This window comes from Sorex fumeus, unplaced genomic scaffold, assembly GCF_029834395.1.
Source record: "Sorex fumeus unplaced genomic scaffold, SorFum_2.1 ptg000128l, whole genome shotgun sequence".
Taxonomy (NCBI): domain Eukaryota; kingdom Metazoa; phylum Chordata; class Mammalia; order Eulipotyphla; family Soricidae; genus Sorex; species Sorex fumeus.
In genome coordinates this window covers 35,738,272-35,882,450 of record NW_026606185.1, presented here as the reverse complement: position 1 = coordinate 35,882,450, position 144,179 = coordinate 35,738,272, and the positions used below count along the sequence as shown (strand labels likewise).

Sequence of the window (144,179 nt, the reverse complement as noted above, 5' to 3'; positions counted from 1 at the left end):
CAGGTACCAGGTTGTTAGGAATTTGTTTTCTTTTCTCCCATTTTATGACTATGCTTATTTTTTGAATATTCCTTAAGTAATATATTTTAAACTTTAATGTTAAATTACATCTCCATTTATATGATACTAATAAATTAAAATTAATATTACTTTCAATTATTTCAAAAATGCTATATTACTGTGCTTTAAAAATTATTTTCTCCCCTATACTTAATAATAACACAAAGCATCTTGGCCTCTTGAGTGTGACTCAGTTGCTATCTTGATTCATGTTTTTTATTAAAATGATAACAGATAAATTTGACCTAAGCTCTCCCCACACACAGATTTTCCCACAGATTCATTAGTACAATGACAATTCATGTTTATGTTTATCTATTAAGTAACATTTATTTACCAAGTACAGTTTCTGAGAAGGTGGGGTCCCAAACAGAGTTCAGGAGGCTCAGGGGCCCCATCTGTCAACCAACAGATGGTTCAAAGCAAGGGTCTGAGGATGAAACGCTGCTTGGGCCCTGTGGTGCCAGGGATTACCAGGGCAACCGCAGTAATGTTAGAGTAGGGTCATGCTCAGGAGCTTCACCAGGGGATGCTAGGAGACCATGTAGTAGAAGGTATCCAAGGAAGGCCTTAAACACTGCACTATCTCTTTGACACACCCAATTCCCAGCTGCCCAAATATAGTCTCTAATGCTAGTGAAATAGATGGAGATATAAAGAAAAGACTAAAGTATGGTCCTGCAACAGTGTCTGTTCACTACACTTTTTCCTGCAATTAATTTGCATTAACCCTAATAGTAAATTTGAATCAGTTGCATAATCAAGTGAAACTTCATATGTCAGTACTTTGAATACTTAAAGAAAAAAAGGCTAAATAATATTAGGTGTTGCTATTATTATTAGTAGTACTATTTTCTCATCCTATTGAGAACTATTTTCTCATCCTATTGAGTACTATTTTAGCACAAATTGAGTCATGTTATTGCCTGAGCAGTTATATGTAGGTTGAAGATAAATGAGATAAAAGTAATGTAATTAAATGTTCAATAGCCAACATGTAGGAGTCTAGATTTTTCTTGTGTAAAAACAGGGAATATTTGCCTTTAAGCATTCATGGTGAATTTATTAGAAGATCTTGTTACAGAGAGATAGTACAGCAGGTAAGGTCCCTGCCTTGCACACAGCTGACCTGGGTTCAGTCCCCAGCACTACATATGATGCCCTGAGCACATCCAGGAGTGATCCCTGGGCACACAGTCAGGATATAGTCCTGAGCACTAATGGGTACGGCTCCCCAAAAATGGGTGAAAAAAAAACAGTTGGCTAGACTCATTCTGACTTGAGCAGGCATCAGAATCACTTTCAAATCTTGTGAAGACAGATTGCTGAGCACCACCTACAATGCTTTGGAATCAGTAGATCTAGAATTGAGTCTAAGTCTGCACTTTGATAAGCCACTGGGTGAGACAGAAACCTCCGGTCCAAAGACTACATTCTCTGAAAGTTCTTGTTTGAACATAATCAAGGTCAGGCAAGATACTAGGATGTGAGTTTTGATAATGAGTTATTTGTGCATATAAATATGTAGCCATCTAATAACATATCTGTAAAAATGACCATATTAAAGAAGGTAAATGCATTTATAGCAGAGAGAGAAAAGAAAGAAGTCAGTAACCTCTAACAAATGACCTCAATAAGTGGGCCAATTGTCAGCAAAGGAAATAAAACAATCTTACTTTGCTTCCTGTATGTTTGCATCACCACAATAAGGATTGAAATTGCGGTCCCTATATGACTTGATATGATCAGGGATGAAAATAAAAATATAATGGAAGAGCAAAAAACAATTTTTCCTTCCTAAAGGTAACATGAATTCTTGAAGTAAACTTCAAATGGCTTTAAATACTGCATTTCATCCATATGTAACAGTCTTAGCCAGAGGTTAACCTCATGAAGCATGGAAGGCACCACTAAGTGATCAATTGCTTTAATGGACAATCTAGATTTTTACGTGCACATCTGTACTTGTGGCTGCCATCCTCCCTAGAATCCCTGTTCAACGAATTGCTTCAAACTTATTTTCTTCTATTGGCACCAGCCAGAAGCACACACACCTTTCTGAAATTCTAAACAAAATCAGGAATACCTCTCCTCACCCCCAGATCCCTATGTCCACATAAACTTAACCAAAAGTCACTAATACTTAAGCACTATTGTCACAATAGCACAGCAGGTAGGGTGTTTGCCTTGCAAGCGGCCAACATGGCGGACCTGAGTTCAATACCTCCGCTCCTCTCGGAGAGCCCGGCAAGCTATGGAGAGTATCTTGCCCTCACAGCAAAGCCTGGCAAGCTACCCATGACATATTCGATATGCCAAACACAGTAACAGTTGTCACAATGGAGACATTACTGGACCCACTCGAGCAAATTGATGAACAATGGGAGGACAGTGACAGTGACTGTCACCCTCATAATCTAATAATAATGTGGGTAAATTGGGGTTATCCGCAGTAAGAGGATTTCACTTCAAATTCACTCGATAATCCTACATCAGGTCTGTATCATTTAGTAATCTCAATCTCAGTATGTATATTATAGTTACTTCCCTCCCAACAATAAGGGAGGTATTAAACTCAGGTGTTATTCTGTCACATAAAAGAGATTTCATCAGAGGCAATTCAAGACCAATGTGGTATTTTCATAATCCTGAAAGAGTCAGTTCCCATTAGGCAATTTGAACTAACAATTCCAGGTACTAGCCATGTCCTCATGTCTAAGACATATTGTTCAGAATCCAGCTGATATAGACTCACCCCACACAGCAGATTAGAAAGAAAAGGGGGAGGTCTCATCCTTTAAGTGACATATTTGATAGATCCCAAATAAGCATCCTTCCTGCATATAACTATCAGAAGACTAAAAAATGTAAAGGCCCTCCCATTGATCATCGATTTGCTCGAGTGGGCCCGGTAACGTTTCCATTGGAGACTTTGTTGTTATTGTGTTTGGCATATCGAATACGTCATGGGGAGCTTGCCAGGCTCTGCCGTGCGGGCGAGATACTCTCGGTAGCTTGCTGGGCTCTCTGAGAGGGGTAGAGGAATCGAACTCGGGTCGGCCATGTTGGCTGCGTGCAAGGCAAACGCCCTACTGCTGTGCTATCGCTTCAGCCCACAATCAGAAGACTAGAAGATAATAATCAAGAGAACTTAATAAAATTTAAGAAAATAAATTGAAATTAAATAAAATTCAAGGTTTCATTGATTAAGAGATAGACAGTTATGCATGTTTGGGTTAGGTAATAATATCTAAATCAGGTCCAAGAAGGTTAAAATTCTTTTTTCCACTATAGAAAATGAGGAAAGGGTAAAACAATGAGACATAAGAACTCTTTTGTTTGTTTGTTTGTTTGTTTGTTTTTTGCTGTTAGGGTCAAACCCAGCATTGCTCGGGGCTTACTCCTGGTTCATGAACTCAGGAATTACTCCTGGTGGTGCTTGGGGAACCATATGGGGTGCTGGGAATTGAACTCAGGTCGGCCGCATGCAAGGCAAACGCCCTACCCACTGTGTATCACTTTAACTCTGAGACATAAGAACTCTTTAGTGTGCTAGTTGATGTTCTGAACATTCTAAGTTCATACTCTATGTCTTTTGAATGTACTATGGACCACATTTTGAAAAATGTACAAACAAACAAACTGTCCTCCCGTTGTTCATCAATTTGCCCGAGTGGGCCCAGTAACATGTCCATTTTGAGACTTGTTGTTACTGTGTTTGGCATATTGAATACGTCACGGGTAGCTTGCCAGGCTTTGCTGTGCAGGCAAGATACTCTCGGTAGCTTGCCCCGGGGTTTCCAAGAGGGGCAAAGGAATCGAATCCAACTCGGCAGGGCTGGCTGCAAGCAAGGCAAACACCCTACCACTGTGCTAAGGCTCCAGCCTGAAAAATGTACAAAATATTGTTATCCACCTTTCTTCTGCTGCTTCAAATGTGTTCCATTCTTTTTTACTTTATTCTTTATAATTAAATTTTCCAAGTGTACTGGACATACTCTTAAATGTCTTTACCTTCCACATAGCAGTATTGGAAGGATAATGGCATATGGGTTTTAGTAACGCAATAAGCTCTTCCTTGAAGGCAGTCATAAAGATCTTCCCCGAAAGGAGTTAACCTGTATTCCAGAGTGGAGCAGTAAGGCCTTGCCTTTCGGTGACTCTGATGGTGGGGAGCAGCTAGATCAGGCACTGCCGTCAATCTAACCATGAGTGATTAATAGCCAAGCAAAATCTCTGAAGTTTGATTCCCCTGTCCCTGCTCTGCTTCCTCTTTAACACTCAGGTAAATGTCAAAAATGGACCTAGGGATTATAGCTGACAAGGGGTAAATGCCTTCACGTTGTCCTCCAAAGGTTAAGGTTTTGTAGACCCAGTTGGAAGCCCCAATCTCCAATAACCATTAATCCACTCTACACTGGTAGGAGAGAGCATATTTATGACTGCAGTCACTAAAGGGTGAAATAAAGATTAGTTTTTAGTTAGGAACGCAAAGCTTTTGAGATCAATACAAACTCACTGCTGAAATCAATCTAAAGTTTGGAATTTTAAGTAAAGATTTACTGGGTTTCCTTGTACAGTTCATTTTCCAAAGGGAAAATAAGCTCAGAAATGTAACATGGTAATCAAATTGAGTAAATATTACTTAGTTTGTAAACTGACCTTGGTTATGTGCCTATCAAATAAGTGTGTAAAGCAATAAAAATGCCCATAATGTGGATTATAAATTTGTCAATAAACAGGTAAAACCAAAATACACATATAGATTTATATGCTAAAATTACTAGCAGCTACATTTGCCTATTTCAAAATATAAATAATCAATAGACATTAATAATAAAGTTATTCATGCATTTCCCTATTGCTATGCATATTAAGTGTTTCAATTATTTCTACTTAGTTTGATAGATAAAGGTATAGTCATATTTTATGATAGCCTTCAAAGGGATATAGAATTGTTCTTGAAAACAGAAGCTAGGATTTGGATGAAAAAGCAAGTGGACTGGAAATACATAGCTTGTTATACTTCTCTGGTGTTCATGTTTGATGCATGTATACAATTTATTAGGCAATTTCCTGAGATTTGACAAAGCAATTGTCTGAAAAACCATAGCTTTAATGATTTTTCTGTTTTATATAAAAAGATTGTTGGTATTTTAGGAAAGTGATTTTAATAGATCAGTGTCTATAAGTGTTATTATCTGTAGGTTGTGAAGACCTAGGAATATTTCAGGAGGAGTGTTATTTCATGGAGTAAATTCATTCTCTTCAGCAGAGTAAGAGAAAGCTTACACGAAAGCTTATGGAAAGCTTATAACTTCAGAAATTATTTAGGCTGCACTTGGGTCTTTATAGGAATCATCTATCTTTTCAATTGAATATATGAGTGAAGACAAACATTCTCAAATATGAAGAGGGTACTAGAAGACATCCTTAGTTAATTTCTGCCTAGACCGTTGTGATAACAAGCTGATATTATTTGTGCTTGTTAGAGAGTAAATTGATCAACTATACTCTAATTTGCAACTCAGATTCATTTGTCTCTATTTGTTGCCTGGATGCCAGAGATGGGCTCCAAAAACCTGTTTGCCTAAAGCACATTCCTTTATTCACTGTGGTGCAGAGCTGTGTAAGCATTGGGATGCTGAGGGATGATGCTGTCTTTGTTGAAATGTTGAAATGTTTAAAGGATAGATCAAAATTATTTTTACTTGCTTAATTTTGGCATCTGCCACCTGGTGCTGCACTCTTGGGAAATTTACAAAGCCACTGAGCAAACATCTATATATTTTCTTAAATAGTAGAATCCACATGGTTGGAAAAGACCAGTCATATTTCTTAGTCCACTAACACTACTAAGTCCATACAAATTGTGAAAAAAAAATAGATCATGCCCTCTAAAGAGGGGCAAAGTAATACTCAAGTTTCAATTCTTAAGTTATTACACATATAATAATTCTATATATTATATATTAATCTATTTATATCTGCATATATATGTGTGTATTGTATAGATATGTCTATTGTATGTACAGTTACATATGTGGGTTTACATATAAACATGTTGCATGTATAGATTCATACCAAATTACCATTTCTACTTCACAAAAAAGGAGTTGATTACTCAGATTTCTCAGTTGGTTTGATCTACAATACCTTATTTTCCAAAATAACTAGGCAGATTTAAAATCACTTCAATAAAATTTATTTTTATTAGAGGATTCATTTAACACAGATACAGTTCAGATTCCAACATGTGGACACTGGAGCAAAGTGTCATAGGAAGAGAAAGTTGCTTAATTGATCTCAGGAACCTATCTTATTTTAGGAAAGTCAGATAGGTAGTTTTGATACCTAAAGAACTTCTTGGTTTAGGATAGTAGATACAAGGGCCAGGAAGATTGCCTCATAGCTGGCAGCCTGCCTCATGAGCAGAGGGGGGATGGCAAATGGAAAAGAGAAAGGATCACTAAGAAAATGATGGCTGGAGGAATCAGTCGAGATGGGAGGTGTGCCGAAAGTAGATAATGGACGAACATGATGACCTCTCAGTGTCTGCATTGCAAACCATAATGCCCAAAAGTGGAGAGAAAGTATGGGGAATATTGTCTGCCATGGAGGAGGGGAGAGGATGGGAGGGGGGTTATACTAGGGAGATTGGTGGTGGGGAATGTGCACTGGTGGAGGGATGGGTGTTTGATCATTGTGTGATTGTAACCCAAACATGAAAGCTTGTAACTTTCTCATGGTGATTCAATAAAATTTAAAAAAAAGGACTTCTTGGTTTCTGAAGATTTCAGAATTAAGCTGACAATGCCTGATTCTGAATTAAATAATCAAATGTTCATACAGGACCAATTCTTCTGTTATACAACCTCAAAGCATTTTTAAAAAGTAACACTGGACACCAAAATCATCTTGCACAAATCATTAGATATTTTATTTGATGAATTTTGAATGCATGGTGTAATCCATATATTACATATACATAAATATAATTAGTATAAATAGAACAAATAATTCCAAGTCTTTCATCTCCCATGATGACAAGTTAATTGCCTAACTGACTCCAGGTAGCAAGTTGAGCCCTTGGGACTCCCAGGATTCTTTTAGTCCAGAAAGGAAGGGGTTATGCAAACAGAAGGAAGCTCTCAGAGACTAAAATCATCATTTCACAAGAGAAGATTCATGAAATACAAATGATCTAAAAGGACATCTTTATTCAGTTTCTCATCTTTGTTCCTCAGAGAAATCTATATACTTCCATAACTGCTTATTATAGATTTGACAAGATTTTCAAATAAGTGGGTCACATATACAGGTAAAAATGCATATTCTGTACTACTTAAATTTATTACATTTCCCCCATCACTTACCTTTGTTATTGTTAATGTGATGTATGCCTTGAGCACCCTTGGTTAAGGTGCTTGCTGGGAATTGCACTCTTGCTTATAGTGTTTCCACACAGTTGGTTGCAGTGCTCAAATACTTTAGTTTGACCTGCTCATCAAGGGTTAAACACTTTAGCTATGGTGCTCACAGATACTTGGTTGTAGTTTGGGGAAGGTCACCTTTCATTGTGGTGGTCAGGATTGAAATAAAGACCACAACTTTGCCAGGAAGGCAAGCACTTTACTGCAGAGCCATTCTGAGATCCTCAAATAACAAATTTTAAAAACTATCAGTATCACAAACATTGCAAAATCCATGAAAACAAATTTTAACTAATTAGCTGCCTAATACCTCTGAAATTCTGGCACCTTTGTAATACTCATTTTCCCTAAAATACTGGCTTTATAGTGTTTAGTTACACAAAGTTTTTTTAATAGAAGTTTTAGAGAGAAAAGCTTTTCAGTCATCCTATCTAGTCTTTTTTTCTAACATGATTGGCAAAAAAAAAATACTTGCTTTAAAATTTACTTTCAACTTCAAAACTAGTATATATTTAGTAACATGATATATTTTGGAAACACTGTATGTTTCTTTAAAAGACAAGCTGTGAGATTTCAAGTTTTCTCATGCAAGAAGCCATATTAAATACCACCATAATCTTCAAGAATGGTGCACATTTGTATTACAATCCAATTATACTCTTTTTTGTCTTGATGCTGAATGGGCCCAGGACAGAATACTACTGGCCATGATTCCTTCATTGAGAAGACTAGCAACAGTCCCATTCTCCGTAGAAATAGTTATAAACTCATAAATACATCCTATAACGCCCTATTCGCTCAATCCACACTAAATTCCCCATTAATCCCATTAATTCCACAACCTGCTCAATCCACATTAAGTCCCCATTAGACTCTCTAATGCCACCTGACAGCAGGGAAAACTAATGTGGAAATGGAGAAAAAGGTTGACTGCGATTAAAATGACTTATTTTTGAAATTTTTACACATTGCTAGGACCCCTCCAGAGCCTTTAGAAGTGGACCATGCATCCGAGAGACTTTCCCAGTGTAAAGATTTCTCTAATCATTGAATTGGGAAGTAATGCATCTATGGATACTCAGAGCTAAGTCAAGTGCCCAAAACTGCTTACTTCAGAAGGATTTTTCCAAGGCCTGCCCTACTTTATGAACTGAGAATCCCTATCCTATGTATTACTTCAGGGAAAGTATGATTAAGAATTTAGTATTTAAAGCAAAGAACAATGTTAGCAACTTTATAATTTCCTTCCATGCTCCCTGGAAAATTATACTAAAAGCAAAGTTAACATGAGCAAAGATTTTCTCCTCATTTACCTAGGGATTGCTTATTTAGGATCAAATTATACTGAATTTGATATCAAATGATATTGAATCTTTTTCATATACAACTCACTCTCCCACAGCATTGACCTATAAATGAACCCCATTTTACCTATAAGAAAACAGAATAAATGAATAAATGGGGATAAATGAACCCCATTTTACCTATAAGAAAACAGAATCTCAGGGAAATGCATCTATTTTTAATGTAGAAGTAGTGCTATTTATTCACTCATTGGTTATGCTGACTCAAGTGGGCATGAACGGCACGTTACTTTTTTTTCTAATTTTTTGTTGAATATTTGTGAGATAGACCATTACAAACTGTTTATGATTTGGTTTCAGTCTTTCAATGATCCAAAACATCCCTCCATCAGCACACATTTCCCACCACCAATGTCCCCCATTTTCCAACCATCATCACCAAGCACCCCATCCCCACCCAGCCTGCCTTTTCTTCTTTCTCTCTCTCTCTCTCTCTCTCTCTCTCTCTCTTTCTCTCTCTCTCTTTCTCTCTTTCTCTCTCTCTCCTAGAAAAAATTTTTCTTATCTCATATAGTAAGTAAATTGTCATTGAAATTTTGATGCAAGTATACATTTTGCTTAGTCTATATTCTTAACTGCCATGCTAGATTACCTACAATTGCACATATAAATATACCTTATATATGTAAGACAACATGAATAACAGCCTTTTCTTCCATTATTCTATTGGTTCACACATTATTTTCAAGTACATTAGCTTTCTTGATTGTTGTACATATCTTAAAATATAAATGTTGTAGTAATTATGCCATATTTTGTAGAGGGGATTGGTAGGTTTTGAGCTATGCCTGACAGTGCTTGGGGGCCACTCCCAGCTCTATGTCAGGGAACCATGCAAGGGCGGGGATCAATTTTGTTGGGTCTCCCACCTGCAAAGAACACACTAAGCTCTTACTTATCTCTACAACTCGATTTTTATTTTTTTACTGAGAAGTATTTGGCAGACAACATAGTTACTTATTTCTCATGTATAATATGATTGCCTGTTTGTATAATTATCCCATTTACTGCACTGTAGCACTGTCCTCCTGTTGTTCATCAATTTGCTCGAGCAGACCCAGTAACATCTCCATTGTGAGACTTGTTGTTACTGTGTTTGGCATATTGAATATGCTACGGGGAGCTTGGCAGGCTTTGCTGTGTGGGCAAGATACTCTCGGTAACTTGCCAGGCTCTCTGAGAGGGGCGGTGGAATCGAACCTGGCTTGGCCAGGTGAGCCGCGTGCAAGACAAACGCCCTATTGCTGTGCTATCTCTCCAGCCCATCCTATTTACAAAAAAGATAAATAAAATTGTAAGATAGCAGAATATTTATGCTATAAGAAATAATGGAGATGGATCCTCAGGTCTGCTTGGGCCAAGAAAAACTAGGGATGCCAGGGCAACACCAAGCAGAGCTTGGCTGACCATGCAGGGCTGAGGATCAAACTTAGGTCTCTGCATGCATGACATGTTCTCCAGCCCTTTAAGTTATATTACTGGCCTCAAAATAATGAGCTCCTCAACAGAGGTGTTTTCTGGAGAGGAGATTTTTTATTTATTTTGAAATACCAATGATTGAATCCAGTGTCTGACATATGTAAGGCAAGTGCTCTACATCTTCAGACCTCAAATACCATAATTATTCTTCCTACTCCTCTTAGGCATTGAACTACCAGTTACAGGAACTTCTAGTGGCCATTAGTATCAATGGCCTAAAAGAAGCAAGATCAAGTTAGGCCAGTATATTTTTTCTTTTTCCTGTGTGTATGTGTGTGTGTGTGTTTGCCAGTGGGAGGGCCACACTCAGCTGTGCTTAGGGCTCACTCCTAGCTGTGTGTTCAGGAATCACTCCTGATGTGCTCAGGGGACCATATAGGGTATCCAAGATTGAACCCAGGTCAATTATATGGAAGTCAAGCATCCTGCTTGCTCTACTGTCTCTATACTCACAAGATACTGTTTCTTACAGTCTACGCCCAATAAACTTGTATTTGAGGTCTTTCTCTAAGGTCACAGGGCCCTGATATCTCTCTTCTATTGAAAAGATATTTTGAATAGTTGAATTGAAAAGGCACTAAACCTTAATTGCAAAACGTTTATTTTCTGAATGTTACTCTAAAGATCTTTAAGATATGACCTTATTAAATAGTAAATCTGAAAGTTATTGCTAAAAGTTGCAGTTCAGGGTCTGGATAAATAGTACAGTGAGAAAGGCACTTGCTTTGCGTGCAGCCAACCAAGGTTTGATCCCCAGCATCCCATATGGTCCCAGAGTATCTCCAGGAGTGATTCCTAAGTGCAGATGTAGGAATAACCCCTGAGCATTGCCAACTGTGTCCCCCCCCCAAAAAAAATCAAACTAACCAATAAATAAACATTCGATTTGTCTCTCCTTTAGAGCACTTTTTTACATCTCAGGAAAGCTCAGTGCAATCTGTAGTGTCAGGACTCCAAAGTAAGTATATTTGTTTGTTATTCTGTCTCCTCATGCTTTTTCTATGTAATATTAAAGTTAAGTTCAGTTGGAAATGGATCAGAGTCAAAAACATCATTATGAAGTTTAATATATATATTGATAGTTACATATAGAAACGTATATAGATATGTATCCTTAAGGAACTATTATACACATACATATATCCTTGCTTGATTGGCTGAGAGAGTGTAAACAAAGGACCCAAATTGAAGTGATTATACCTAATTTTTTTCATGACCAATATCAAGATCAAATAGAAGGAAACAGGATTCTTAGAGAAATGGTTGATTTCAAAACTGGGATGTGAAATACATAAGAAGACAATATAGTTTCTTGCCATGCCAGAAAGGAAATAAGGAGAGAAAAGTATTGATGAGAGTATGGGATACCAGAATATAAGAAATATAAGAATAAATGAAAAAGTTTGAGTTAGAAAAACAGTAACAACTTGAGAAGCAAAATAAAATCATATTGGACTATAACCAAAATTACTTAATGAATTTCCTGTGTTCATACTGATACAGAAAAACAATCAAGTAGACAAATAAACATAAGAAAATAAGCAAATATATACAGCAGATGGATTCCAGATACTTTATGCAGACATGCTATCTCAAGGAGCTGGAATGTAGCTCATCATGCCTTGTGGGCTCTGCATGGTAATCACTTACCAAGAAGTACATTATGGAAACAAACAAAATATAAAGACTTCCAATACTGTGGAGAAATCTGAAAAAGATACCCCCAACTAGGTGATCTTATCAGTAATAAGTCATGTTGCATGTAACCTTCGATACTGTGTAATGGAAATATGACACTCCCAAGCCCCTCAACACAGCTTAATCATGAGAAAAGCATTAGATAACTCCCCCCTGAGGAGTGTTCTACATGTTGCCAAGTAGTATTCCTAAACCTAATGAGATCATTAAAAACAGGAAAATTGTGAGATTCCATACAGCAAAACAAAGTTCAAGGAAATATGGTGCCTAAATCTAATGTGTTTTCTTGGGAAGAATCCTGGGACAGAAAACAAGACATTAAGTAAAAACTTAGATCTAGTTCCAAAGATGGGGCTCAGAAGTGGAGGGCATGTTTCTCATTCATGAATCCATGGATTTAGTCTACGGCACTATAAAACAAAAACAGTCAAGGAATTATTAATAAACCATGAAGTTTAGTTAATACAAATTCATCACTATTGTTCATTTGCTGAAAAAATTATTATACTATTTAATAAATTTGTATTTGAAAATCTGGGTACTGGGCATGTGGGAAATCTTCATACTATCCTCCCAAATTTATGAAATAAAAATTAATTGAAAACTTAAGAGTTCATTCTAAAAGCATATCTTCATCTTGTAAACAATACTAAATGAAGCATTGTGTTAACAAGAGTTTCAAAAGAAAAAAACGTGACAGCTGCCTATGTTGAGAATACCAAATCTGAAAATTACACATAAAATTTCACCTTTGAGATTAAATATTATATACATTAATTAAAATTATTATACTTGATATTTCCCCCAAATATCTATAGCATATATTCATTAAGTTAGCAAATAATTATTTACATGCAACATTCAGCTGACAAATTTTACCTAGTACTAAGATTCTATAGAAATTTCATGTCTATAGTGTATATTTTCAAGCTTGAAGGCCATTACAACTTGAAGAGTTTTTTTATTAAAGATGAGAATCCTATAGATGTTATAAGTAAGAATATGGCCAAAATTTTCTTTTGGCACATTTGGTTCTTTGGTTACTGTTAGAAAGCCAAGGAAATTAGTTTGTATATAACAAAAAATGCACAAAATATTCCTGAAGATGAAGTTAAGTCCTCACAGAGCACCTACATTTAACCTTATCTTGACTCATATTTCTCTGTTTTTAAATTCAAAGATATAAAAACAAAATGAAAAGATTCTAGTTCATAACTGTCTGACATATGGTTCATAATAGCAGTAGCTGAATATCACTACAGGGTTTTAAGAAAAATATACTATTTAGGTATATTGTGCCTTGAAAAAATTTTAAATGCTAAAGAAAATTTTTAATAATTTGTGACATCCTATTGAATATCAAAATTCATCCACACTGTCAAGCAACACTTCAACAGTATAAAACATTCAGTCATAAAATTTGAACATTTTGAACAATTCACTGGTATACTAGGAAATGTATTATAAAGCAAATGTAATAGAAATAGAACATGAGTTCTGGGGTTCAGTTGAGGAATAAAGGGTATGTAAGGAAAGAAATAAAACAGAGAAAAATACTAAGATCCCTCTAAAAGTGGGAAATTACTGAAAATTGCCATAATATCATGGAAGCTAAGAATAGAAATAGGTACTTCTAAGTATAAACAGGTTTCTGTGTAGCAAACTAGACTTCACATAGATGGTATATCATTGTAATGATAAAATGACATTGATGATTAACTATATAGGCATGTGACTAACAAACTTGGATCATTTCTCCTTATTAACTATAAAAAAATTGCAATGGAATGGTGACTATTCCAAAACAGCAATTTGTATCTTTGTAAGAATTAACAAGAGAAAGAAAAATATTTTTTGCAACAAAAAAAAGTTGAGGGTGGAGAAGGTGATTAGGATAATTTGCAAATTTAGACGATAACTCTTGATGATAAAGATGCATTCTCTTCTTATAGGGAGTTTTGTGCTTTTCTTTAATGAACATTCAGAATATGGCATTTTAAAGTAAACAAATATTTTTCAGTGCACTCTAGTTCTGAAAAGTTTTGATGCAGACAAAATAATTTATTCATGGATATACACAATTTATGTCAATGTACTAAAAATATTTCCAATTTTAATCTGTTATTTATATGCCATTACTTTCACAAAGATTATTGGCAAAATACCTCTGGAAAGTTTTCTTGAGAAGAACTTTCTCTCCCCTATTGTCTAAACTTTTGGCTTATTCCACAAGTAACTAGGAAAGTTTCCAATCGTTCTTTGGGGAACAGTCACACTAGTTACTTTTCTTTCTGCTACTCTATAGAGAAGTTTAATGAAGAAAATGTGTTTCTTTCTCCAAATGTGAGAAAATTGAGAGTCAGAAAAGAAAAGAGTTTTGTTCAGAGTATTGTCAGACAGAGCTGAATGAATTACAGCATCCCCATTTATTTCATCAATGAAAACCTTTGCCCTGAAAGTCCATTGCCTCCTCCCCCAAAAGCTACTTTTCAAGATTAGAACTATATTCTGCAACCTGGGGTTCAGAATATTAAATGTCCATACTTGTTTTTTAGAATATCAATTACCTAAGAGTCTTAGACATAAATACTAAGATAATAAATACTCTTTAAATGAAAGTTTTAAAATTATAATTATTAAAAACTAAAGGCTACTATGGGTCCAGAGAGATATTACGGTGGTTAGGGCACTTCCCTTGCTTGTGGTCGACCAGAGTTCTATCTCCAGCATACTATATGATCCCCCAAGTCCCACGAGGAGTGATCCCTGAGTGTAGAGTCACGAATAAGCCCTGGTCACCACTGGGTGTGGCCCATAAAAACATACCAATCCCCATCACCATCCCAAAATAAACTATAGACTACCAAACTGAAACACAAAGTTCTAAAGAGCAAAGTTCAAATAGTAACACTTCTGTTTGAGTAGCAAGTTGCTTCCCAGAAGAGCATCATGGATTACTGCAAACATGAGCAAAGTGAATCTCTGTATTTCTTCCTACGTGGAATTGTTGGTTGGTAAGCATAAGTTACAATGTGCAATAAAGAAAAAAATGAAAGGAAAACTTACTGATACTCTAACTTCTTATGCTTTAAGAAAAAATTCAAGAGTCTCAGTATGTGTCTGGTACTATTCTAAGCACTTTTATAAATATTTGCAAATATTTAAGAGGCATAAAACCTTAAGAGATAAATGCTATAATTATTCCCATTCGTAGAGCAGTAATCTGGACAGAGATCAAATAATTGCAAAGTGGAAGATTCAGATGGTGTCACTCTAGAATCCTTGTTTCCAACCCTAACTTAGGACTAGATTTTTCTATTTTGTAGTGTAATTAATCACTTGATCACTTGACTTTCCATTACTCATCGATTTGCTCAAGCAGGTGCCAGTAACGTCTCCATTCATCCCTGTTGCGTGATAGTGTGGCCCAATGGTGTCTGTTCGTTCTAGGAACATGAAGAGCCTCAAACTGATCGTTCAGGGTCTTGACGAAGAAGTGTGACCATCTGGCAGGTGGGCGGCCACGCGATCTTTTGACATTCCATGGAATCCAGTAGGTAACGGCTCTAGTCCAGCGTCTCCAAATCTCATTACATGTCCAGCCCATCTGATTTTCGACTCCTTGGCAAACGAGACAGCATCCCTGATTCTTGAGTGTTGACAGAGGTCAGAGTTCTGGATTCTCTTTCTCATTTGAGTGAAACATGATACTCCAAGAGTAGCTCTTTCAATTTCTCTTTGGGAGACCTGAATAGCATTATCATCCTGTTTTCACAGGGCCCAGGTCTCTGAGGCATATGTTAATGCAGGAAGAACAGTGGAATCAAAGAGATGTGCCTGGAGCCAGAGGTTCTTCGTCCTCTTAACTATTTCTTCCACGCTCTTGAAGGGGTTCCAAGCCGCTCTCTTCTTCCTGCGCAACTCAGGTGCCAGGTCATTTGTCATGTTGACTTCTCAACCTAGGTACACATAACTGTTGCATCTGGAGATGGTCGTTCTGTTGAAAGCGAATGGAACGTCAGGAACGAGACTGTTTCTCATAAACATTGTCTTCGTGAGTTTCAGCTGTAGTCCGACCTTTCCACAATCACGGTCGAAGTTGGCCAGCATTTGTGCTGCTTGGCTAATGTTTGGTGTTATTAGAACAATGTCATCAGCAAAGCAGAGGTGGTATAGTTGCCAACTGTCTAGCATCACTCCCATTCCTTTCCATTCCAGTCATCACATGACGTTCTCGAGGGTGGCACTGAAGAGTTTCAGTGAAATGGTATCACCTTGCCGAACCCCTCTCTTGACATGGATGATCACTTCTTTGTAGAACAGTGAGATCCTGGTAGTGAATCCACAATACAGCTCACGGAGGATCCTGATGTATTGAGTTTGAATGCCCTGATTGGCTAGGGCTTCGATGACCTCTTCAGTCTCAACAGAATCAAAGGCCCTCTTTAGATCAATGAACGTTAGACAGAGCGGCATCTTGAACTTCTGAGAAAGCTCAATGAACTTGGTTATCGTGTGGATATGATCTATGGTGCTGAATTCTTGCAAAACCCGGCTTGCTCACATGGTTGTCCTTCATCTAGTGTTCTGCCAATCCTATTCAGGATGACTTGAGTGAACAGCTTGTAGATGACAGAAAACAGGCAGATCGGGCGATAGTTGCCAATGTTGTGGATGTTTCACTTCTTGTACAGTAGTACAGTCCTGCTGGTTTTCCATTGGGATGGAACCTTGCATTCAGACAGGTAGTGTGTGAAGAGCAGAGCCAGTGTATTGATGAGTACTGATGGCAGATTCTTTAGGTGTTTGGGTCTGACCTTGTCTGGGCCAGGTGCTGTTCATTTCTTTACCGACAAAATGGTGTGTCAGATTTTAGAAGGGAGAACATTGGGAACAACATATCCATCCTGCAGAATTTGGTATATGGGCAGGTGGACGTGACTATCAAATAGATCTGTAATTAATATTACAGTTAAAGTAACAGCTCTCTTCAAATTTTTAGAGCATTTTGCTGAGTGATGGCTGCCATAAGGGAAGGGTTTGAGGGAAGCACTCACTAAAGTCCTGTTAGGCTCTCATATCTATATGCTGTGAACAATAAATTGTTTTTTCCCAATTTTTTAAATATTTATCAATTTTTTACAGTAGATCAGTGTAATCAAGAGACTAAATGACAACATGTTAGACAAATACTCAACATAGCTTCTGTAAAACACCCCCATCCTCTTTCACTGCTATCCTGAAAAGTTTGAAAATGAGCTTTAGTATATCAACATTTGTACTAATAACCACTTTGTTCAATGTATGCACCATGAAAGATTTTACCAGATAGTTAATAATATAACTGAGATGTTAAAATTAACTTCAATGGGAAACTGTACAAGGCAATGAATAATAAATATGAAAGTCTCATTGCAGATAATGAATACTATATAAAAAGTTAGGACTCGAGGCTGGAGTGATAGCACAGGTGTAGGATATTTGCCTTGCACGCAGCCGACCCGGGTTCAATTCCCAGCATCCCATATGGTCCCCTGAGCACCGCCAGGAGTAATGCCTGAGTGCAGAGTAAACCCTGTGAATCACCAGGTGTGACCCAAAAAGCAAAAAAAAAAAAAAAGTTAGGACTCTTTCTTCTGTTCTTGTAGTTCATTGGCACAAGACTTGTTAAATTTATACTTTTGCCAGAAATATATCTGTAATTCTAGATATATAAAGTAGTTATATATCAAATATTTACTGATTAGGAGTCATACATTTATCTTAAAATAAAAAGTTTACAAATGTCCTCTGGCAATTACAAGTCCCTTTGAGGGATTATGATGCATAGTTCAAGAAGCTAAGCATTAATTTATTCTTATAAGAGCAATTATCACATTGCACTTACTCATTTGTTGTGTGTAATTTACTTGTGTGTCTCCTACACTAGAAGTTCAGCCCCCTAAAAACCAGAATCATGGATCCTGTCTTGCCTCTTCAAAATTTACCACATTTCCTGGCATCCATTAAACAGTATAATTTTGATTACTGAATGAATGAATGACTTGTTTTAACAGGAGACCGACATTCCTGATGTGATAGTTTAGTAGAATAGTTCATTTCATGTTGTAGGTTGTGTTGGTGTGAATCTAAGGTCTTTTGAAAAAACTATAGAACCCTGAAAATTTTACTTGATGAATCTGCATATGTTTTTGGTCAATGGTAGAATTTTTATTAGTTTATATGATAGTATCTTTATTAGCTATTTTTACAATGAAACAAATTGCCCCCAAATTTAATGGCTTGAAAGAGCAGTTTTTTATTAGCTTAGGGTTCTATAAGTAGATAATTTGAACTATGGTGGTTCTACTATCTTGACTGGGTTCACTGATACTTCTGAGTTCAGACACTACTAGGTCATCTGGAAAAAGACTAGTTCATATGGTACCTCAACTGCCATCAAGCTAACATGGATTTTTCACGTGGAAGCTGGCAGGGTTCCATAAGGCAAGGTCAGCACATACCAACCTCTTGAGGCCAAGACTTAAAATTGGCACAATTTTTAAATGACAAAGTCTTCTTCTGACACAGTCAATTGATCAGAGCAACTCAATCAGTCCAGCTCACTTTTAAAAGGTGGGAAGAGACTGCACTTTTGATGGGAAAGCGTGGCAAACCATATTATAATGGGGTATTTATATCAGGAAGTTTGGAGAGTAGAAACCAGATTTAAAATCTACCACATTCACCATAGAAGTATCAAAAGTATTGTGAAAAGAAAACATTTAAGGAATTTAGACATGTCCATCACAGAAGTATGAAACTCAATAAACTTTACCTATTATTAATTCTGTTCACAGTTTCCAAGAGAAAATTCACAGTGGAAAAAAGATCTGAGTTTAGGGGCCAGAGAGATAGTACAGGTGTTAAGGTGCTGGCCTTGGATGCTGATCAAACATCCTTGAATGTTGATCAAACATATGATGCTGATCATATGGTCCCCGAGCACTGACAGGACTAATTCTTGAGCACAGAACAAGGAGTAATCCCTGAATGCCACTGAGAGTAACCCAACAGAATTTTAAAAAAATGAGTTTTATCAGAAATAGAGTTTATTTTTGGCATGTAGACTCTAATGAGGATATGACCTGGGCATGTCTGCTATATTGTGAAAGTGGAATATATTTAAGGAAACAGCTAATAACAGTGTTCCCCAAAAAGAGTTAGATGCTGAAATACTGGCCAAGTTGTGGGATTGGTCCTTGGGCAATGATAAACCATGAACTTTTGACCAAATACTAGCCAGCAGCACTATGTCTTGTCTCTTATTGTTATTTAAAATTCTTTGCTCTTTAGTAAATTTCATAATGCTCTTAGTTTTGTGATATCTCCGGTCCAAGATCTAAAAATAAAACACTAAAAACCTAAAAGCTAGGCCTGAATTTCACCCCCCTGGCTTTGAGGAAGCGATGAAGGAGGTCGTTCTTTACTCAGTTATACCCTGTCTGTGAAATGAACTGATTTCTCCTTTTTCAAATTAATTTTTTTTATTGAATCACAGTGAGATACACAGTTACAAAGTTGTTCAAGATTAAGTTTCAGTCATAAAACACCCCAACATCTGTCCCTTCACCAGTGTATATTTCCCACCACCAGTAAACATTTCTCTTTCTAGCCATCCATTTTACCCTGGACCAATCTTTAAAGGTCAGGCCATAGGAAATGGTATTTACCTACACAAAGAGACATAAGGGAAGCCAGGCTCTGATGTTTACATAATTCGGTAGTAGCTCATAAATCTTAAGCAGAAAAGTCAAGAATAAAGAAAGTTAAGTTTCAGTGTGGCTGTCCCTGCCTGTTAGGCAGCCAAACACTGCTCTGGAGATGATGTTGAGGTCATCCAGTGCAGGGCCATGGCTTTAAGCAGACAGAGCCACTGAACTGCCTGGATCCTTGTTACCCTGGAGGCTGACCAGACGGAGCAGAGCTAATGGCAGCTCTAGTAGACTGCTCAGTAGTAGCAGTTTCAGAATCTTTCCTCTGTACATAGTTTAAATGCAGGTTCACTGATGAATAATTTTGATAATTCTGCCAAAGTATGAAGACTGCTTGAATGAGGTGGCTACATGATCGTAATTTTTTATAAGACAATTCCAGCCCCTCTTATGCCATGTGAAATTCATCCTGCTGAGTGCTCTTGACTAGTCACGTCCTTCCTGCCATTTTAAAAACAATAGTGGCAGAGATGCAAGCTGCTGATAGTGCTCAGCAGGACAGATCAAATACACAGATGCAATTTCTGTACGTTGAACAGTGAAGTAGGATAAAATTCAGATACTTGCAATCGCTTAGTAGCTAGCATCTGATTGCTGCAAATTGAATCTTTCATAACAGGATTTATTGTAAATAGTGTCATGTCGTTTGTGAGTTCTGCAATAATTTCAGTCTAAACCAAAGTAAGATATTGGAGGTATGAGATTTACATGATACATATGCCAGTTAATGCATAGATCATGGAAGGATTTTATTAATGTTTTGATTGCTTGAAAAATAATCAGATTGTCATTTCTTCTCTTAAATGTTAAATATTTTCAAGCAATGAAACTTTAAAACCTAAGGGAAAATAGACTTGATTTTTGAAATCAGACTTTTTATATGATTTGGAAACAAATAAAGTCCTAATAATCATACAGGGTATCATCAAAATACCCTGTAAGTTAAAAAAAATCAGAATATTTTGATATCTGCAAAAATACTTTTTTTTTAAAAAAAGTGGGAGGATAGCAATAAGTTAAGAGATAATACTCAATCCACCTTTGGTTATAGTTCCAAGTACTTCATTGGAAACCTACAAAAGATATATGTCAAATATTACTGTACAAACTGCACTTTGCATGTATAAGACTTTGGTTAACATTCTACATACTTAGTAGTTTGATTTCTATTGAAAATGAACTCAACAAAGCCACTATTTTTAGTCATACAATCTTCCAATTTAAGATTTAAAACAAAGAAGAAAAAAAAGAAAAAGTAACCAAAGCAAATAGCAAGGTCAGGTGATTTGGACTATCTCCAATTCTTTTTTTTTTTTTTGCTTCTCTAAACAATCCCCCTCCCTCAAATCCCTGTTCTATTATTTTACCATATATTGGGGATTTGAAAAAAAAACTCTGAATCTGAGAACATAGCAGCTCAGCAATATCTACATAAAGAAGTCTTACTCATAATTTAGGATGTTGATGGGAAGGTCCTTTGTGAGAGATAACTACTTAGGTTTGCTCCTTCTTCATTTATTTCAGAGTGAATACCTCATGCGCATGTTAAAGTGTATCATTCTAAATGGGGAATCCCCTATTTCTCAACCAAGAATTTACAGTTCCCACCCCTTTAGCAGGTGTCTTTCCATCTCTCACAAATCAAAGTGAAAGGCAAAAATCCTTTCAATGATGTTCTGTTGTTTATTGTAATAAGTTTTCTAATCAGAGCACATAAAATTAGAATGAATCGTTCATTTATCATTCATTCATCCTACAGTTCATAGCAAACAAAACTCAGTTTGACTCATGTCCAGCTTTCTTTCCTGTTCTTTTTATTCAAGGACATACCTTTCTTTTTCTGCTTCTTTTTTTTTTCTTGGATACCTCCAGCCCCCATTGACAACCAAAATGCAGGGCTATAAATGTAAGGGAGCAATACATCATGAGATAAGCCTAGAGAACATGTCCTCTACCAAAATGCACATGAATCTTGGGTACAGCTAAAATTCCAGAATCATGCTGGAGTTCATTTTGCATGCTAAGCAGGGTCAAAAATGTGAACCCGATGTGGTCTTCCTCATATATTAGATGAGCTCCAAAGTTTAAAGGTTACATTTGTGAAATTGCAGCTGGATTTCTTAGTCTCTTGATTCCAGCTCCTAGTGGGGGGAGGGGGGAAGATTCCTTCCTAATTGAAACACAAATCCGACAATATTATAATCTTCAAATAAAAGAAATGTGGCTCCTGAATGCTTATCTATTGAAGAGCTGACAGAGAAGTTCAGAGAGGATTGTTTAACCAGACAAAATGATAGAGGAAATATGTTTTCCCACAAGATCATAAAGCTTGAAGAGTTGGGGGGGGGGGGAAGAATGTACAGCCAAAAGCTGTTCTCTATGCTATCAGGTTCTATTTCCCTTGTCCCTGATGTGCATGCTTAGCCTCTCACCTCTTGGGCAAGGCCTTGCCTCTTCCAAGTCCGCCTCAAACCCCAAACACCAGGACACTCTAAAGTGGCATCTTGTCATACTTTGAGATCAAACGGTTTCAGCATCTCCGAGTGTGAGGTGGGGAGAGAGGGTGAAGGGGAAAAGCAGCATACCAATGAAATCTGGAAACAACAGCATATATACAGGCACAAAAAAAAAGTTTGCATATTGCACAGCGCGCTTGAAGATCATAAATCTATGCATGAGAAAGATGTAGTGGAAATTTTGGGGGGGATTAGAGTTTATTTTTGTCATCTCTGTGAGACAGCTACTCATTCATCCAGATCACAGCTAAGAAAAAAGCTGGTCACAGAAATTAGCAGTTTCAGCTCAGCAGCGAAGTCGCCAGCCTGTGAAGGCAGAGAGAAATTGACTAATTAGCAATGCGCACTAAAACTTGACGGTTCTTTATAGAGAGAGAGAAGAGAGAGGGAGAGAGAGGGAGAGGGAGGGAGGGGGGCTCGCTTTTTCCCCTTCTTTCTTCCAAAGATGTTTGAAATCGCAGTCATTTACGCTCGACAATTTTTACAATAGCCTTGAGCCATAATTTTGCGAGTCTCTCCAGCATCCATCCCCCTGTATGGTCTCTCTCTACTGGCCAAGCACGACCGTTTCTCTCCCCAACCGTGGATTTCCTATTACTCTCGTTACGACTCACTGAGCCCCAGGCCCAAGGATAATGATGTGTTGTTTCTTGGTAGCATAATTTGTCACACGTACATTTTTTCTTCTTCTTCTCTTGCAGAAAGCTCTGCTCCCTCTCTCTCTCTCTCCCTCTCTCTCTCTCTCCCTCTTTCTCTCTTTTCTCCCTCTCCTACATTTTCTTGCTGTTGCTAATTCATGGTGATCAAATGATGTACGACAAAATAAATTGTAAAGAGTGACTGCCTGGAGTTGGGAACCAGAAGGTGTTTTCCCCCCTCCCAAGGAGAGAGCAAACCTTTAAAAAGGAAGGACAATTGATTTTTTGGGGGGAGCTTAAGTGAGCCTTGACTTTGCAGCTGGTTGAAAGCAGGTAAGTTTCTGGCCTTGTGTCTGCCTGTGTGTATTTTGTTCTGTCTTTGGGGTTGCGGGGGGGAGGCACTGGGAGGGAGTCTGGGGGTGTGTTGTGGGGGGGGTAGTTGTGTGGCAAACGCTCATAAAGAATAAAACTCCTATGGCAAGAAATAAGATAGTGGGGGGAGGCAAAGGAGAACAGGAAGGAAGGGGAACAGGAAAAGATGGGGGGGGCGGACAACGAAGCGTGAGAGAGAGAGAGAGAGAGAGAGAGAGAGAGAGAGAGAGAGAGAGAGAGAGAGAGAGAGAGGAGGTATGACCGGGTCCACTTAAAGGGAGCGACTCCGGGAGATGTTTAAGGAAAGCCAGAGGCTGGGGGGCGGGGTGGGGGGTTGCTGCCGACGGAGGGAGCTCGCGGGAGGGTAGGGTCCGCCTGGAACGGGATGGTAAAGTGAGTGGAGAGGAGCCCAGTCGGGTGTCCGTGGGAAGCCGGCGATCCAGGACCGGCGCCAGGCAGGGCAGAGTGAGCCGCAGTGGAAGGGGCAGGTCCGGCGGGAGCTCTCGGAGCCGGGCGGCGGCGGCGGCTGCTCCGGGCCGACGGGCGCGCGGGCGGGAAGTGGGTGCGGGGTCCCCTTCCGCACCGCCCTGGAAGGTGCAATTACAGGTTAAGGACCTGGCCATCGATTTGCGCCTCACCTCCCCCTAACCGGCCCTCCCCGGCCGAGATGCTGGCGGTTCAGACTTTTTTTTTTTTTACAGAAGTAGTTCCAGGGCTAGGGGAAGTGTGGGGGGCTGGGGGTGTGCCCGAGTGGGGGGCTGCAGGGGACCAGGCGGAGGGGCTCGGAAGGCAGCTGCAGCCGAGGGCTGTGATGCTGGGTGGGATGCAGAGACCCCAGCCCGAACTGCTTCCCCACCCCCACCCCCCTTGCACAACCCCCCCCCCTCCCTCCCCCCCCCCCCCCCACACACACCTGCCGGTTAACTTGAACTTCTCAGAGTTCCTGGAGTTAAAGGCACCGTGCTCGGGGCCCGGGAGGGAGAACCGTCCACCAATCCCCTCTGGGGCCTCCGGGCCCCGGCTATGAATGCACCCCAGTAGCCCCACTTCCTCCCTCCTCATATGCTAAGGTGCCACCCGGCGACGTGGGGCAGGGAGGGGGGGGCTAAAAAACGTCGGAACTTCTGCGCTTCGAAAATGCTGGGGGCGGGGGCGAGAGAACCGGGGGTGGGGGGCTGGAGGGATTCACCAGCCAGCTCTAAAGGCGTCTCTGGAAAATTAGCAAAACTGATGACGGGGAAGCCAACAGTTTGCGGAGCAGGGAAGCAGGCAGGGCCGGGGTGAGGGAAATGAGCTAGAATTGATAAGGACAGCTCCCGCCTCTGCCGAGCCCGCCGAGCTGGTCCTCACCGCGCTCCGCTGCACTTTCCCGGCAGAAGAAAGGGCTTGCTCGGCGCCCTCACACACTGGCCCAGGAGTTTCTCGGGGCAGCACGGATAATCGGAGGGGTTCCCAGGGCTGGAAGGGCGAAGATTCGCCACCCCCACGCCCCGCCCGCACGCTTGCTGGACCCCCTCTCCAGTCCCCCCCCAAACTGGACCGACAGCAAAATAAAAAAGAAAAAAAAAGCAAAGCTGCAGGCTGAAGTTGACCTGGAACCTTCCGAATTCGGTCTCGTCAACGCTCTCGGGGCGCCCCCTCGGCTCCCCACTCCCCGGCCTTTCCCTTCATCCCGCCCGGCATGGACACAAGCCCACGAGGTGTCTCGGCCTCAGCCGCCACTTTGCCGTCGCTGCTGCCACCGCGGGCGTTGCCAAAAGCCGAGAGCCCGGGTGGTTTTTAGCAAAGTGAGGGGTGAAGTGTGCGGGAGGTGGCGAGGAGTGGCAGGGAGCAGAACGGGTGCCGGGACCCCCAGACAGGCCCCTTCTGGTGGCGCTCACGGATCCAGCACCTTCAGACCTTCCTCTGGGGTCGGGGGTCCCCCAGCGCGCCGGGAAGGAGTCACGCTGAGCACTGATTGTCGTTCTTCGCCCTCCCCACCCCTCACACCCTTCCCCACCCCGACCACACCCCACCCCCTCCACTACCCTTCTCCCCTCCCTCCCATCCCCCACCCGTCTGCCAGGTCGGAGGAGGGTTTAAAGCCAGGTGCGCCGAGTCAGCTCGCCATGTCCAGATCCGGGGACAGGACCTCCACCTTCGACCCCAGCCACAGCGACAACCTGCTGCACGGCCTCAACCTGCTGTGGAGGAAGCAGCTGTTTTGCGACGTGACCCTGACGGCCCAGGGCCAACAGTTCCACTGCCACAAGGCCGTGCTGGCCTCCTGCTCGCAGTACTTCCGATCGCTCTTCTCCAGCCACCCCCCTCTCGGGGGAGGGGGCGGCGGCCAGGACGGCCTGGGGGCTCCCAAGGACCAGCAGCAGCAGCCGCCGCCGCAGCAGCAAGCGCCGCAGCAGCCGCCGCCGCAGGAGGAGCCCGGGACGCCTTCCTCCTCCCCCGACGACAAGCTGCTGACCAGTCCCCGGGCCATCAACAACCTGGTGCTGCAGGGCTGCTCATCCATTGGGTTGCGCCTGGTGCTCGAATACCTCTACACGGCCAACGTGACCCTGTCCCTGGACACCGTGGAGGAGGTGCTGTCGGTCAGCAAGATCTTGCACATCCCCCAGGTCACCAAGCTCTGCGTGCAGTTCCTCAACGACCAGATCTCGGTGCAGAACTACAAGCAGGTGTGCAAGATCGCCGCGCTGCACGGCCTGGAGGAAACCAAGAAGCTGGCCAACAAGTACCTAGTGGAGGATGTGCTGCTGCTTAACTTCGAGGAGATGCGCGCCCTGCTGGACTCGCTGCCGCCCCCCGTGGAGTCGGAGCTGGCGCTCTTCCAGATGTCCGTGCTGTGGCTGGAGCACGACCGCGAGACCCGCATGCAGTACGCGCCCGACCTCATGAAGCGCCTCCGCTTCGCGCTCATCCCGGCCCCGGAGCTGGTGGAGCGGGTCCAGTCAGTGGATTTCATGCGCACCGACCCGGTCTGCCAGAAGCTGCTCCTGGACGCCATGAACTACCACCTGATGCCCTTCAGGCAGCACTGCAGGCAGAGCCTGGCCAGCAGGTAGGAGACAACAAAGAGGTGGGAGGGGGGTGGAGGGGAGCCCGAAAGGCCGGAGTGAGGGGAGGGGGCAGACGGGAGGGGGAGGGCGACGTGGGCTGGGCGGCGGGCGCTGGCAAAGTGGGAACCAACGCAAACAAACAGATCGGACGGCGTGGGGAAAGTTGGTTTCCGAGTCCCCGGAAGGTCACTGGGGAACTGACCTAAGAGCATCCCTGGGCGCCTGAAAGCCACATTCTCCTTCTCCCCAGGGCGCTCACTGTGGGACTTGGGGTCTGAAATTGACAGGCGGGTGGGGTCGCAGGCCGGGACAGCGGGGCAATCCTCCTCTCTCGAGTGTCCTCCCTCCAAATCTCAACAGGAGCTGACCACAGGAGAAAGGAATTCTACCAGAAATTCCCCCTCTCCCACCTCTGCGTCTCTGCCCTGGCTAGATGACGCGCTCAGGCTTTCATTCTTTCAGTTGTTTTTGTTGTTGCGGTTGTTGTTGTTGTTGTTGTTGTTGTTGTTGTTGGTTCTTTCTTTCCTCTTTCTTTTTCCACCCTCCCCCACCCCGTCTTCACCCCGGACTGGTTTCTACTCTCTTTGGAAGTGAGAGCTCTGAAATGCATTATTTTTTAAGGTCGCTTTAGGAAATGTTGGCATCCTGTGCCCATGCAAAACTTTCTATCCTGTGGAAAGTCTTTCCTTTTACTTTTAGAGGGAAGCCCAGCAAGAGGTTTCAGGGTGTCAAAGAGAATCATGTCTAGTAGTCCGCAGCCCAGAGGAGAGCTTGGTTGCAAACTGAGAGGAGAGTCTACTAGCTTTAGCTAAGTCTGGATGAGGGCTTCCAAGTCAGATGAAGTTGGAGGAGTTGTTGCAATCTGGACTCTCTCTCTCTCTCTCTCTCTCTCTCTCTCTCTCTCTCTCTCTCTCTCTCTCTCTCTCTCTCTCTCTCTCTCTCTGGTGGAAGGCATTTCATGTTAAAGGAGCAAGAGAAATGATGGTGGGCTGGGTTTTGGATTTTTTTCTTCAAAATACCGCTGAGATTGTTTAAAAAGTACTATAGGAATTGACATTCATGTTTCATTGGCTCCAATTTAGAAACCCTTTTTAATGAGTCTAGCAGAGGGTTTCTTTCTCTTTGTAGAAAAGGAAACAATATGCTAGTTGTTTCTCATAAAAATCATGATTCCAGAAGTCAGGCTACCTCAGCCTAAACCAGTAGAGTGTTCCATTTGGAAGTACATGGTTTAAAAATCCATCGTGTCATTTTTCCATTTCGAAGGATGTCTAAAGTTCCACTCCATGCGGCCTCATGGGATTAAGTGCTTATATCATCATTGTGATATTTCTGCCAGACCGAAGTAGCTAAAGTTTCAAGAAATGGACAACAGTTGCTCAGGTATCACTGTTGATGTTCAGGAGAGGCCCACAAAAGGTGTAGAATATAATGAGCTTAGAATCTTTTTTTTTCCCTACAAGATATGTGAAAGAAGAGTCAATGGAGAGTTGTGTCAGAAGATGGTGTTCAAGGGATGGGAGAGATAGTTCAAAGGGCTAGAGCATTTACCTCGCATGCTCATCACCCCAAGTTTGATCCCTGGTATTCATGACTCTGGGAGCACAACAGGATCTAGCTGTACATGACCCCAGGTACTGTCAGAGTGGTCCCTGTGGCCCCCAGTACCTCTAGGACCAAGCAGCATTGCACTGCAGGGTTGAGCATTGAACTACCTGGCCAAGATCTTAGGGGGCTCTGGGGCCCCAGAACACTGCTTGGAAACTCCTGCCTCATCCCCAAAATGCCATAGATCACATTGTCCTTGGGTAGTAAACAGAAGTCCAACAAGGATATGGAATATAATTTATTTAGTAAATATCTTTCATTGATCTAAAAATCAAACTGATCAACTTAGTGTAATGGGCGTTACCACATCAATGGACACTGATGATTAATATTCTGCAATTTTAACTTTATCACTTTTAAGTGACCATAAAACATTGAATTTAGTATATCATACATATTTAAGAATTCAGACACCGTAGTTCTAGACACACACGTTTTCAGATTTTAATGTATGGCTAATCTAGGCTAATAAAATTGAGTTTATTTTTTTGAGAATGAATGTTACACATCTGATTCAGTATAAGCACTTTCTGAAACCCTCAGTGCACTTTTATCTTAAAAATATGTCCCAGTCTTCAGTGTTGGCAGAGTCAATTTTCAAAATGCAAAATTTATTTCCTACTTTTGCCTGGATTCAGTCCACCAACTGAGGCCTGCTGGCTCTGTCCTGGTGGTCGGCTGATACCAGGCTGCCTACCTCGTGATGACACCTTCCAGCTTCACTGGGCCATGTCATTTGAAGGCTATGTAGCAGTGTCTGACCACTGAATGCTTACAAGTGTCATGGATGCTGTAAGAATCTGATACTTCTATAGGGGAGAAAACCATATTTCTTTTAAAATGCAGAAGAAACAGAACTGATTAATTAATTAATAATGCAATTAAACTAATTATTGTAAGCCTATTGTGGATCTCACAGTGATATATTTTGCTCCATTATCACTAACTAGCATTTTAATTTTTAAGAACCAATGACATCATTCTAATTTGGAGTCACCAAAATAATGCAAGATTAACCATCAAGGTCTTCATTCCAGTGTAGACAAATGTGCTGTAAGTTGCAACCAATTGTATCATATTGATCCATTAGTTATTGTGTCAGCATATAAAAGATGTTCTCATGATCTTGCACATGGTTAAATGAAGGGATAAATATGTTAGACAAGTGTTTTGTGATTATATTACTTTTATTGAAGACATCTGCAAGAAAGATTGTGATTTTTTTAATCTTCTATCTACTTGTGGTTTTCAAAGTCTGAATATGAAAGAGTTCCTCAAATTTAGAGAACTTGGAAATAAAATTGGTTACACTGTTGAAACAAGCACAAAATCTGAACAAATATAATAACTTTAAGGAGAATTTTCCTATGTAGGAAGTTATCTTTAGAAAGCAGAGCTATTAATAGAATAACAAATGTAATATTTTAGACATTTTTAAAGACCATTACATAATTTTGCATTTTATTAAATCTAGAAAATAAAGCAACCCAAGCATAAAGATTTTTATAGATTCAAATTTTTGCTCTAGTTGCTAAGTTTTTCTGAGTATGCCATTTGGTTCAGATTTATATTTTATTTAGTGAATCAAGCATTAAACTGAATAAATAAGATTTAACTTGTATTTGAATATGTACATTATTAATTTAAGATAATTGGGTTCAAATTGACACATTTTAAAAAACTCAAAATTCTATTTCATACATCAAGAAGTAAAAAAAATAAGTTGTTTGAAAAGATTTTGGAAAAGTCATTATTAAAACATTAAAATTATATTTATTGATAGGAACTTACAAGCAGCACTAGTAAAATAAGAAGTATCAGGAGACTTATTGCCCTATACTGAAGTTAGAGATTATATATTTTTAGAAGTTAGATGGCTACCCCATAAAGATTTTACTTTCTATAAAAAAATTCTATTTAAAGATTTACACATATTAATGTAAAATCTATTTAAGCATTAGGCATACTAATTATCTATTTGCTAAAGTGACTTGCAATGATTTAAAAGCCATTAGATTTACCAATATATAATTTTGATTCTTGACTTTGGTGTTTAGAAAGTATTTCTAAATGCAAGATATTTCTGATTAGTTCTCTCCTGAAGAACTCAATAATAACCTTAGAAAAGCAAACTAATCTTATAACCGTGCATTTTCAAAATTGTTACTTTACTCTATATCAATTTGATATACTCAGATTAGAAGTTGTTGGTAGTTAGATTTTGTATCAGAAATTATTCAACCATTCAGAATGCAATTTGTTTATTATCTAAAACAAGACCATTGATTACAAAATTATGTCACAGGTATGGGGGCCTAAAAGTTATATGCTACAATCAAACGGCAATTAGAATTGATGTTAGCACATTATGTTTATTTAGAAGATTTACAAATAAAGGAAGACAATACTCAAATTTTAACTCATGCATGCATTTTCCCCATAGTTATGTACACATTCAGGTACACTTATTACCTTAGCTGCTTTTTTAAATATCTTTTATTAACTTTAAAATGTTATTTAATTTATAACAGATGCCTATGCCAGGTGATGTTCCAACATTTTACAGGTACTAATTTATTTATTTATTGCTCATGACAATTCTAAGGAATAGGTATATCATTAACTCATTTTAAAGGTGGGAAAAATAATGCACAGAGAAGTTAAGCATTTTGCCCTCAGTCACAGAGCTCATACATGGAGAAGCCAAAGTATGAACATAGGTTTTCAACCTGTTTTCTCACTCAGGCTGTTATCCTTAACATATGTTTCTCTATGCTTGGATACTATATGATTGGCATTAGTATTTTATATAGGCCTAAGATTCTCTTTGAAAAGAAACACAATTATGTTAGTGTATATGACTTGGGAAGAGAAGAGGTAGTATTCTTATCCAAGAGTCAGCCTTTTATGAGTGTGTGTGTCTGTGTGTGTTTGTATATGTCTGTCTGTGTACTCACAAAATATATTTTGACTTTAGAATTACACATTCTCTGTTGGAACTATTCCACTCTTCACTACAGTACAGAAGCAACCAGGGAAACAATATATAAGTGAATGGCAAATTTGTGTTACAATAAAACTTCATTTGTAGGCACTGAAAATCCATGTAACTTTCATATGTCAGATAATGCTATTCTTCTTTTGATTTTCCGCCCATTTAAAAATATAAAAATTAGGCTTAGTTTGTGGGATGTACAGAAATAAAACGTGGACTGGAATTTTTCTAAATCAATTTGTCAAACCCATTTTAGATAGTTGGGATGTGTCAATGAATAAAATGAACACAAATTTTTCCCTTATGCTAGTAAAAAGAAACACAGTAATCTTTCTCCTTCTACTTAGAACTAATTCAAGTCTAAAAATTCTACCATATCAAGTTATGGTTTCAACATTCTAAAATAGGACTTAAAAGTAGGCATCCCAGAAAATATAAAATTATTAATTAAAACAGTGAATAAGTTACAATTTTTTTCAACCACACAAAATACAGAACCAATTCACATAGATTGGTAATTTTTCAAATCTTAGATATCATTTGTGTGTTATAGATGTTATAGACATTTTCGGGAGAGAAGTTGAGCACATTTAGCATACTTTCTGAAATTAACACAGCTAACAATCTGATCTGGGCCCATAAATAAACACAAAGTGAACAGTTATTTTTATAAATGCCGTCCTCTATCTTTAGGTGATTTAAAGGACACATGTTGTCAGGACTCTGAGTAAATTCACTGTAAATGTCTCTAAACCTCCATGTCTTCTCCAAATTGAATAATTTCCGGAGGAGCACTCATGCTGTTGTATGGTTGGCGGATGTGTCTTCCTCCACTACCAGAGAGTCACTGACTCCTGAATATTTGTAATCAAAGCATGTAATTCAGTCCCTGATTTTGCTCCCAAAAGGTGATTTCAATATGAATTGGTATTGGTTTTAAATATTGAAGTGGACACTTAGGACTTAGACACCAGGGTCTATTTAGTTTGAATTGACAAAGTCAATGGAAATTTTTAAATGGGAATAAATTAAAAACTGATACACATGACCATTCCTTGCCAATAATAATAGTGGTTACTATCACTATTTGAAGACATCCCGTGAGTTTGACAAGTAAATCCCTGAATATAGCAGGGTGTGGCCCTAAAATGAAACAAAAGCAAACTCTAATCTATACCTTTTGTATCTCTCTTTTAGCACACTACAGAACTAATTAAAAATCCCTACTTTCTAATGCATCTTCAAACCACCCAGTCAATGAAGAAGAGTGAGAGGAATGCATTAGAATGACAAAATCAGTTACTACTGGTCTACCAGCTTCAGTTATTAATACATAGATTAAGGGGATAAATTCGGAAGTTGGTGAGATATGGCAATAGATACTGATTCATTTAAAATAAAATGAGCCAATTATTTTTTAAATAAATAAGTAAAAATGAAAACTTTTGTTTTAATTATGAAAGAGAGTTATGAAAACAATGCAAAAACCACAAGGCTTCAATTTGTACCAAGAGCATTTTTCCCCTCCTAGATTTCTATGCATTAAAGCCTGGAATGGTATCAGCTTTGTTTCCGAGGGGATGGTAGAGAGTTATTCATTTTTATGAAACCTACAGGTGATAAATACAACAGGTTGAAGCCAGAATTATAAGAATGCTTGTGTATTTTATAGCACAAAATATGATGATTCTAATTGGAAATTTATTCTGTTTACATTTTGTTTCAAGAAAATCCTTTTAATAATTGTTATGCTAAAAACGTTTATGCCTTCTGTCATTCATTTAGAATTGCAGAGAATATATTCATTGCCATGTCCTTTCTATTGAATTTAAAGTAATTCATGATTCTTGAATTACTAATGATGATTTCTTTTTAAGCACTTTTATGATATGGTCAGAAAAATATGTTAACCAAGGGAAGGATTCTCAGTTGCAGAACAGACAATGAATATGCTCATTTTAATGTGATATTAGAAAGGTGTTCACATCAATCAATAATTTTAATTTAAAAAATAGGATTAGGAGTATTTGCAACATTAGAAACAAACCAAACAGTAATGAGAAAGCCTACAATCGTGAGATAATAAAAGTGAAAATTTCTGATGGAAAGAGGAAAATAATTAAAGCAGGAAACTCAGAAAAGAAAAACAAAACAGGGACCAGATAGATACTGTAGGGGTTAAGGTCTTGCATATAGGAAATTATAGTTCGATCCCCAGAACTTTATAGTCCATTGAGCAATTCCAGGAGTGATCCCTGAACACAAACCAAGAGTAAGACTTGAGTACCTCCGAGTATACAGCACCCTCTTTTTAAAAAGGCAGTTAAAAAATACAAAGAATTTGGGAAATTAAAGAAATTTTTAAAATATGAACTATTTGAGGGATAAAAAGAAAACTAAACTGGGAAAAGATGAATAGCAGCAGAAGATAGATAAAAAAATTTCTAAAGCTTACAGAGTAGATGTTTATAGCTGTTGGACAAATAACTGCAAATTTAGAAACATTTAAATCATTTCATATCCAACTTATATTAATTATAGTTATAGAGTTCCATTTAAAAAAAGATGAAATACATTCCTCAAAAGCAAATAAGTGCTTCCACAAGAGAAAAAGTTCAATCATGCTACTTTCTCTCTATAATTCAAAGAGTTCCATTTATAAAGGAAAAAATCCATTATTCAAAAGTTAAAAAAAAAAGGTTCCACAAGAGAAAAGTTTCAATCATGCTACTTTCACTCTGTAATTCAACTCAGTTCCATAATTATGAGTTTTTAATGAGTTCATCAAGATGTTTTATAAAACAATACTTTGTTCTTGTGGTAGGTGAGGCAGTAGAATCATGAGAGTTCAAAGGGACAAGCTGTTATACCAGTAGAAGGAAATAAACATATAAATTTACATTTATAGTATTCAGAATAATTGGAGATTTCAGCAGACCTAAGAAGCAAGGAGAGCTTTACAACTTTGAACAGCTTTTCTAAGATTATTCCACATCACAGATGGAACTTTTGGTGATGTAGAACTACATATATCCCCATATATAATGCATTACCCTTTCCTAGGTAATGAGATACAGAGAAAAACAAGACAGACATTTCTGACTTACGTAGTTTACAGTTCAAGGAAAAAGAAGTGATAATACATGCCATGTACATTAGTCATGATTCCAAAGACCATTTACAGAGTGCTATAACTTGTCATAGTGAATGCCGAAGTCTACAGAAGTCTAAGATGAACCTTGAACCACATAGTAACGGGTGTAATGGGAGAGGTAAGATAGACAACTGGAAAAGGCACAAGCTTAGGGATGAGTATGTGCATGAACACTACAGCAGAAAAGAGTTTGGTGCCTTCCAGGATTTGAAAGGATTGCATATGAAGGGTTGTCCAAATCACAGAGAAAGATCCCATCCATTGAGGGTTAGCCAGTGCAGAGATGAAATTCCAGAGTGGAAAAATCTACATGCTTTTCACTTGAATTGAGAAAATGAAACACTATAGTAGAATTATTATTATCTTTGCAATCATAATTCTGTGTTGACCCCAGCTCCACATTAGCTGAACCCCGTATCAATAAAATAGTATAGATAGCTCTACCTCTCAGAATTTTGCTAAGTATCATAATGAAATGAAAATACTATGTAAAAAGAAATTTCTATGTTAAATTAACTTTTTAATCTTTTAAGGAAAATTCCCTAATGTATTTTGTTGCCTATCAAGAAAACTCTTTTTGCTTTTCTTTCTTTTAAAGAAAGCCCTTGATTCACTTAAAAATGCAGGTTTAATCAGGATTTTTAAGGCCAGAAGAAAGATATTGAAGGACTTGAAGGTTAATACAAGGGCACCAAAGGACAGTAGAAAAATTAGAATTTCTGATTGCTTTTAGCAATTTACACTTAATTCTTCAAAATAATGAATGACCTTGTTAGGTATAAAGTTCTTTCCTTCCTTCTTTTATGGAGGAAGTCCTTATAGAGGAAGGCATCGTTTCTCTTCTCCCAGAGCCTTGTGCGTAAGTCTGACTTTCTGCTCTTTCTGAGCTTGTGAGCAGGGTGGCAAATTGTACCTGAGCAGAGACTGAACTTTCTCAGAGCTCAGCTGGGCCACCGTATGGAGACGGGTTCACTGGAGGCTGCAGACAAGTGAACTGAAGAATGACAGTCGGTTTTACTTCTGTGCCTTATGTGCCTTCAGGTGCCTCAAAAGACAGGCGAGGCCAGTGAAATAGAGAGGAGGGAGAAAAAAAGAAAGTGCCAGTAGTAAAGGAAAGGGACCTTGGGAATGTAGAGGCATTGATGAAACACGTTCACAGATGTGGGTGTGTGTATGTGTATGTATCGACAAAGGAAATGTTGGCTGTCAGCTTTAAGTTTTCTGTACAGTGACTCTTGAGATGTGTTTTTATCAGGTAAAGGTTTATTTTGTGTGTAGAAATCAAGGAAGTTAGCTGTTCAATCAGGCTCTAATTAAAGATTTATTGGGTTCAGAGAGTCCTTCTTTTAAAAAAAAACCTTCCCCAAAGAGTCATATTTTTAAGTGCTGTTTAGAGCAAAGCATGATACCATTGTCTGGTCCTGATTTTTGGCACTCTTCAAAATCATTGATGAGAGCATCAAGAGCAAAAGGAAAGGATTAGAAGGGGGAATGTAAGATCTGTGAGTGAAAGAAGCTGGTGGAGAAACTTCAGTGTTCTCAAATGCAACATAGATCTTTAGCACTCTTTATCTCATAGGCATAGGGGTTCATTGATACTCTGAGGGATTCCAGCCAATATCAGTATATCATAGGACCACAAGTGTGTACATCCTAGCACAGACCAATATTGTGGATTGGTTACCATGGCAACTGTACCACTTTTGCCAAAGGCAATTTGTGTTATCCCCCTATCTTAAGGTTTTTACTAGTGCTCACTCCAAACGGAGATATTGTAGCTAGGGACGGCAATGTAAAGTTTAGAGAATATATATGTGCTTATATGTTTTTGTATGTGCATATGTATATCAATAAGTCATGCACTATTATAACAAATTTTATAGAAATACATCTATTATCTAATTCTCCCTTCAGTTCACTTATTCAAAACTGAAACTCCTAATTCAATATTATATGTTTAATATGATGCTGGATTTTTTTTTTGTTATTCTGTTTGGGGATTTCTCTGGTACTACTCAGAGTTTACTCCTGAGGTACTTAGAGAACCACATGTAGAACCAGGAACCTGACGGAGATGAACTCTGTTCAAGGCAAGCACCAAAACCCCTGTTCTGCCTCTGCTCCCTGAAGCTGGATGCTTACAACCGGAGACCAAAGTACTGTTTTGATGTTGATAATGTTTTTGCTAAGTGACCATTTTGTCCACCTTTGAACGAACTATTTTATACCAAATTCAGGCTCTTCTATCTGCTTGATGTATCCATATAACAAGCACTGTATCACTGTAGCACTGTAGCACTGTCCTCCCATTGTTCATCGATTTGCTTGAGTGGGCCCAGTAACATCTCCATTGTGAGACTTGTTGTTACTGTGTTTGGCATATTGAATACATCACGGGTAGATTGCCAGGCGAGATACTCTCGGTAGCTTGCTGGTCTCTCTGAGAGGAGTGGAGGAATCGAACCCGGCTTGGCCAGGCTGCCTGTGCACAAGGCAAATGCCTTACTGCTGTGTTATCGCTCCAGACCCCATATAACAAGAAAAGGTAAAGGTAAAGGCCCTCCCGTTGATCGTCGATTTGCTCGAGCGGGCCCAGTAACGTCTCCATTGGAGACTTTGTGGTTACTGTGTTTGGCATATCGAATACTCTCGGTAGCTTGCCGGGCTCTCCGAGAGGGGAGGAGGAATCGAACTCGGGTCGGCCATGTTGGCCGCTTGTAAGGCGAACGCCCTACCCGCTGTGCTATCGCTCCAGCCCGTAACAAGAAAAGTTTTTAAAAAGAGAAAGAGAGAGCATGGATCTAAGTTGAATAGCTTTACTGAGATATAATTTACATACCATGCAGTTGACCCAGTTAAAACATTTAATACAGTAATTTTCAGTATTTTATTGAAGAGCTGGGCAGCCACAGTTGATCTTAGAACATCTTTATAGGCTTTTTCCAAATATCACCTGCCCATTATCAAAAAACTGCCTCTCTCCCCTACCCTTCCTCAGGCCAAAATACATTTTCTGTTTCCATAGTGTGCTAATTTGGGACATCTCATAGAAACAGAATCCATGATACATAGAGTGATTTTAGGCTAGCTTTTCCCATGTAGCATAATGTTTCCAAAATTCATCCACGGTGTAGCATGTAAGAGTATTTTGTTCTTTTTTTAATTGAAACAATATTAGTTTAGTTTGGGACTACATGTTCACACCTCTTTAAATGTATGATATACCACACCCATCATCAAAAAACCAACAACCTTTCACCACATTCCACTGCACCCCTCCGCACTTTACTCCCTCAATCACCACACCCTTGATTTTAGCACAGTTCGGTAGTCAGTCTATACTATCAATCTATAGTCTCCTTTACTATTGGTAGCACTGTAGCACTGTAGCACTGTCCTCCCTTTGTTCATCAGTTTGCTCGAGTGGGCACAGTAACGTCTCCATTGTGAGTCTTGTTGTTACTGTTTTTGGAATATCGAATACTCCACATGGAACTTGCCAGGTTCTGTTGTGCGGGCGGGATACTCTCGGTAGCTTGCCGGGCTCTCTGAGAGGGATGGAGGAATCGAACCCAGGTCGGCCGCATGCAAGGCAAACACCCTACCCGCTGTGCTATCAGTCCAAAGGTTTATTTTGTTGTGTTTTGTTTTGTCTGACTATTCCTTTTATGGCCGAATAATATTCCACTAAATAAATTTGTCACTTTCTTTTCTGCCAAATCATGCATTTTTATTATTATAAATAGTGCTATTAGGAAAAATGCACAATCTTTTTGGTAAGGACATACATTTTCATTTCCTTTGGCATATACCTGGTAATGAAATTACGGAATATTTGAGGCAAGGGGGGCAGTTGGGCCACACCTGGCCATTCTCAGATGTTACTCCTGGTTCTAAACTACCAAGTCTTAAGTTAAATCAGTTAACAGAAAACAAAAGTTTATTTAATCTTTTGAGGAGCTCCTCAGATATTTCCCAAAGCAGCTTCACTATTTTGTATTCTCAACCAGCAGGGTATAAAGCTTAAGTTTTTTCATATCTTCTCAAAAATGTAATAACTGTCTTTTTAACTTATAGCCATTATAGCATGTGTGCAATGCTATTACATTGTGGTTTATGTTTTCCTAGTGAATGGTAATGAATGATGTAAAGAGTCACTTTTTTATGTGCATGTTGGTCACTTGTAAACTTATTTTGAGAAAAGTCTAGCCAAGTCCCTTGATCCTTTGTTTCAGTTGGGTTATTTATCAGTTGACTACCTCCTGCAATTTCTATCAAAAATGGAAAAGTGCACACAGATGTACTGTAGAAAATTCTCCAGATACTTTTCCACCAAACATATATTTGTTTATTTTGTAAAATGTTTGTGTTTGGTATTGCATAGAAAAATTTCAGAGATTGACCGGTGTCTATTTTCCTCATTATGTGATAATATTGACTTAAGTCTTATATTTCTCAAGCATAATCTGGGCTTGCTTTGGCAAATATGTTACTATTCAATGAAAAAACAATATTCATTATTCAAGTTATTTAGACTGTACCGATAGCACAGCGGTAGGGTGTTTGCCTTACAAGCGGCCAACATGGCCGACCCGAGTTCGATTCTTCCACCCCTCTCGGAGAGCCTGGCAAGCTACCCGGGACGTATTCAATATGCCAAACACAGTAACAACAAGTCTCACGTTGGAGTCGTTACTGGGCCCGCTCGAGCAAATCGATGAAGAACGGGAGGACCGTGACCATAACAAGTTATTTACTTTCATTTCCTTAAAAGTATCATAGAAGAGCCAGAGAAATAGAACACTGTGTAAGTGGTTGGCTCAGCTTTGCTCTCCAGCACCCCATATTTCCCCCCACGCACCTCCAGGAGTGAATCTTGAGCACAGAGACAGAATAAGTCCTGAGTACCATTGGGTATGGCCCAAAACTGAACAAAACTTTCAAACTATGTTTATACAATATGTAATGAAATGAAAAGGAAAACTTCAACTAAACAGTGATAACTCATAGAATCATTGTAGAAAAAGAGGAAATAAATACAAAAACTGAAACAAATGCTCTCAATCGAGAGAGTATAGAAAGAAGCCATACTTTATGGCATTCAGAAGGATATAGTACAACCCAGTATTTTCAGTCAGGACTGAGTTTCAGGTGAAGGCTTCACTACACATTATCACCAAGGCAGTTTTACTCACATGTAATGAGAGATGGATCACGAGAAGGACTTTTCCAGTTTTCCTCTTCCTTTACTATAGTCTTCTTGAAAGTTTTCCTTGGGAGCCAAACTCTCAGCTGCTCACAGTAAGAAATAACTTCTTTCTCTTCTTAGTAAATTACCAGTAATCCTAAATTAGTTATTCTTTCTTTGAATGTGTGGACACAGAATAACATTAAGCAAGTCATTTCCTGAGTTTGGTATTTATGGTTCTGGATGGAACAGTTTCTACCTGGATTAAGATTTTTTACCAAATTAAATTCTTGCTTTCTGTTAAAGGTTTACATCTATTACATAACAAAAACTAGAAGTAACCACTATAGATCTGAGCAAAGTCCTAGGAATTTTAACAAGTATTTTTTATCTGAATATGTGATAAAAAACGGTCTTATCAGAAGTACCTGGTGATTTTAAAATTCTTAGAGTTCATTACCAACAGATTCCACAAAAGAATATAATGTCTTCAAGTTAGTCGTGTGTGTGTGTGTGTGTGTGTGTGTGTGTGTGTTTAGGAGGGAGATATTTGGACAGAGTGATAGTACAGAACACTACCCTTACATGTGGCCAACTCTGATTTGATCAGCAGCATCTCATACGGTCCTCTGAGCCCCACCAGGAGTAATTCCAAAGTGCAGAGTCAGGAGCAACTCCTGAGCATCGCTGAGTATGGCCACAAAACAAAACAAAAAGAAAGTAAACAGAAGTCTTAGTCATACAAAGTATCTAAATCTAGATGGTCACTTTAGAGAGCTCACAAATTTCTGCTGTTACTCAGAGGTTCTTATACTGAAATTTTGAACAGAGAGAAAATAAAGCAAACTCAAAGAATTAAACATCTTTCATATATGAAATAATGCTCTTCTATGTATTCATGAAGTTTTTCCAGAGTTAAGGAACAGCAAACTAAATCAGTAACTAGTCTATGCCAGAAATTCACTCCGAGAAAGGGGTACTGACCCCTACATAGAACGGACCTCACAAGTCTTTCCTCCCAAGTCAAAAACTGAGAGCTCAAGTTCTGGAAAAACAGTAGTTTTCTTTTTTTTTTCTTTTTTTTTTTTTAAAGTTGTAGATTTACAATTTTTTGTGCTTTGGTTTCAATTATACAATGATCAGATACCCATCCCTCCACCAGTGCCCATTTTCCACCACCATGGATAATATCCCTCCCACCCCCATCCCCCCATCCCCCCTGTCTCTGTGGCAGGGCAATCCCCTGTGTTCTCTCTCTCCTTTTGGGTGTTGTAGTCTGCAAAAGAGGCATTGAGTGGCAAACATGTTCAGTCCATAGTCCACTTTCGACATGCATCTCCCCTCCTGGGAGGATCCTCCAAACATCCTTTATTTGGTGCTCCCTTCTCTATCTGAACTGCCCTTTCCTCTAGGATACCCGGCTGGCCTCTAAGTTATGGAGTAATCCTCCTGGTGCTGATCTCAGCTATTCTTGGGTATTAATCTCATACTTTGTTACTTTATATCCCCCAGATGAATGCAATCTTTCTATGTCTAGCCCTCTCTTTCTGACTCATTTCGCTTAGCATGATACTTTCCATATTGTACCACTTGTATGTAAATTTCATGACTTCATCTTTTCTAACAGCTACATAGTACTCCATTGTGTAGATGTACCAAAGTTTCTTTAACCAGTCATCTGTTCTTGGGCATTCAGGTTTCTTCCAGTTTCTGGCTATTGTAAAGAGTGCTGCAATGAACAAACAAGTGCAGATGTCACTTCGACTATACATTTTTGCCTCTCTGGGATATATTCCCAGGAGTGGTATTGCTGGGTCAAATGGGAGCTCAATTTCTAATTTTTTGAGAATCGTCCATACTGTTGTCCAGAAGGGCTGAACCAGTGGACATTCCCACCAACAGTGAAGGAGTGTCCCTTTCTCGCCACATCCACGCCAGCATCGGTTGCTTTTGTTCTTTTGAATGTGGGCCAGTCTCTGAGGTGTGAGATGGTATCTCATTGTCTTTTTGATTTGCATCTCCCTGATGATTAATGATGTAGAGCATTTTCTCATGTGCTTTTTTGCCATTCGGATTTCTTCTTTGAGAAAGTTTCTGTTCATTTCATTGCCCCATTTTTGGATGGGGTTGGATGTTTTCTTCTTGTGGAGTTTAACCAGTATTTTGTATATCCTGGATATCAACCCCTTGTCAGATGTGTATTCGGCGAATATCCTTTCCCATTCTGTAGACTGTCTTTGTATTTTGGTCACTGTTTCTTTGGAGGTGCAGAAGCTTCTTAGTTTAAGATAGTCCCATTTAACTATCTCTGTTTTCACTTGCTCGGCCAGTGGCGTGGCATCTTTGAAGATACCATTAGCTTCAATGTCATGGAGGGTTTTGCCAACTTTATCTTCAATGTACCTTATGGTTTCTGGTCTGATGTTGAGGTCTTTAATCCATTTTGATCTTACTTTTGTACATGGTGTTAGGCAGAGTTCTGAGCCTATTTTTTTGCATGTAGCCGTCCAGTGATGCCAACACAATTTATTAAAGAGGCTTTCCTTACTCCACTTCACATTACTTGCACCTTTATCAAAGATTTGATGAGCATATGATTGAGGGGAGATGTCAGTGTATTCAACCCTATTCCATTGGTCTGCAGTTCTGCCTTTGTTCCAGTACCATGCTGTTTTAATTATTACTGCTTTGTAGTAGAGTTTGAAGTTAGGGAGGTTGATTCCTCCCATTTTCTTTTTCCCAAGAATTGCTTTAGCTATTCGTGGGGGCTTATTGTTCCATATAAATTTCAGGAGTGTTTGCTCCATTTCTTTGAAGAATGTCATGAGTATCCTTATAGGGATTGCATTGAGTTTATACAATGTTTTCGGTAGTATTGCCATTTTGACAATGTTAAGTCTCCCGACCCATGAGCAGGGGATATCTTTCCATTTCCTCATGTCCTCTTTTATTTCCTGAAGTAGCATTTTGTAGTTTTCTTTGTACAGGTCCTTTACTTCCTTAGTTAAGCTGATTCCTAGGTACTTGATTTTCTGGGGCACAATTGTGAACGGGATTGAAAAACAGTAGTTTTCTTGACCAATAAAGAGTAATCTCACTTTACAAAGATTTTTCTAGAAAATGCCTTACATTATTTTTGCTTTTTGGGGGGTCGCACCCAGCAATGCCCAGGGGTTACCCCTGGCTCATTCACTCAGGAATTACTCCTGGCAGCACTCCGGGGACCATATGGGATGCTGGGAATCGAACCCAGGTCGGCCGTGTGCAAGGCAAACACCTCACCCATTGTGCTATCGCTCCAGCCCCGCCTTACTTTTTTTTTTAATAGCAAAGAACTGTAACATTTCAGAGCATCGAGAATATTCAATCGAAGCCAGGAAGATTGTACATGGGCCCGATCAGTCCCCAACACTACATCTGGACTTTGGAGCACCGCTAGGTGTAAGCCCTAAGTCCCATAGGAGGTAACCCAAGCCCCTCTTTCCTCCCAAACATTTAAAATTTCTGAAAGCATGAAGAAGTTTCATGTTTGTGGCTGTATAGATTTTAGAACCTTCCAGAAATGTTTATGTAAAGCATCTGTCTCTGCTAGTTTTGTCTTTACTTGTTTTGTTTGGGTTTGTGGCCACACCCAGTGGTGCTTTGAGGTCACTTCTGGCTTTATGTTCGAGGACTGCGTTGGAAGATCTGCCATGCCAGGGATGAAACCGAAGCGTCCTGCCTTCAAAGCATGTGTTCCGAGCCTATTGAGCCATCTCTCTGGCTTTCTATCTGTGTTCTTTTTGTAGGAAGGAAGGAGGTGGACAATTTAGGCCACACCTGAGAGCACGCAGGGCCTGCTTCTGGCCTGTGCTTAGGGGTCACTCTGGCTATATTTGGGATAGTTGGAGGCAAGAGACATACATAGCACCAGGGATTGAAACATGATCTGCTGCTGTCCACATGCTGGTCCCTTAACCCCTATACTCTCACCAGTTCATGCTCTGTCTGTTCTTATCCATACCAGTGGTCTTTCATGCATTGAAAAATTGTTATCATTTACAAATGTGCTGCACATGAAGCCAGAGAATATGGCATTTGCCTTGCATGTGGCCAACTTAGGTTCGCTTCTCAGCAGCACATATAGACCCTCAAGCCCACACCAGGAGTGATCCCTGAGCACAGAATCAGGAGTAAGCTCTGAACACTGAACACCTCCAGGTATGCCCTCCTCCAAAAAAAAAAAAAGAAAGAAAAAGTGCTGCAAATATGTAGAGAAGCTGAATAGTCAACAGAGATGTAGATAAGGAACCCGTGCCCCCTTATTCCAGATTTCCTATACAGAGGATAGTTGGAAAGTTGCAAAACATGGCTTTTGTGTGGTGAAATTAGGAAGATTCTTTCCCAAGACGGCCACACCAGGTGAATCGCAGATGGTCCCCTTTTCAGTGTCAGGTCTCAAAACTGAGTATGAGACTCTGATTTCCAGGAATCCTGCATTCCTGTTGGCAGGTCTCGTCAACCTCTGTTAAGGAGGGCTCTGTTCATCTGTAAGGGCTGTCCTCATAATGAAGCATAAACGTGGCAGCTTCACTGCAAAAATTCATTTTCCTCATATTTTAGATAGGAAATTCACGATCACTGTGTGGTCAGCGTTGGCTTTCCGTGAGGTTCTCTCTTCCTGACTGCTGGTGCTAACCCCATGTCCTCACACGATCTGTCTTCTGTATACTTAGGCAGAGGAAAAAACAGAATCTGGTATCTTGTCTTCTTCCTATAAGGAAACTAGTTTTTATAAGATTAGAGTTCCAGCCTTATGACCTCATTTAACCTAATTTACCTCTTTAAAAACCCTTTCTCCAACTACACTTATATTGGGAGTTAGGACTTCAACCAGAATTTTGGGTGTGGGAGAGAAATAATTCAGTTTGTGATGAGGGCTAAAATTAAGACAAAAGGATTTCTTTTTAATTCTATAATTTAGGCAATATGGTTACAGTGGTGTTTAAGTTTATAGTATTGTGCACAGTAACTGCACCCTACCACCTGCAAAGTTCATACCTTTCCACAATTGTCCTCATGTCGGGACTTAGAAAACAAATTAGGAAACTAAGTGAAATGATATATCTCAATTAGGTTCATAAGACAAAGTTATGTAGTCATTTGCACAATTAGTCAAGTCACCAATATATTAATAGCCCTTGCAGTAATGTAAAGTGAGGAGAGGGGGAAAATGAAGGCCCTCCCTTGTGTACCCCTAAATCAGTAGTTCTCTTAAGAATCAACCAAGAAAACTTTTTTTAAAAAAGTGAAACATAACTCCGTTTTGCTCTATCCCAGAGATTGTAGATGAATCTATCTGGAGTGCGGAGCCAGAGACTGCCTATTTAACAATATCCCAGATACTTTGACCACCAGCAATTCTTCACACCTTGAAAAATCGAAACAAAGCAAACAATTGTTCTTCATTTCCCATTTGCTACTTATCTATATTCGATGGGAAGAAATATGGACAGGAATTTAATAAACATGCATTTGTGAACTAGTATTGCAAAATTAAAAGAAATCTGATTTGTTGACATATGGAAAAGAGATAACACATTATAGGGAAAGTTATTAGATTTACTAGATTCTACGGGATTTACTACCTGATATTAAAATGTTGCTACTACTATCACAAAAGAAATTTCAGAATAATTCAAGTCATCCAGTATAGTGTCCAGAATTCAGCTTCAGAGAATTTTGTAAACTTTTGTAGAATAATTTGTGTCTGCCAAAGACCTGATAATTGATAATCATTATAGATTAGCTGAGGGAGGGGGGGCGGCGACTCTCCAGAGCTTCCTCAAATGCCCTTTTCAAGGGGCCTGGGGGAAGGACATTGGAGGGTCCTAGACCCTGCAGAGCTCTCATTCTAGGGTTTACTTTAGCATATAGCCCCACCAGGGTTGGTGAAGCAGCAAAGAACAGAAAGAACTGGCTCCCTATGGAGAGGGAGAGGAAAGGAGGAGGAGGATAAGAGATTCCTATTTCACCCACAGCAGCAGGGTGTCCCTAAGCTGGATCCCACAAGCCACACCTCATTGTCTCCACAGCACACACACACCCCAGGCCTGCCTCAGTCCCTTGCTGCCTATCTACCCCAAAATAAGAATAACCTTCTTTCTTTATCAACCTCGGGATGATTTCATAGAATTATTCCTCCCCTAAAAAAGAAATCCTCAGCCCTTTCAGAAGCTGTCAGCTGAAAAACCTCTTTCCTTCAAAATGGACACCAACTCGTTATGAATATTCCAGAAGCCTGGAGTAATGTATTCGGTTACTAACTAACTTTTCTCTGTCGCCCTGCATGGCCACTCCCGCAGTGACTCTCCAGCTGGAAACAGTCTGCTTGGCAGGAGGCTGTCTCCAGTTCCTCAGAACCAGCTTCCTTGTTTCCCCGGGAGAAATCTCTCCCTAGAGTCACAGTGATGAATAATACCAGGCTCTGGATCGTGCCATGAGATCTGGTCATCCTTCCCCTCAACACCATCCTGAATGACTGAACTTCTTTTCCTGCAACACAGTTTTGTTAAAATAGTCATTTTCCACTAAGATGTCTTAGACTCTCAGACACAGTCCTTTCAATGGCATGAGTTATATCCTGAACTTAAGTTTTCAACATCATTCTGTCATCTTTTGTCTTGCCGCACTTTTCCCGTGCAGCAGGTACCAAAGTTCCCCCAGGTCAGAAATCACTTTTGTCTCTTCAAAAAGCTGGCCAGATGGGAGGAAAGAGAGAAAAGTGTCGGTAATGAGATTGGCTCTCAGAAGGCAGCATAGTCTAATAATTGGGCTGTATTAGGAGTTTAACTGCAGGCATTGCTTATGAGTCCACCACTAGCATGAAAGCGATTCTTTGTCTTTCGTCACTAGGCTATACGGAGTTTGAAAAGCTCCTGTGTGATAGGCTCTCTGGAACTATCTCTCTCTTGAACAAGAAGTACCTTGCTCAAGCAAACCTTCAACTCTCTTACTAGCTTGTTAGGTAGTAAACTGAGCTAGGGTACCTGAGACCCTGTGTCCCACACAGGCAGGAGGATTAGTCTAAGAGTTAATACTTGCAATGCAACTTCCTCACAGGGCTGCCAGAGGATTAATGTGATGCTATTTCCATTGCAAGTTATGCTCTTCAGAAGAAAGGCACTAAATACTAGGTATTAGAAGTAGGGATTATATAGGTAATCACGCAAAGATACTCAACTAAATGAAGCTTTAATCTGGGAGGTGTGGGAATGGGAGTGAGGGAAATGCAGTGAGTACAAAGTTGGTTGGATGCTATTGTCCCTGATAAAGAAAAGGTCCAAGAACAGAGTGTGCGGTGTGGTATCAATAAAAAGACCCACCTATTCTAGCCTTTGAGCATATTGTCTAAACTGTGGGGAGACCTACATGAATTCATATGAATACCTTAGTTTCCTTTTGTACTTTCTCTTCCATTACTAGAGGAATGTGGTAAAAGCATAATAAGTTACTCAATGCCAGTGCTGGGGGGACATGGTAAGAACCTGAAACTAACATGTGAACAAAAAGAAATGTGGAAGGAAGGCCCTGGAATGCTATAGGGCCAGAGTGATTAAGTGCAAGAAAAATGGTCAATTATTATCACAACATATAAAACTACTATCAATAATAACGGAGTCAACTTTCTCAAATTCAAACACAGAGGGAGAGGCATAATTGAAATGTAACTAGGTTTTTAGAGGGTCAGATGTTTAAGTCTTGTGTTTTTTCCATTTAGTATATCCACAACTATGTCTCATCTTCCACTGGTAAAGTATGGAACATCTTTCAGATGGTTTCCATGAAACCATTTTAGACTTGCTTTTATGATTCAATGAGGTATTTCTGCTTTTGGTATTTATTATGAATAAAGCAAATTAATCCATAAAGCCCCATGACTCATAAATATTATGCTTAAAATAATTGTTTTTAATAATTATTTTAAATTAGAATCACACAGAAAAATTGTTTCTTTATATTAAAAAATGGCAACGTTGAGCCACTGTAAATAATAAAATTAGAATTTCAGAGAAGTACTCTGAGCCTAAATGCTTTGTAAACACTCTCCAAGATAAGACATGGGAGAAATAATGCAGGGGCTGTCTATAGCCATATCATCCCTGAACTCACGCCATCTCATCAGAAACAGTACTGGGATTAAGGTGTAATCTGTGCATTCTGCTGATCCTGTTTAGATCCCTACATACAGTCTCCCAGCATCACCAGGAATGGTCCCTGAACGTAGAATCTGGAGTAAGCCTGAGCACCATTGGGTGTACCGCTTCAAACTGCCCAGAGAAAAAAGACTCTCCCAGGGAAACTAAGGACAATAATTCCCACAACCAAGTGTGGGAATACCACAATCAAGTGTATGTTGCAATAACAAGAAAGGGAGGGGGAAGAAAAACTTGTAGATTATTTTAAAGTGCAGCCAGCTCTGGAAACTGATTTAGACTGGGATTACATGTTTTTTAAGTAAGTGTTGAAAATATTAAGTAGCACTGTCCTCCTGTTGTTCATTGATTTGCTCGAGCGGGCCCAGTAACAGTGTGAGACTTGTTGTTACTGTTTTTGGCATATCAAATGCATCACGGGTAGCTTGCCAGGCCGTGCAGGCGAGATACTCTTGGTAGCTTGCAGGGGACCACGGTAAATATCTTGAAGGCCCTGTGTTGTGCTAATAACTGAAGTTTGGTGAAGATTGCACTCTGTCATGGGTGACTCCCATTCCTTGGGATAGCACTGACCCTACAGAACAAATAGAAAAGCATTAATATCCTATAACTGTGATGAATGTGGTGGTGTTACAAGACTAATTATTTGAGCGTGCTCAAGTAGAGATAAAACATTGTGGGTTTTGGGACAGAGTACAGGAAAGGGAGCCTTTTTAGATTTGAGTTACTCAGAAACTCTTCTTATGGGTATGTGCCCTCTGACACTGCCACCCTGTGGTCTAGAAACGTGGCCTTTCCTACTTCCCTGCTGACCTTTGACACCATCCACCACTTCCACACCCACCAACTAGAACAGAAAACAGAAAAGGAGGGGGGGAAGAATGGTAAAGAACTTATGGGAGCTGGAGCTATAGCACGGTGCTTAGGGCACTTGCCTTGCATGCGGCCGACCCGAGTTCAATTCCCATCATCCCATATGCTCTCCCAAGCACCACTGGGAGTAATACCTGAGTGCAGAGCCACAAGCAACCCCTGTCCTTTGCTGGGTGTGACCAGAAAAAAAAGGAAAAAGGGAAAAAAAAAGAACTTATAATGACATTACCAAAATAGTAAGATCATAAAGAACTTTGACTCTTTTTGTCCCATATTTTTCATTCTTATGATGTTTTGAGCACCCTATATACTAAGCCCATTTAGCTCTTAGGTTTCATTGGAGACTTTCTAAAAATTGGAGTCTTCTATATTGTGACCAATCAACTCCTAAAGTTTCTTCCATTTTAAGAAAACTAAATAATGACCATTACTGGTCATTCACCAGTCACTGTCCAGCCAAGACTCAACGTGGGAGGAGGAGCGCAGCCTCCCAGGTTGGAAGGTGACAAGAAAAGGCACATTGTCAGGCCAAGCCTGAGAATTGTGGAAGCCCTAGAGACATTTCTTTGTGATATGGGGAAATAAAACCCATCCCGAGGCACTGGAAAAAGTGTCCAAGCCTTTTTTCCTCTATTCTTTCATCTGTTAAATGGGGATAATGATACTTTGTGTTTATCTACCTCAGAGAGGCATTATCAGGTCTATTTAAAGGCTCTTCCCGATGAAAGCTGCTGTGTAATTACCAAGAACAGCTATGATAAAGAAACCTAAATACAACAGCAAATCAGCTGGAACAAATTCTCAAGGGAGTTTACTTCTCTGGAAAATTTTAAGAAAAGGGTAGCAGCTCCCCCTGGGGACTTTTGGGTACCTTTCTTACTGAAGTTTTGGGAAGGCTAGCTGACTTTCAAGTCTCCTCCTGGCCCATGATTCCAGATCTTTCCCTGCATACTTTTCTCCTCCCCTGGTCTAAGCAGTTTCCATCTTTCAAGTTCTCAGATCTTAACTTATAAATCCCTTTAACCCTGAAGATCATCTCCAGCAAGGCCTACATGAGGAAAAGAGTGAAAGAGGCAAAGAAAAAGGAGGTGTAAGGTGAGACGCATGTGCACACATTTTGACGTGATAGATGATGGGGAATTTCATTGTAGTTTATAAATAAAGGATTGAAGTAATCGATCACTAATGTCAGGCTTTGCTAAAGTTCATTTGACAACAGATGCCAAATCCATGAGACGGAAACAGGAGTGAAGAAAGCAAGGACGTCACCATTGCAACATTTTAAGAGTGTGCCAACCCAGTTGAATCATCTTGATGGTAGTTTGGCTGGAATGAAGAGATAGAATGAACAAACGTTACAACTCTAAGATTCTTTAGGACTTGACAAAGCATTAATATACCAAATTTTAAAAAAAACAGGGTGGGAGACGAATTAAGAGTAAGATTTGGTGATTTGGATATCATGTTTGATGGCATCCTTTTAAGAGAGAGATGGCAGCCAAGAGAATGAGGAGTTTGAATTTATTAATGGGTCTGGATCACTATCGTTGTAGGAAGCCTAATATTTTGTACAGTTTTATAGAACTTGCTTACACAGTCAATATTTGACTTTATAAGTACTGCAACCCAGGGTAGCTGAAGGGCTTCTAAGCAATAAAAGAAAAGCTCCAATTGATTTTTCAAGTAAGTGATTTTCAAGGTTAATAACTGTATGTAGTAATAGTTATTATTTATCAAATAATTGCCATAGAAACTAGACAAATATTTTCTATATACAATCCAGGTTTCAGCTGGTGACTTCCCAGATCTGGTAAAAATCTGGTAGAAGTCTGACAAAGTCCTGCCATCCCATGGTTTGTGAAAGTCCAAAATCCATCACTATTTCTGCGAATCTCTGTGGCCTGCAACCTGGCTTTTCCTGTTCCAAATGATGAGCATTTGTGGTCGCAGTGACACCAAATGGGAACTGACTCATTCCCTCACTACTTGCATAAAATACTTCGCTGTCATAGCTTAATAAGGGCAACTGGAATTCCAAAGTCATGGGACAGAGTCTCAATTCCTTTCTGTCTTCACAGTTTTTCCCTGCTGCATTTTCTTTATCCTCCCTTCTCTATGCAGAGACAGTCATTCAGGGTATTAACTGCATTTAATGCCTTGTTTTATTTCACTTGGGGGCCACACCCAGCATTGGTCAGGGCTGATTTCTAGCTCAGAGATCATGATAGGCTTCAGTGGGGAACCATATGGGTTGCTGGAGATCAAACTTAAGTTGGCTGGGTGCAAGGCAAGTGCCTTACTCACTTTACTGTAACTCCAGCCCCTGACTTTCAATTTCTAACAGTAGTTTTGTTCACAAGGAGCTACTATTTTAATTTTTTTGGTAACACTTAGATGACTTTGTTGAACATTAACAGCATTCCCACTTTATAGATGAGACTATTGGCTTTTTAAAAGGTTGGCTACCAGTCCAAGAACTTAACCTTTTGCAGTGATAGGAAAAAAAGTTAAATGTAGGTCATGTTCACGATCATGATCATGATCATCCTCGATTGCCTCGAGCAGGCACCAGTAATGTCTCCATCCTAGCCCTGAGATTTTAAAGAGCCATATTCAAGGTCCTTTCAAGGTCATGTTGATTCTTAAAATTAACTTGACCCTTGAGAGGGTGATGATTATACCAATTTACTTAATCATTTAAAAACGGCTTAGTTTTTTCCATCAAATATTTGTTTCAACAAAAGATCATACACTTTTGGGGGCTGGAGCAATAGTACAGCGGGTAGTGCATTTGCCTTGCACGCAGCCTACCTGGGTTCGATTCCCAGCATCCCATATGGTCCCCTGAGCACCGCCAGGAGTAATTCCTGAGTGCAGAGTTAGTAGTAACCCCTGGGCATGACCAAGTGTGACCCAAAAATAATAATAATAAAATTACACTTTCAACAAATATGGGGTACTGCATAGCAAAAGTTCCATTGATTTGGCATAACTTCAGAGAGAATAAATGGGGATAATTAAAATATCTAAACAACGGGATTACACTGTTATCTTTAGGTAGTAATATTTCAATAGGGACATAAACAACTTGCTTATCAAATCTGTAAATTACACAAAGGAAGAACTAATAATAAGAAAGATGATGATGATAAAAGAGAGGAGAAGGTGGGAAAGAAGGGAATAGTTAGCATTTATTTATTAGGGGTTTGGTTTGGTTTGGTTTAGTTTGTTGTTGTTTGGAAGCCATACCCAGCTGTGCTCAGGGTTTGCTCCAGCTCAGTGCTCTGGGAGACCATGTGGTACTAGGGATTCAACCCGGGCCTCCAGAATGCAGAGCATGTGTTTTGATCCTATCTCTGTGGCCCTATATATATGCTATAGAAATATGGACACATAGGTACATATGCCAATTATTATCCCTATTTTACAAGTTATATTCAGGAGGCCCAAGAAGCCCAAAGTTATTCATTTAAGAATTAAAATCAAACTGTCACCCTAACTGAGTGGCCTTTATCTTTAGTCAGTCTTTTCTGCTTCAAAAATCATGTTTTTAGTACTGCTAAGAGGCAAGTAATGCACAACAAAGAAGAAAGACTTTATCCCCCTTGTTTCTAATAAGAAGAGAAAAATGGCCTCATGGACAAAGAAACCTTGGCTGACTGAAAAAGGCAGCAAGTTTCTAAGCAACAGAGGGCCAGGCCTCTTTATAGCTCTGTCAGAAGCAGCACGGCACAAAGGATCACCAACAAGGAAACTTCAAGTACCCTTCTATTTGTGAAGCTGATATCACTTCTTTCAGCTCCGTACAGTTATTAACCTATAACAAAGTCTAGGTTATAGGTTAGTAACTGTAGCCCCCGTTTCCCTTAATTTTAAGTAGGGTGTTTGAAGATGGCTGGAGTATTTGTTGATAGTTGTTTGACTCACCCGAAGAGTCCGCCCTTTTCTCAATATTTCCATCATCAACTAGGGGGTTAGAACAGTTCTTAAACATAGTGGAAGCCAAACAATTAATAAATTAAAACAAAATGTCTAAACCAGCAGAAAATACAAAAATAATTTTCAGGGCTAGGGAGATAACCTAAAGGGCTAAAGCATATGCTTTGCATGTGAGAGATCTGGGCTGTACCCCCGAACACAGCCAGAACTGACCACCCCATCCCCAAGCTAGGCGGTATCCTGGAGTAGCACTGACTTTGACCCCAAAACAAACAAATAAAAAATAAGACATTTTAAAAGTCATTGGTGCTTAAATTATATAACTTAAAGAAATATAGGGCATGGGGGGAAAAACCTGACTTGCAAACAATATATTTTGTTTTTCTTTTTTTAATATATATTTGTGGTCAGCTGAAAGCTGAACAAAAACTCAATACTGCAATATGGACTATTGAAAGATATTGTAGTTTTAGAGAGTCATAAAACTAGGGTATCTGTCACATAACATAGTTTGCTATATTGTGTACAATTCTTACCTTCACATAGTGAAAACGGCCAATGATAGTACAGAGTCTAGTCAAAGGAAGTGACCAAGACAGTGAGGAAAATATTTACTTTTCCAGAAAAAAGGTGAAGATTTCAAACAAGTGAAAGGCATGTTGCAACTGTCTCTCAATATTTGAAGTATTGCTATAATGGACATTTGTTTAAACCTTTTTTCTAGAACAGTGGCTTTCAACTACCAGTCCACTGGCCAATATTGGCCACCAGATACAGAAAGGTTACCCACCAGTGGTCTACTGCCTTAGTTATAACTGTTGATGCATGGACCATTTATTCAGGACAGTTGCCAGTCTATAGGTGTGAAAGGTAGAATATAAAAGCTCTTGCAGACAAGTAGATTTTCAGCTTGGCATACGGATAAAAAAAATACATCTAACAATGTTTAATAACCTCAGATAACTCTGGTGACCTGCCAGACTTGGAAATTACTGAAATAAGTGACTTCAAGGTTTTCTTCAAGCTCACTGATTAAATGGTTCTTAGAACATTGCAAAATACTTTGATAAATGAATGAAAATTATTCCTAAACTGAAAGTAAATTTATTCTAAATTTACATAGGTCATTCTGAAAATGCCAGAAAACCCAGCAATTTCTTAAATTTCTTGCCCACTAGTTAATGAAAACTTTTTTCCATGTATCATGGAAAGGAAAATTTTATCTGGCCTGTTTCCCAATTATTAAAGTTCCAAATCACTGAAATATAAATAAATGAGACTTTACTGTACTTAGAAAACCAGTATGATGAAAAATTTGTTTACACCAGGAGGTTTTAGGTCATCCTTCAATCATTCATCCCAGGAACCAAAGTATGTATGAGCGAGTGCACACACACACACACACACACACACACACACAAACACACACAAACACACACATATACACACACACACATACAAATGTGACACATGGTAAATGTTAGGCAATTACTGAGATGGAACAAAGGAGACCTTCAAATTCCATTGCCTTTTTAAACTTGTATTTTTCTATATGAGAATCTAGAAAATCATATCAAAGGCATCAAAATAATATTATTAAGTATACCATATTTAGTTCTTTGTTTAAATTTCTCTAATTCCTTGTCTGGACTAGACTAGACTAGACAAACATATGACTGGACTAGTTAGTGCTTAAGATGCAGCATGAGGTGGAAATTTTTTTTAAATGTTAACAGATTGAAAGAGAAGACACTAATTTTGACTAAATTGGTCCCCTATGTGAAGAGCTTCTAAAAATGTGTACTATGTTTCTATATGAAGAAATTCTAATTATCATAGTATGACTTCATTTGTATATTTTGCCTCTAAACTTAAACCTGTAAGGCTTTGTTGGAACTGCTTAGAAAAGAAAAATTGAAACCCCCTCCTGCAAGTTAATTTAGATTCTCCTAATTTTACTTTTCTGATTCACATGGTATCTTTTTTCATGCTATATTCAAATTGAAGTTCACACATATTAAATAAATAGCATGATAATCAGAGGTTTCAATACCAATACACATTTATTATTATCTGTCATTATTGTCATTGTCACTATTATAATTGCATGTTGTAAAAAGAATGGAAGCTTTTTCACAGGAATTATTCACGTGTATTACTGTCGGCGAGTAATTGAATACTTGACATTGCATTCATATCAAAGTAAAATATGTGATGGTTTTCCTAATTTATTTTATTCTTAAGAAATAAGAAATGTGGGGTGATCTCTATTAGTTCCCTTTACTTAACTCCAGATAGGTTCATAGCTTTTATGTAATGTTCATATTTGTACTTTCTGTAACAAGGCTCAATACATAGTCAATATAATTAACCTGATCTAAGAACATGCAGTTATAAGATAGCAACTCGTTAGTGAATTCCTTTAAGTAGCTTGTACATAAATATATATATATTTATGTATATATAAACCCACCAACAATCTCAGAAAAAATTATTTTTATTTTAACTGTCACTGTCACTGTCCTCCTGTTGTTCTTTAATTTGCTCAACAGGCCCAGTAATGTCTCCATTGTGACAATTGTTACTGTGTTTGGCATATCAAACTATTTCATTTAATATATTGAAATAAAACCCGTATCATATTGATAATATCTAAAAATTGATTTATAGTTTGCTATAGAGTTTACATAGAGCTTTTAAACATTGTTTTATATAAGACTAATGATAACTCTTTGAAGAAGCAAATGAACTATTTTTTTTTAAGATGGGAAATGTAGGCTCTGAGAATTGAATAGAAAAATTGTCACTAGAATCTGAGTTACCTGGGTCTTTATCAGAACATCAAGTAAAAAATAGGTAAATACTTAATTCAAACATATAAAAGACCATGGGTCTCATAAAGTTAGAATCTTATGTCAGAGTACTATTTCTGCCACTTTGTTTGACTATGGAAACTTTCTGAACTCTCAGTAAAATGCAAGTATACTTACCACTGATCAAGAGAATATTCTCTTGGGCTGGAGCGATAGCACAGCAGGTAGGGTAGTTGCCTTGCGCATGGCCGACTCAGGTTCGATTTCTCCGCCCCTCTCGGGGAGCCCGGCAAGCTACCAAGAGTATCCAGTCTGCACTGCAGAGCCCTGCAAGCTCCCCATGGCTATTTGATATGCCAAAAGTAGTAACAACACGTCTCACAATGGAGAAGTTACTGGTGCCCGCTCGGGGAAATTGATGAACAATGGGAGGACAGTGCTACAATGCTACTTACCACTGAGGACCATTTTGAAGTTATTCTAGGTAGAAAATGTTGAGTGTTCTTTTTATTTTTATGTTTTCTCCGACACTATGATGCTACTCACATGATTTAACCTATTTTTGGTTTTTATGTGATTTACTTTACAAGGTAGAGTTTTAATTTCACTTAGAATTAAACAATACTGAATTGGGTTGGAAAAGTGAGTAACACAAACTTATTATGAGAATATTAGAAAAAAACTTAAGTAAAAAGTCATAAAATCACAGGCTATCTTAACTATAATAAAATTTTAATACCATAAAATATCAAATGCGTGATGATATAAATATAACTCACCAAAAAAATCACACATAGTGAACTCAAAACACTGTTCCTTCACAGAAAATACACACAGGCAATAGAGTAGGTAGGTCCTATAGTTCTATGTAATTCTTTATCATATTCCCTGAGGAGCCCAGAGTGGTCCTGAGATTTGTCTTGGTTTAATCTGGAGTCTTGCATATTGCTGGACTTGGTATTTGAATATTGGTATTCACATGGAAAGTTGTTTCCACTTGCTCTCTGTTCAGTGACTTCTGTATTGGTAATCTCAGTCCAGTTCTTAAAAGACAGATGACAGTGGTTGGTTCTTCGGAGAAACAGGACAAGTATTCTATAGTGTTTCTTTCTCTGCAGAGATGGCCCATATATGTGGACATTGAAATTCTCAGTGGGATCAGTTCAAGGATCTACCCTTATCAAGTAATGCAATGCAAATAGATATTGAATCATGTTTTCATCTCCCTTTGTCACACATGAAGCACATTTTTAAAAACAATACACTAAATTGAAATATTAGAGGTTTTATTTCATTGCTTTGGTCACCCATTACTCCAATGACTCTGTTCCTCTAGTTCTTACTAGCCGATTTTGGCTTTTCTGTCCCTACCTGCAGTCCAGCAACATATAGAAGTGTCCTTTCTCCAAGGTCACAGAATTAGGACTTTCTGTTCAGCAGGTTTGTTCATACCTGGTAACTACAACTACCTAAAAGATTTGCATTCCTCTGGATTTCAGATTGGGACTCCTAAGATTGGGACTGAAAATGGGTTGATTATTTGGACTGGTTACATTTTTTTTTAAAGTTGTCTCTTATTTAGGTGAATAAACATTCAGGAGATTACATGGCACATGAATTTTGTGTGTATTACTTCCAAATAATAGAGGTGCTTCCCCACACTGAATTTCCTAAACTTCTCTCAACAAACCACCCCAATTACTGAAATACTCCTAGTCTAGAGCTCTTTGCCGTTATACCTTCTGTTTATGTTTCCAAAATATTGGGTTTGTAGGGCACATGGACTCAGTTTCAAGGCATTTTAAATTCAAGGTGAAGGATCTTTTTGTTTGTTTGGTTGGTGACAAAATTAATATTACATTAGGAATTCTTCTGTGAGTATGGCTACCTCTATCTATGAGTTCCTAATAGGAGTTTCTCCAGAAGGTATTTTTCCTACTGGGGCATGTGCAATGCATTCAATGGCACCAATGTTTCATTAAAGGAATTCTCTTGTTCCCTTCCTTCACATGGAAATGTCATTAAGTGTATTAAGTTAACTCTCCGAATGTTAGGTTCTTAACCAACAAACAGTGCTTCTCCACAAGGGCATACTTTGCCAAGCGTCCTTGAATCAGAACGATTGGCTGAATATGTAATAATAGATTCCGAGGCACACGGTACACTGTGATCATATTGAAGGGGAATCTCTTGTATTTATTGACTTTTCCTTTCAATCATGGTTGTTCCATTTCTTCCACTACCACCTTCAGCCTTTCAGGTAAATGAAAAGTTCAATTATATGTAAAGCGACCGTTAAATCAGCAGGCCCCTTGTGGGGGTCTGGGCCTCCCCTCCCTACTCCAATAGTAAGTGTGCTCAATCCATTACAGTTCCTGAGACTCTTACATCCATCAGGTCGAGTGTGCTGGCCAGGGTGCATCTTATGGCTTTTACTGCATATGAGATGTTGCAGGCCTGTTCTCAGGAACTGCCAGGCAGACTGGGAATCACAGTCACGGTTAATAGCAGCGAATTGCCAGCTCTTGATGGGTGGGTAGTCACTCCTTTCAGTGGTTGCCCCCTGGGGGAGAAGGTAGAAAAACAGAGGGAGGGAATTAGAGTGACTTTGCACAGTTGAGCAGGTTCATGCCGCTGGATCAGTGGCAGGCATTGGCAGGGCTCCACTCTGGGGAGGCTCAAAACAACCTCACAGTCTCATTTTTACCAATTGGTGCTGCTGTGTCGCCAGTGGTGCCCAGGGGTGAGGGGGTGGAGCAGGAGGGGGAGGAGATGCTGGGAAAGGGATGAAGGCGAAAGTCTCTGCTAAATTAAACAAATGGAAAGTACTGTTGGTACTGGTTAACCCACCCCAGTTTAGTCTTGTGCTACTAATTGTACCCAACTAGTATTTGAAGTTCCCTGGGTGATTAAAGAGTTGGCTCACAAACTCTCTGCATAACCTTAATTTTTTCAAGGTTCTTTGAGTGGAGAATGGCTTATAATAATGATTTTGACTAATACGATTTTTGACATGCAACTTTAATGCTTAACCTTAGTACAACTCCAGAGCATTTCATGTGTACTCAGCTGTAAAGAGTGATGATTTAAAGGGATAATATAAGAAAAAGGTCGTTCTAGAATGAACCTCTAACAAATTGTATAAAGGGAGCTTATTATTCCATGAGTATGGAGATATGCTGCTCTTCTGATCATTTTTCTGCGTGGTTCAAAAAAATTGTTGAGACATGAATGGGAGAAGAAACAGGAAAAAAATGAAATAGAAATCTGCAAGCAAGGAACATTCTTTTGATGGTTATGATTTCGTTGCCACTAAAAAGACTCTACAATAATGTGGTTATTCATCTCCTCTTTTGTTTTGGGTGAAGAATTCGCTCTAACAAGAAAATGCTGTTATTGGTTGGAGGATTGCCTCCCGGGCCGGACCGGCTCCCCAGCAATTTGGTTCAGTACTACGATGATGAAAAGAAGACATGGAAAATACTTACGAGTGAGTGCTCTTCTTTATTTATTTACCCAACTATTTATTTCAGGTTAGAGCTGTCTTGCTGAATTCGAAAACATGTTTAATCAAATTAGACATTTTATTGATTTGTTACTCTTTGGAGGTCTGTTTATGTATCACGGGGGATTTAGAGTAAAAGACTAAATTAACATTGCAGAGGTGGCCAATTTGGTAGTTGAAGAGGCCTCAATTTAAAGTGGCCTAAAATCACTGCATGAGTTTATGTTTCTGCATGTACTGCAAGTGGGGAGAGATGTGATCAAGACCTTCTGAAAAAATTTCTTCATTGAATTTTTGATTCACACGATAGTGAAAAGTTGGCTAATGACAGTGAAAAATTTTCACATCAAAATGTTTGTTTAATTCATTGTCTCTGTTCTTAACCGCCATTTTGCTTTGGGGGCATTTTTGCTCTTCAATCTTCAGTGTGTGGAATTGGGTCCTTAGAGAATCACTCCTCTCCCTCCATTGCTACAGAGCCTGGATGGACAGATAAATCTGTGGCCTATCCCAGCCACATTAAATTGTGCTTGCAGAGTTCCACCCAAGACTCTCCTCCTCCCCTCCTAAAAGGGTGATTGTGTTTTACAGCAAACCTCTTGCCTTGGGCACTGAGATTTGGAACTTACTGTTATATCCGTTATGATTCCCAATCTGACTCAGTCATGGAATCAAAAATCATCGCTTCTTGAGCGCAGCAGGCTGTGTGCACCCGTACCCTTGTGGGCACAGTGGCTGCACTGGTCAATAAAACTAAATTTTAACTGTCAAAATTGCCCAGAGCTGTATAGATAAAATAATAAATGAGCATTTTTGATCCATAAATCAAAGCCATGCATTTAAACCCGACAAAAGTGAAAGTCAGATTTTCTTATTGCATGTGTCTTTTAAGCAGTTATATATTTTATTAGATTTTTTTTTAAAGAAAATTATTTCCTTTCTTTTTCTGGAAAGTCCTTTGAAGTAATAAAAACAGGACAACAGTTTACCCACAAGAGTAGAAGAGTTGCAAAGACATGTGAGGTGGTGCTTGAAATAATCCATTTCGGAGCTGGCTTACCCCAGCGAAACCTGCAGTAGCATTGTCCAGGAACTGCAACGAGAAAGCTCCCTGGACACCTATACACTACGGTTGTAGTGAAGAAGTAGTGGAATAGTAGCAATGAGATTAATTAAGGAGAAGAAAGAAAGAAAAATAAGTTAGAGATACCTTGAAGCAATTTTTATTCTCTCTTTTACAAAAATGCCATTAATAATGGTTGAAACATCTGAATTAATGACTGCATTGCATTTTAAAAATTCATCAGAAAGTAAATTAAACCCTGGGAATTTGTTTTCTTACATTTGATCAATAGATAATGCTTGTTTCTGTAAGCTTTCCAGAGAATAACAAAAACAGGAGGAGGAGGAGGAGACAGAAAGGAAGGTGGACAAAAGATTCCTAAGGTGTGAAAACAGAAACAGAGAGTTAGTCCTGAGTAGTGCGTGATATTAATTCATAAAACCATCTGTTTTCCCAAATACAACAGGCTTGCTTCAATGGGTTTCAATTGTTTAACGTCTTTTATTAAAGACAAAGGATATTTAAGGTACCTTGAAAATTTAGAGAAAATTAAATAAATCACGTGGACGCCCACCTATAAGATGGTCAGACTTCTTCGTCAAGACCCTAAATGATCGGTTTTACATGTTCCTAAAACGAACAGATACCATTGGGCTACGCTAGCACGCAACCGGGATAAATGGAGACGTTACTGGCACCCGCTCAAATAAATCGATGAATAACGGGGATTAAGTGATGATTAAGTGATTAAAGACAAAAAGGTTAATTAAAGTAATGTGGACAATACGTAAGAAAAGTCTTTCACTTTAAGCCGTGCTCAGAGATGTAGTGACACCCAATATATGTCCCAAACTAGCATGCTTTAGAGTATGAAATGAAGAATTATTAATTAATTTTAGGAGTACAGGTATGGACTGGTACACATGACCATTCTTCTCAGTTTTTTCCCATTGTCTGATTTAACTTTTTCTTGCCAATGCCACACTCACCACCAGGGTGTCCACTTCTCTCCACCCTGTCTCAGGGTCCCCTCCTAATTACCCCCTCCCCCAGCCTACCCTTACCTTGCCCCTAATAAATGCAGTTCTATAAGCCAATCCTAAGGTTCTAGTGTCCTTGACCAATTGTTAGTCCCATGCTATGTTTCTTTACAGTTTGATTTAGCTCTTAGATAGAGGTCATAATAAGAAAGCATGAACTTGAACGAGATGATCAGTGTTCAAATCCATGCCTGTAATCTTAAGCAAGTCATGCAGCTGCTCCGGATCATGGTTTCTTTCCTTTTCTTTTTTCTTTTGCATTTTGGACCACATTGATGGTTCTGAAAACTACACTGGCTATGTTTTTAGGAATCAGGAGATCAGGAGATCAGGGGATTAGGGGATCAGGCTGTGTTCAGGGGACAGCGTGGTGCCAGGATCGAACTTGGTCAGCAGCATGCAAGGCAAACACCCTACCCATTTACTATCTCTTTAACTTCAAGCCATGGTTTCTTTTTATTTTTGTCAGCACCATTTAAGTGTCTTTAAAATAAAATTATTTATAAAATATCTAGTACTGAGCATATTCAATATGCCAAACACAGTAACAAGTCTCATAATGTTACTAGGCCTGCTCGAGCAAATTGATGAACAATGGGAGGACAGTGACAGTGATAGTACTGAGAATGGACTCAATAAATTGCATCACTATTGCTATTTTGTAACTACTAATGTTAGGGAAATGATTGAATGCATCTTAGAGGCATTGGATAACTCAGGTTCTCCATGGAGAGGGGAGACAAGTTATTCTGCAATAGACACTTTGCTTAGGAGTAGGACAACAATTTTCTATATTTTTCTAAATCACCAGGGCCTAAATTACCCTTGAGCACTGGCCTAAGAGTCTCCAAATATTACATGTAAGATATTAAATAAATGATAGAATTGATTGAGCTGGGATGTTCTGAGAGTTGAAAAGCACATGTCTAGCATATGCAGGACTGAGTCTGAAAACCAACACCATGTGTGCCGCCAACCCAGAATCACTGGGTGTGATCCTGATGGCAATACACTGCCAAACCCTCGCACTAAATAATCAGACCTGTATTGCTGGGTCAGGCATTGCCAAGAATGACCCCCAAAGGCCTCCCGAGCATTACTGGGTGTGACCCTTTTAAAAAAGAGAAGCAATAGTTTCTTACCTGCAGGGATGTGACAATTTGGCTCCAAGAGAAAACTTTCCAGGTTTGTTGGAAATACACAGGTAATCTGAATGATTTCTGCTGTTGGTTTGTATTTTTTTAATGAAGGTATTTATTTGACTAAATTGAATAAATAAGTCAGAAAACTGACAGATTTCTATACTCATTGAGTTGTCTGATAATAGGAAAGAAATGTTTCTCACTGAAATAAGAAGCTATCCAAATTCTCCCAAATCCAATGAAACATGATGTTGCAGTGCTTCCTGCTGCTATGTGCTAAAACCTGAAGGATGGGTTAAACTGACAGGGAGGGGAGGATGACAATAAATGTTGGGAGTAATTTTTAGTGTGGGTCTAGACCTGTATTTATTGACTCTCCTCATATTGACTGAGAAAATAAGATAACAAAAAAATGTAAAACCTAAGGTTAGCTGGTCTCTGAGTCTGAGTCTCTTACACTTTTGGATTAAGAAAACCTTTTTCTACCTATCTCAGAGGCAAGTTCCTTCTAAAAAAAATAAACACCTTTCCATGAGCAGAAGCACATGCATCCACTTGTGAAAAACATAGCAGTCATATTTTACATAATGAAGAATTAAAAAAGAAAGTCAATCATAATTTTCTTATCCTTAGGTCTCACTTGTTCTGATTATTTTTATTTAAGAAATTCTGTGTAGGAACTGGAGAGCTAGTATAGAAGGTAGGGCACTTGTCTTGCACATAGTTGACCTGGATTTGATCCCCAACACCCCATATCGTCCCATGAGCCTGCTAAGAGTGATTCCTTATTGCACAGACAAGAATATGCCCTGAGCACCACCGAGTGTGCCCAAATAAAAGAAGCTCTATTATGCGTTCACCTCAATAATAGCAAATTAAATCAAGTGAAGGTGAATGGAAGTGAAAAAAAGAATCTATATGACACGAAGCAACAATCAGTGGTTTGGTCTATCCCATTAGAAAAGACTTCAGTGACATGATTAAATATTTAGTAACGTGATTTTAAAAAAAATGGTAACACACTGGCACAGGTTTCCCTCTTACCTTCCTTTTCTGGAAAAAAGAAAACATCTTAATATGACATATCACTGATGTTAAGACTAGTCTCTGTCGCTATCAGAAAAGTATTGAAAAAGAACATGCAAAAATAACTATAAACTTCTTTTGCAACTATAGAGTGTTAAGTGATAACAAAATTGGCATTGTTGTTCTCCTCTTGACTATCAATAATAAAGAGGAAGTTAAAATACCCTTTTGTTACAGCTTTTTAAAAACAATTTCTCACTCCTGTATGCAGTCTCCCGTTTCATTCTTAACTTATTAGAAAGCAGTACAGGAGACATGAATACTAAAATGGCCAATGAGAGAGAGAGAGAGAGAGAGAGAGAGAGAGAGAGATGCCTTTTGCATTTTACAGGCCCTAAATTCTTAGTGTAAAAATCAAACAAAATTATCCCATTGCATTGTATACTTTTAATATTATTTCTTATTATATATACCAAAGTTTTATGAAGTTCACTTGGGGAAACAACTTCCATTCCTTCCAAGAGACAGCACTGAAATCCATTCTGTTTGTATTCCCCATTGACCTTTTTTTTTTCCCCCTTATGGGAAAAGGTGTTTTCCAGGAACTGCCTTTCTTTGTTCTACAGCTCCAATAAGAGAGTCTACTTAGTAGAGGCTTCTTATTCAGTGAACAATGACAGGAGGAAAAAGGAATTCAAATATAAATTTAACCTTCCATGTGCTAATGGTGAACTTCCCTTAATAACATTTGAATGAAAATGAGAAGAGCTAAATTAGAAGGGCCTTCTCCTTTTTGACCTGCCCTAGTTCCTTTTACTTGAGATTGGGGGGAAATAACCTTTTTTTTTTCTTTCATTCAATTTGTAGCTCTTCCCTTTAATTGGTAGTACAAGAACTGCGGACTTGTATTTTCAGGCACTGGAAATTGTTGTGCAGAGGTTTTCTGGGTTATATCCTCTGATCCTTTGAGGAGGATGTTTACCTTAATCCCCCCTCATGGGAAGGACTGGTGTCCTTAATTTACAATTACTATTTTTGGTTTTTGACTCATACCAAAATTTGGTGCTCAGGGATGTCTCTTGGTTCCATGTTCAGAGATCACTCCTGGCTGTCCGGAGGGAACCAAACCAGTGCCAGGATTTGAATTGGGGTAATCCATGTGCAAGGCAGCACCTGTTATAACCCCTGTACTATCATAAAGATCAGAGAACAGTTAGACTCTGCCTATTCTTTGAGAAATATACTTTCATAAATGTTGAACAATTAGTAACTGAGAAAACATATGTAAGGCATTGAACCTCAGTTCCAAAATATAACTTTGATCAGAATCCAATAATTCTGGACTAATTGCTTATGATTCAAGGAATATTGAATGCTGCATATTGATACACTCAGTAGAACTTATTTGTTTGATATTTCTGTTTCATGACATCAGTTCATTCAGATTTTTAAGTTTTATTAGAGAAGAGGAAAATGGGGGAAAATCAAGATAACTGAGAAGCTAACAATTGTTCCTTATTATTATTATCTGCTTGGAAGGAAAATTGAGGGTTTTATGTCTTTGGGTTTCCATTATTCATATTATCTTTATTACCAAGAAATGAAACTCACTATATGATTTAATTTAATTTCTAAGGAGGTGAGTACGATCTGTGGATAGAGTCTTTCTCACTGCAGGAGAAGCTTACATAATGAGTTAGTGCTTTCAGAAGGACTAGAAAAAACATGGAAAAATATTTTCCAGATTTTTCTACCTTTTCTAGAAGTGACCTATAATGATGAAAAACTGGATAAGAATATAGAAGCAGATAGGGAGGTAGAAAACATTTTAGTAACAGGACCCAATACTGGGAAAGTAAAAAAGCAAGAGAGTTGGTAACTTCAAGAAACTGAAATAGTGGCTGGAGCAAAAGTACGCAAATAGGGCATTTTCCTTGCACATGGCCCACCCAGGTTGCACCCCCAGCACCCCATATGGTCTCCCAAGCACCACCAGGAGTAGTAATTCCTGAGTGCAGAGCCAAGAGTAACCCCTGAGCATTGATGGGTGTGACCCAAAAAGCCAAAAAATGAAAGGAAGACTGAAATAAATTTGTGTAAATATTGTAGAGTATGAAGTTTGGGGCCTGGGTATATGATGAATGGAAGACTTAACTGAGAAACTACTTACACTGGACTATTTCAAAGAATTACTTAGACACTTTTAATAGTTAAGAATTAAGAGTAGAGCTATCTACCCCTCATAGTTTTGAGTGTTATGAAAACAGAGAGTAATCTGGAGATTTTATGTAATAGAATGGCAGTTGCTCTCTTTGGATTTGGAGGTTTTTGTTACAGTTCATGAATAATTGTTTCCATGACTTTGGACAAAGAAGGAGAAAGAATTGTGTTTGGACTTTTAAAATACGTTAGCATCTAATTTTACTTCAATGAGCTCAATTCTAATTTGAGATACATGGCTGCACGCTGCTATATATCTTGAATTATTTGCTGCTGTGCACTATGCATCAGTGCATTAGTGGATTTTTCATAGATTCAAAGTACATATATACATATATATATATTTACACACATATATGTATCTATGTATATGTATGGGGGTCCTTCCAAATACTTTATTTCAACCAAGTTGGTGCCTCACAAAACCAACTGACTTTGTTTATATATCTTCTAAATATAGCAATTGCTTTTTCTGCAGAGAGCAACACATACATAGCTATTTCTGATTCCTTTTTTTGTACACAAGCTGTAGTATTTTCATTAAGTCTGGTATGAGGGGGGTATGAGTCATACGAACTGTGTGATTGTGCTGTGCATCTTTCCTAAGCAAATTGTAAATTAAATCTGGCAAACCATTGAATATGAGTACTGAAAGATTAAATGATCACTTTGCACAACCCTCTTCTTTTACATATTCATGTTGTTCATTCAACAAATATACTAGATATTTTTAATGTTACAGTCATTTTTTAAATACAAAAGATATACTGCTGAATCAAAAACTACCATTATACATAATTAAGATAGTAACAAGCTTAGATAGTAGTCAGCTAACATTAACTAAATAGTCCAGATAGTAGTGTATAATGACAAAATAAGCTCGTGCTCTGAAGTTAGATTTAAAAAATATATGAAACACTTATGCAAAATGTATGTCACATAGATACATGATCTATTTAAGAACCATGAAAATATCACCAAAGAAGGGCATGTGTGAGCTGAGAACTGAAGGATGAGATAAGTTAGCCAGGTGTCCAGGTGAAGATGTAAAATAAAATCACTTCAAGTTAGTTAATAGTATATGCTACAACCCTCAGAAAGATATGCATGGTGGAACTCAAATAATCGGGGCTTTAACAGGGGGCAGGGGATGGGGGAATAGAAAGACTCAATATCCAAAAGATACTAGCAGAAACCAGAAAACTCAAAAATTCTCTGGCAGATTCACAATTTGGACTTTTATTTTAAGTGCCTGAAGGAAAGGAGGTGTCATAGCAGAGTCACACGATGATTTAGTGGCAGAATGAGGAAAAGAACACTGGTCTTTGTATTTCCATCAAACAGAGCTCTCTCACATATCACACCACTCTGTCTAAGCAACAAGTCCATTTGTCATGAGTTCGAACAGATGAATGGGATTTAATGTGTGCTGATCCTTTTCACCTACAAATCTCTAAATGGATCTGATGAATTTTAATTCAATGAATTTGGTGTAGTACAATGTTCATAGAATAGAACTGGTATAAGTTAATAAATTAAATCCTAATCCCAGAAATCAAAAATACAATTTTGATATATAGACTAAAGTGATAAAATTTGCACTAAAGTGATAAAATTACTAACAAACCATAATTCAGTGCAATTTTTTGACCTTTTAGTTCTGACTTTAAAACAGAGTCAATAGTGAAACAACACACACACACAAACACACAAACACAAACACAGGGAGAGCTCAATATCTTTCAGATTCATCTATATTAAAATATATCCCAGGTATTTGTTGATGGTGTGACTTCAGACAGGATGCGTTCTCTCTGATCCTGTTTTCTCATCTACAAATAGCCTATAATTATACTCACCTCTTAAGAGTCTTTGTAAAAATTAAGTAAGATAGTACAAATGAAGCTCCCACTTCAGTATGTACAATATAACTGTTACTCAATGTTTTTTTTATTCTATATTAGTCTATAGTGAATTCACATGGAACTGGGAAGGGAGGGAGAAGCCTTGTCTTTTGCTCTTACTATAAAAGATTTGACAAAGATTCATCTTTGGTCCAAAATTAAAACTGTTTCTACATGAAACTTGTTTATAAACCAAGATGGGCTACTTCAGTATTTCTCAACCTTATTCGGACCATGGAACCCTTCCAACATTGTCCTACTCTAGTTGACCTCCTAGTCTCCTCCCTGGTCACCCTTTTAATCAATTTTCACCCGTGATTCCCTTGGAATATCCTGGGGGTTTACAGGGAGGAATATAGCCTTTTCTGAAAAATGCTGGGATAGAGTATGCTCTGGTAACCAATGATTCCAAAATCTCAGAGGCTTTAACCAACAACTTAATCACTTAATCACTTAACTTCCCGTTAGTCGTCGATTTGCTCGAGCGGGCGCCAGTAACGTCTCCATTTGTCCCTGTCGCGTGCTAGTGTAGCCCAATGGCATCTCTTCGCTCCGGGAACATGGAGGGCCTCAAACCGATCGTTCATGACCTTGACAAAGAAGTCTGACCATCTGGTAGGTGGGCGGCCACGCGGTCTCTTGACATCCCGTGGAATCCAATCAGTAACAGCTCTAGTCCAACGGTCGTCTTTAAATCTCATTACGTGACCAGCCCATCTGATTTTCGATACCTTGGCATATGAGACAGCGTCCCTGATCCTTGATCCTCGACGGATGTCAGAACTCCGGATTCGTTCTCTCATTTGAGTGAAACGTGATATTCCAAGCATAGCTCTTTCTATTCTTCTTTGGGAGACCTGAATGGCGTTCTCATCTTGTTTGCGTAGGGCCCAGGTCTCTGAGGCATATGTTAATGCAGGAAGAACAGTGGAATCAAAGAGATGTGCCCGGAGCCGGAGGTTCTTCGTCCTCTTAGCTATTTCTTCGACGTTCTTGAAGGCGTTCCAAGCCGCTCTCTTCCTCCTGCGCAGCTCGGGTGCCAGGTCATTTGTCATGTTGACCTCTCGACCTAGGTACACATAGCTGTTGCATTCGGAGATGGTCGTTCCATTGAGAGCGAATGGGGCGTCAGGAACAAGACTGTTTCTCATAAACATTGTCTTCGTAAGATTCAGCTGTAGTCCTACCTTTCCACACTCACGGTCAAAGTCGGCCAGCATTTGTGCCGCTTGGCTGATGTTTGGTGTTATTAAAACAATGTCATCAGCAAAGCGGAGGTGGTGTAGTTGCCGACCATCTATCTTCACTCCCATTCCTTCCCATTCCAGTCGTCGCATGATGTTCTCGAGGGTGGCACTGAAGAGTTTTGGTGAAATGGTATCACCCTGCCGCACCCCTCTCTTGACATCAACGATCACTTCTTTGTAGAATGGTGAGATCCTGGTAGTGAATCCGCAATACAGCTCACGGAGGATCCTGATGTATTGGGCTTGAATGCCCTGATTGGCTAGGGCTTCAATGACCGCTTCCGTCTCAACAGAATCAAAGGCCTTCTTTAGATCAATGAACGTTAAGCAGAGCGGCATCTTGAACTCCCGAGAAACCTCAATGAGTTTGGTTATCGTGTGGATATGGTCGATGGTGCTGAATCCTTTGCGGAACCCTGCTTGCTCACATGGTTGTCCTTCATCTAGTGTTCTGCCAATCCTATTCAGGATGACTCGAGTGAACAACTTGTAGATGACAGACAATAGGCAGATCGGGCGATAGTTGCCAATGTCATGGATGTCTCCCTTCTTGAACAGTAGTACGGTCCTGCTGGTTTTCCATTGAGATGGAACCTTGCATTCAGACAGGTAGCGAGTGAAGAGCCGAGCCAGTGTATTGATGAGTACTGACGGCAGGTTCTTCAGGTGTTCAGGTCTGACCTTGTCTGGGCCGGGTGCTGTTTGCTTCTTTACTGACGAAATGGCGTGTCGGATTTCGGAAGGGAGAACGTTGGGAACGACATACCCATCCTGTGGAATTTGGTATGTCGGCAAGTGGACATGGCTATCGAAGAGATTTGAGTAGAAGTCATGGATAATCTTCTCCATTGCCGTTCTGGAGGATGTGATGGATCCATCAGGACGTCGGAGGGCAGTCATCTTGGTCTTATAGTTGGCGAAGGACAGGCGGGCGTTACGAATACTTTTCCCGGCTTCTGCCGCATCTACCAGTACTTCTGCTCTTCTCTCTTTGAGGTCTTCCTTGATCGCATCTCTGCACTGCTTTGCAAGCTCGGACGTTAGCTTGCGGTTGCCTGAGGCATGCGCCAAACCACGCTGGCGAATTAGCTCAAGAGTTTTCGAAGATAGGCGAATTTTTGTGGCTATCTCTCTCTTGGCGTTCCTCGCACATTCATGGAGGTGCTGAACCAGTCGATCGTATTCCTCGTCAATGTTGTCAATAATGGCATCTTCCCATGTTGCCGCAATAGTACCAAAGAGTTCCCAGTTGGTGGTCGTTCTGGGAGTTCTCTTTTTGAACTTTGCAGCCCTTTCTCCCCGCTCTGTGAAGTAGAATTTTGCACGAAGGAGACGGTGGTCCGATCCCGTTCGAAATTTTGGGACAACAGCGACATCAGTCAGGCAAAACCGTCGATTGAATATGATGTGGTCTATTTCGTTGTGGAATCGTCCACCGGGAGACTCCCATGTCCATCGTTTAGATTCTGCCTTCTGGAACTGTGAGTTACCATGAATGGTCTTGGTCGACATGATGAACTCAGACAGTCTCTCACCCTGTTCGTTCCATTCTAGGCCATGGGTTCCGATGTGAAGTTCTTCAGCTGATCTTCTCGGTCCTATCTTGGCATTAAAATCACCCACAATGATCTTGTAGAAGGTGTGGTCTTCTTTATAGAACTTCTCTAGCTCCATGTAGAACTTCTCGATTTCTCTTTCATCATAATGAGATGTTGGTGCGTAGACAACGAAGATAGAAACTGCAGGCAGTGAGCCACATCTATTCAAATGTAAACATCCGATTCGGGTTGTTAGGCATTCAAATGAATCAATGCTCTTGGCCAAGTTTGTGTTGACAAGGACACCGACGCCTCCAACACCTCTTTTATCGCATGTTCCGAGGAACAATTCTTCTCCAGTGTCGAAAACGGCATGGTGAGATTCGTGTCTTCTTGTCTCGGTCAGACCAATGATGTCGTACTTGATCATTCGCGCTTGTACCATCAGGTCCTCGATGGATGCATCTGATGCTAGCGTACGTGCATTGAAAGTACAGACGATCATTTTTGTCTTCCTTCGTTGTGGCAGCCTAGGTCGGCCTTGAGATTTTGTCGGCCTCTCCTTTCTCATCCTTCTCAGTGCTGCCATGTCGGTGAAGCCTTCAGGGTCAGGTGAATGAGACCAGTTGTAGTTACTGGTTTTGGCATATCGAATACACAGCGGATAGCTTGCCAGGCTCTTCCGTGCGGGCGGAATACTCTCGGTAGCTTGCCAGTCTTTCCGAGAGGTATAGAGGCTTTTGGGGTGACCTCTAATCACCCTTGTAGGTGTTACCATATTTGAACCCTATCAAATATGGTACGACAATTCCAGAAGACGGGTATTTAGTGTTTTATGATGTGTCGTGCGGCCGCTTGCGGCCGCGCGGGTCCGGAAAGCGTCCTGGAGTGTGGCGACGGCTGGGTAGTGGAAGTAGTGTCGAGAGTGGAAGTCTGCCAGTGGGATATTTATCTGGGTAGGGTGGGTCTCCTGTGCACAATTCGATCCCTGGGTGGTTGATGGAAGCAGACAGGGCAGGGTAGGGTGGGGCTCCTAATTAGAATCCCTTTGTCACCTGTGGTGGTGGGAGCAAGCAGAGAAGCTCTGTCCCTGGGTCCGCAGAGCCTGGAGTCCAAGGTCTCAGAGAGTTCCGCTTACCTTGTTCTGTGGGTCTGGAGTCCAAGGTCTCAGAGAGTTCCGCTTACCTTGTTCTGTGGCGACGGCTGGGTAGTGGAAGTAGTGGATAACCAACAACAATAACAAAAAATGTTTTTACTTATATTACCTGTCCAGCACTACTTGGTAGAAGATCTTTCTCCATTAGTCATTCAGGGTTCCTGGAAAAATGGGATTTCCATCTGATATTTTCTGCCATTAAATCAGCCGGGGTGGGGGGGAGGATTTTCTATGGTGTCCTGCAATCTTACCACGACTTAGAAGTAGGAAAATGCAATTATTTGGTAAAAAAACATATAATACAAAAGACACAGAGCCTACCACACTCTGTCCAACTGAAGATTTTATATGGTATATCTCCTTACCATGCTCAAGGTACATTCGGTCCTCCACATAAGGAGATTTTATCACGTGAAATCACCAAATTCAGTGCTGGCCATCTCAGATCTCCTGGTGGGGAAACAATCATCTCAGTGTTAGTTTGAGTTTCCTCTTGATCTGAAAATATACTTAATTATCTGGTCCTCTCAAACATACTAGAAAGTGATGTTAGAGACAGACTATGAACAGTAAATAATTTAATTTGGAAAAAGAATAATTTAGCATTCCCACCAAATCAGGCATTTTGAAGAATGCCTATATAAGGTTGCGTTCTTTGATCAGAGCCTTTGCCAGTTCTTATCACTCATTTTTCCCCATAGCCCCTCTGCCCTATGGTGGTATCCATTATTGTCCTTAGCAATATCACAACTGGATCTAAGAAGCAGACTCTTTGTGTGACTAAAAGAGTGTTCTCAGTTTAAGTCTCTAAACATTGAGTAGGCAATGGTTATTTAAAGTTTCTACTTTTTATTGCCTTTTGGTACAGGCTGGACAATTAACCCTCTAGAAAACTTTACTTTTATGTTTTTTATCTACTCTATCATCAGTTCTTTACTGGTATATTTCTAAGATTATTTTATTATTGTTTACTTACCCTCATTTAGTCTCTATTTTACACAACACTTCTCCCTCATGCTCTCTTTCTTTCTCTTTTTCTATCTCCATATATATAGAAAGGAAAAAATAGATATGGCTATATAGATAGATAATATCCCTATTGTTTACTTTTGTCCAAAGTTGGAAGACTACTGAACGTCTTACTATCATGGAAACTTCTAAGGTACTCTGATACAATGAAATTACTATGAAAGCCATACCTTTAATTTTGCCTAACTTAAATTTACATTTTTTTCTTTAAAATTCTTCTTACTTTGGGTATGAGACATAAAAATGAAGTCTTTCAACAAATGATATTTGAAAATCATTGCTTTTTTCAATGCTATATGCACCTAAATTTTTTTAATTCTATGCCCTTTCAATCCTGCTTATAAATAAACATATTTTTAATGAAGTCATCTTTTTGTGGCTCATGCCAACTGCAGCCAATAGCAGCCAATAAGCCATCATCATTCAACATCATTTTCCAACCTCTCCCTAGTAAATAGAAGTTTGTTAAATAATTGATTAACTGTTCAAACAAGAGCAAACAACAGTTTAACCAAGTGGTTTGCTTTTCCCAATTTTCTTGTCATCAGCTATCAGATCCTTTAGGTATCAAAGTCTGCATCAGATAGATTAGATTAGGCTGTGTTAAGAGGCCATAATAATTAACCCCAAATTTTAATGGCTTATGTAAGTGAAGACTTATTTCTTTTCATGTCACATGTCCATGGTAGGTTTAGCTAACATCTCTGTTTCATGAATTCTCTTTCTGCTACTCAGGTTGATGGAAACACCACTATATGACATGGTATTGTTGCCATGGCTCAAGGAATAGAAATTTTTTTACACTCAATAAACTTCTTCTCAAAATTAATGCATCTTATTAGCATCAACAAATCGTGTCACAGCATCTGACTTCAAAATAGATGAGGTGCAATCCTCTTAAGAAAGGGAATAAACTAAGTATTTGTTTAAACCCTGGTGATTACAGTGCTCTCTGAAGTTCAGTTTATTTGTTTTGTTTTGTGGCCACAGTGGTTTTCAGGGCTTACTCCTGGTTCTGCTCTGAGGAATCACACCTGGCAAGGTTCGGGGGGTCATATGGGGTACCAGGGATCAAACCCAGATCAGCTGCATGCAAGTCAAATGCTCTACCCATTGTACTTTGCTCTAGCCCCTCAAGAAATATTTCACTCACTTTCCTTGTCAGATACCAAAGCTCCTTTCTTCTTCCATAAGCAGCATTCGTCAGAGGAAATAGAGTCTCTTATCACATGCGTCTCTCCCGGTGTTTGTGTGTTCTTAATATCTAGACTTGTATTTAGTCACAGACGATTCCATGCCTCTATATAAAGGTAAATTTCTCAAAAAATATATCCAAAATATTATTTTTATGCATCTGGGGGTAGAAATTTTTAATCTATACTACCTTTAAGTAATTCAGTATGCCTACATTTGATAACTTTTCACCATTCAACTGTTCATTATAGATTATTATATTACATATTTCTATTCTTATGTAAATTATTATACATCTATAATAGAGCTATGCTAAATATATAAATTATGTAAATGTCATAAGTTCCATAGAATAAAGTGGTTTGTAATATTCAGAGAGAACTCATTAAAAAAATTAAAATTACTTTCAAAATTACAATAAAAAATGAAAAGATAATTGGGAGAGTGATTATTATATGCAAATATCTCCAACAAAATAAAGGAGTAATTAAGGCAAAGTGCAAATAAACAAACTGTTTCTTTTCAGTTCCATGAAATAACTCTATGGTGGAGTCAAGGAACCAAATCTATATTTCATGATTGTCTGGTCAGTTAGAATGTTTAGCTTTGTCTATCATACACAAAATGACTCTATTACTATTACTAAGAAAGGATCACTCCATGTCTACACCTTTACATACTGCTTGTGATGGAGAGATAGTATCCATCCAAGCATCATGGATAGCTAGTACCTTGGAAGCATGATTCAGATGATACCTAAAGAGCCTGACCATATTCAGCTAGCGTTAGAGATGGTTTTGTGAAAGGGCAATGCTGAGCAGACACTTTCTTACCTCAGCGTCTGGATGTCAAAGCAAACCACTGCTCCTTACAGTGTGTTCTAATTGCAGTCCTACTGACATGCCTCATTTAGTCATTAAGTCTTAATTTCTTTTTAAAAATTTAAGATTGATTCCAATTATTTAGCTAAAACAATAATCATTGTGAGTTTTAAAGACCAAGATCTTTCCACATTTTTTTGTTGAAAACTGCAAAGCACTTTCAGAAAACCCTACTGCTAAGGCAATGATGTATCACTTTCACTTTCATTATATGTTTTTAATCAGAGCGTGACTTCACACTAGACAAAGCGATGCTTTATGCATGGTCTCACTTGTTTTTGCGAAAATCTTTTGACATGATTAATTTTACTTTAATGCTTTTGTCTTGTTGTAATGGTAAGGATGATGGGTATAAACCAGGCAAAAATACATGCTTTTCTATTATAATGCCTCTGAGCATTAAAAATATCTTAGATGAAAGAGGGGGAAAAATCACAGGAGACTGGTCCGACTGGAATTAAATTTCTTGCTACCTGAACACAGAGTACATGAGATTTAAAAAAATGATTCAGTCATTGTTTTTAGTTTTATTTTTGGTATTTTTATAGCAATTTATTCATCTGTATGATTAGATCTGAAGAGGAGGAGAAAGGTTGTAGCTCACAGATTTCTTGATCTCATTTGTCGCTTTGTAGAATTTACCTCTTTCACAGAACTCAGGGAGAGAAGTATTAACCCATTCTATACTAGGCGTATCTCAGCCAGACCCAAGTAAAAGAGGTCATGCTTCTCCATGATAATGCCTGATATTAGATATAGGCTGATTTTCTGCAGTAATAATTTTTCATCATAAAGAATTATATTGAATATCCTTTGACCAAATTCTAGAAAAGTGCTGAAAAAGAAAGCAATAGACCATTCAACAAGTGAGACCTGCTGTGAGCCTTTCTCAAAGTTCAGTTTTACTGTATCCCCTTATTCTTTTTTCCTTGACAAATGATGGAATTTTATATACTAAAAAAAGTATGACTTGTTTCTTTTCTTTCTTTTTTTTTTCACTTTTTGGGTCACACCTAGCAATGCACAGGGGTTACTCTTGACTCATGCACTCAGGAATTACTCCTGGTGGTGATCAGAGGATCATATGGGATGCTGGGAATCAAACCTGGTTCAGCCGCATGCAAGGCAAATGCACTACCCACTATACTATCACTCCAGCCCCAGATCTGTTTCTTTATCTAAGCAGAATCTGTCTGCTTAATTCATTGACTCCCAAAGAAATCCTGTCACACTGAAAAGATCATCTGGCACCATCCAACAAAACTTAATGCAATGATAGGAATATTCTGCGTGGTCTAACGTGGCAGCTACTAGCCACACATGTGCCGTGAGCATTTTCAATATATCTAGTACAACTGAGAAACCAACTTCCTTATTTTAGTTTACAAGTTTAATTTAAATAACCTCCTGTGACAAGTGGCTTCTGTATCAGTCACTGTGTCACTATATCACATCATCCTGTTGTTCCTCAATTTCCTCCAGCAGGCATCAATAACGTTTCCATTTGTCCAAGCCCTGACATTTTAGCAAGTGCCACATTGGAGGCTCTTTAAGGGTCAGGGGAATGAGATCCATCATTGTTACTGGGTTTTGGCATATTGAATACGCCACGGGGAGCTTGCCAGACTGCCGTGCGGGAGGGATACTCTCGGTAGCCTACTGGGTTCTCCAAGAGTGAGAACTTTACAATAAGAGGTCAGCTGTGTGCTTCCTGGAGCTGGGTTTTATAGTCTCTGAGTGTTGGCTATTGATGGGATTACATGGCAGTGGGCGGGGGGGGGGGGCAGTTGGTGGGTGTTAACGTCTAGCTCTGTATCAATAATACACTTAAATAATAGTAATATCTTCACTTTCACTCAGCTGTCTGCTACTGAGTGCTGCGGCCTTCCACTCTTTCTAACTCCTCTCAATAAGGGAATGAAGAGATGATCCTATAAAGTAACCAGATCCAAAGAACACTCAATGACCCACATTGCGTGTTCTAGGTACTGGAATTTTAACTTTGACATCTCATTTTCTCCTTCAACAAATCCCCACTTTCTTGTCTGGGTTACCTGATGTATTAATTTCCCAGGACGGCCATCACAAAGTACCACAACCTGGGTGGTTTAAAATAATGAAATTTATTCTTCCACAGCTCTGAGTTAGAGAAGTCTAAAAATCCAAACATCAGAAGACTCATTATCCCTCCAAACATTTGGAGAGAATGTTTCTTTGCTACTTTCTAGATTCTGGCAGTTTCTAACAATCTTTGGTATTCCTTCATTTGTATTTTCATTACAATAATCTCCTTACCTATTGCCATCTTCTCTGAGTTACTCCTCTTTGTCTCTAATCCGAGATCTCCAAGCCTACTCGGATTGGGGCCGAGCATCCTCCACCCAGATCCTCCAAATTCCAGTAGGCAGGGGTCACACCCACCAACTGGCCCCCTGGCAGCGTGTAATCCCATCAACGGCCAAGACTCAGAGACTATAAAAACCAGCTCCCGGAACCGCGCAGCTGCATTCGCGGCCCCGCGACATCTTATTATGACATCTTATGATTTCATTCCTACTTTGGACAATCTGGCAGGCTACTGAATGTAGCCTGCCCACACGGCAGAGTCTGGAAAACTCCCCATGGCATACCCAATATGCCAAATACCAGTAACAATGATGGATCTCATTCTCCTAAAAAGCCTTGAATATAATCTCAGGGCTAGGATGAAGGAGACATTACTGGGGCCTGCTCGAGGCAATAGACGAATAACAGGATGATTTGTGATTTGTGATTATGATTACAATAATCTCCTTACCTATTGCCATCTTCTCTGATTACTCCTCTTTGTGTCTCTAAATCTTTCTTTCCTTCTTTTATAGGAAAATCTTTTTAATTTTTATTGAATCACTGTGAGATAGACCCTTACAAAGCTGTTCATGACTAAATTTCAGTTATACATTTTCCAACACCCATCCCTCCACCATTGTACATTTCCCAGCACCAGTGTCCCCAGATTCCCTCCCATCAGCCTCACCACCCCCCCACTACCCCCTGCCTACCTCTATCGCAAGCACTTTAGGAAAATCTTCTTTTCTTTCCTATCATTGGCTTTAGGACCTTCTCTAATTCAACATGATCTTGCATTAACTTGGTCAGATATACAAAATCTATTTCCAAATAAGGATATATGCATAGGTGTTGGTCATTAGAAGTTTAACTATCTTTTTTGAGGAACATGCACACTTCAACTCCACTCATGTAGCAAATAACGTACATAAGAGAAGCAGTTATTATATACAAATTCCTGGCACTTATAACAACACTGGGTTGAAACGATAGCACAGCAGGTAGGGCATTTGCCTTGCACGCAACCGATCTGGCTGACCCAGGTTTGATTCCTCCACCCCTCTCAGAGAGCCTAGCAGGCTACCGAGAGTATCTCAACTACACGTTAAAGCCTGGCAAGCTACCCATGACGTATTCGATATACCAAACACAGTAACAAGTGTCACAATGGAGACATTTCTGGGCCCACTCGAGTAAATCAATGAACAATGAGACGAAAGTGACAGTGAGAGTGACAACACTATGCTATTAGCTGTTCTTGACTGCTAGTTCAGATACAGAAAATGGAGGCAAAGATACTTTGAGTAATTTTGCACAAGGTTACATATATGACTGAGTCCAATATGGACCTAAGGAAGGCCTTGGAGATGATACTCATCTGTTCTTATTGCTATAGTAAAATCAGTGAGTATATTGTAAAAGGATTAAAGTTTAGAAAAGAGTAGACAGGTATCTTCAGTTTCCTATGCAAAAAATTAGATACATATATAGAATGGGCTGGAGCGATAGCACAGCGGGTAGGGCGTTTGCCTTTCACGCGGCCGACCTGGGCTCGATTCCTCCGTCTGTCCCTCTTGGAGAGCCCAGCAAGATACTGAGAGTATCTTGCCCACACAGAATACCCTGACAAGCTCCCCATGGCATATTTGATATGCCAAAAAACAGTAACAACAAGTCTCACAATGGAGACGTTACTAGTATCCACTTGAGCAAATCGATGAACAATGGGACAACAATGATACAATGATACAGTGATTTTTTTTAAATAACACAAATATAAAATACATATCTTTTTAGGAAATAGCCTTTGTTCCACTGACAAATAAAGTTTCATAATTACTGATAGGATAGCAAAGACCCAAATCTACCATGGTTTGAGGAAAGCCAAGGATGAGAGTTCAATTCCCTTTACAGTTCTGCTAGCTTCAATTAGAGGGATTTTTTTTCCAAACCACAGGCTGCACCACAACCACTTCCATATAAGTGTACAGGAGAGTTTATATGGAAACTCATTGAAAGTGAGGGTGGAATGTTGAAAATCTATTAACACTGCTGGAAAATAGCAGGATATTTATTCTACTGAAAGTAGGTGAGTAGCATCATCTTCATACATGTTGCTTCCTTGAGCAGAACTGATGGGGGCAGGGAGAAGATAAAACTGTGCCTTTGAGATCATCTGAGTTTTATAAGACCTTGTGTATAATATGTCACCTGGCTGAATGCAAATACATGAATATAAATAGATATCCTAGAATAAATAATTTTTATACTAATGTTTCCCCTGGAGAAAAGTTGCTGTTAGTTGTTGCTTCAAGAATCAGAAAAGTTTATCTTAATGAGCCGTATAGTAAATATTTGGGACTTTACAGCCATGAAATTCTAGCATGGTGGTCTCTACTTGACTCCACCATTGTAACAAAAAAGTAGCCAGAGATGATGTACAAATGAATCTAAGGGACTTTGTTCCAATAAAACTTCATTAAAATGGATGGCCAAAGATGTAGTTTACCAGTCCTTACCATCCACTACAATCCAGTCCAATCTAAGGGCATATTTATCTGTTTTAGTCATAAATCACACTACATGGTAGTAAAGCAATGCTGTCATGGTAATCATAACTATGATTTGTTAGACTAGGACTTTTCCATGTAGTTTATTTAATCCTCACAACAATTCTATGATGTAATGTCTACTATGGCTCCCATTTCATACAGGAGAAGCTAACATATAAAGACATATTAATTTTCCAACACCATGAGTACATGAAGGCTAAGAATGGAATTCATGTGTTCTCACACCATAGATCCCGTTCTTAAATCACAAGCTGTATTAACACTTGGTGGATATTTTTGTTTACTTTGGGCACAGTTTTATTCTGAATATAAATAAAATACTTCACCAACAAGTGAGAGGACATTATACATACCTTGTTGACTAACTCTACATCCCTGCTTGACTCTCAAGACATACCTCACAGACAGTGGGCAAATGTTGAATCAGAGAATTAACTTTCATTCTTCTCATGGCCACAGGCAAACACTGAAAGTAGCTAAACATTGGCTCATTAGCCAGGGAGTCCTCCAGGAGGTCATATACTGTTGTGCTGAGATGATGTCAGCCATTCAAAGATATGTGTAGCCCTTAAATGTGTGAGGTTAAACTTTTCTGCTTCTCTTAATTCTATCTTTGAATTTGCAAATATCTTTTATGTAGACCATCTTTTTAGCAGCCAAAACATGCCCAAAAAGGTAGTAAAGGGGTGAAAAACAAGAAGGAAAGTTTTAATATGAACAATATTAAAACAATAGTGTGTATTTTAATTGAACATTTATATGTGTTTGGAATTAATGTTAAACACATTGTATGCATCCTTTCATTTAGTTCTCATAAGGATCTATATTGAAATTGAAATACTGCTCTAGTAAGGGTAAAAGAAATGAAGGCTTAGTAAGACCAAGTAACTGTTCAAATGCACAGTTAATAAATACTTGAGTTAGTGTTCCATGGCCTGAATTTTTGTCTTCTAAAGTTAGATAACCAATCACTATACCACACTCTCTCCAAGAGGTGTTCACTCTCCACCTTCAATGGCTTGAGGCTAATGCACGTGGAGAGAGTCTGTCTGCAAGACATGGTGTTCCATGCCCCACACTGGTTACCTCATTAACGACTCAGAATATCAATCTGAGCTTGAGGTCATTATTATTTCCATTTTATTAATGAGTGAGAAAGCCAAGGTCAAGGAGTAAGTACGAGCTTGTACATAGTGAAGCCAGATTACAAGACCCAAAGACTTCAGAACCTTCTTGTCACTCAACACTGCAGTTATTTTATCTTGTCTCTGTAGTTTTAAGGCCAAGAGTGGACATACATTTGTTTCACCTATGAGTGAAATACAAGAATATGAAAGTGATGCACAGACAAAGCAAAACTAAATGATAAGCCAATAAACCATGACCAAAGAACTAAGGTTACCTAGGAAAATAGGGCGAGAGAGAAATGAGATGAGTAGTGAGGATAAAAGAAAATTTTGAAGTTGTTAAAAAAAAGAAGCATTCATGGTTAGTTTTTTATTGACATAAAATTGAATATTAAAAAAGTTTTGTTTTATCCAAACTAATGCTCTAATAAATTTGTCAAAACTAATTGAAATGTAAGTAAAGGGAAATTCAAAAACATTTAACTTTGTAGAGATGAATATAATATGACGAGAAATATACCAAATAAGATAAAATTTATGGAGAAGGAAGTAGCAAAGTAGATAGATTGATAGATTAATGGTTCTGAAATTTTATAATGCCAAAAAAAACTGTGAATTTAGTAGACAATTGTGATGTTTCACTGATTCTCAATTGAAGACACAAAACAGAGTTCTCATAAATTTTGAATCCAATTAAGGGTGTTTTTCAGGTTTTTCTTAAAGTATAGACATATTAATTGATAACATAGATTAACTGAGAGGTCTCCAGCTTTTTAGAATTTGCTAAATTCTAAATGCTAAATAGAATTTTACATCTCCATTTATTGGATATTTTTTTATCCTCAGAGTCATTCTGGTATTATCCCTATCTAGTGTCCACAACAGGAGCCTATCATTTGTTGGGACTTCTCCCAGCCCCATAAATAATGCTGAGGGATAAATGGACCAAGTGGTTTCCTCACTTTTGACTTTTGAGAAAACTAAAATTAAGAGTAGTTAAGTGATTTGCACCAGGAGGTCCTAGATGGTGTAGGTGCTGTCTCCCCCCTCTTCTCCCAATGGAATCCCAGTGACCATGAGTTTCTACAAGCATGGATCTGCTATGCGGGCACCAGGACTATTTTCAAACCATGCAGCCACTTATGCGGCCATGTGACATTTCCTGATATGCAAAGTGATCAATGGAAAGTAAATGATCTAGCATTTGTCCCTGAAAAATAGGCTTGAATGGTGGTGGGAAAATCTGAGCAAAATATAATGCCCAACCGAAATGCATCTGGACTGTGCATTTAACTATGGTGTTATGCCGCCCTGGGAGGGGAAGGGTGTCTGTCCCTCCACCTCTCCCCACTTGCGGTGGCACGGTGGCCTGCATCTTTTAAAGCCTAATGAACAGCCAGGTATGAGACTGCATTGATGAGGCACGAGGGGCCTTGTGAGATGGGGGGGGGGGGGTGGAATCGGTCCTGCTCCCTGCCATGACAATGCTCTGGGTTGCCACCCTCAAATGCTTCCTCTGGCCTTTGAATGACCATGATTCCATAGTCACACAAACCAGTCTCGGAACCCAGGGGCTTTTGGCAGTAATCTCTCTGTTTATTACTAAAATATCAGAAATTCAAATTCGCATAGCCACTATTACGGCCACACGACATCATATGCCCTTCATAATCAGCAATAGAAAACAAATTATCTAATGATGTCTTTTTGGCAGGCCTGGGTGTTAGGGAAAATTCCAAATAATAATGTTGGGTCTTTTGTCATAATACTGAATGTGATCAACATAGAGAGAGAGAGCGTGAAGTGGAAATCTGCCACATAGACGGGGGGTGGATGGGAGACAGGGTATACTGGGTTTCTTGGTGGTGGAAAATATGCACTGGCAAAGGGATGGGTGTTTGATCATTGTATGACCGACCGAGACTTGAACTGAAAGGCTTTGTGACTGTTCTCATGGTGATTCAATAAATAAATTTTTAAAAAAAGAGTACTTAAGTGATTTGTCAAGGATATGTAGTAATTAATAAATGTGTAGCTCTAACTTGTGACTCCAGACTTACTTTAGTTCAGTGTATTTTCAGTTAATCTGTGTTATAAAAAACTTTATTTGGAGCTTTTTGGTCTGAAATTGACATTGTTTGCTCTCTAGCATGGTTTAACGTCTCTAACATACACATATATAATGATATAACATCATTATAACATATACACAGCAGTTGAGTTAGGAAAACATATATCAAAGTTTTTACTTCCATTCAAATCATTTTGAATAAAAATATAATTAGTTTCTTGTTTACAAATAATGCAAATATAAGTCTGCAGAAGATGCCATATCAAAGTTAAAGCATGGTTGGTGACTGACACAAGTTTCAGGCACAAGTTGAAATTGTTTAATAATAAGAGAACTATTGAAATACATGGTTCAGAGCTGGGAACACCTCAAAGAGTCCTCAGTTCTTCTCTGTCCCCCAATCCTAAAACAACAGGACACTATGTCCATCCTTAGACCTGTAAAACAAAGAGAGGGTGAACTCACTAGAATCAGAGACAGATAAGACTATTGAGAAAACTACCTATAAGAACTTCATTCAAACAAAAAGGATGCCACACTGATCTAGAGGAAAGCCTAGAAAGAAAGAGCCTCACCTTTCTCTCCTTCCCTCAGTCTTCTGAAGCTGAAACCAAATTCAATCAGAAGTCAGAGAAAAGGAAGCTCCTAGGTGCAATCTTGTATGATCCACAGAGAGTCATCCTTGATTGGTTAGTTCACTGTTCACAAAACTGCCTTTCCTCTACTTGATCACAGTTGGCAAATGTCAAAATAAAGATATATTTTCAGTTATTTGGAGCTGTATACCAGGTTTTACCCAAGCTCTTTATAATCAGAGCTATTTTTTAAACATTTTGTGTTTTGCTTTGTTTTTATTTTGTTTTTGCCATTGTCTTTCCAGTTTGGGGGCCACGCCCAATGGTATCCAGGACTTACTCCTGGTTCTGTTCTTAGGGATCACTCATGGTGGGTTTCAGAGAACTAGACATGGTGCAGGAGAATTGAACTGGAGCTGGACGCATCCAAGATATGTATTATCTTTCTAACCCCAGCCAGAATTATATATGTATGTATATGGGAGTATATGAGTATATGGAATTTTATATTTTTGGTCACATTTTACCTGGTCACTCCCAAATAACCAAATCAGAGTGGAGGCAGATAGCATGCAAACTGTAACATGAGCCCACCGCTAGCTGTAGGTCAAGTCTGTGACCAGACTTTCTCCTAGACCCACTCCTGCACAGTAGATGTGACTGTGAGTGTCGGCGTTTGGAAAAACAGGTTAAATTTCCTCCTCCGTATGATTTTCTTTGCCACAGAAGATCAAGAACAGTTTCCATGTTTCAGTTTTATGCTCTTGTACACACTGACATTATGAAGAGAAAAATTAGTGATTTGTTTCTCTAATCAGAGAGCACAAATGGCATTTGTAGTGATAACTCAGACCACTGGATCAATGGAGGAAGGGCATTCTGGTGGTTTCAGTGAGTTTTTTTTTTTTCTTTAATTCTTTGAGTACAGAGCATGAGCATAGCTCTTCTTTGTACTTCTTGGTTGTCCTAAGTGTTTTTCATATCAAATCAGACTTGAGTCTCTGTTTCTGATAAAGAAAAGGCACTGCATCTCTAAAGGAGGGCACAAGATGAATACATTGCGCTGAGTGAATTGTGCTAAAAGAACGGCTATTACTGGTTCTTTCACTGCAGTTGAGTTGTTTGAGGATTGGTTTGAGAGTCACACTGTCTATTAGTTTTCAAAAGAATTTTAAAATCTTGTATTTTCCCTTTCTTTCTTTCTTTCTTTCTTTCTTTCTTTCTTTCTTTCTTTCTTTCTTTCTTTCTTTCTTTCCCTCTTCCTTTCTTTCTTCTTTCTTGAGGTACCATGATCCATAATGCTTTTTATGATAAGGTTTCATGCATACAGCAATCCAACAACACTTTATGCCAGAGCAACTCTTTTTTCCTCTGCTGTCTCAGGTCTCCTCCCATGCATCCCCTGCCTCCTTTAAAGATCAGATGTGTGTGTGTGTGGGGGGGGGGGCTGTAGTGATAGCACAGCAGGTAGGACGTTTTTGCCTTGCATGTGGCCGACCCGGGTTCGATTCCCAGCATCCCATATGGTCCCCTGAGCACTGCTAGGAGTAATTCCTGAATGCATGAGCCAGGAGTAATCCCTGTGCATTGCCGGGTGTGACCCAAAAAGCAAATAAATAAATAAATAAATAAATATATCAGATGGGTATTTATGAATTTAAATGAGTGAGGAAATTGGGTTTGCTGTGCTTATGTTATAAAGACAAAGAGAGATTGCTAGTGAAGTTTCCCCAATTCTACATAACCTGGATTATTAAATGTTTTACCATCTTTTACCACATAAAGATTTTCATATTGATAACTTGAGGAACATAAGTCAAGTTAAAAAAAAGAAAGAAAAATTTTAATTAATTAGCCATTTTAAAAAGGCTGTGTTAAAGAATATTGGAGTCAGGAACCTTTCTTTTAAGTCAATAGGAAAAAAGGTCACGGTCCTCCCATTATTCATCGATTTGCTTGAGCAGATCCAGTAACATCTCCATCGTGAGACTTTTTGTTATGTTTGGCATATTGAATACATCACGGGTAGTTTGCTAGGCTTTGCCGTGCAGGCGAGAAACTCTCGGTAGCTTGCCAGGCTCTCCAAGAGGGGCACAGGAATCGAACTCGGGTCGGCCATGTTGGCTGCGTGCAAGGCAAACACCCTACCACTGTGCTATCACTCCAGCCCAGGAAAAATAGTAAAATATAAATTGTAGGTGAATCAAGTCTCAATAAATGGCTAGAGGTAGGTGTCAATTGTGAATCATTTTTAGTGAGTATCATTCTAATAAAATTCTTATTTAAAGTCATTTCTTTCCTTTCTTTCATCCCTTCTATAAATAGCTCCATTTTGAGATGTTTTACCCTGACCTCTAACCTCTATTCAAACTGGTAATACATGGCACCAGGAAAACAAGTCTGTCGGGTAACTGCTGTATCGCTTTGCCTCTCTAAAGCTACTCAAAAGTGTGTGCAAAAAAAAAAAAAGTGTGTGCATCTTTACTGATTATAGTAAATGCCCTGATTTCCTTGGAGCAAGACTTTAAATGTGGGCCTTGCTACTTTTGCTGTCCCTTGTCTACTAATGTTATCTAAATGTGCAGAGGCCTGGAATAGAGCTTATAATTGTCAGGGTAACTAGTCTCAGAACACATGAATTTTATTTAGAGAAGTAGTGTCCTTGACTTTTGACTTTTCACTTTATCACAGTGCCATTTCATCATTCTCCCATATTTTCCTTTGATACAGCCAATGGGGAGGGGGGGAGGGAACCTTAAAAAGCATGAGATTCTAAGGGAGAAAAAAATTTAAATGGTAGCAGTGATAATTTTTAAGTATGCAATTAAGCTTTGTGGTCTGGTATTAAAATAATGAAAAGTAGAGGGTTTTGCTAGGTAATGACTTCCAGGCCAGAGAAAATCCATTCTATACATCTAAGTCACCTTACTCCAAAGCTATGTTTTATATATGTATATGTGTGTGTGTGTGTGTGTGTGTGTGTGTGTGTGTGTGTGTGTCTTGGATTCCTTCCTGGATCTCTCATTTTCCAGTGACTCTTATATATGTTTTTGTAAATTGTCATCCTGTGCCTCTTCATCCTAAAATTCTTTCCTGAAGGAAGCATCCATAACATTTGATGACAGATCATTAACTTGTCTCTTTCCTGTCTCATGTGTGGAACCTATCAGATACAGTAATTTCCCAAATCTCCTGAACATCTCCACTTAGCTTTAAGGTCACTATTTTTGCTTTAAAAGAATTCTGTCGTTGTTTTCTAGTCCAGTAAATGAGTTCATTTCTCCAACCTGAAAACTTCAGCATCATCCTTGGCCCATCTTTTCCTCTAATCTCCTTTTTAGCTTGCCAATCAATGCCTGAAGCCATTATTTTATTCCATATTGAGTTAAAAAAAAACTTTCTTAATTTATATTTGTTTCAAGTACTTTGCATGAAATCTCCAAAATCAGGCAAGATAAAATTTATTTATTTTTTTTATATTAAATCATTTTATTCTTTTAACATGTTAAATGACTATTGGATAAAATCAGAATATGCTGTCTAAAATAACCAGAAATGAATTTTACTGAACAACCACTTTTGTTTGTTTGCTTTAACGATGGTGTTAAGGTTCTCATCTACTCCTTATTTTCTTAATAGAAGAAAAATTTTTTTATCATTTTTTTTATTAGTGAAACACCATGAAGTACACTTATAGACTTATAAATTTTTGTGCTTGGGTTTCAGTTATACAATGATCAAGTACCCATCCCTCCACCAGTGCCCATCCTCCCCCACCACGGGTCCTAGCATCCCTCCCACCCCCTATCCTCCCCCCCACCCCCCCGTCCCACCCTGCCGCTGTGGCAGGGCATTCCTCCCTGTTCTCTCTCTCTTCTTTTGGGTACTGTGTTTTGCCAGAGAGGCATTGAGTGGCAGTCATGTTTGTTCTATAGACCACTTTTAGCATGTCTCTCCCACCCTGGGAGGGTCTTCACAACACCCTTTATTTGGTGCTCTCTTCTCTATCTGAGCTTCCTTCTCACCTAGCACATGTGGCTGGCCTTCAAGTCATGGAGCAAAATTCCTGGTACTAATCTGAGCCCTTCCTGGGTGTTAGTCTCCCGTTTTGTTGCTTTATGTTCCCCAGATGAATGCAATCTTTCTGTGTCTATCCCGCTCTTTCTGACTCATTTCGCTTAACATGATACTTTCCATGTAGTACCACTTGTATGTAAATTTCATAACTTCATCTTTTCTAACAGCTACATAGTACTCCATTGTGTAAATGTACCAAGGCTTCTTTAACCAGTCATCTGTTCTCGGGCACTCAGGTTTTTTCCAGATTTTGGCTATTGTAAAGAGTGCTGCAATGAACAAACAATTGCAGATGTCACTTCGACTATACATTTTAGGCAAGATAAAATTTAGCTGCCCATTATGTCTTCTGCCACCTCTTAATTTCACTTAATGCTATTTCCAAACTACATGCAAATCCTAAAGTAGTTCTTCAGACTCCTCGTCTCTTACTCATGCTTTTTCTTCTTTATGAAATACTACTCAATTCAGTGTAATTCTAAATATAGTTGCCCAACATTTGATCTATTTCAAACTTCGGACTAGAAATTTGGAAAACAAAGACAACTTGACCTATATTGTTAACATCTCAGTGATTTCATGGGAAACAAAAACGAATGAGTTCAATATAATGTTATAGGGCAAGATAAAACTAGATATAGGATGCTTAGGGAGATGCTTAGGGTATACTGCTATATCCTCCCTTTCTTTCCAATGATCTACCTCTAACAAGTTGCCTCTATGTTGTCATTACATAGTATTACTAAGACCTCAGAGTGCTTACAGTTGTTAATGATGAAAGTAAATATTCAATTCATCCTGCTATTTCAATAGTGGATTTATGGAATATAGACATATCTTATTCATAGTTCAAGATTAAAAGGGGCATAAAAATTAAAAAATTAAAATTAAAAAAAATTTAAATGAATGGTAAGTTTCTAAAATGCATCTTTCCTAAGGGTTGTTTATTAACTGACTATTATAATTTCCTAAAATAAGTACAATGTTGTCTGTTGAAAACTGGTTTTTCCATCAAATTATAGCAATATGTATTATAAATTTTGATAAAACTGTGTATTATTTAAACCAAATATTCATGAAAACTAGGTTTTACCAATATCATAGGTTTATCTATATTTCTCTGAAGATGTGAAAAGATTAAAATAATGTGGCCTTACAGCGGGGAGGGCATTTGCCTTGCATGCAGCCAACCCAGGTTCGATTCCCAGCATCCCATATGGTCCCCTGAGCACCACCAGGGATAATTCCTGAGTGCAGAGCCAGGAGTAACCCCTGTGCATCGCCAGGTGTGACCCAAAAACCAAAATAATAATAATAATAATGTGGCCTTAATATCATGACTAGAAAATATTAAATATATTTTTCAAAATCTGACTAGTATAAAAATTCAAATAAATATGGAACTTAAGGACTAATATTATGTGTAAAAATGAGTCGAAATTCTACTAGAATGAATTAGAATTTAGAAATCCAAATAAATTTTATTCAGCAAAATAATACACCTTCATCTAATCTACTTTTAGATAATGGTACCTAAGAAGATTTATTTTCTGGGTCTCTCTTAAAAAAAAAAAACACAGACTCTCCATAAATTATTTGCATGGTAGAATCCTGTTTTTTTCAACTCTAAATTCTGAGAAATAATACTTGCCTATCTTACAGAAGGCTCAAAAAAAAAAGTCATTATAAACTGAAAGAAAAGTAAAACATCAATGTGATGAGTTTTTATTATTCCAGGCAGGAAGAGAAAAAAAGTGAACAAAAGCAGAGTGTGATTGTATTTGAAATTTTGGAAATTGTAGAGGAGGGAAACTGCTCAAAGGTGGGTTGAGATCAGGTATAAAGGGTCAGGTGAAGAACATTTAGATCTTATTCTATAGTCAGTGGGGAGTCACCAAAAATCTTTAAGCGGGGAAGTAGCATAATTAAATTTGTGTTTTAAAAGCTAATTTAGGGTGAAGTGGAAAGGGAGAAATTGGAAGCAGGGTAAACATTTATTGCATAACTCAGGCAGGAGATAATAAGGACTGATTTACAGCAATGGCTAGGAAGACAATAAAGAAGTAGCAAAATTAAAACTCATTTCACACAGTTAAATATCATTAGATAATGCTGGGCCTTGGAAAGTATGAGACTATCTTAGTTGGCCAAGTATCTTTGATTAAATGAGAAAACTAAGAAGTTACAATTTAGAAGAGGATGGGATAAGTTTAATCTTAAATATGTTGAGCTGAGTTGTTTGTACCCATCAAACATGACTTTGTATCTGGGACATTGTAGGTGTCTAATAAATATTTAGTGAATATATAATTGAAGGAAAAATTACAAACTGGGACTAATGTAAGAGATGCTCTCCAGAAAAGACTAAAAATACTGCTCTAGATGACAGAGGAGAAAAGATTAGAAATACAAAGTCAAAAAAATCAGTATTCAAGTAATTAATATCAACCAGATCAATAAGGAAGAAAAGAGAGTGAAAAGAGAAATAATAAATTAACTCTAAGAATATTGGGTTTCGTGTGTCCAATGCCTGGCAGAGAGGAGGGTTCAATAAGTAAACATTTACTGAATGCAGAAATCAAACACAGTAATCATACAGAAACATAATCATACAGAAATAAAGATCAAATTTTTATGAGTGTTAAAAAGAAAAACAGTCTTATGATAGCTTTTTGGTTTTTACTAAAGGGTTTTTTCTGAATCTTGGGCTAATGCTAGAATTCATCATCAAACTCCCGTGAGGAAACATGAAAGTTGTAACATATTCCAGGCAATCAAGAGGAATTTCTTCCCTTGTCCTTCTCAGCTCCACATGTTTTCTTCCTGGTTCAATTTATCTAAACCTCTCTTCAAATTTCATTTGTAACAGATTATTCTTTTCTTAAAACTACTCACACTACAGGATCCAGGGAGATAACATTCAGATAAGTTGCTTGCCTTGCACACAAAGCAAGCATCCCAGGTTCAAACCACAGCATCCCATCGGGTTCCTAGAACCCCCTCCAGGAATGATCCCTGAACATAGAGCCAGGAGTAAGACTTGCCTGGCCCTGCTGAGTGGAACCCCTCCAAAACAAAAACAAAACAAAACAAAAAGACTACTCACACTGCAGTGTTGATAGAAATAAAAACTATCCTGTCTTATACTCAAAGTAAGCCAAATAGAATTAAACTATTCAGTCCATTTGCCTCAGTTGTGTGACCTATACAATATGTCACAAGAAAGATCTTGGAGCTGTTAATTCAACAACTTGCCCAACACTGAGGCAACTGGAAGAGAGAGGACATTCCATCTGACCTGGCCTTGGTTTTATGGGTCTAATGTAGAATGGTAACAAGGCCCATAGGGAATTAAGGATGTGTTAATAATACAAAATTAAGCCAAAATATTTTAGATGCCTTACTGCCAAGGGTCATATCTACAAAACTAATATTTGAAGAAATATTAAAATTATGTACAAGACTTATGAATAGGACAACAAATTTTTAAATATTAATTATGTGAACTTCAGGGATAAAACTGATTGTTAAAATTTAAGCAAACTGAAAACCTCACAATTTATGAAAATTTGTTCTGATTATCCCTATTCCTCACCACACACACACATTGATACACATGCATTTTCTCTCACACATAAAAATAAAAGTTTTTTTTTTAAAAAAATGTACAATACAAATCAAAAATTTCTCTTGGTTGATATCATAAATTTCTTTACACTGCCACTGCCTTTTTGGGCTTATGTTCTTATGAATTAAAAAACAAAAGGACAGGTCAAAAAGAGGTAACAAAAAAAATAACAATGGTAATAATACAAAAACCAGAATACTGGACATTCAATAATGATGAACAAACTACTTTTAAACATAATCATCACTTATTATTATAGTGTAATAAATCTTATTTCTTGTTAATAAAAAATTTTCTTTAAGTTACTTCTAAATGTCAGATGAATGTAATTCCAAAAAAAAAGTGAGAACATAAAATTAGTGTCTGCTTTCTGAAACACTATGAAATCTTTTAGTAATTTAACAGACTTTGTAGATTTTCCAGCTGAAGATGCATCAATAGACATATTTTTTCTTTATATTGTGATATTTAAATTTAATTTAATTTTATAAAGTTGTTAACAATAATTTATTACATTCAATATTTCAACACCAATCCCACCACATTACACCTTCCCACCATCATTTTTTCAAATTTTCCCACTACCATCCCCCAAGCCTGCCCCAAAAGCAGACCCTAAATTTACTTTGTATTGCTTATTATGAATACTCCACTAAAAATGATCCAAAAAAATGTTTCCTTAGAAAATTGTTTGTACTCTACTACAAAGCAGTAATAATTAAAACAGCATGGTACTGGAACAAAGGCAGAGCTGTAGACCAATGGAACAGGGTTGAATATACTGACATCTTCCCCCAAGCATATGATCATCTAATCTTTGATAAGGGGGCAAGAAAAGTGAAGTGGAGCAAGGAAAGCCTCTTTAACAAATTGTGCTGGCAAAACTGGACAGCTACATGCAAAACAGTGGGCTCAGATATCTGCCTAATGCCATGTACAAAAGTAAGATCAAAATGGATTAAAGACCTCAACATCAGACCAGAATCCATAAGGTACATTGAAGACAAAGTTGGCAAAACCCTCCATGACATTGAAGCTAATGGTATCTTCAAAGATGTCACGCCACTGGCCATGCAAGTGAAAACAGAGATAGACAAAAGGGACTATCTTAAACTAACAAGCTTCTGCACCTCCAAAGAAACAGTGACCAAAATACAAAGAGAGTCTACAAAATGGGAAAGGATATTCTCCAAATACACATCCGACAAGGGGTTGATATCAAGGACATATAAAGTACTGGTTGAACTCCACAAGAAGAAAACATCCAACCCATCAAAAAAATGGGGTGACAAAATGAACAGAAAGTTTCTCAAAGAAGAAATCCGAATGGCTAAAAGGCACACGAGAAAGTGCTCTACATCATTAATCATCAGGGAGATGCAGATCAAAACCACAATGAGATATTATTTCACACCACAGAGACTAGCCCACATCCAAAAGAACAAAAGCAACAGGTGAAGGTGCGGATGTGGCAAGAAAGAGACCCTCCTTCACTACTGGTGGGAATGCCAAATGGTTCAGCCCTTTTGGAAAACTGTATGGACAATTCTCAAAAAATTAAAAATTGAGCTCCCATTTGACCCAGCAATACCACTCCTGGGAATATACCCCAGAGAGGCAAAAAAGTATAGTCGAAGTGACATCTGCACTTGTTTGTTCATTGCAGCTCTCTTTACAATAGCCAAAATCTGGAAAAAACCTGAGTGCCTGAGAACAGATGACTGCTTAAAGAAACTTTGGTACATCTACACATAGTAATGTAGCTGTTAGAAAAGATGAAGTCATGAAATTTACATACAAGTGATACTACATGGAAAGTATCGTGTTAAGTGAAATGAGTCAGAAAGAGAGGGATAGACATAGAAAGATTGCATTCATCTGGGGAACATATAGTAACAAAATAGGAGACTAACACCCAAGAGCGGCCGAGATTAGTACCAGGAGGTTTGCTCCATAGCTTGGAGGTCAGCCACACATGCTAGGGTAAAAGGGAGCTCAGATAGAGAAGGGAGCACCAAATAATGGGTGTTGGGAGGATCCTCCCAGGATGGGAGAAGTATGCTGAAAGTAGCCTATAGACCAAACATGATTGCTACTCAATGCCTCTTTTGCAAACCACAACATCCAAAGGGAGAGAGAGAACAAAAAGGAATGCCCTGCCACAGAGGCAGGGTGAGATGGGAGGATGGGGGATGAGAGGGATACTGGGACCCGTGTTGGTGGAAAATGGGCACTGGTGGAGGGATTGGATTTGATCTTTGTATAATTGAAACCCAAGCACAAAAATTTGTAAGTCTTCAACTGTACCTCATGGTGTTTCACTAATAAAAATTTTTTAAAAAATTGTTTGTAGAAGATTGTGGTATCTCACCCTGAAGCCATTAATACCTTGTATAAGAGATTACTAAATGTTGTTACAGGTTGAGCCTTGTGCACTAATGTGTTTTATTTTTATCAAGATCAGTTACCTCTACTTTACACATCAAATCTGGTATGCTACTCTTGGTACATCAGCACCAAGTATGAGATGTCAAATTTACAGCCACGCACTCCAGGAATTCTAAAATTTTAAATAGGCTGTTATAGCTGGAGTTAAATTTTTAACTGTATGGTGACTTTGGGGTCCAGAGGCATCTCTGTAGCTTGTTGCTTACTTTTGAGATTTATTTCTGTGTCTCTGGATCATGGCCATTCATGAGCTTATATGACAACAGAGGCAATTTGTGGGCGTTACAAATTCAGGCTCCCAGAAGAACAGAGAAATGGGAGGAGGTTGCCCATACCCAACTCGGTGAGAGTCTGGTTTTCTGTCACAAAATCCACATAAAAGCGTTTTTCAGCAGATTCATTCTCATGGATGAGTCTTGTCCCGAACCTATGGAGATTGGCCATGAACATGGTGGTGATTGTGTTCTGGAGGTTTACAGCTTCCAGGGCTGTTTGGACAGATGGTGGAGTCACCCACCCTTCTCTGGGTTGCTCCAGATGAGACTTAGCCTGCACAGGGTCTGGAGGCATCTTTCTGTCTCCTTATTGTCTGGTAGAAACTAACTTAACAGCTGTTTTCGTCAGTCCAAAGGCCCTCTCCCCAATGAATGATCATACTGATAGCACAGCGGTAGGGCGTTTGCCTTGCGCGCAGCCAGCCTGGCCCACCCAAGTTCGATTCCTCTGCCCTTCTCGGAGAGCCCAGCAAGCTACCGAGAGTATCTCTCCCGCAGGGCAAAGCCTGGCAAAGCTACCCGTGATGTATTCGATATGCCAAACACAGTAACAACAAGTCTCAAAATGGAGATGTTACTGGGCCCGCTCAAGCAAATCGATGAATAATGGGAGGACAGTAACCGTGACAGTGAATCTTTGACTAGGAAGTCAACTGGGAAAGTTAACTGCTACGTGAGATGAGGAATTATAATTCATAAAGGACTTAGGTTAATATCACAAGATAAATAGAGGATTTGGTGAAGTTACTTAATCATAAAAGGATCATCCATAGTTTAAATGCAAAATTCTGGTAGAGCAGTTTTAGGAAGGAAGAAGTTTTTTATTCTTAAAAGAATAAAAAGTTAAAAGTCCTACAGTAAAACATGTGGCCTAACAAAAACTACTTTGGTACTTTAAAAAGCAAATTCAATAAAGAGTAAAATGTTGAAATTATGTTGAAAATATAATTAAATATCTGCATAGTTGCAAAAGCCTGAGAGGACTTTAAGGTGAGGAATATTTTGTGTATTCTTTCTAAAGGATAAATAATTGTTTTCTAACTTAAAGCAATTTTCCATTGATAAATGTTCAACTGTGTGTGGAATGCATGTTTCCTAAAAAGAAAACCAAATCAATTTCTTAACCATTTATACACCATATAAATATAGAAATGCAAGTCAATACTGATTTATGGATCAAATTGCTTTGAGACAAAAGGGCAGCAGTAAATTCTAGTTAATTACATCTCTGCCACATAAATGCCACAGAACTTATCTGTAGATCTATCAAATTATTAGAAAATCTGACCTTAAAAAAGTCTTTAGCAATAGTAGCACATCCTATATTTGTCCATATAATTTTATAAAAGAGAAAACAAATCATATGTATTTCCTTCAGGAAGGAAACGAGTTCATATGAAGTTCATGTTTCTGTCACTAACCAAAGAATCAGGCAGATTTTGGATTATCTCAAATATTTGTAGTTACTTAGGAAGAATGAAGTAAAGAAAATTACATTCATACTGTTTTCCAACTCAGCGTAATCTACACCAAAAAATGAACACCCGAGTTTTGAAGACCTCATTCTTGTCTGTCAACATTTTTCCTCTCTATTTTTTTTCTTTTGATGGCCTTTCTCAGAATTCCTTATCTGAGCATATTTTTGATGCTTTTTCTGGGGGGCAAGCAAAGAACAGTGTACGCCATCTAGTGGCTTAGTTCAGAATTGCAGTGGTTCAAGAATGGAGATTTTAGAGATAGTGCATTGGGTGTCTGCGACCACAGCAAGGAACAGACTTCATTTTTCCCTCAACATCTTTTTTCTCTAGGTGTCTGAGGAACGAGGAATGCTAAAGTGGTTGCCATGAATTCCAGGGGAAGCCCTCACATAAAAGATTCAATCTAGGAAGTTAATTTAAATAGCCACCGTTAAATGTCCACTTTATTCTGACGATGTTTCTATAATTATTCTGCTTTAATGAGAACCTTTTACTTGCCTGCTTAGTACCAGAATTAATACTGCTACTGTAACACTTTGTTATATCACAAAGTGAGCAACTTGGATGAAAGAGGAATTAGGTTCCATTTGTGATCATATGCTGAGTGAATTGCTTCTCTAAATCATCATCAGCTGAAGCTCTGGTTGCCAGTCTGAGCTCCTATATCAGCAAGCTACTGCAAGTGGTTTGTAATACTGCAATCTCAAGGCACCTTCTCTGTAATTGGACGGTAATGTCTTCTACACACACTGTATCCATTACTACAATTAAGCCTAATTAGTAAAAATTGCCAGATTATTATTTGTCCCATTTTCATTCATAAATATTTGCACATCACGCATATCTAGGAAATTGGACAGTGTATGTATTTGTACATTTATAAATAAGTTATAGGAAATAGAGATTTTTTAATGCATATAGTTGTCCTGTTTCATCAGTCCATTTCAAAAACATGTTCTAATGAAATAGCCATTCATATGTGTGGAGATATTCACATCATTGTTGTTTATAGTAGTGGTGAGCTGGAACCAAACATATTTTTACAAAAAGAGATTGTTGGACACATTTCTACATATCCACACCAAAAATAGCAGTATATACTAGTGTCAAAAATCTATTACTGAAAACCCATACTCACTGAAACAAAAATAGCTTAACATATAGTTACAGGTGAAAAGAGCACACTAGAAAATAAATACATAATATCCTAGTTTATATTTTATGTATTTGAGTGGGTTGAAGAAAAAATTTAAAAAGAAATCTTTTATCTTGAAGAATAAATCATTTTATTTTATTAAGCAGAGAAGGGGCGGGCAACAAAAAGGAGTCAAGGATGTCACTAAGTATTTTATTCTGAGCAAAAGTGGGAAGATCAAGTTGATCTCGATTTAGATGGAAAAGGTACTTTGGGAGTCACGCTGGGGATTTGTTTGAAAAGACATTAAGAGATCAACATTAAGAGATTTAAAGCTCAGGTGAAACTATACTGTTTTTTTTGTTTTGTTTTGTTTTGCTTTGTTTGTTTGTTTGTTTGTTTTTAAATCGTGTGGCTGGAAGATCACTAAGGCAGTGAGTGCAGATGGAATGGAGAAGTGATTGGAAGGAGGAGGCCGTACCAGCATGACAGACTGAGCAGATGAGAAACAACCAGCAAGGTGTCATGAATGGGAGCCACAACTGCTATGATAGAGGGGTCTAGAGAGGGAGGACCCCAGGTGAAGGACACTTGTGAAAGAGGCAGTGATCCGCTGCAGAAATGCTGCCCATAAATCACAAAAGATGAGCTCTGGGAAACAACACTGACTCGCTAACAACAGCTGTACCAGGGAGATGATGAAGCTAAAAGTGGAAGAGGATTGAGTTTAAGTAAAAATAGAAGGGAAACAGACTGGAGTGGAAGTACAGTGGGCACAGTGCTTGTCTTTCACGTTGCAGACCCGGTATGAGCACAGAGGCGAGGAGTAAGCCCCGAGAACAACAACAACATCAACAAAAATCAGAAAAAGAGATGGGGATGGATACATTGGAAACTTTAAATAAACGCCACTCTTTTGAGGAGCATTTATGGAAAAAGTAACAGAGTTCAGAGTTCAATAGGAAGAAGATGGTACTGATCCAAGAAATATATATATATATTTTTGCCTTTTGGGTCACACCCGGCGATGCACAGGAGTTACTCCTGGTCTGCACTCAGGAATTACCCCTGGCAGTGCTCAGGGGAACATATGGGATGCTGGGAATCGAACCCCGGTCAGCCAGATGCAAGGCAAACGCCCTACCCACTGTGCTATTGCTCCAGCCCCCAAGAAATATTTTTTTAAGGGAACAATATAACAGCCTGTTTCTTCACTGATAGAGATGTAATAAAGAAAGGGAAATTAATGATAGGGAGCATGATAAAGTTGCTGAAAAAAAATCCTTTCATAGTTGAAAGAGAATGGTAGGACCTCACACAAAAATGGAAGGTTTTAGGAAATATTCAAGAATAACCCATTCATCCTTAATAACCAAAGGAAAGGCAAATTCAAACTATATGGATGCAGATGATTAATAGGTAAGACACTAGAGCCAGTGGAATATTTTTTAATGTTTTTACCTTCTTAACAAAATAAGAGTTAATAGTAAATATGAAATGAGAAAGATACCATAGATTTGAGATGAGAGAGAAAAGCAGAAAATAGTCATTTAGGATAGGAGTCAGAAAATTTTTTTCTGTAAAAGGAAAAAAGGTAGATATTTTAGATTTTGCAAGCATTTAGGTCTCTGTCCCAACTCTTCAGCTTTTCAAAAAAAAAAAAACCCACAACAATTAACGATATATAAATCTGAAGTTTCAATGAAATTTTATTGGCAAAAATGAAAATATGTGGTGGATCAGATTTGGTCCCTAAGCCATAGTTTGCTCACCCTGAACTAGAAGAATAAATAATGACTGGTCTGGAGAAACAGCAGGGATTTTAGACAACAACATTAACTTAAAAGGATATCTCATCTTGTTATGATTCAGTCATGTCAAGTTGTGGGTGCTGACTTGGGACTGGATATAACCCAGACTGGAATTTTTTTTTTTTGCAAGTATGAAGAATAGAAAAAGGAGCAAGAGAATTGGGAATGTATGCAAGGAAGTTATTACAAAGATGAGCTCTGAAACTTAAGCTGAGTCAAGAGGAAAGTAAGGGCATGGGAGCAATGGGGTATGAGAAGCAGTAAAAAGAAGACAAGCTTAATAGATTTAGTCTTTGCTACCAGCCTTAGATGCTCAGCTTATTTTTTCTGAGAACAGGACAATTCACTTACCATTTTTGGTAAGAGTAATAAATATCCATCTTTTGGGGGTAACAACGTACAAAGCTATCATCATTCTGTGGAATAGGTATAAAGTTGCTCCCTGCTTTATCAGCATGAAAGAAAAAAGAATCCAATGTGAGCTGGTGTTTAAATGGCAGTCTTATTTACAATAACATCAATTTTCTTAGTTATGGGTGCTATTCCCTCTTTTCTTTCCTTTCAGTATATGAAATGTTTTTGCCTATTTCTCTATAAACACATCATGAATATGTAATAGATATGTGTGTATGTGTGTGTACATATATACATAAATATGTACTGCTTTAGTTTAGTTAATGCTCTACTTCATTTCTTTTTTTTTTCTTTTTTGCTTTTTGGGTCACACCAAGTGATGCTCAGGGGTTACTCCTGGCTCTGCACTCAGCAATTAATCCTGGTGGTGCTCAGGGTACAATATGGGATGTCGGGGATCAAACACGGTTCAGCCACGTGCAAGGCAAGCCCTGCTGTACTATCACTCCAGCCCCCACTTCATTTCTTTTGGTTTACCACTCTCCCATTTCACTTGACATCGACTTGAACTTGTTTAGACTTTTAGCCTTCTTCTTTGTCAGCCTTTTATTTTGTTGTTGTTGTTGTATCTATGAACTATAAGGTGATGCCTTTTTAATTTTAATACAAACATATGCAGGTTATGAGTGAACATTGGCAAGATCTAAGGATAGGATCTAGATTCAAGCGCTCTCCCCCCCCCCTTCGTTTTCCATCCCTCTCTGCTTAAAGGAACAGACTCACATCCAGGACCTCCCTGACTTTGTCTCTCACTGTCTTTACATCTTTATTACTTCTCACACCTCATTTGACACTCCAACCACAGAACTGCCCTTGTGCATCAAATGGCTTGGGCTAGATTTGCTAGCGCCTCTCCATTGGTCCAATTACTACTGTCTATTCAAGGATGCAACAATGTAAGTCTACGTTTAGCTAGTACTTTCAAAAGCAACTAACGAGTTTTTTAAATTTTTATTTATTTACTTTGGGGTCACATCCAGTGATGCATAGGGTTTACTCCTGGCTCTACACTCAGGAATTACTCCTGGTGGTGCTCGAGGGGATCATATGGGATGCTGAGAATCGAACTCGGGTCGGCCAGGTGCAAGGCAAACGTCCTACCCGCTGTGCTATAGTTCTAGCCCCCACAATTTTAATTTTCACTTGCCTCATCTTTCTCTGGGCTGGAGCGATAGCACAGTGGGTAGGGCATTTGCCTTGCACACAGCCAACATGGCAGACGCGAGTTCAATTCCTCCACCCCTCTCGGAGAGCCCGGCAAGTTACCGAGAGTATCTCGCCCGCAGGGCAAAGCCTGGCAAGCTACCTGTGATGTAGTCAATATGCCAAACACAGTAACAATGAGTCTCACGATGGAGACGTTACTGGGCCCGCTCGAGCAAATCGATGAACAACGCGAGGACCGTGACCGTGACCATCTTTCTCTATCTCTAGACCCCTATAATATTACTAACTATACTCTGCTTAGCATTAAATGTGTATGTGTATCACTTAATCACTTAACTTCCCGTTAGTCGTCGGTTTGCTCGAGCGGGCGCCAGTAACGTCTCCATTTGTCCCTGTCGCGTGCTAGTGTAGCCCAATGGCATCTGTTCACTCTGTGATCATGAAGAGCCTCAAACCGATTGTTCATGATCTTCACGAAGAAGTCTGACCATCTGGTAGGTGGGCGGCCACGCGGTCTTTTGACATCCCGTGGAATCCAATCAGTAACAGCTCTAGTCCAGCGGTCGTCTTTAAATCTCATTACGTGACCAGCCCATCTGATTTTCGACACCTTGGCAAATGAGACAGCGTCCCTGATCCTTGATCGTCGACGGATGTCAGAACTCCGGATTCATTCTCTCATTTGAGTGAAACATGATATTCCAAGCATGGCTCTTTCTATTCTTCTTTGGGAGACCTGAATGGCGTTCTCATCTTGTTTATGTAGGGCCCAGGTCTCTGAGGCATATGTTAATGCAGGAAGAACAGTGGAATCAAAGAGATGTGCCCGGAGCCGGAGGTTCTTCGTCCTCTTAGCTATTTCTTCGACGTTCTTGAAGGCGTTCCAAGCCGCTCTCTTCCTCCTGCGCAGCTCGGGTGCCAGGTCATTTGTCATGTTGACCTCTCGACCTAGGTACACATAGCTGTTGCATTCGGAGATGGTCGTTCCATTGAGAGCGAATGGGGCATCAGGAACAAGGCTATTTCTCATAAACATTGTCTTCGTAAGATTCAGCTGTAGTCCTACCTTTCCACACTCACGGTCAAAGTCAGCCAGCATTTGTGCCGCTTGGCTGATGTTTGGTGTTATTAAAACAATGTCATCAGCAAAGCGGAGGTGGTGTAGTTGCCGACCATCTATCTTCACTCCCATTCCTTCCCATTCCAGTCGTCGCCTGATGTTCTCGAGGGTGGCACTGAAGAGTTTCGGTGAAATGGTATCACCCTGCCGCACCCCTCTCTTGACATCAACGATCAATTCTTTGTAGAATGGTGAGATCCTGGTAGTGAATCCGCAATACAGCTCACGGAGGATCCTGATGTATTGGGTTTGAATGCCCTGATTGGCTAGGGCTTCAATGACCGCTTCCTTCTCAACAGAATCAAAGGCCTTCTTTAAATCAATGAACGTTAAGCAGAGCGGCATCTTGAACTCCCGAGAAACCTCAATGAGCTTGGTTATCGTGTGGATATGGTCGATGGTGCTGAATCCTTTGTGGATTCAGACAAGGTCAGACCTGAACACCTAGAGAACCTGCCGTCAGTACTCATCAATACACTGGCGTATGTGTATGGAAGTATGAAATATTTTCCTCTCTCAGATATGATTAGTCAGATTAGTCAGAGACTATGATTTTTTTTTCTGTTTCAATGTGTAATAGGAATCTGATGTTTATCAGGTAAAGACTAAATGCAGTATCTTATTCTAATGGAATATGTGTTATTAGAAAGTCATTTAAAACCACTTTATGCACATAGCTCTTTAAAATCTGTGAACTTGATTCTGTCCACAGATGCAGATGTGGTGGGAACACTAGATTCTCACCCCAGTACTACTGCATTTTGAGTGGACTCTATAGCAAATCCTTGCTTAAATATTTTCATGCTTTTATTAAGTAGTTAATAATGAAAATGTAGATATTTTTGAGATATTTCATCCCTTTAATGTAAGAATATTTGTAGAGGAAGTAAGGAAAGGGGATAGTAAGAGAACTTTTATAATTTGTCTGTAATGATCCTGATGATTTTGTAGGCTAACAATTTAATTGAATTCTCACAATAGCTCTGGCAGGTAGATATTAAAATCTGCATCTTCCTGACAAAGAAAATCAAGTGTCCCAATTTTATATACTCAAATACATGATACCAAACCTAGATCTTTATGACAATATACTATCTTCTATTTTAAAAGAGAAAGTTGTACATATATCTCCAACACTGAGTGAAATAGTGGAAGTTACTTTCTTACTGAATTATTATTTCACCTTAACCAAATTCCTTCTAATCCTCTACCTGAAATTGAAAACCACTGGTTGCACCCAGCTGAACCAGGTTTGATACCCAGCTTCTCCTATGGTCCCCTGAGTACTGCCAGAAGTAACTCCTCAGTGCAGAGCCAGGAGTAACCCCTCAGCATTGCTGGGTGTGACTCAAAAAGCAAAAACAAAGGTTGCTTTTTTTTCTTTGTTTTTTTTTTTTAAGTTCAAAAGGGTGGTCAACAGCAAGGCCTTTATGATCCTTATAGGTCGTTTTGAAAATTTATTCTAAGGATAAAATGAAGAAGGAAAGGACTGAGTGGAAATGACTGTCACGCTCTCACTTGGGTTCTAGAGGGACCATTCTGAGTGCTTTGTGATGATAAGGAAACAAAGGATGGGAAGGTATTCATTAAGAGGCCTGGAAGGAAAGGGGAACTGTGGCCTTATCACCCAGAGGGCAAGGTTGCACTGACCTTTGCAATCACTCAGAAACAAATTTCAAAGTCTTACCGGGATTCTTTCTCCATGAGTGCCATAGCTTCTCACTCCATGAATTCCTTTTCCACTCAACCCTGCATTTCCATTGCTCTGTGCTCCAATTCTATACTTGGACAGGAAAGGTATCTACTTGTCAGCTCGACTAGTATCTGCTTGTCAGCAACCCCTTTGCAGGGCTAGTTTGCCTTACTGAATCATCTACAGAAAACTATTCACATGTCCCTCACTTTGATTTGTGGGAAGCTTTACAGCCCAGGGCATGGTGTGGAACTCAAATGATACCTGCAAGAAACAGCAGGATGAGAAGTTGTTATTGGTTTCTAAAAGCAAAGCAACCTGTGAAGACAGAAGAAGGGTGGAATGGACGAGATTAAGGAGAGCGGTGACTTCTAGATTTTTGGCTTCAGTAACTGGGCATATTCAGCAGTGTTCAGGTAAAATTTCCAGCATAGTATAGTATGCAAAGGACAATAGAGAATCAGGAGTCAAACCTGGGTGTCCCTCATGCAAAGCATGACTCCAGCCTTTTAAGCTAACTCCTTAACACAAAATTCTTACACCACTCTGTTGCTTTTTCAAATGGCTTCCTTCCAAATGATAAATTTCTGTATCACTATTTTAATGTGACTGCAAATCTTCTGAGGGAATAAAAAGGACAAGAAACTCTCTGACAAACCCTTTGACAGAACTGTTGGGCTCTAGTGGATATTCAGGATATTCAGGGAAGATCTAAATGTGATTCCCACCACAGGAAATTGGGAACCCATGTTTCTACCACATAAAAGTGTTCCTCAGGAGTTCAGAAACAGTCTTTGGTAAACGCATATATTTAGTTTATGAAATAAAATTCACAGAAAATGTACTTGGTTTTTTTCTAGCCACTGATTTTCTAAAGCCTCTCATTGGAGTTTCCTCTCTCCCTGCGGATTCTACCTCAGAAAGAATTTGAAGCAGCCCTAATCCCACTCATATTGGGATGGTAAATCAGAAACACGCTCTCTCAGTACATTGTGAGTTTCCTGTCTCCTGTTGTATCACCAGGAGGAATAGCATAGAGAGCAGACTCACAGCTACAGTTGATGATAGTGAAAAGATACAAAGAACAGAAAAGAGAAAAAAGAATACGAAGAAAAGTCTGGAGGAAACCAGACCAAACTTCCAAGATTCCTTTCCCACTGAAGTCACACAGACTTATTCCCTCCAACTTTGAACTGTAACAGAACCAGTGAACCGTCTGCTGGGGAAGCTTCTTAGAAATTCTGCCAGAGGTTCTTAAAGGAAGCTAGACCTGTATAGGAAGTGCAAACTCCAGGCCTGGGACTGACTCCAGGGCAGAGGGCCTGCCTTCCAGGGAGAAGGCCATGGGCTCCATCCTTGGAACCACCCCATATGCTGCATGCCAGCCCAGAGACACTGTTCCTTGTGATTTCCAGTACTGTGACAAAGAGTGTGTAATCTCCTACACACTAGCAAGCAAGCGAGTGGCAGTGTTGCGACTCCACATGCACCATCCTTGTGAGCAATACAACTGAGTGTCTGTGAGCCCAAGTCATCACCACAAAGTGAATAGAAGAAGAAAATACTCCCAGAAGAAGCAAAAATATTCAGTACAACTCACATTGTTTTTACAATCAGGGGCTCAGGCATCCATTCTTAGTGTAGATTGTGGGAACTTCCCCAAAACTGAAGTTCCAGTAAATCGACCTGAGGTTACCTTACAATCAGCCTTTCTGAAGAAAACAATCGCAACCTCAAGCCTATGATATTAATCCTTTCCCACACACAAACCTGAGTCTGAGAGAAGCTGACCTGTCCTCCGAAAAACTGAGTCAGCCCAAGCGGTCTGGTTGATCCTTCTGATAGATATAGAGCTGGAGTCGGTGATGACAGAAGATAGTCAGATACTAAAGACACCAGGCAAGAACAATCTTTCCCTCTGACTTCCCTGCTCTCCTGGAGGTAAAAATAAAATATACTGGGGTTGGAGCGATAGTACAGCTGGTAGGGCACTGGCCTTGTGTACCACCAACCCTGGTTTGATCCCCAGCATTTCGTATCGTCTCACGAGCACCACAAGGTGCTCTGCACTCTATTATCCTAAGTGGAGAGCCAGAAGCAAGCCCTGAGTATCACCGGGTGTGGTCCCAAAACAGCAACAACAAAAAGGAAAATATATTTAGTTTTTTTTAATGAGCTTCAATGGTTTCTATCTTGAACTGCTTTCAGAAAACTTCCCACTGTGATGTGGGCTTTCTATTAGCTGTAAGGACTATGGAGGGTATCTTGACCAGGCAATGACTCTTCTTCGGTGAGGGGTTTCTTTCAGGAAGGGTGGCAGCGAACAAGCTTTCTGAGTATAAATAAATAGCCCTTGGGAAATTACTGTCTACCATTATCTCACCAAATCTCAAGAGCTGGCCCTCTCTGCCCTGCTTCTCCCTTCACAGGCCCCTCAGAGGTGGGTCTGCAAGACTTTTACCTTCAAACTTTTCTCCATGCCTGCCAAGCCCCAAGGGACATGAAAATCTTAGACCTAAGAATTTTCCTAGCAGTCTCTATTATTGCTTCAGAATGGAGTGTAGCCTTTTCCTCCTGTGGATAGGAAATGCCCAATACTTCTATTGCGTTTCAGAATCACCCTGTTACCCTTCCCCAATCCCTACCCGCTAATTGTTTCCCACATTACTGAATATACAGGTTAAATACATACCTGTGGGTGTGGGTGTGCTTATAGATACATGCAATCAGTTGGAACCCACCTTTAACAAGTCCTACAAAGATGATTTCCAAAAATGGCTTTAGATTAGTAACAGCACTTGGGGTCTCAGGCTATATTCTAATAGGAGCAATGCCAAATATTTATACATGTTCATAAATATATTCATGGATTAATTAGCAATTAAGATTCAGTGACTGTCTAGTTATGCCAGTAAAATGCTGCAAAGAAAGAACAAGAGAGAGAGAGAGACAGAGAGACAGAGAGACAGAGAGAGACAGAGACACAGAGAGAGAATCAGGAATTTTAGTACTCATCCAGTTATTCATATTACCCCTATGTTTCCCTCTCCAAATCTGCATGGCTCCAGCTTTCCACTTTTCTCCAGCAATACAGGTTCCAGACATTCCACAGAAGGTATTTTTTGGTGTCTCTTTGTAGCCAGGGTACCACTTGAGCTCATCACCTAAGGTTGTGGATGTTCTTTAATTTTTGTAGTTAGTTATAAGCTCTTGACTCAGTATCATCTTGATTGTCAAACCCAAGGCCTCTCACACTTTCCAGACATAACAAAAGTAGACACAGGTTAACATAATATGCATATTATACATACCATGAAAAGGTCATGGAAGGAAAATATAACAAATCCTCCTAAATCCTTGCAGTGAAATATTCTTCAACTCAAAGTGCAGTAACACAATGACACACTGAAGCAGCAAGAGTAAATGTTATAAGAGGTGATCTAAAAGGAACAATGTATTGCTCACTGTTTGATAATTGTACCAACTGCTTCCAGAACTATCAAGAGATTTAATCAGAACAGAGGCCCTTGCTGCTAGACTGCCTAAGGATAAAGTGGTACAGAAGGAATTTGAGTTAGGGAATAGACTAACTGCCCTAAAAGAATAGTGTCTATAACAGTTTGTCACTTTTATTTGCTTTGTTGCTCCCCAAATGCCTCTGCTCTCTTCTCAACAAAATAGTAACACTTCCAATGCTGAGATTTCATAATATGATAATATCACTAAAAACATTTACTACTTTAATCTCATTTTAATAATTAATTTTATATACTAGTCTATTTGAAATAGAAGTAATATTACTAGAGTCTTGCTGAAAGCTGGCACACAATATGAATTCAATCTCAATGTGTTTAATTCATGTTCATTTTTACTGATAATACCTTTACTGCTGTAACAGCCTAGGAAATTTCTTTCAAGACTTCTAACTTAGCTTGTCCTTCTACCTGAAGTTTTAGCCTTTTCTTCCCTAAGGCTTCACCCTTCCCCAAGAGCTTTAAGTATCTTGTCTCTCTGTTTATATTTTCTGTTTCTCTCAACATGATGAGCTCTGTAACACAGGAATGATGCCCCAGAAATTGTGACAATAAATAATTGAGCTCCTCAGTCCACAGTTTTGAATGAGTGAATGAGTAGGTTGACAAATAATTCTTCCCTGTACTTCTTTATTTGTGTAGATCTTAAAGTGAAACACTGGAGCTTACACATATGAAGATGTGTGTATATATGTATATATATAAATGTAAATAGATGTAAATGCTTAGGGCCGCACCCTGTGGTGCTCAGTGACTACTTTCAGCTCAGTGTATCTCTCCTCCTTGTCCACGAGCACTTCCTTTTATTTTTTTCAATTTTATTTATTTATTTTTTACAAAGCTATTCATGATTGGATTTCAGTCATACAGTATTCCAACACCTATGCCTCGACCGGTGTACTTTTTCCAGCACCTGTGTCCCCAGTAAAGGGGACTGGAGCGATAGCACAGCGGGTAGGGCGTTTGCCTTGCACACAGCCAACATGGCCGACCCGAGTTCGATTCCTCCGCCCCTCTCGGAGAGCCCGGCAAGCTACCGAGAGTATTCGATATGCCAGACACAGTAACAACAAAGTCTCCAATGGAGACGTTACTGGGCCCGCTTGAGCAAATCGATGATCAACGGGAGGGCCTTTTTGTGTCCCCAGATTGCCTCCCATTACCCCACCCCAACCCCCATCTTCTGCCTTCCTCTATGGCAGGCACTTATCCTCTCTCTCCTTTTGGGAACTGTGGTTTGCAAAGTTGATACTGAAAGATTATCCAGAATATCCCTTACCTACTTTTAACCCTCAGCTCTTGTGCAGCGTGATCATTCCCAGCTATCATGGCAGTCTCTTCTCTCTTACCTACCCTCGGCCCCACACACATTTGTGGTTAGTTCCAACCATTGACCAGTCTTCTTAATCCCTGTTTTCCCTGACCCTGGATATTATTCTTCTACTATATATCTATTTTTATATGCCACAAATGAACACAGTCATTCTGTATCTGTCCCTTTCCTTCTGACTCATTTTACTCAGCATGATCCTCTCCATTTCCATCCATTTATAGGCAAAATTCATGACTTCATTTTTCCTGATAGCTGCATAGTATTTTACTGTGCAGATGTGCCATGGTTTCTTTATCCACTGGACAATTTCAATCCTCTACCCTTGGTTGCCCATATTACCTCAATTCTGTGTTCTGAGTGTAAGGAGTTGTTTTCATTACATCATATAGTTTTGTTTCTTTTTCTTTTCGAAAAAGATTTTATATAGGCTACATGATTTATAATATTGTTGATAGTAAAGTTTTAGACATATAGTGTTGCAACTCCAACCCCACCATTAATATCAGAATATTCTCTACTAATATCTCAAGGCCCCCTCTAACTATACCCGCTTAGAGAACTTTTTTTTTGGTTTGTTTTATTAGTGAAACACCATGAGGTACAGTTGTAGACTTACAAGTTGTTGTGCTTGGGTTTCAGTTATACAATGATCGAGTACCCATCCCACCACCAGTGCCCATTCTCCACTCCCACCAATCCCAGTATCCCTCCCACCCCCCATCCCCCATTCCACCCTGCCTCAGTGGCAGGGCACTCCCTTTTGTTCTATTTCTCCTTTTGGGTGCTGTGGTCTGCAGAAGAGACATTGGGTGGCACTCATGTTCGGTCCATAGACTACTTTCAGCAGACATCTCCCATCCTGGGCAGATCTTCCCAGCACCCTTTATTTGGTGCTCCCTTCTCTAGCTGAGCTGCCTTTACCCCGAGAGTATGCAGCTGGCCTTAGAGAACTTTTTTATTATAAATATAGTTTAGATCACTGTCACTGTCACTGTCCTCCCGTTGTTCATCGATTTGCTAGAGTGGGCCCAGTAACATCTCCATCATGAGACTTGTTGTTACTGTGTTTGGCATATTGAATAAATCACGGGTAGCTTGCCAGGCTTTGCCGTGTGGGCGAGATACTCTTGGTAGCTTGCCAGGCTCTCCAAGAGGGGTGGAGGAATCGAACCTGGCTCGGCTGTGCACAAGGCAAACGTCCTACCGCTGTGCTATCACTCTAGCCCATAGTTTAGGTAACATTCTTTTAACAGAATTGGCCATTATAATTTTGCTGTACACAGTTACCTCACCCCTCTGCTCCCATAGTGTTCAAGACCCTCAACCAGTTTCTTTTTGTCAGCTCCAGGCTACCTCATCATCCCACACCTAACCACTCCCTCCACAGTACTGTACTGCTATGAACTTCCCTCTTATTGCTTTATTTTCTGTGCCACACATGTCCTAAGAGCATCTATCTTCATTCTCACCTATTTTCAGGAATTATCTCACTCCCTCAGTGACCCAATAGTTATTCAAGAGCATAGTGTTTAGTCTCTAAAGTTTTGAGGGTGTTTTTTGGGAGGAATGAGGAGGTGCTTGCTTTTTTGTATTGATTTCTAGTTATATTCCACTGTGGTTTAAAAAGATACTTGATACCATTTTAAACTTCATGACTGTTGACCCTTGTTTTGTGTCTCAGCATGTGATCTGTCCTCAGCAATGTTTCATATGCACTACAGAAAATGTGTACTTGGATCTTTTGAAGATAGAAAACACTGAACACTATTAATATTCATTAAATGAGTCCTTTGAACTTCCTATTTAAAGTTGTTTCTTTCATAGTAGTTTTCTATCTGGTGTTTGATCTGTCAAAGGTGAGCATGGGGTATCAAAGTCCCCTACAACTATTGTGTTGCCATTGATGCCTAACTTCAGGAATGATAGTAGTTGTTTAATATATTTTCAAGTCCCTTTCATTTGGTGTATATATGCCAGAGAGTATAAAGGCCTGTTGATGTATTGATTCCTTAAACATTATATAATGCACATCCCAGGGTAGACATTTTAATACGCTCAATCAGGACTTGAAAAACAGTAAAGTCATGCAGGTAATATAATGGCTACATGGGGAAAATAGTAATAAAAGAATGACTCTTGTCAATAAAACTGTTGATTAAATATAATTTTCAACTTTATGAGAGAGAGACACCATGTCTCTTGGTTCAACACAGATTCAGTTGTCACTGTATATGCATTTGTTTTCAGACTTATCCATATTGATCTCACTTCAGTAAATTTGTTTCCAGTAACTTTGCCTCCAGTGACTACAAAAAAATTTGTTCAGTGTGTATAGAACAAGTTAGAGTAAGGGCTGGGGTGATAGTATAACTGGTAAAGCACTTATCTTGCATGCAGCTGACACTGGTTCAATCCCATGACTCCATAGGGTTTCGTATACCCTGCCAGGAGTGATCCTTGAATGCAGAGCCAGGAGTAAGCTCTGAGTACTGCTGGGTGTGATCCAAAAGCAAACAAAAAAAATTTTTTAAAGAACAAGTTAGAATAAGAGAGCAAAATACTGGCAATCTTTGGTTAATTCAGAATCTTGACTAAAACTTCTCAATAACTGGATCTATATCATGTGAATCTTCCTTTTGGGGACCACACCTGGCAATAACCAATATTTACTATAGGGTCTATGCCCAGGGATTATTCCTGGCAGTGTGCAGAGGACCATAGCAATGTAAGGAATTAAACCTAGCTTAGATGTGTGCAAAGCAAGCACCATACCAACTGTATCATTTCTCTGGAATCATGTGACTTTCTTACAGGGCTTAATTTTCCAGACCAACTTTCCATAATGATTAAATCAACCCCAAATGCATAAAACATTTACATTTCTAGTTTTCAGACATAGTGAAGTCCAAATATAATAAGGAAAAAGGCAATAATATTGATAAGTACTTGCTTCACGTAAGATGTTTTACTCTGTGTCTTTTCATCTACATAGAAGCATTTTCCAAGTTACCTATCTTCACAGAAAGAGTAGATGGTACCATAAAACCAGCTAGTAAATTTTTGAACATTTGTTTATAAACTACACTATTATCTTGAAGAAATTCTTTAAAAATAATAATCCTCCTCAATATCATGACAGAGAATATCATTCACTATTATTAAAGTGATGTATCTCTCTTTCAGGTTATATTTGTTTTTGGCAGAGTGTATTTGCTATTTGAATTTATTTCAATGAGTAAATATACCACGAATATACATTCTAGCAACACAAAATTTACAAAATATCATTTATCTTTCCAGTTTGGATAACTCACAGAAAGGAACACTTAGAAAAAACATAAAATGCTTAATTATATATAATATAAATTTTGTTATCAAGAAATCAAACCCAGAAGAAAAATATATAAAATTTGAAAATGGGCTCTAAATGTATGAAAATATTTTCACCTTTCCATAACTAAAAAATTATATATTTAAATCCTATCCAGATATCAATTGTTAACCTACTATATTAGTGAAATTACAAATCAGAACGTGTGATCACATGCATCAAAATGAAAAATGCACCAGTCCATTGGCTTCAACATTTCTGTAGGAGAAATGAATTTTATAGACAAACTCCTGTGTCTGAATCATATACCTACAAGTAACTCTTCAGAAGACTGTTCATGATAGAAGCAGACTTCAACTCTTATTCCTTCTTTCCAAATTACAGTCCCTTCCTGGTCAAGCTTCCGCCATCTCTTGTCTAGTTCAGGGAAGAAGTATTCTGTTTCATCCCTCTTTTAATCAAAACATCTTTATCAGAAAGAATAATGAATTTTTAAAACATGAATCAGGTTGCATCATTCTTTAGCTTACAGCCCCTCCTGTATTTTTCTATTGTGCTAAGAATAAAACATATACTGTTAGCTTTAGTCTATAAGGACCCGTCTACCCAGCCTCTGTTTGCTTCCTGTGTTTATCTCATGCTTCTTTTCTTGGTCCTTAACCTCCTTGCTCTACAAGGAGATTTTTCAGCTTTTAAGGTGCATCCAACTCATCTGCATTGCATGATCTCTGTATGAATTCTGTCCCATATTTTCTAATTATGGCTCTCCTTTTTACCCTTCCTCAGTAAGGGTTACTTTGACCATTCCAGCTAGACTAACAAGCAGGCACTCATCATTCTGGTTCTATTTCCAATACAGTGTCCCATTTTATTCTCTGTATAACACCTGTCATCACCTGGATGTGATGCATTTTGTATTTGTTTACATTCTTCTTTCCCCTACAATGTATGTTTTATGACAACAGTGATACTGTCAGCTTGCTTCCATCCTATACTAACCAGCAAACAGAAAAGTGTCTGCATGTAATGAGTGTCAGTAAATGTTTGTTGAAAAGTTTAATAAATGGCATAAGAAGGAAATGGATTGCAAGGTATTCATCCGGTGGAATACTGTTGTTGTTAAAAAGAATGTAGATCTTCCAGGTGTTATCTCCTGACCAGATTTGCAGCATGACACTTTGTCTACCCTTGACCTCCCACTTAGACCTCATCTCAGACCCTCCAGACTTCCGGAAGTTCGTTGTACACTCCTCACCTGCATTCACGTCTTGACACTTGCTACTTCCACATATATTCTACATGGCTGATTTTTTTCTCTTAAATCAATTCTCTATTCAAAAGTCAGATGTTAATGCTAGAGAGTTAAATAAAGGGGTTAAGGCATTTGCCTTATACACACACCCAATCCTGGTTCAGTCCCCAGCACTGCTTATGGTCTCTCGAGCACTGCCAGAAGAGGTCATGAGAATAGAGACAGAAGTTAATTCCTAAGTATTATTGGGTGTGACCCGAAACACCCAGTTATACACTTAGAAAAATCCTCCCTGATCTCTACCAAAATGTTCCTCCCTGTCACACCCTCTTTTCTGACCCTACTATACTTTTCTTTGTTGGACTCATTCGAATCAAAAGTGCTAGTTTATTTCTGAGCACAAAAATCTCACGTTTCCCCTGATGAGAACCTTCTTGGAAGCTGTATGACACAAACTCCAAGGACATCAACTATTACCTTCCATACAGTAGCAACTGAACAAATAATGTTGGGTCAAAAAGAAATAGATGATTGTTTTTAGGGGTCAGGGGGTTGGGTCACAAACAGCAGTGCTCAAGGTTCACTCCTGGTTCTGCACTCAGGGATCACTCCTGGCAGTCTCAGGGGACCAGGAATTGAACCCGGTTCTCACACATGCAAGGCAAGTACCCTACCTGCTGAACTATCTGGCTCCTGAATGTATTCTTGTACACAGAAAGCAGGAAACTTCACAGTGTGTCCAAAGTACCCTGCTGCCGTTTGTATTAAAGAAAACAAGGGACTGGAGAGATAGTAAAACTGATATGGCATTTTCCTTACAAAGGCCTGACCTGACCCATATGGTCCCCTGACACGCCAGGAGTGATCCCTGATTATAGAGTTAGGAGTACGCCCTAAGAACCGCTTGGCTTACTCAGAAAAAAAAAAAGAGAGAAAGTGTGAGAAAGAAAGAAAGAAAGAAAGAAAGAAAGAAAGAAAGAAAGAAAGAAAGAAAGAAAGAAAGAAAGATTTTTGTTTTATATTTCTGGAAGTAAAATATAAAGACAAAGTAACTAACATTGATGGTCTCTGTGGTAGAGAACCCAAGGCTGGGGGTAAGGGGAAGAGGGATATCTTACTGGTTTGTGATGATCTTTTTACCAAAATTATCTTTTTACTATTATTTTTTAAATTAAGAAGTATGTCATTTTTGTCAGTTTTGCAAGTTTATTTATTTGAGGCCCAAAAGACATTAAGGAATTCAAAATGATAAATATTCAGTAATCATTTATTTAGCATTACTATCAATTTTGCATAACCCCTTTGCAATCCTGTTTGAAAGTTCATGAAAATTTGTGGTTGAGAATGATACCTATATTTTCTGGTGGCAAAAGTACACCTAAGGAATTAGATATGAAATGTGGAAAGAAATAGTAATTGTGACTGCCTAGTAAATAAAGCCTTCATGAATACCATAAGCCCAGTCCATGTTTTACATTCCAGAAAAAGGGCCTCTGTGTCTAAGATACTTCTACTAGGCTTACAAGGTTGAAAAATGCCTTCATTGTTTAAAAAAATAAATAATTTAAAATTCTCTGCTAATAGAATCTACCAAGATTTAGCTGAATTGTCTGCTTAGAGTTCTTTGGACTCCATCAAACAAATGTACTCTACTTTCATAAAACCAGATTTTAAAATATTTATAGGAAAAATGCAAAGGCGTGTGCAGTAGCCTTAATTAAGAATTCCTTTCAATATAAAAATAATAAACATCTAAAATGTGATTCAATACAAAAATTATACAGAAAATTCAGGAGCACCATCATTGAACACACAGGTACTCAGTAATTACTTGTTGGTTGGATGAGCATACCTATTGAAAATCAGTAGAGTGAAATGGATACGAGCGTGAGTTGGGATCCAGTTATCCTCGTGTTTGGATTCTATCTCTGCTGTTCATTAGTTGGGTATGACCTTCAACAAGTGACTTGACCTTTGAAGGCCTCAGTCTTTCTTACATAAATGAGATGAATGAGTAATGTCTCTTTTGCAGCTAGTGATATTCATAGAAAGATATTAAAATATAGGTATATAAATCATATATTAGAATCTATTTCTTTCACTTAGTTTTGGCTTGCCTGAATGGGAATAACTGAATGGAAAGAACAAAACATATGTTGTTATAATTTTAAACATAATACAGACAGCCACATATAAATGTGATAGCACATTTTATTTATAGAGATATAGATCAAAAACACCTGCACAGAGCCTATCATATAGTAAATAGCTGGCAAGTGATGAATACAATTGCAAAAAGCAAGGGTTTCAACTCTTTGTTTTCGTATGCACAAAGACCAATTTTGTGCATAACATTCCAGAACATTTTATTGCACTAGGACAGGGAATGTAAAAGACTTATAACTAAGCCTTTTTTATGGCCTTAAAATTATGGGAAAACAATTAACAGGTATATAAGTGAATTGTGGTAGAGACTCAGCTTGTACCAATTGCTACCATTTATTAAGTGTGCAGTGATTAGTCATTCTGCAGAGAAATACTGTGACTTAAGTCTCCACACTTCTTTTACACTATTATCTGCTATCTACTATCTTAATTAAAATATTAAATTTAAATGCCTTATTTAAATTCCCATTTTAGGATAGAATTTCAGTGGGAATTGCTCTAAATTTAGAAACTAAATGAACATGTTTCTTTTGCTGGCCAAAGGTTCATGTCAATTTCCTGCTTTTCCGTTCTCCCTTTCCTTTACCACTTTGTTCAGTTAAGTTGAGATTTCTCATAAAGGCCTTATAAACACATGTTATTACATTTTAAATCTGATTTGAAAGTGCCTCTCTCCTGCTCCTTCTGAGTAAAGTGACCTTTTTAAATGGAGGGAAGTGGGTTTAGATGACAGTCATGATAAATGCGGTCATGTTCACTCAATAAAATAAGGCCCAGTGCATTTGAGGATAAATCAGTGAAATGTACAGCCCCACCTGTCTGTCTCCATCATTCATTTCCACTGTCACTTTCACAGTGGCTGATGGATCACAGTTGCTGTAAAATTAGACAGCCTTTAATCTCATTTCATCCTGATTAGCTTCTCTTTACCCTTTCCCTCTAACTCACTGACTGACACGCTAAAAAGCTCACACTGGGCTGTATATGAACCTGGAGTACAAACTTCTTCTCCAGTACCTGTTTGTGAGGGCAAGGCCTGTATCACCTCTAGAGAAATCTATAGAGACAGACACGTGTCCCTGGCTATTTAAAAGATGATCAGTACATGCTGAGCGCGGTGCCATTTTAAACAGATGTTTGCTCTTGCTCGCTGCCCTATTAATTTTGCTTTTCCTTTGGGTTTAATCAGAAGTCAAGGAAATCAGATCTTGGCAAAACTTCAATTTATGTTACTTTTTAAATGTGGGAATGTTCATTTAGATTATTTTCTAATAAACCCGAGTACTTTACATGCAGAAAAACTTGAGTTTGTGTTTATTTATAGCCTCATGATTTACAGTAGTAATTCAGAGGAAAATAATTTAAGAATGCCAAAGTAATCAAGAAATATGGCCTACAAGATTTTAAAACAAGAATGAAAATATGTAGATAAATGATAAAAATTTTCAAGTAGCTCCATATTGGGCTTTCAAAGAACTTCTCTCATTTTGAAGGTTTCATTAATTAATGAATTAATGAAATTAATGAATTAATAAAATTATTTTATTAATTAATGAATTAATGTACTCTATTGGTACAATAGAATCCTTTGTTTGCATGAAGGATAACAATGGAAGTGATCAAAGGAGAAAGAAGCTTAAGAATAAATTATGAATTATTTACTTCACTTAATTTCTGCTTGCCTCAGTGGGAACAAATGAATGGCAAGATCTAAACATCAGGGTTGCTATGTTATCAGAGATTGGGATTTACTATAAAACTGGACTCAATGAACCCAAAAAATACTCTGCCCCTGTAGACTAAGAACTGGTACTTGGAGGACCTTTCTAATTAAAGGCATTTTACAAAGAGATAACTGAAGATTGCAGGGCAAAAGACAATCCCAAGACCACTCCTTTAGTCCACACAGTTAATTAATGAGCCACACAAATTCGCTGAATATCTGATTTCTACATTATCACCAAATTTTTACAAATCCCAAAAAAGGAGTCTGTTTCAATGCCCTGTAATTTGCGTATTTACGCTCAAAAATCACTGAATAGGAACAAAAAAAAATTAAATATTAAAACTTAAAATTTGTTAGCAAGGAGCTTGATCTGATTTTGTGTTTCAGAAGCTAAGTTATAGGTTTCAAGGCTATGAATATTTATTAGTTTTATTTACATAACTGAGCCAGTATAAGTGCATTTTCAGGAAAAAAAAATAGAAGATTAAAAACAAAATTAAGTGAGTGAAGCACATCTTCCCAAATAAATCAAGTATGATATAGTCTGTCTGTGTCTGGTGTGTGTCTGTCTGACTGTATCTCTCTCTCTTTCTCTCTCTTTATCTCTCTCTCTCTCTCTCTCTGTCTCCTCTCAGCATTGGCAGAAGAGCACAGAGTAAGAGCTGGCCCTGACTCATATTGATTTCCCACTGCACTGGTTTCTTAAGTGCTCTGTTGATCCGTGTCAAGCAATAAGTTCCCTGCCTGAACATGCACTTCACCTCCCCATTTGTCCTCACCTAGATTTAAGGTGCCCATATGATCAGCTGAACAAGGACATCATTTTTCCTACTGGTGTCACTGGGCCCAAACCACTGTATGTGGTATGATAACTAATGCTGCATACGTTTGCACTTACCATATGACATTAAAATAGCAGAAACTGATACTGCAGTGCACATAGGATTACACTTCTCTGTCATGTGGTGTCTGTCCCCCAAGAAAATGCAGATGAAGGAAAATGCATAGAATACGGGCTGTAGTGGGTTTCTGAATAGTATCCCCTCCTCGTAGCCATCAAATTAGAGCAGGGAGAAGGGCCAGATGAGTGAAATAGATATTTGTGATGCTCCTGACAGTTTTTATCTTTGTTACAGAAGAGCTCCGATGCAGATAGATAGAAAATGTGGGATTGTGCTGCTAATGACATTGTACAGGAAATTAAGCGTATACATTTGGAAAAGGCATTAAATCAGCAGGACCTTAATTTAAAAACTTAAAACTGTATGGAAATTCAGCTTGCTCATTGTTGTGGAATAGAAAGCTCCCAAGCACCCAGAGTCTGTTTATGAAAAGATTGCCAGCAAACCAAGTTGGGGCAGTGCATCTTAATGGCTCCAAGTATGTGCAGAGGTATTTGTACCATGAAATACCCCCCAACCCTGACCATTTGGGAGTGTCAGCCGTTGTTTTAGAACGTGATCCCCATCAGCAGGCAGGTGAGGCGAACTTAAGAATCAAAAGCAGCATGACGGGATGTTCTTGAATAATCTTCAGAATAACATTATGTAAAATTCTTCAAAGGGGGCTGGGTTGAGATCATAGTGAGCACACGGCAGGTCGCTGTGGATTGGTGGGTGCACGCTCTGCTGCCTGCGCTCTTCTCTTTCTTCTGACTTTGCTTCTCATTTTGTCCACTTTGGTGAAAACAAACAACTGAGCAAAGGTACCAAGTCCTAAGATGAAAACGTCACACCTTTCTTTGTTTTCCTTCTTTCTTTATTCCAGTTATGCCATACAACAGTGCTCACCACTGCGTCGTGGAGGTAGAAAACTTCCTGTTCGTGTTGGGTGGAGAGGACCAATGGAACCCTAATGGTAACTATTGAACAACGTAACAGAGGGGTCTCAACAAGGGTGTGTTGTGTGATGAAAGGCACTAGTCGCAGTTCATTTTTAATTACTGTGGAAAAATATATTTCTGAGCAGCAGAGATGCATGAAGTAAGTAGTGGATTGGGCCGACAATTGGAGGGAGGGTCAATCATGAGCTGGCAGAGGATGTAAGCAGCAGAGCGTTCACTCATTGACTGTCTGGGGATTTGAATTCACAGTGACACCCCAGCCCCTCTCCTTATCCATCCCTTGAGGAATGCCACAAGCTAGCATAGACTCCCTAGTGGCAGGTAGCAAGCTTCAGCTATTAAAAATTCTCACCACCTTCCTCAACAATTTACACTCATTCTATCAGTCTAGTAATGCAGTTTTGATAAATAAACATTATCTGTAAACACACTGTACATAACCTTCGCTGGAGCTCCTCTGCAGCATTTATGACTTGACACCCATTCTAGGTACTGTACCTTCTGCAAGTGCTGCTTCCACAGATCATGCACCATCCTCCCCGTGGATATGATTGCATCATAAATTTCTTGCAAGGAGAAATTAAGCATCTTTACACACGTCCCAAACCAAACCCAGCGAGCACTCTGTGCCTTGCAGAATATGCAAAATTACAGAGGTATTTTTGGAAAACTTGCTCATGAAGAAGTTGCAGTTGTAGCCTTCTGTGTAACAGAGATCATTATGACTGAGAAGCCATAAAACAGCTTGCAGGTACACATTTTTACTTTAAAACCCCAGAACATCCAGCTGAAATTACATATACTGCATATATTTTACTGTGAATGCTCTATTTCAGCATCTGCACCAAGGCAAATTATAGAAAATTGTTACATCTGTTCACTCTAGAAAATCTTAAAGGAAAACAATCCAGGCCACCCTCCAAAAACATTTCTTGGAAGAAGGGGAACATTCTTTCCCAAGACCCGCAGTTTTGTTGGTTCATCTTCTTCTGCATTAGAAAGGAAATAGTTCCTGACTTTTGTTAGAAACAAATTTAGAACCAGAGTGAAAATGACATGTAATATCTCTCCTGAGCTTACCTTTACCATAATGCATTTGAGATGTTATCCATGAACCTTAGCATGTATACCACCCTCTATAAACTCCAAACCCCCTGTTTACATCCTTCCCCCTTCTCTTTCCCTTTTTGTTACACATGCTTGGTTGTCATGTGTTTGTCCGCGATGAACAATTCTGCAGCACCAGGAATCACAAATAGCAGTGTGGTTCAGAGACCCATGCCTGCAAGGCAGGTGCTCTAGGCCTAATCTATCCCCAGGCCCCCAATTTACTGTTGAACCTATTGTTCCTCAGGAGTGAACAGAACTGAACGAAGCATATGTAAATAAACACACTACACACCTTAGGTTTATCAAGCAAACAATCTATAAGAACTTCTTTTGGAAGATCAAAACAAAAGTGACAAATGACAAGAAAACATTGGAATATCCCTGCCTTTTGTTCAATTTCTGTAAACACTGCTTGGAAGAATTGGGTTGGGTGCAGAGATAGAGACAAGAAGAGAAGCATGCACATTGTCCTTCCTCTAGACCAGAGAACCAAGAATATATCTATGAACTAATTCAAACTTCTATGAAACTAGGCCATTGAATCTTCCTGATCTCAGCCTCTGGGAGGAATAGCAATTCAGTTTAAAGTGCTCCACAAATATGCTGTGAGAAAAGACCAGAGAAAATACAGTATTGCATTTGTGAGTGGGAAACCGCTCACTGCCACCCAGCAGGCCTCATGTGAAGGCCCACATCACATCATTCTTCTTCAAAATATTTTTATATTGTGCACTCTTGAAATGTATTACTAATACTAGTCACATGGTTTAATGTGTCTCTTCTTTTTTTAACTATGAGCTAAATTCTGAACTAAATTTTATATAACCTAAGTTATTCTATTTTATTTTATTCCTGTTTTTAGTCCTGTATAGACTTGAAAGCTCTTTCTATATCATAAAAACACATTTAAAAAAAAAACTTTCGAAGTTCTACCAGTTATGTGGTCTGTGAAGTCATTTTGTATAGAATTAGAGAAGCACGAATGAAACACTTGTCTGACTCTCCTAAACAAAACAGAATTGATCATACCATGAAGAAAATCAAACCAGTCCTATGCCCCATATCTCTCCGTCAGTTACTGGATTAGGTTTTCCACCATGAATGGGGATTAAGGCTATCAGGGAGAGGATTTATCTATGAGAAAGAGTTCTTCACAGAGGGAAACAGCTATAAACCACCATACTAAGCAGCTAAAGAATGGGTATACCAGTGAGTGAGTGTGTGTGTGTGTGTGTGTGTGTGTGTGTGTGTGTGTGTGTGTGTAAACTCACCACAATCCATTCAATGTTTTCCATGTAGTTTTATATTCCTTCCGTCTGGTCAACCATTACTCACATTTCTCCTCCTCTTCTTCTTCTTCTTCTTCTTCTTCTTCTTCTTCTTCTTCTTCTTCTTCTTCTTCTTCTTCTTCTTCTTCTTCTTCCTCCTCCTCCTCCTCCTCCTCCTCCTTCTTTCTCTATCTCTCTTTCTCTTTTCTTCCTCTCTTTTTTTAAATTTATTTTTGGTCTTAGTAGTACTTGGCACTCACATTTTGCCAGAATTTTTGCTGAGCACTCACTTGTGTCATGTCCTTAATCATCCCAACCATTCTCTGAGGATTTTCTATGGTATCTGTACTTATTGCATTAAGATACTAGACCTCAGAAGTTTAAATAACTTGCCAGCAGATGAACTGATTCCAACATAGGTTTGTCTGACTGAAGAATCTTACTGCTCCCTCACACAAATATAGGTATCTGATTAGATATTATGTAACAGATTTTATTACATAACATCTAATTGGAATGTAACAGTTTTTATAATGAATTTGTAAAAATTAAATTATATCACAATGTCAAATGGCTGTTACATGCTCACAAAAAAATTATAACTCCCTAATTAGAAAACCATGAAGGGACTTAATCATCTCAAATATGAAATTTTTCATATTAAAATATCTCAAAATTAGAAGAGAATAAATTAATACCAAAACTTACAAGAAATAACACGTCTACCCTCTGATTATGTAGCTCTGTGGTAGAACACTTAGTTTGCATGTATGAGGCCCTATATTCTATTTCTCATACATGCACACAAAGAACAAAATCCTATAATAATATACAGTATGCTATTTCATCTGTTGTAACTGGGAAAAAATTAGAAATCCATGAGTTTGAATGTTTTTATGTGTCAGTTCCAAAAATAAAATCTTAAGTTAAACTTTAATTCTTAGAAAAATGGTGCCCAAGATACATATTCTTGATGAATGCAAAATTTCTAATTTCAATACATGCTCCTAAAACATGAATATAAATTCATAAAAAACAATCTTTTCATTGATTGCAAGACAAATTTTGAAATCATAAAATATATTACTGTAAATATAAACAGAAACCATTTTTTAACTCAGTTACAGACATTTACTTCTATTCATGCCATTCATGTCATTAGGACATATAGTCTGTTACTGCCCAATTTAGATTTGTCACTTACTGACTGTTGACTCCCCATATCCTGCAGGGTATACTTTCTTTCCTTTCTTTTTCCTTTCCTTCTACCACGGGCTGAAAAGAGCCACCTTTGCTCCATTACTCACATCGATTAAAGATAGTTAACTAGAATGCCTGGTGGCAAGACAGCATCACTACAAAAGAAATGGAAGATGATCCAAAACACACGCGAAACAGAGAAGACGTACCCAAGGAGCTGAAAAGTAATACAGAATTCCTTTGTATATGGCCGACTACTCATTTTTAGGTTATCAGTCTATCAGTAGAAGCCAACAAAGGGGAGAATCGGCCCATTTTATCTCACTTTCCTCACTCCATAAAACTCCCTCCTTCTGAAGCTCATTTGTTCCTCTTCACATCCTATACCAACTTTAGAATTTTCTTCTTTTTAATCTCCCCAGTCCTTCAGTCTTGCCCCTCTCTTACACCTGCCCCTTGAAACTTCATTTCACAAATCACTCTGGGTGCTTAGCCATTTCTCTGAGCAAAGCCACCACCACTGCAAACAAAAGCAGAACCACTGCTCAGCATGTGAAAGCAATCTCTTCTGCTTGGCCATGAGATGAATGTTTTCCTCTAAATGGAAATTCGAATCAAGTTTCAACTCCGAGATTAATGTTTCCCTAATCACTTCTATCCACAAACTCTATATTATTGAGGTAATCAGTTTCCCTAATTCTTCCTCATTACTACTTCAACAACCCACCATTCTAAAGACTGCCACCTCCTTTTCTGGACCCACGCTTTGTCATTACCCTACATTCCCTTATGTCCTTACTTCTCTCCTTACTAGGTTTAGACTCTTATTGCCTAGCCTTCTAATCACACCAGCACATCTACCCGAAGATCTCATGTACACTTCTCCTTCCACTACAGGTGCCTTTTAGAACCACAGTTCTGGTTATGTTTTATTAATTTTTTTTTGGTGTGGTACCGGGGATCACACCCAGACCCTTACCACTGAGCCACATTCTCAGCTCGCTACAAACCTAGTTAAATCAAAATGTCTTCCACCTTCTTTCAATCCTGAGCAACTAAATGTCACACTGTCACACTGTCCTCCCATTGTTCATCGATTTGCTCAAGCGGGCCCAGTAACGTCTCCATTTTTTTTGAGACTTGTTGTTACTGTGTTTGGCATATTGAATACGTCACGGGTAGCTTGAGCAACTAGGGCTGGAGCGATAGCACAGCGGGTAGGGTGTCTGCCTTGCACGCAGCCAACATGGCCGACCCGAGTTCGATTCCTCCGCCCCTCTCGGAGAGCCCGGCAAGCTACCGAGAGTATTCGATATGCCAGACACAGTAACAACAAAGTCTCCAATGGAGACGTTACTGGGCCCGCTCGAGCAACTAAATGTAGATATAGAAAACCCCATAGCCACACTAGTTAATAACAAATCTCTCTGGTGACTAGACAATTCTCTTAAATTTTCCTAATCAGCCACCTTCAGATTTAATTATTCAAACGTCTCTCTCCTCAAATGCCTCTTCCTCTGAAAATTCGACCTTCAGTGGGTGCCATTGCTTCCTTGTCCAAAAGAATAAGAAACTAACAAAAAATAAAAGATTCATCTTTTACTGCTATTTTATTCACTTCATCATAACCCATTTAATCTATATTCCAGACTATAATTGCTTCTGCTCCAAACATAGGTCAATTTCTCATTTTGTTTTGCATATGCCAGAACTTTCCAGTGCTTCTGTACTAAATAATACAGCCAGCATCTGGGTGTATGGCTCAGTAGTAAAGAGTATCCCTTGCATGCAGGAGACCTGAGTTCAATCTCTAGCATCCATAATAATAAGTAAACCAAAAAAATTTTTGTTTATTTTCTTATATTCCAAGTTCATCAGAGGACCATCCAATGAAAAAGTGCTTGTCAAACTCCATGTTGACAAATCTGTAGTCAATTTTCTGTTGCTCACTCTTTTTTATATCACTATTTGATGGGGGTTCCAAAGTAAGTTTTCACTTTACCTCCAATATATTAAAATCCTTTTTCTTTGCTAATTTTTCCTCTTGTATTCAATTTATTCCCAGGACCCATTCTCATGTATTTTCATATCTTTTCCCAAAAGGCTTTTATTCTGTTCTAGGACTCTAAATAATATATCTGGACCTACAACATTATCTCACCTTCAAATTTAAGATACTATTAGCCCGTCACGTTTATGTGTAAAAACCATTACTTCTCTCCCTCATCCCTACATCACTGCTTCCTGGTCTTTCTTTACATCAATAAATTGTATGACCTTTCAACCAGTTACTCAAGCTAAAAACCTGACTGCCTTCCTTAGTTACTTGCTTTTCTCACACTAATATTTCTCATACTAATCCATCAGAAATATTACTGGCTGATTCTACGCAAAAGACGCCATATGTGACCACATCCTACCATCTCTGCCTTCACTCAGAGTGCCATCAGTTCTTGCCTTGAATATTTTTTAATTATTTTTTTATTGAATCACCGTGAGATAGAGCATCACAAAATTGTTCATGATTGTGTTTCAGTCATACTAAGTTCCAACACCTATCTCGCCACTAGTGTAATTTCACAGCACCGCTGTCCCCAGTTTCCCTTTCACCCCTTCAAGCCACCCCCCAACCCCAGCCTGCCTCTATGGCAGGCACCTCTTCTCTCTCTCTCTCTCTCTCTCTCTCTCTCTCTCTCTCTCTCTCTCTCCCTCCCTCTCATTTTTGGCATTATGGTTTGCAATACAGATGCTGAAGGTTATCATGTATATCCCTTTACCTGCTTTCAATACTCAGTTCTTGTCCAGAGTGATCATTTCCAACTAATATTGTCATAATGAATTCTCCTTTATCTTAACTACCCTTCATATTCCACGCCATTGACCAACCATTAACCAGTCCTACTAGCCTGTTTTACCTGGCCTTGGAAATTAATCAAAAACTCCTCAAATTCATATGGAACAATAAACCCTCACGAATAGCTAAAGCAGTCCTTGGGAAAAAAGAAGAGGTGACTTTTTCAAACTTCAAACTCTACTACAAAGCGGTAGTAATTAAAACAGCATGGTATTAGAATAAAGACAGACCTGCAGGCCAATGGAATAGAGTTGAATATCCTGTCACAGACCCCCAAATATGCGATCACCTAATCTTTGATAGGGGAGCAAGAAATATGAAATAGAGCAAGGAATGTCCCTTTAACAAGTGGTGCTGGAAAAACTAGACAGCTACATGCAAAAAAAAAAAAGAACTCTGACCTCTACCTAACACTGTACACAAAAGTCAGATCAAAGTAGATAAAAGACCTCAACATCAGACCTGAATCCATAAGTACATGAAAGAGAAAATGGGCAAAATCTTGCCTTGACTATTGCTGTGGCCCTGTCACAACTCCCATTTCATAGTGACCCTCTACATAGTCTATTTACACATAGTATCCATATTGTTCTTTGTAAGAGGGGAATGTTAGCATATTTCCTACATGCTTAAGACCCTGTGACTTCCTTTTATCACATAAAAATGCACAATACTACACCAATCTACTGTGTTAACCTTGATAACTTTGATCAACCTTGATAACCTCTGACTTCTGTGCAAGGCATTCCAGCACTTTCACTGGTTTTGAACTCATAGCAGCCTTCTGCATCCCCTCCACCCCCTGCCCAGCCCACTGGTAGATATTTACAGGACTTTCAGAAAACATCTGTGAACATAAACTCATACCCCTGCTTTACAGATATTCTTATTTTCTTCACAACATTTACTCTTAATATACTTAACTAGTTATTGATAGGACAGGAGTTTTGTCTTTTTGTTTATTAATATATTCCCTGGACAAAAGTTTTGTCATATCTTGCTCAACTAATATATTCCCAGAACCTTGAATACATAAGACAGCAGTCATAACATATTTATATAATAAATAACTGCATTATTTACATATGCCTCTGTGAGTGCACGTGGATACAGACTTATATACAGACTTTTTTTTTTTTTGCTTTTGGGTCACACCTGGCAATGCTCAGGGGTGACTCCTGGGTCTGCACTCAGGAATTACCCTGGCGGTGCTCAGGGGACCATATGGGATGCTGGGAATTGAACCCGTGTTGGCCACATGCAAAGGCAAATGCCCTACCCACTGTGCTATTGCTCCAGCCCCTATATACAGACTCTTTCTGTATATTCCTGTGGTAAAGTCAGTACCTGTATTCCAATGTTCAGTTGTAGCATCTGGATTTAAAACAGACTTTTGGAGTTAAGATCTCAAGTATATTACCTAAAATGATAAAAGTTTATTGTCATTTCAAGCACTCCACAGAAAATGGAATATACACTTGTATTCTGCAGTTATTTCTTATTTGGGTTTCAGTCTATTTGTAAAATAAAATCATCTCAATATTTTGGAGATTTTACTGATCTTCATAGGTTCAACAGAGGGAACAACCTGGTTAACAAGCTCTCAAAATGCATGATTCCCATTTTAGTCAAAAAAAAAAAGATTGTGATATATCACAGAAGCTCTCTACTCCCCATGCATAAATTTCCAGATACAAACACATTATAGTGATTGCTACTATATCCATGTGAAGAGAGGAGACTTCTCCACAGCAAGAGTTTTTGTATCTTTTATCATTAAAGAACAAGAATAGAGTTCCCATATGACTCAGTGATCCCACTTCTTGATATCTACTGCCAAGACACAAAAGCATTCATTTGGAATGATATATGCACACCTGTATTCATTGGAGCACTTAGTACAATAGCTAGGATATGGAAGCAATCCAGCTGTCCAGAAACACTAGTGGATGATGAAGTTGTGATACTTGAATAGTATGCAGCCACAAGGAATTATGAATATATTGCAACTTAGATAAAAATAGAGAATATTATGTTAATGAAGCAAGTCAGAGGTACAAGGACAAATGCTCAATGCTCTTATTAATCTGTGGTATATGGGATGGCATACATATTTAGGGAATGGTGGTATCATAGACGGGCAATTAGAGGCTCTAGATGTCAGAAACAAAATGCTAAAGAAGAAGAGAAATGGAGGAAGGAAGCAAGACAATGAAATCTGAGAATAATATAATCTAATAATAATACCACTAGCGCCAATACTACTGAAAGCATGGAACCCACTCTATAGTGATTAAGTTTTAAATGTATCTGTCAGAGAGTCACAAGTTTGTAGCGGGAGTTGGGGTTTGGGGGAGGGAATCTGGGGTCATTAGTAGAGTGCAGGGGTCATGGGGTGGTGGGATTGAAAGTGGGAACTGTATGACTGAAGCCCTAATATTAACAACTTTGTAAATCCAGAAGATTCTATTTAACTGGAGACATCACACAAGGTAATCTCTAAATATTATTTATAGGCTATGGCTTCATATTTTTACAACATAAAAACACTAAAACCCAGGAACTGGAGCCCATAGCACAGTGGGTAGGGCACTTGCCTCGTAAGCAGCTGAAGCTGGTTTAATCCCCAGTATTCCATATGACCCCCCAAAGCCCACCAGCCTCCTGAGTTTCTGAGTGCAGAAGTAAGCCTTGAGAACAAACCAGGTGTGGGCCAAAAACAAAACCAAAAAACTAAAACCCAGGATTATTTTTTACTTCATTTTGTGACAAAATTGTTTAACATACTTTTGATATTATGTTGACTTATTTTTATTTCAAGTCATCCTCCAAAAACAATAAGGAGAAGAAAATAAAACAGGAAATAGATTTAAGTTAGCCCATTTGTTCTTGTAGTAATTTGTTGCTTGTCATACAGTGTTAAGAATCCCTCCACTTAGATTTAACACATGTGTGAATTGAGAACAGAAACTCTTAAAATACTATTAAAAGTATGAAACACCAGAATCTAGTTTTAAGTGTTTCAAATATATTCTTACAGGAAAACACAGTACAAATTTTGTCAGCCGATATGACCCACGATTTAATAGCTGGATACAACTCCCACCCATGCAAGAAAGGTAAGTGCCTATATGTGGTATCTGATCTATTTGTGACCGCTTCACAGGAGGCATAACGCTAAATAGTTTTTCATGATGTGGTGATGAAAAACATATAAGGCAAAATATTAAACTTGGCCTCACCAATTTAAATCAACTGGCTTGTTAATTCAAAGGAGAAAAATAATCAATCAATAATTTGTCCTAATATAAGGGATAGTGAGAGTTTATAAGTCATCTACCTTTATACATTGTATTAAATTTTTGGCAGGCAGAGCTAGAATCTCACTGACCATTCTACTCTTCTTAGTGATGATATATTTAGATACCATAATTGATCTATAGAATAACATTTTCAAAGTGATGTAGTTTAGTACAGAAATATCAAAAATTTCATGTCTCAATAATTTGAATCCCTTCATTTTCCTCTCATATATTCCTCCATCAGATATTCAAGGACATATTTGTTAGTTTTCTAAAAAAAAGTATCCTCTCATTTTTTAATTAATCACCTTTGTATCCTACTACCAAAACTCAGGATGGCTCCTGCATTTACACATATTTTGTCTCTAATCTAGGCATGGAAAGTTGTCTAAATATGCATTAGCAAATCACACACCATATTTTAACACCTGTTTTTTAAAAATCTCAATATATAAGTATCCTTTTGAGAAATTCTATATTATAAATATGATGTAACTATAAGGTTGACCTATCTCCTCAATTGAATTATGTTTGAAATAATTTTCTTACCCCATGACTCTTTACCTTAACATCCCTTTTATAAAATACTCCATTAGATTACACTGAATTCAAATTAGAACCTTAATTATAAAGTTAAAAGAAAATGTTTTCCTCATACCATTCACTTAAATATGTATATATTATTATAGGAAGGTATATGAATCTGTGCTATAAAGGTACTTAATATCTATATTTCACATGAATATACTATATCTCTCTTACAGGAAACTAAGAACTGTACACCATAAATGATGGGGCACAAATAGTAAAGGTCAATGACATGTTTAGAAAAGTCTAGTTTAGTTCAAAGATGTCTCAAGAAAGTATTATAAGTTGGGATTGAGGTGATAGTTTTGCATTTAGGGCACTTGTCTTGCATGCTGTCAAACCTGGTATCCAACATCCCATATGTTTCCCCAAGCTCCACCAGGAGTGATCCCTGAGAGCAAAGCTGGGGTATGCCCTTAGCAACTCTGGATGTGGCCAAAAGTAAAACAAATAAAACAAAATATTCTAAGTCAACCAATCCTGACCAACCTCTCAGTCCTCCTATTGTAAATCCATGTGACAGAAAACTTTGTTATCTTTCTCTATTGCATGTTCTTTTCCTCTTTGGGGAATTATTTTCTGCTTGTTTTTACTGTTGCTGCATCACTTTACCCTTTAATCAAAAATCATTTTTAAAAAATATTTTATTAACTAAAATAATATAAATAATATGTTTGAAATTTCAGCATTTTATCACCATGGGCCCCGTTGCTGGGGGCTGTACACCATGATAATTAACCTTCATGCCTTCGGTTTGGGAGGCATAACTCACGTCGCGGTCAATTATCTCACTGTAGAGCCCCTAAGGATGAGAAGTATTGCTGCAAAACCTAATTAGTAATTTTTTTTAAATGTGTATTGTTTACTTGATATTCTATAATGACTTCCTCTGAGGCACTATGGCCTATCATGGCAGGGTCCTACTTAGACAATTTTTAGCAGCTCATTGACCTGATAAAAGGGCCTGCCATGGTCCGTCGGCATCCGGCAGCCACCGTTGACAGGATGGACTGTTTAACGTTTCTTTCTAAGTCATTATGGTATATCATGTCAGGTCCCTAGTAAAAGAAGTTTTTTTTTAGATATGGAACAATCAACTCGATAGACCAAATAAAGAGCTCCTTACAGAGCTGAATGGGAAAAGGCAGCTCTCACAAATGCCCAGTCAATCTTCTAGCTCCATATCTCCTATGGGTTGGTTGACCCAGGCAGCAATCCATAACTTAAAATGAATTTTTTCTGTCATTGCCAAGTTTCCATTCAAAATAGCAAGTACTATCAGTTACTAGCTTGGTTTAATTGGTGATTAAGCAGGAAGGGGGAAAAAAACCAAAACACTAAAATATATGAGACTCTTCAGATCAGAGAAGAAGTTTCTTGAAACATTTAATTAGTTTTGTGTTGTATAGCTCATGAATCAAATTTAACAAAGATTTTCTGCCTCCTCCCTTTCTTCAGCGGTTACAAAACTGCACAGAAGTCATTACGGAGCTTGGAAGTTAGCAAAATGATTGAGACTAATAGATACAACTTGTTAGCCACTTCTAGGATGCCCCAGCTTTAGAGAAGTGGCTGTTCGTTTCCTGGAATATTTTACCATGCATAGATCTACCAATCAGAAGTCCTAAAAAATTAGATAGATAGATAGATAGATAGATAGATAGATAGATAGATAGATAGATATACACATATATATGTAATAGAAGTGCCAATTACCTTCCTCATTCACACAGTTGTAAGCTTACTTAACCCTGGGCCAGTTCATGAATGGCCTGTCTTGCCCCTAAATATTTATGGAACAACTGGCTATATGAAAATATAAATTTAAATGCAATGTTAATGAGTTGAGCTGGAGCAACAGCACAGCGGGTAGGGTGTTTGCACGCCGCCGATCCGGGTACGATTCCTCCGTCCCTCTCAGAGAGCCCGGCAAGCTACTCAGAGAGAATATGCCAGCCACGGCAGAGCCTGGCATCTCCCCGTAGAGTATTCGATATGCCAAAAACAGTAACAATGTCTCACAATGAAGATGGTTACTGGTGTCCACCCGAGCAAATCAATGAACAATGGGAGGACAGTGCTACAGTGCTAATGAGTTGTTTTGATATCGGATTTATGATTTGATTCTTCAGCAAGGAGAGGTTGAAAATGAAAAATCAATGTTAATACTTTGGGTGACTAATTTTAGACCACTATTATAGAAATGTTACCATCGTCATCCCTAGATGATGAAAAAAAAGAAGGAAAGGGAAGGAAGGAAGGAAGGAAGGAAGGAAGGAAGGAAGGAAGGAAGGAAGGAAGGAAGGAAGGAAGGAGGGAGGGAGGGAGGGAGGGAGGGAGGGAGGGAGGGAGGGAGGGAAGGAAGGAAGGAAAGAAGGAAGAAAGGAGGGAGGGAGGGAGGGAGGGAAGGAAGGAAGGAAGGAAGGAAGGAAGGAAGGAAGGAAGGAAGGAAGGAAGGAAGGAAGGAGAGAAAGAGAGAAGGGAGGAAGGGAGGGAGGTAAAATAGAAAGGAAAAAAAAGTAGTTTGAAGAACAACAAAACTGATGTTTCAAAGAGCAAGTGAAAAGCTTGAAGCAAATTCTTTAGCTGTGTGTCCAATTTTAAATATTTTGTTTTTAGCAGGGCTGGAGTGACAGCACAGCGGGTAGGGCGTTTGCCTTGCACTCAACCAACATGGCTGACCCGAGTTCGATTCCTCCGCCCCTCTCGGAGCCCGGCAAGCTACCGAGAGTATCTCGCTACTGAGAGTATCTCGCCCGCGCGGCAGAGCCTGGCAAGCTCCCTGTGACGTATTCAATATGCCAAATACAGTAACAACAAAATCTCCAATGGAGACATTACTGGGCCCGCTTGAGCAAATCGGTGAACAACGGGAGAAGAGTGAACAGTGAAAAGTGTTTTTAGCTGTCTCACTAGAAAGGGTGTGAGAACATCTTATTTGAAAACTGTCCTTTACAACGTGATGATGAAAATAGAAATTCAATCTATAAGGTTGTGATGGTTGAAGTTTATGCTTTAGGATATAAACTGACTGCCCAAAGGGTCAAAAAAAAAAAACTTCTAAAGACTCGTGTAGCTGTGCAAGGCTCAAATCATGTTTGCGGATTTGCACAGCCCTTTTAAAAGTATCTTAATATATTGGATATTGCCTAGGGCAGTGGAAGGGGGGACGAGGGGAGGAAGAAATGAGCCCTTTGAAATATAGATAATGCAATCTCATTAAAATATAGATAATCTTGAATTTTTGCAATCAATCAATAAAATAGCTTACACCAGGTGTGTTCTTCATGCCAGAAAGACGGGAGGGAAGGTTTCCAAGAGAGAGGTAGTCAGTGAAAGTTTAGCCTTAAGCTAATGTTCACTGTCTCAGCAGCAACAATCAGTGTTTCTATGATGCATTTCCACTTTGAGTGAGTCAGGGAAGTAACTCAGACTGGGCATCTTCACTGTTTGAATTTCTATATAAGGTTGCTCCTGTAGTCAGGTAGTGAAATTTACTGACTTTCCCCCCATTTAGATCCTAACAGTGACACTGTGTGGATAAAGCTAGGAGTACACACGGAGCAGCAAATTAAGAATGTGTCAGCTGAAAAGAGAACAAGTTTTGACAGGTGCCACAATAGGGAAGGAACCAAATCAAAAAATATGAGAGCACTGAAATGAAGACTAGATAACAGGAATTCACACTACCAAAGGGAGAGCTTTTACATTTCTCCACTGTCTAAGCTTCGAATTAAGACAGCGTTGTCATGCTTAATAGCCTTCAAGCATTTTCTCTTCCAGACTCATTTTTCAGTGGGGAAAAAAAATCTCACCCACTTTACATCTCACAAAGTTTAAATTATTTAAATGTGTGAAGAAGACCCATTTGTTTAATTGGTTAATGATTTCAAAGGCTCCAAGACCTCTCATAGGATTGTATGGAATAGAGGTGTTGACCTATTCCTATGTGAGTGGTGTAAATATATACCTGTCTTACTTTAACAAGGATTTTTGTAGACACGTGTCAGCCTTTTCAATTTAACATTTTAACAAGAAGTTTAGAGCCCTAGTAAAATAACCTTGTCCTATTGTGTTCAATGAGAGCAATTGAAATTTGGCTAGGGAAATGAAATGAAGTAATAATTCATGCTTATGTACTTAATTTTACATTTGTTTTTAAAATTAATTTTTATAGTTAGGTGAATTTTTATCCACTGTATTAGGAAACCCAAGATTTTATAGGTTAGCAAATCCTTAGATAATCAAATTAAAATTAAAAGCTTCCCCCAAATCTTTATCCAAACATATTCCTCTATAAATACTCATATGCAAATATCAACATACAGTGTTTTCTTAAAACTTTATTACAATTTCAGAACTTCATAAACTTCAGAAGAACTGGGTTCATATTAACAACTCCTATATTGTTAAATGTCTTATTTGGTCATTTTAAAAATTCTAGTCTTTTTTATCATTTCTCTAGTATTGGTATTCTTTATCATCTTTCAGAATTTTCTAAAGAACATACATTTCTCAAAAGCACCAAGACAAAATAGTTTAAAGATAAGCAGAGCCAATATAGTTCCCTAAGATGATGAATAAAACTGAAAGTTCCAGAACTATTTAAAAAACAGCTGAACTATTTAAAAACAAAATCATAGCATCTTACTACATATATATCCAACTATATATATCCAAAGAAACTTAAGGTATCTTCAGAAGGTATTTGTATTTCCATGTTCCTTGAAGGTCTATTCATAATAGCAAAGATCTTAAACAACATAAATATTTGGCAACAGATAAATAGATAAAGAAAGTGTAGTGTGTGCACACATATATATATATGTTTAAATGTATAGTAATTGTTCAGCCATATAAAAGAAGGAAATCCTTCCATTTGTAATTTCTCAGTTTAAAAAAAAGTTCTGAGAATCTAATACACAGCAATGACTATAGCTAATAATATTGTATTATGTACAGCATTCTCTGTGTAGATCTTTTGCTGTGTATAGATCTTGAGTATTCTCAACAAACCAAACAAACAAACACTGTCCTCCCATTGTTCATCGATTTGCTCGAGCGGGCCCAGTAACGTCTCCATTTTTTTGAGACTTGTTGTTACTGTGTTTGGCATATTGAATACATCACAGGTAACTTGCCAGGCTTTGCCGTGCAGGTGAGATACTCTAGGTAGTTTGCCGGGGTCTCTGAGAGGGGCGGAGAAATCGAACCTGGCTGAGCCGCGCTGGCTGCGCTCAAGGCAAACACCCTACCACTGTGCTATCGCATAAAAAAAATAATAAGTATTTTTAATAAGTAGTTACTTGATTTTGGAATCCCATTCACAAGATATTCACATAGGAAACATCACATGTATACTTTAAATGTATTACAATTTTATTTGTCAGTTATGTCTCAAAAAAATAGAAAAAATAAGAATAAATATTTTATCATCAACAGTATATGTCAATCCCAGAAACTGAATGAATCCCAGAATGAATGCCCAAACTTGATTATTAAAAGCTTTAGTAAATCCTGGTGCCTAAATTAAAAAATAAAAGATGGAAAAGAAAACATATACCAATTCCATATGGTAATATACTATCTAAATAAACATTTAAAAGAAGTTTCTAGGATTTAGTTGCAACTTAAAATACTAATAAAATTTTATTGGCAAACATCTTGACTGATTTTTGTAAACTTTATGCTTGGTTCCTGAGCATGAACAAAATACATGTATATGAACCTTCTATATATATTTGCAAATATGCCTGAAAGGAAGGTAACATTAGTATCCCCATGATACAGCTGAGCATCCTCTTAGAGGGGTTAAAAAACATATCAAAGGACACGGTCACGGTCAAAGGACACACACCCAATAAATTATACAACCAGGCAATATGTCTTCAGAGAGATCTGGCATCTTTGTGAGCTCAACTTGAATATTTTGTAAACTAAAGAAAGTTCAAGGGATTTGGGGCTGTAGCCATAGTACAGAGGGTAGGGCGTTTGCCTTGCGCAGGTTTGATTCCCAGCATTCCAAATGGTATCCCAGGAGTAATTCCTGAGTGCAGAGCCAGGAGTAACACCTGAACATTGCTGGGTGTGACCCAAAAAGCCAAAACAAAAATTATATTCAGGGATTTCTAGTGTTTCAATTGACGATGTCAATGTCAAAAGTCTGGACATCAATTTTTATGAAAACCACTAATACATCTAATGTAAATTATATTCTATGCGAAGACTGGCACTTAACAAATATTGGACAAAATGGTATCCTTATACTGTATTTTATTCCCTTAGCATCAATGAGAAAAATAAAGCAAAGAGTCAAAGACTTGCTTAAGATTCAACTCATCAGTACCTGGAGAGATGGTACTGTGGGCAGCCAACCAGAGTTTGACCCCAGCACCATGCTGAGTCAAATGTAAGACCTGAGCACTGCCAGGTGTGACCCAAAAACAAAAAAGGAGAAAAAAAAGATTTAAACTAATCAATCTAACTTTAATTTTTCAAGTCTTTTTCAAGCCTTTTTCTCCCACAAATATTTTGTTAACTTACATCATCCTTTTAAGTACCTTTTGCTAGGTAAAGGGATATGCATAATCACCTTAATAACCTTTCAGTATCTGTATTGCAAATCATAATGCCCAAAGGAGAGAGGAGGAAGTGGGGGGGGAGAGAAGGAGAGAGCGAGAGTGAGAGTGAGGAGAGAGAGAGAAAGAGAGGGAGAGAGAGAAGTACTGCCATAAAGATGAGAGGGAAATGGGTGGTGGGAAATGTACACTAGTGAAGGGACACACATTGGAACATTATATGACTGAAACCCAATCATGAACAACCTTGTAACCAACCCGAGTCAATTCCTCCGCCCCTCTCGGAGAGCCCGGCAAGCTACCGAGAGTATCTCGCCCGCATGGCAGAGCCTGGCAAGCCACCCGTGATGTATTCGATATGCCAAACACAGTAACAACAAAGTCTCTAATGGAGACGTTACTGGGCCCACTCGAGTGTATCTCACTATAATTCAATAAATAAATAAATAAATAAATAAATAACCTTTTTAAAATACCTTTTGCATCCCCCTTTCTGTGTCTTCTAAAATTCTATTTACATCCTCAATATTTCACTCCTGGTATGTGGCCTATATCAGAATTGTTTCCCTGATTCCATTCCTTTCAACACAGCTTATATCTTTTGCCTTTGATAACATCATGGGATAATGTAATAAACAGTCTATTTGGGAAAAAAGTCCCATAGCTATATAAAATGTAAGGGCAAAAGCTATCTATGTGAAAATCCTATAATTCCAGTTCTACATTCAGCTCACAAAAGTTTCTCTATTTGCAGAAGTAGGGGGTGGGAAGGAAGGGGCGGGTAGAAGAAAAAAATTATAATTGAAGAAAAATTTTGATGATGTAGTTCTCTTATAAATTGGGAACAATGACCCTTGAAGGACCGTAAGGAAAGTGAATGTCAAGATAATTTATTATTGTTATATTATCTACCTCAGTTTTCACTTTGTCTTCCTGAGCCGTGATATCCTTAAAAGGTATCAAATACCCCAAATATTAATGACTATTTTAACAGTGGAAGTAAAAAAAAGATAAAAAGGGCAAAACCAAAGAATTGGTATATTTCTCCTCTACTATTTAATATAAAATTGTTAACCATCGTGGGTAATCCATCAGATCTAGAAGGTGGACACATTCCAAGAACGTAATCCCTTCCTGAGCTAGGATGTACCTGAAGAAGTCCATGATGAGTCCCCTTTGGTGACTGATGATGAGTTTTTTCATTGTAGAAGAGCCAGTTTCTATGCCTGTCGGTTGGACAAGCATTTATACGTTATTGGTGGAAGGAATGAAACCGGCTACTTGTCTAGCGTGGAGTGCTACAACCTAGAAACCAACGAATGGCGTTACGTGTCCTCTTTGCCTCAGCCGCTGGCCGCTCACGCAGGAGCAGTGCACAACGGGAAGATTTACATTTCAGGCAAGTCATTCCTCCACTTTCTACCGCAAAGTTCAGTTCAAGGCACTTTCTTGACTTGTATGTATGTATATGCTTAATTCACAGGGGGTGTACATAATGGAGAATATGTCCCTTGGCTATATTGCTATGACCCTGTAATGGATGTCTGGGCTCGAAAGCAAGATATGAACACAAAACGCGCCATCCACACTTTGGCTGTAATGAATGATCGCTTGTATGCAATTGGAGGAAATCATTTGAAAGGTCTTTTTTTTTTTCAAATCTCAATAGCATTTGCATCTCATGTTCCTTGCTAAGGGGGTTTCTCGTTAGATAATCATAGTTAACCAAGTAAAAAACATGTTGACCAAATAAAATCTACTCTGTGTAAATTAGCAGTACCCTTGGGCAAGCATTTATTTTGGCTCTTTTGCAGAGAGGATTATTTTTAAGTTACCACACACATTAAAGAAATGAATAATGATGTCTGCAGAAAATAAAAACCGAGAACATTAATAACTGAAAAGCACAATTTGTTGTAACAATGAATTCAGTAAAATAAATTATTCCTTATCACCAATGTTACAGTAATGTATTTTTCCAGAAAATTGTTTTTTGTAGTAATCATAAAGAACTTCAATCAAAGCTCCATAAAGAAGTAAATACATAATTTTCTTAAATAAAACACTTAGAATTTCATCTGAATTAAGAATGATTCCTTTAATGAACTCAATATCATGCTATGATTCTCAAATTCTTTCTTTTTGCTTTTATTAATGAGTAAACTTATTTTAAACATAGTCTACAGAAAACCATCTTTTGGCTCCTTTCCTTCCACACTTATGCATATGGAGCCTCTTTTTATATGCATGCATATAACATTGAACTTAACAAGAAAGCTGTGATACTGAGCATGTTGTGGAACTGCTTTGGATCTTTTCATTCTCGTCTGAAAAATTAAGTCGTGATCTAGTTAAGCTTTAAAATCTCTTCCAGCTCTGACCTTCGAGGGCCCTTGAAATATGGTTATTTGATTATGGTGGATAAGGTTCATCTATCATTTACCTTTCAATAGCACACCCATCTTTAAAAACAGGCTAAACAGGATCAGGAGGATAGCTCATGAGGGCATCTTATGTCCCCTCAGCACTATAGATGTAGCTCTAGTGGTCCCTGAGCACTGCTGGGGTGGCTCTGGTGGCTGCCACGCAGTGGGACCTGAGCAACACCAAATCACTGGGCTGGGCTGAGCTCGGGCCCACACCACCAGACTGCTCATAGCTGGAAGGAGGTTTCAAGTCCCTGGATATGTCTGGGGGGCCCCCCACTCTAAGAAAAGTGAGTTAAACCCACACATTTTTGTGTTTTTCCTATTACATATTTATAAATAAATGTAATAAAGACTAAACAAGTAAACATTATTTATGTAAATTTCTTCCAGTTCAAATGCAATTGGAAATGTCAATATCCTAGTCTACCTCTGGCTGTTTATCTTAATGTTCTCCCCGTGCATTTTCTGCTACATTTCTTTTTGTTTGAGTTCTTTGTCTGCTTTTGGTTTGTGGCACACCTGGTTGTGCTCAGGAGCTATTCCTGTTGTGGTGCTCAGAGGTTGCTACCAGTAGTATTCAAGGGACCACATAGTGCTTAGGGGACCATGAAGTATTAGGAATTGAACTTGGGCCCACACAGGCAGAGCCTATGTACCAACCCTCTCCCAGATCCCCACATTTCTCTTTTTATTCTTTTTCTCTTTCACTGCTGCTTCTCTATTTCCATTTATATTCTATTCCTCTACATCAATATACTTTATATTAAGACATGATTTTTACTAAAATTTTAGGCACGCGATTTCCTAAATATTTTATAACTTTAATATTTAAGTCCACACTTGAGGAGAAAGACTTGAATAATGATAATTTAAGTGACATTGCTGTGACTTAGAGTCTGAGATTGAATCCATTAAATTCTGACACTTTTACAGCTGTGTTGTCTTATTCAAGATATTTAAACTCTTGGGGTCAAAAAAGATAGAATAGTGGGTAAGGCACTTGACTTGCATACTGTTGGCCTGAGTCCATTCCCAGCACCACATTTAGTCCCTGCAAAGACCTCCAGGAGTGATCCCTGAACACAAAGCCCAAAGCTCAGTCACATATAGCCCCCCAAACAAAGCAAAACAAAACAACAACAACAACAACAAATGGGATTTAACCTCTTGTTTGTAAAATAGGGATAATTTCCTTTGTAGTAAACATTACAGTCAGCTGTCGGTACTTGGCATAGAGAAAGCACACATATCCTTATAAAACACCATGAGAAATTCAGAATCAGAGATTTGCCTAATTCCTCTTTATATGGATGCTTTTTAAAATGATCATAAAATATTTTTAAATTGTCATCAACATCTTTATGGTAAAGAAAGGAACATATCCCAGAGTTGCAATGGTCATCAACCACTTTATGGTAAAGGAAAGGAATATATTCCAGAATTGCAATAAGCTACATTGTTCCCAAAATCTATGTGATTTATTGTATGTGTAAAAAGTTAATGGCCCTAAATAATCTGTCTACCTCTTCAAAAATGAAAAGAAATCCACTTTTGTTCTATCTTCTCAATTACTTTTGAGAGTCCAATATGTTGGTTAATTTAGTAAGTGCATTGCAAACGTCAGCTAGTAAATATCTCTAACTTGCATTTAATTAGGAGGAAAAATCGTTAAAGATTTGGTCAGCTCAGTGACCATGAAGCTCCCAGTGGGAATTTTTGACTCCCTAAAATAAAAGCAGGACTCTAATAGAATCTAGGGACCTAGATTATTCTCTGTGACATAGTTTTTGCACTAAGAAACTTTATTAAAAGGAAGAGTAGAAGCTGTCCAGTGAAAGTTAGTTCCCTGCTCTAGACATTGATATTAAAAACCACTCACTGTTTACAAACATATACTGTGTTTTAAAGTCCAAAATTATGCTAAATATAGTTTTAAGGCCTGTGTTCAAATCTCAGTTTGTCTACTTGTGGGTGGGTGACATTTAAGTCATGAATTCTGTCTCTTAGTTTCCTCATTGATAAAATTAATATAATGGTATCTCAGAGAGTAGTAGAAAGGGATTAAGTGCATGCATCTATGTAAAACATTTAGAAAATAACTTATTTTAAGCACTCTATAAAGTCTTACTGTAGCTGTTATCATATTTAAGCCGTTTAAAGTAAGATTTTCAATAAGAACTACTCTCATATAATCAGTCTTTACCAAGGACATCTAATTAGACATTCTTACTTGGAATTAATCCACAACACCCATAGTGTATTGGTTTGTTTGGTTTTGAGGGTGGATTTTTTTTTCCTGACCATCTCCCAATTCCACAAATACATTTAGGTGTGTATCTCCAAAAACCATACATAAGTTATCTACTTTGTAATTCTAGTACAGACCTTTGTTTTTAAATTAAGGAAGTCCCTTGCTTTAAACTGGGACCCACGATTTATGTTTCTGTGGTTTCATTTTGCTACCACTTAGGTTTCTCCCACCTTGATGTAATGCTTGTAGAGTGCTATGACCCAAAAGGTGACCAGTGGAACATTCTTCAGACTCCCATTTTGGAGGGTCGAAGTGGGCCTGGCTGTGCAGTGCTTGACGACAGCATTTACCTAGTGGGAGGCTACAGCTGGAGTATGGTAAGTATTCACTTCTACCTCCTCCTCTTTTTTTTTTTTGTTTTGAACCGGCTGTTTGGTTTACCTACAATGCGTACCTTTGTTTGGTTGGGGTTGTTGTTGGTGTTCTTGGCCCACATCGGGCGGTGCTCAGGGTTTACCCCTGGCTCTGTTCCCAAGGTTCACCACAAGCAGTCTCAGGGGACTATACCGAGTGCTAGGGATGAAACTCCAGTCATCCCTCTTCAAGGCAAGCACTCTTACCTGCCATACTCGCTCCAGCCCCACATATACATTTTCAAGAGAAATATATGTGTGTGTATGTACACATACATATATATATACACAAAAATAAATAAATAAGGTACTTTAAGTAGTAAAAGAGAAAAATTATGTTTGCTGTAGAATAGTTTGCTATTCATCCGTATCATAAAGTGCAATAAAATGATTTTCTTTTCTCCTGTTACTTTTTTCTGACTTTCCAGCTAAAAATAAACTGAAGTGGTTTTGCAAGTATTTGTGTTAAAATTATTTGAAGTACCTGAAAAATTCTAGATCAATAATGAATTAAAATTGGAAATGAATTATTCAATATGCTTAAGTTAATAATTCAGATATATAGTTTACCTCTACTGGGGGTCAGAGCAATCATACAGCAGGTAGGGTGCTTGCCTTGCATGTGGTTAACCTGGAGTTCATCCCTGTCACCATATATGCTCCCTCAAATCCACCAGGAGTAATCCCTGAATTCAGTCAGGAGTATGCCCCAAGCACTGCTAACTACGACTCCAAAACAAAACAAAATAAAATAAATTGCTATTTACTTTTCACTTATCTCTATTATAATTTCAAAGCATATATACAAATTGAGACTATATGGAGTCATTCAGCTTCAACATCTTATAATTTTTATCTTTCCACCTTTTCAAAAAAATTGATCCAAATTATTTGAAGCACACTCCAGACTTTACGTTATTATACCTTCAATGCTTCAATATCTTAATAATTTACTTATGTAAACACACTACATCATGATACCAAATCAAATTAATAATGATTTCTTTATATCCAATCCATATTTAAATTTCTCCTATTAGAGAAAAAATACATTCTTCAAGGTGATATGTTCAAACCAGAAATCAATAAGGCTTACTTGTACTTGATTATTATATCTCATACATCTCTTGCAATCTGTAAAAATTATCCTGCCTCACTTCTTTTTCCATGCCATTGACTTTTGAAAAGGAGGGTAAAATTAGCTTATAGAATGTCCAACATTCTAAAATTAATTAGTAATTTCCTTGTGGTGTTGCTTAATATAACCCTCAATAGAGAAGAAAAGGAACGGGAAAGGGGTGCTGAAAGGGGTTGAACTAAGAAGAGGAGAGACAGAGGTAATGAGGAAGAAAGTAAGAGGGGTAACGGGCATGGACCTCGACACATTGGAGGTGTAGAGCTGTGGTATATCTCTGTATCTGAACCACAGAGCCAACAACACTGAACGCATGAGGTTCAACCTACAACAACCAAACTTCAAAGTGTGTCTATCTTAGGAGGCAAACTAGGGAGTAGGAGAGAATCATTAGTGGACGGAAGTTGACACCAGTGATGGGATTGGTACTGCAACATTATACGCCTGGAACTCAACTGTGAATAACTTTGTAAATTACAATGCCTAAATTAGGGCTGGAGCAATAGCACAGCAGGTAGGGCATTTGCCTTGCACGCAGCCAACATGGCCCACCCAAGTTCGATTCCTCCACCCCTTTCAGAGAGCCCGGCAAGCTACCGAGAGTATCTTGCCCACATGGCAAAACCTGGCAAGCTACCCTTGACGTATTCGATATGCCAAACACAGTAACAACAAAGTCTCACAATGGAGATGTTACTGGGCCTGCTAGAGCAAATCGATGAACAACGGGAGGACAGTGACAATGAATTAAAATATTTGGCTGGAGCAATAGCACAGCAGGTAGGGCTTGCCTTGCACACGGTTGATCCAGGTTCAATTCCTCCATCCCTCTCGGAGAGCCCAGCAAGCTACTAAGAGTATCCCTCCCACATGGCAGAGCCCGGCAAGCTCCCCATGGCATATTCGATATGCCAAAAACAGTAACAACAAGTCTCACAAAGGAGACGTTACTGGTGCCCACTTGAGCAAATCGATGAACAACAGGAGGACAGTGCTGCGGTGCTAATTAAAATATTTAAACAAAAAACAATAAAACAAAATAACCCACAAGTGCTTATTTTTTAGAAACTGCAATGTTAGAATTTAAGTTCCCTTTTCTTCTTATTGCTACCTTTTAATTTTATTTCACTTTTTGGCAAGTACACCGAGAAAGTGTAATTCAAATTACAGCAAAATGGAGAGACACATAAATCTAATGGTCTGCATATTCACTTATTAAATGATGACTGTTTTTACAATTTCCAGTTTAAATTGGGAGGCTGGAGATAGGGCTCAGCAATAACAGTATTTGCCTCGCATATGTGAGGCTCTAGAATTTGATCTGGTGCTGAAATTAAGATGAATTTTAACTAGGGCTTTATTTCTTTTACATCAGACAACATTGCTATATAAAGTTTTGGAGAAGCTTTTACAGGTTATTAGTTATATAGATGCAAATCTGTACTCAAATGTAACTAGATATTTGGGTGTAGGGTTACTAGCTGCAAGAGTTTAAATGTTTGGAATGAGACACCAGGAGTATACTTTCAAAAACAGATCATTAGATTTAGTTGTAAATTTTGTTTGTTTCCTTTGATAGAAACAAAGCTGTTTTGGTTACAGAGGAAAGCGTTATATAAGCTCTAGCTCCAGAAGCTAACCAAAAAAAAAAAAAAATTCCAGAAAATTAGATACTTCTTATGGGGACTCAAAAAATAAATGAAGTATTGTAACTTGTGGTGCTTTAATAAAATAAATTTTTAATTAAAAAACTCAAAAAAATTTTAAAAATGAATGAAGTATGTGACAGAGTTGGCAAGTCCTCAAGTTTATTTTAAACTGGTTTTGAATTTCAACTCTTATACTCTACAGTACTGGCAAGCTCCCCGTGATGTATTTGATATGCCAAAAACAGTAACAGGTCTCACAATGGAGACATTACTGGGCCCACTCGATCAAATTGATGAACAACGGGAGAACAGTGACAGTGCAGTAATATGAAAATGGGATAGTGAGACAGCAATCTAAATTGCAAATTACTTCAATTTTTTGGATACTTAAGGTGAATTTTGCTTTTCTTTTAAGGTAAAACAGCTGGATAATTTCCAGTGTCTGGTTAGTTTTAAAGGACTTTGACCATCTAGGACATTCTGGGTGCTTGACTTTTGTCATCACACAAACACATACAATTTTAAAACCTTGTCAATCTCTAACTTTCCCTTGGAAAAAAGCTTGTGGAATTTTGTAGCTAGAGCAGGGAATCAATATTTTCTTTTCTATGAAAATATTATATGATCACCCTTATATGTCTGTGAATTTCCTTCTTCAAATGCTCTCTCCTTTTGCCATTACAGGGGGCCTACAAGTCATCTACAATATGCTATTGTCCTGAAAAAGGCACCTGGACAGAACTCGAAGGAGATGTGGCAGAACCACTGGCAGGCCCAGCTTGTGCAACAGTCATCCTGCCTGCCTGTGTACCTTATAACAAATAATACCAGGAAGCCCTGGAATGAACAGTATCACATTCTAGGAGTGCCAGGTGACATCACTGTTATGCTCGGATCAATGCATTCTAATGGTACAACTGCAGAAATCCACCTTCAGTTTCTGATGATTTACAAATAACTGCAAAAGCAAAAGACCTGTTCTTGAACAGCTAAAGAGTCTGAAACTCAGATCACACCAAACATTCTGTGATGACTGTCGCTTCCATTTCAAACTGGTTTTAACTTCTCCCAGTTTTACAAAAACTCATGTGGACCTTAACTTCAAAAAGGAGAAAGATAAAATACAGAAGAATGCCCCCAGAGAGACCTAAGATCAGTATTGTGCATTGTAATCTACCTGCATGTGCTCTATGTTAAAGTTTTGGGGATATTGTGTTCATAAATGATTTGAAATTGGACCCACCAAAATACCTACAACTGCATTGCAGAAATTGCCACTTGATTCTATATTCCTAATCTGTGGCTACTTCACAGACTCCATAGGCAACACAATTATAGAAAATCATTTCAGATTAATGAGGAGAGTTTTTCTTTCTATAATTTCTGCCCTTAACAGAACCTAATGGAACAAGAGAAGAGAAAGATATTGTATTTTGTAGCAATTGCTTTCTACCCTATAGATTCTAGGCTAACCAGAGTCAAAATTTCTGTTCATCAAATTTATCTTTAAAAATGGAGAAAATATGTATAGTATGTCACTATTCAGTTATCAAGGCTTGTGATTTCTCTTTTTTTCTTGCAATATATCTTATGAACACACCTTTTATTTATTTCAGATAGTAGAACTGACAAATCAGCCTACTATAATATACAACAGATCCAAACAACCCATAATGAAAATTGGAAGATTTCTTTCAAGCATCAAAAGACAGAAAAAAAGGAGAATTTCTTTTTAGTACAATGCTAGATGTCTCTCTGTCCCTAAAACATGCAACTTAGAAAGTTCCTAAAATATGTTCCCCCTTTCCTCACCTTTCCCTTTTCAAATGACCCTAGATTTGGTTCTAGAGTAGCACATGATTTACCCTCATCATTCCCCTCATCATACTTGTTTGCAATCACCAGAGATGCCTGAGCTCAGTTAAGTGAGCAATTGCTGGTTGTCTTTAGGAGCATGAGGAGTGTAAGAGCAGAGGTCAGGAAAGCATGAGATAGTCTCAGTGTGGCCAATCAATGACTACAACTGGCAGGAACATAGTCAGTTCTTTTAGCTCTTCAGAGATGGAATAACAGCGGTGAGAGATGAATAAAACCCCCAAACATTTTTAGTCACCCCAAGATATTGTTGTATCCGTCTACAAATGTGTCATTCTAAACAACAATATGGGGAAACTACAAATTTTAAAAATGCCTTGGTGATACGCTTTCACTGTGGAGCATG

At 38.6% G+C, this 144,179-nt stretch overlaps 1 protein-coding gene across 1 annotated transcript; it reads left to right on the top strand.

The window, feature by feature from the left end:
* Positions 1–24,961: 24,961 nt before the first annotated feature.
* Positions 24,962–143,552, top strand: KLHL14 (kelch like family member 14). The gene is made up of 8 exons (XM_056138223.1): positions 24,962–26,369; positions 58,501–58,622; positions 117,106–117,195; positions 126,654–126,732; positions 135,290–135,480; positions 135,565–135,723; positions 138,981–139,138; positions 142,643–143,552. The coding sequence occupies exons 1-8, from the start codon at positions 25,423–25,425 to the stop codon at positions 142,781–142,783; spliced, it is 1,887 nt and encodes a 628-aa protein (XP_055994198.1). The 5' UTR covers positions 24,962–25,422; the 3' UTR covers positions 142,784–143,552.
* The last annotated feature ends 627 nt before the right edge of the window (positions 143,553–144,179 follow it).

Bases quoted from the DNA above. Each gene is read 5' to 3' on its own strand.
- KLHL14 (XM_056138223.1), top strand. From the start codon at position 25,423: ATGTCCAGATCCGGGGACAGGACCTCCACCTTCGACCCCAGCCACAGC. The intron at 135,724-138,980 runs GTCTTTTTTTTT...GCTACCACTTAG, and splicing joins TGGAGGAAATCATTTGAAAG to GTTTCTCCCACCTTGATGTA. The intron at 139,139-142,642 runs GTAAGTATTCAC...TTGCCATTACAG, and splicing joins GAGGCTACAGCTGGAGTATG to GGGGCCTACAAGTCATCTAC.